This window comes from Polyodon spathula, chromosome 21 (genome assembly GCF_017654505.1).
Source record: "Polyodon spathula isolate WHYD16114869_AA chromosome 21, ASM1765450v1, whole genome shotgun sequence".
NCBI classification, from domain to species: Eukaryota; Metazoa; Chordata; class Actinopteri; order Acipenseriformes; family Polyodontidae; genus Polyodon; species Polyodon spathula.
Genome location: NC_054554.1, coordinates 24,547,557 through 24,671,927, shown reverse-complemented (window position 1 = coordinate 24,671,927; position 124,371 = coordinate 24,547,557). Strand labels below are relative to the sequence as shown.

General features: G+C 39.4%; 8 protein-coding genes across 10 annotated transcripts in view; 7 read left to right on the top strand and 1 right to left on the bottom strand.

Moving 5' to 3' along the window:
- Positions 1–6,454: 6,454 nt before the first annotated feature.
- Positions 6,455–20,095, top strand: gaa (alpha glucosidase). Its single transcript, XM_041221079.1, has 21 exons — positions 6,455–6,526; positions 7,565–8,152; positions 8,411–8,556; positions 9,714–9,879; positions 10,055–10,151; positions 10,243–10,362; positions 10,739–10,857; positions 11,407–11,538; positions 12,026–12,136; positions 12,334–12,447; positions 12,559–12,643; positions 13,047–13,164; positions 13,550–13,683; positions 14,075–14,226; positions 14,369–14,517; positions 14,640–14,781; positions 15,407–15,505; positions 15,795–15,959; positions 16,457–16,609; positions 17,172–17,297; positions 18,735–20,095. The coding sequence occupies exons 2-20, from the start codon at positions 7,607–7,609 to the stop codon at positions 17,232–17,234; spliced, it is 2,811 nt and encodes a 936-aa protein (XP_041077013.1). The 5' UTR covers positions 6,455–6,526; positions 7,565–7,606; the 3' UTR covers positions 17,235–17,297; positions 18,735–20,095.
- A 3,800-nt stretch (positions 20,096–23,895) lies between these two features.
- Positions 23,896–43,488, top strand: LOC121296547 (caspase recruitment domain-containing protein 14-like). The gene is made up of 21 exons (XM_041222230.1): positions 23,896–24,094; positions 31,712–31,937; positions 32,108–32,239; positions 32,741–33,066; positions 33,384–33,542; positions 35,381–35,500; positions 35,869–35,994; positions 36,086–36,238; positions 36,714–36,821; positions 37,080–37,216; positions 37,351–37,427; positions 38,002–38,062; positions 38,277–38,472; positions 38,900–39,026; positions 39,287–39,524; positions 40,020–40,083; positions 40,924–41,047; positions 41,350–41,523; positions 42,123–42,244; positions 42,812–42,927; positions 43,228–43,488. Exons 2-21 carry the CDS (start codon positions 31,724–31,726, stop codon positions 43,430–43,432), a joined length of 2,979 nt encoding a protein of 992 aa, XP_041078164.1. The 5' UTR covers positions 23,896–24,094; positions 31,712–31,723; the 3' UTR covers positions 43,433–43,488.
- A 1,164-nt stretch (positions 43,489–44,652) lies between these two features.
- On the bottom strand, positions 44,653–46,824 carry anapc11 (APC11 anaphase promoting complex subunit 11 homolog (yeast)). Its single transcript, XM_041222231.1, has 3 exons — positions 46,735–46,824; positions 45,807–45,926; positions 44,653–44,899 (listed from the first exon to the last, which is right to left on the bottom strand). The coding sequence occupies exons 2-3, from the start codon at positions 45,913–45,915 to the stop codon at positions 44,754–44,756; spliced, it is 255 nt and encodes an 84-aa protein (XP_041078165.1). The 5' UTR covers positions 45,916–45,926; positions 46,735–46,824; the 3' UTR covers positions 44,653–44,753.
- Positions 46,825–48,574: 1,750 nt separating this feature from the next.
- On the top strand, positions 48,575–54,205 carry LOC121296476 (THO complex subunit 4-like). 2 transcript variants are annotated; one of them, XM_041222088.1, is made up of 6 exons: positions 48,575–48,957; positions 51,034–51,174; positions 51,383–51,527; positions 51,653–51,719; positions 53,172–53,361; positions 53,560–54,205. In XM_041222088.1, the coding sequence occupies exons 1-6, from the start codon at positions 48,712–48,714 to the stop codon at positions 53,572–53,574; spliced, it is 804 nt and encodes a 267-aa protein (XP_041078022.1). In that variant the 5' UTR covers positions 48,575–48,711; the 3' UTR covers positions 53,575–54,205. The 2 variants fall into 2 exon arrangements, with proteins under 2 accessions (XP_041078022.1, XP_041078021.1); XM_041222087.1 differs by having other exon boundaries at positions 48,582–48,957; positions 51,380–51,527.
- Positions 54,206–55,580: 1,375 nt separating this feature from the next.
- LOC121296739 (rho GDP-dissociation inhibitor 1-like) lies at positions 55,581–87,309 on the top strand. Its single transcript, XM_041222532.1, has 6 exons — positions 55,581–55,699; positions 71,229–71,432; positions 80,839–80,925; positions 83,295–83,371; positions 83,593–83,656; positions 84,600–87,309. Exons 2-6 carry the CDS (start codon positions 71,243–71,245, stop codon positions 84,797–84,799), a joined length of 618 nt encoding a protein of 205 aa, XP_041078466.1. The 5' UTR covers positions 55,581–55,699; positions 71,229–71,242; the 3' UTR covers positions 84,800–87,309.
- A 13,186-nt stretch (positions 87,310–100,495) lies between these two features.
- Positions 100,496–113,325, top strand: LOC121296390 (protein disulfide-isomerase-like). The gene is made up of 11 exons (XM_041221894.1): positions 100,496–100,796; positions 103,713–103,919; positions 104,138–104,271; positions 104,631–104,768; positions 109,324–109,428; positions 109,556–109,681; positions 109,877–110,077; positions 110,400–110,520; positions 111,089–111,270; positions 111,913–112,002; positions 113,142–113,325. The coding sequence occupies exons 1-11, from the start codon at positions 100,658–100,660 to the stop codon at positions 113,217–113,219; spliced, it is 1,521 nt and encodes a 506-aa protein (XP_041077828.1). The 5' UTR covers positions 100,496–100,657; the 3' UTR covers positions 113,220–113,325.
- A 6,209-nt stretch (positions 113,326–119,534) lies between these two features.
- LOC121295999 (protein phosphatase 1 regulatory subunit 27-like) lies at positions 119,535–122,144 on the top strand. The gene is made up of 3 exons (XM_041221119.1): positions 119,535–120,040; positions 120,536–120,686; positions 120,834–122,144. The coding sequence occupies exons 1-3, from the start codon at positions 119,857–119,859 to the stop codon at positions 120,955–120,957; spliced, it is 459 nt and encodes a 152-aa protein (XP_041077053.1). The 5' UTR covers positions 119,535–119,856; the 3' UTR covers positions 120,958–122,144.
- A 1,194-nt stretch (positions 122,145–123,338) lies between these two features.
- The window catches only part of LOC121296651 (mapk-regulated corepressor-interacting protein 1-like), a 5,507-nt gene continuing 4,474 nt past the window's right edge, over positions 123,339–124,371 (top strand). Inside the window, exon 1 of one of the 2 annotated variants that reach the window (XM_041222414.1) lies at positions 123,339–123,433. The gene's annotated coding sequence lies outside the window, so the exon portion shown is untranslated. Of the gene's footprint in view, positions 123,434–123,483; positions 123,583–124,371 lie in introns of those variants that run through there. The other variant, XM_041222415.1, reaches the window with a different exon arrangement.

Sequence of the window (124,371 nt, the reverse complement as noted above, 5' to 3'; positions counted from 1 at the left end):
AGGATTGTATAATCAAAATTTGAGCTGGCTGGTAGAACTATTGATTCCCTACACCCCCAGACGTCCAATAAGGTTATCTAATACAGCCTGAGCTGATCTTATACGTCAGCTGCATGACCACTGACTGTTTGCCTTTTTGTAACACCAATGTGAACCTCTTTCTTAAAAATACACACACACACACTTCCATCAAGTGTTGGAACACAGGTTTCAGTGTTAACCCCACCAGATTAAAAATACAATTTAGAAGAGCAGTCTTCATTTTTTGACTACGTTTCCTCATAGTGTGGCCTTCTGTGCTTCAGTTGCTGTTGACTTACCAGTTATTTGGATTTTTCAAGGTAATTTTGTCTGCAGACACACAAGCTTCTCTGTCACTATCGCAGAGGAGGATAATACCACATGTAAGCTTTATTTTTCCTCTGTGAAAATGAAATAGTCTATATTTTAGGTGTTCGGGATACTGATAACATTTTACAAGCTAATGTTTTCTCTGTGGGCTTGTGAAGTCAATACTAAAATAAGGGGTGAAAATTTTAAAAACCTGTGAGCAAAAATTATTTGATCTTGTACTTATCCAAAGATCAAAAAGAACTGGGGTGGCCAGTAGCCCTCAAGAATGGAAAACAGTAGCGGCTTGAAAGACTGGAGGAAACTGTTGAGACAAGACAGTGAGGTGCTCTTAGGACTGAATGAAACAGCTTGATTGTAAAGAAAAACATGGACATCCTGAAGCTGGCTTGGGAAAGGGGAATTGTAACACTTGGTCATTTCCTGACGGCTTCATCCTGGCATGTGAAAAGTCGTATAATAAATGTTTTACTTGCAAAGGCTGCTGGGAGAGTTACCAATAAATCTACCTCTCAGATGCCTTTAGAGCTCCCTTCTAATCACTGTCTCCCGAGAGCCACATGATAATTCTCCCAGGATTCCAGCAAATGAAGCAGGTAAATCTGTCTTTATTGCAAAATGGTACTAATGTATAAATATATTTCTGTTTAGTTTAGTAGAAGCAAGCAAATACAATTTAATGTTAACTGAACACCAGTGTCATTGGTAAACTGCTGCCTTTTATTTTCAGCAAAGCATATTTTTAGTCTTCACTGAGATAGTTGATTTTAGCCCATCTTGAACTGCTTAGCTAAACTTACTTTGTACTTCTTTGAGCTGGTGAGGACTCTGTAGAAGAGGCTGCAGCCTGCTGAATACTCACAGTATCTGCATTTGTAAATAAAAAATGATCTGAGATTTGTATTTGTTTTTGTTGCTTCTAATCTTTCTTCTTGCCTAAAATGCTCCAGCACCATCAACCTCTACAACAAGAAGATCGATAACATCCAAGCCAAGACTGGGGTACAGACTCCTCTGACTGACAGAAAGCAATGTTAGAAATTAGGGATTTCAGACTGGAACAAGTACTACTACTACTGCATTAGTAAATAACCCTCATTCCTGTCATACCCTGTCCACTCCTCAGTTCTGACCAACTGTAGTTGACCCCAGTACCAACGACGTAATATTAATACTGTTTGGCTTTGAATGTAATGGGAATAATCCTAATCACGATTTAATTCTGTCATTTCTGAATTCAGACAAACTTACTATCTACATGTATACTATGTGTATACCATGTCTAAGTGCTATCCTAATAGTTTTTGGTTGGCAATTTATAATACACTGTTAGTCACTGGTCACATGATATAGCACATCTTAACACAGCTGCCCTTAACTGATACACCATGTCAGTGTACCTGCTCCCAAGCTAAATGGTAATGTTCCTTTTTTCGACAGGGAGAAGAACTAGGGCACCTGGCGATCCAGATCAAGAATCTGAGTAAAGAGATTGAACAACAGAGCTCAGAGATTTCATCCATGCAGCAATATTGGCTGCGACAACAGAATGAACTTGTCTTCCTTACCAAGGAAAGGGAGGAGCAGACTGTCTCAGTGGAAACCTTAAAGAAACATCTTACCATTCTACAGCAGAAGAAAGTATGCACGAGAGTAAATGCAAAAACCTCACCTTCTTTTTAGAACTTAGGTAAGCAGAGTTAATTCATTAATCAAATATGTGGTGTGGGTAAAGAGATTTGCATCAAAACACGTGCATCGAGCAAGCCAGTACTGAAACACAGAATGATTTGTGTGCCACATTGCAGCTTGATAGGTGTAGTGGTAGAAGAAAAGGTCAGTTTTAAAGATTTGTATGTATAATTTTTTAAGGCTGTGGTCTTATTTACAGGAGGTTCTGGCAAGACAACACAAGCAGACAGCCTCAGCCATAAACAAGCACACAAAAGCGTAAGACTTCAAAGTTGTTGGAGCATACCCTTAAAATCCCAAATATAGATTTAAAAAAAAAACTTGGTATGAACTGCATTGAAAATTGTTCCATGTAGGTTGTTGCTGATACATGAAGAATACTTAACCAAGGTGGCTTGCAGGTTTTAAGAAAAGTTCAATTGAAGCACATACAAGATTGCAGGGTGCAACAGTTACATATTAGGAAACCTACTAGCTAGCCTCTTGACTCCCTGTGTCATTGTAGATGAGATTCAACAGGAACTGAATGAGCAGAAAGATATTGAAAGGCACATGAAGAACCTCTCCAACAATATGTTGAAACTCAACATGATCCTGAGCAAGAACAACAGCCTGAAGGAGGCGCTGCAGCAGGGCAACAGCCTGATGGAAAACAAGTTTGTGCACAAGCTGAAGGTACTCCCACTAAAGGGGGAATTCAATTCAAATACATTGGTTAGAGCAATAACCAGATCACAAGGGTAATTATCTGTCTTCCAAAACAATTTTTTCTTATACTTCAATTAAGGTGATTTTTAGAAACATTAAATATTTATAGTAAATATTTTTTTATACTATTTTGGTACTATTAATTAACACCTTGACAAGATGAAATACAATTTTATATTTTTCACTGTGATAGGTACATTTTGAGAAGAACATTATCATGAGTCCCTCTTTAAAAACTATACCGGTGAAAATAAAGAGGGCTTCCAACAGTTAAAGCCTTTCACCATCAAAATAATTAATGCATTAAATTAAAAGCTCATGTATTTATGCATGGAGTAAAAACTCATTATGTTTTCTAATTAAGTAAGAAAATGTTGGGCATCTAAGGTAGGTTATTGAATGCTAGAATCTTGAAGTAATCTCTTTGAAAGGATTGCTGTATAGCCTAATGGGGAAAAAAAAATACAATGTGCTACTTTAATAGCTACAATTGCACTGTCCGTAGATATTCAAGATGGATAAATCTTTTTCTTTTGTGTCTCTCCTAAATGGAGGAAGCAGAGCAGGAATCAATTGAGATGCAGATGAAACTGGAGCGCCTGCAAGAGGAGAAGGAGAGAATGCTGAACAACCTTGTGGAAGCAGAGTGAGTCACAATAGGATTAGTGCCCCAAAAGCCTACTGCAGCTGGCTCTTACAAAGATAGGTACACTTACAATTTCTGTTTAACAAAGCACTTATAGATATGAAGTGCAATTAAAATTGATAAATAACAGCAAAACAGTCTATTTTTGTTGGATCAAAGACTTCATTGCATTAGTACATTTTAATTCAACAGCAATGCCTACAAGCAATTAAAGAAATTATGTAAATAAAATGCCAAAAATGTTGTACATACATCAGCAATCATGAATATTATGTCACCTGTTGAGTCATTCGTAAAATGTTTTAATATCAAGAAATGTAAAACAATCTTTTAGTGAAAAGGAAAAAAAAACACATTTTATTGCATTTGCCTTACAATACCCATCATTTAACTCTCTAGAAGAATCTTAAAAACTGTTCCAATAATGTGAATTAATAAGGTACAAAATTGAAATCCAGGAAACCATGGAAATGTGAATAAAGAAAGTGAACTTGTTGCATTAGTTTAAGATGGTTTGATGCACATGTTGTTTGTTGATAGGCGTCAAATTATGCTGTGGAAAAAGAAAACACAGCTGGGAAAGGAGACTCGAGATGCTGTGGATTCAGACATTGGGAAAGGTGAGATGCGCTTCATGAGGGCAGAAATACAGTGGCTTACTTTTCTACTGCTCTATTTTTACTGATTCTTTTTAAACTCAGGGTTCTCTTTCATCTGGGACGAGGGTGTAGTAAATAAGTAACACTAAAGCCCCACGTGTGCTGTATGTGCAGGTTGGTTATGGACAGCTAATGAAACAGCAAGAAAAGCTGATAAGTGAGATGGAGGCAATGGTGGCTCGTAGGGAGACCATCGTCACATGTGGGGAGGATCAGAACAAGATGGATAAGAAGCAGCCGACACGCAGCGAGTTCCACAACAAAATGCAGGCTCTCCAGAAGAAGACAGAAGAAACACAGAAGGTAAGGAGTCAGGACTGGCAGTGGAGCACACTTTCCATTGGCATAAATGAATGGTTTGATTTTATAGGATATATAGTGCCACTAACCAAATAGCAAAACAAACACAGACTCTGATAAAGATACTAGGTGTTTTTGGTAATGTTATGCATGATATCATTATCATTATCTTTTTAGTTATAACAGTTTTCCCTCAAAGAACTTTAGCTCTTCACCCCAGCGTGGTAGCAGGATTTCCTTGGAAATAAACCTGAATGCTCAAAAATCTACACAGTAATATTTCATTATAGAGTTTGTGCTATATTTAGGTTGATCCCCTGCTCTGTTTTCCAGCAAGCAAGGGAATGTAATGAAGGGATCCAGGAGCTGCAGGTCACACAGAACTCATTGAGCAGTACTCTGGATGAAAAACACAAGCTGGTCACCGAGTTACAGGCTACTACTGACATGACGACACAGGAGCTCAAGCAACTGCAAGACAAGAAAGAGAGGGTCAGCATTACCCATTGCAACACAATGTATAAAACGAGGAAGCTGTTTTTAAGTGACTTAACACCCCTGACGTGTGGGCATTACCACTTGACATTGACCATGGAAATACATTTCAGATCTGTAGATGTCTAATATGTTATCAGTAGAACAAAAACAACATGTCAAAGGAAGCCTATTTTATTTGATTTTATTTTAAAATGTTTGTTTGCTGGACTGTAGCAATAGCAGATCGCATTAATGTTCACTGATAGCAGCAGGAGCTTGCCTCTGGTTCACAGAGTGTGAAAAGAATGCATCAGAGATCTTGTAAAAATATGAGAACCAGTAAGCTCTAGCTTATTAGGAATTAGTTAGATATGCACAGATGGGTATAATATTTGTTGTATAAAATTGAGCATGATTGTGGGACACTACAGCTTTAAAAAATTGTAAGAAATAGTTAATCTATCCATTAAGACCTTTTTTATTATTATTATTTTTTTAAGAACTTCTTCCAGTCGGTCAAGGATGACACATACTCCCCTTTGGTCAAGACAGAAGCATTGGAAAGTTTGATCCAGAAACAGGAGGATCGCATACATGCTGTGAGCATTATCATCGACCACATCTGCCATGAGTACCCCCAGCACCGTGGGGCGCTACGCAAAGTCAGCCTGGCACTGGCTGGGAGAATGCAGGCTCCAGACGAGACAGCTTGAGGCAACATAATTTCTAAGTTTTTCCTTCAGTATTGCTCCCAAAAAAAAAATGTTAACATTACATCTTTAACGTGTCGAAACATTTTGTACACTTTAATAGTTTTTTTTTTTTCGTTTGGGGAAAACTTTGTGAAACGGTGTGCACTAGAGCAAAACCAAAAGTAAATCTTAGGTGTCCGAAATGTGATTTTATTTATTTATAAACACCTTTCTTTGAATTTTAATCTGTAACCTATTATACTCACTACAGAGTAATGAATGTTGATTGTATGATCTGTTCAATAATAGATTGTTACATGCAATAAGTAAAAATCTGCTTAAATGAGTATTTTATATGTGCCATTTTTCTTCATAAAGCATTTTTTGCAGAACAAAACTTCCCTTAGTTTTTGTTTCCTCTTTTTTAACAAGTAAAATCAGCTTTTAAGAAAAATAATAAGAATTTTACAGTGTGGGGAAAAGAAAACAGGCCCATAGAAGGTACCATTAAAAAAGCCTTTGATGTAGAAAACTATCACACTAGAACATACACATACTGTACTTAATCCACAATTACAAGACAGAATAGCATGCTCACTAATGTATGATCATGGGCTGAAGCCATGATCATACATTAGTATGATTAGTACCCATTGTTTATATGGAAGTGTCCTTTATAGAAATGTAAAATCTGCTGTATCCAAATTGATCTCTCAGTGAAATAAAAACATAGTGTAATAAATACATTACGCACAGAAAAAGAACATGAATACAAGATGCGATTGTGCAGAACATTAGCAGTTTTAAATTGGTTTCTGAATTGCAAGATGGTACATGTGTTTCACAATGCAGCAGGACGGTTACAGCCGGTGGTTGGTTTTGCAATTTTGCATATCACACTGCACAAGTTTGTCTGTAACGAGGCACCATCGAAATTGCAATTTATTGCACTTCCTAGACTTTTGGTGAGAGCCTTTCAAAACAAAACACAGCTAAGCAAGGTGAAAGAATACACCGCTTTAAAAGTATAAACACAAGACGAGCATGTAAATATTGACAAGCAAATCTAAGCATTATTGCATGGAATTGAACTGTATTTTATATAGATAAACGCGTAAATAAGTATCACTGCCGTTGCACCTCTGCAATCAAAATGGTTTTATTTATAGAATTTATTTTAATTTGTAACTTTTGTAAAACGTTGTGCGAGTGTAGACATACTTGTCAGTGTTTTAATTTAATACTGTACATGTATCGTTTGACATGGCTGTGTTCAGCAGTTCACGAAAGAGACCGTTTGCGTGCTTTCGGGAGCATTAAGTTTGTGACCTAGCACTGACCTGAGCATTTGAACACTGTCTCTAGTTGAATGGTGAGCTTACATATGCTGTGTCAGTCTAGCCTGGAATGTACTTAATTTTAATCGATGAGAGAATATCTTTGAAAACATTTACTTCCTGTTTGTCGGTTCTGAGTCCTGTGAATCTTAAAAAGAAAACTCAGTTCTGAAACTAGTCATAACAACCGTGCATGCTGCAAATGCTACACAGACTAGTCCTGTGGAACCTGTGATAATTAATCACAGGAATAAATGAAATCACAGTTTTAGGTTTTTTCTAGTGAGAATTAATGTGTTATATTTAGTTTAATTCCTCTTCAGCTGTCCAGAATAATTCATACGAACATGCAGATTGTTTTATGTTGAAGAAAAGCACTTGATCAGGGTAAGGTGATTTTGTATTAAGAGAAGAAACAGACAAAACGTACAGGCCAGACAAACTTTTACTGCAGCATAAGGATGTTGTTTGTGTGCATGTGTTTTTTATAGGTAACAGTGCTTGTGCACTGAGGTATTGCCTCAGTGTACCAGCATTTAGCATTCAAGAAACCCTTTTACAGTTAGCTGTGTAGCGGTTTTGACCATGGCACCATACCCTGTAATTGTTTAACCCTTTAGCGTACCTCTCTCTGGTGTTAATGGTATATTAGGACCACACATATTTGGACGCTGACCTCAACAAAAATGCTTTTTTTTTCAGCCAGAGAGATACCAGTTGATACAACCATTCTCATCCAAAAAAATGGGACAAGACAGGGACAGATTCTTGAGGACAGAAGCAACGGAATGTCCTGCTGTCACCAAGTATTCAGTCATCTGTTTAGCTGTCATTATATCAACAGTAGCCTTATACCACTCCTCTTTAAACTTTGAACACAAAGTTGCCACCCGGTCACTAATCCCACATTCTCCAGGTCTGTCCCTTATCTTCAAGACTAAGTATGCTTTCACAAACTCAAGGACTGTGGAGAAGTTCCCTGAGCTGAAGGAAAGTGTAGGACAGCAGTGCGGTGCTTCTCCAGAGAGCAGGTTTGACTGTGCCCCAGATAAGCCAGTGAGCAAGCAGGAGTGTGAGACTCGGGGGTGCTGCTATGTACCCCTATCGAGGCAGGGGCCCTGGTGCTTCTACCCACCCTCTTACCCCAGCTACTCCATGGGCAAGCTCACCCCAACCAAAAGAGGGTGCACTGCCAACCTCACCCGCTCCTCCAAGTCATTCTTCCCCAAAGACATCATGACTGTGCAGCTGGAGGTGATGTTGGAGACAGAGGGGAGGCTACACTTCACGGTGAGTAGCAGGAGGCCTCTGTACTGTACAGTTTGAATTTTTTTACAAAGTGTTTCTGCCTCCGTGCCTGTGAAAATATGAGAGCTGTAGATAGGTCTTGTACATATAAATGCATGCGAGGGACTTCATACAGCCTGAGCTGAGAAACTTTTTGGATTATTTAACCATAGAATGGACAGGTTGTACCTGCTGTATTTTTTTTTTTTTTTTTTAATACTGTATAAAAATATCTAACTCCCAAACTGCTTGGACCCGCAGCTGAAAGACCCTGTAGTGAAGCGCTACGAGGTTCCGATGGACGTCCCGCTGGTGGAGGGTCAGACTGCGACCCCTCTCTACACGGTGGAATATTCAGAAGATCCGTTTGGCATCATCATCCGGAGGGCATCTAATGGTCGTGTCCTGTAAGTGACCCCCAGAATTGGGAAGTAGTAAATACCTCAACAGGAAGCAAGCAGAGCCAGGCTCACTTAAGAACATAAGAACATAAGAAAGTTTACAAACGAGAGGAGGCCATTCGGCCCATCTTGCTCGTTTGGTTGTTAGTAGCTTATTGATCCCAAAATCTCATCAAGCAGCTTCTTGAAGGATCCCAGGGTGTCAGCTTCAACAACATTACTGGGGAGTTGATTCCAGACCCTCACAATTCTCTGTGTAAAAAAGTGCCTCCTATTTTCTGTTCTGAATGCCCCTTTTTCTAAACTCCATTTGTGACCCCTGGTCCTTGTTTCTTTTTTCAGGCTGAAAAAGTCCCTTGGGTCGACACTGTCAATACCTTTTAGAATTTTGAATGCTTGAATTAGGTCGCCACGTAGTCTTCTTTGTTCAAGACTGAACAGATTCAATTCTTTTAGCCTGTCTGCATATGACATGCCTTTTAAGCCCGGAATAATTCTGGTCGCTCTTCTTTGCACTCTTTCTAGAGCAGCAATATCTTTTTTATAGCGAGGTGACCAGAACTGCACACAATATTCAAGATGAGGTCTTACAAGTGCATTGTACAGTTTTAACATCACTTCCCTTGATTTAAATTCAACACTTTTCACAATGTATCCAAGCATCTTGTTAGCCTTACAGGCTAACAAGCCTTCAGTTGCCCCAGACACATAGACCTCCAATGTACAATTAGCAGTATTTTCATTAAAGGAAACTTAAACTGTGTTAGATAAATCAAAAGGCTAATGAATAGTAGAATCACATTTGACATTTAGTGGGCTCTTCTGTATTAAATAGATGTTGTTCTCCAGCCTGCCCCTGCCCTGACTTGGAGGACAATCATATATATATATGATATTACTCCAACATAAAATACTCAGTTTGTATATGGCCAGTCCTTTTATTCAAACTGATTTTGAACATGTGAAATGTGTTGGTCGGATTATACCTAAATTGAAGGTACATTCCCAGTCAGGTTTTATGTGAAAATTTGTAAGCGAACTAAGTGGTGCATCTCAGTAATCTGCATATGTATTGTGTTTACACAAGTGCTGCTGTTACACTGTGTAGGGTGCAGTTTCCCATGGTGAAATAGTGAGTCTGGTGTTTTTGCTCTTGTACCCAGACTCAACACCACAGTGGCCCCCCTTTTCTTTGCTGACCAGTTCCTCCAGATCTCCACTTCCTTGGCCTCCCCCCATATCTCCGGCCTGGGGGAGCACCTCACCAACCTGACCATTAACCTCAACTGGACCACAGTCACCTTCTGGAACCGAGACACAGCTCCACATGTGAGTCTGTCTCTTAAACTAATGTGCAGAAACACCTTAGCAATGACCAGTTACCAAGTGCAGTGCCTTGCTGCGCAATCAGGAGTTGCTATGCTATTGAGCATGTGCCATTTCTGCTCTGATTTTCTGTATCCTGTGCATTACCCCTAGGTGCATTGTGTGTTTTGTGTTGCAGAGCGACGCCAACCTATACGGCTCCCACCCTTTCTACCTGGTCCAGGAAGGCGATGGCTTGGCACACGGTGTGTTCCTGCTCAACAGTAATGGGATGGGTAAGTATGCCTTTGTTAGCTCCAGTAAATCATCTCTATTTGTAGTACAAAATCACTTGTGACATTTATTGGACTCTTCTGTATTATATAGACGTTGTTCTCCAGCCTGCCCCTGCCCTGACCTGGAGGACGATCGGTGGGATATTTGACTTTTATGTCTTTTTGGGGCCTGATCCAAAGAGCGTCATCCAGCAGTACCTGGATGTTATAGGTAGGTGCTCCAGTTTGAGACTGCGTGCATGTGTGTTGTGTGAAAATGTCCCCACAAAGATAGTAACTCCTGAAAAAACAATGTTGTCGGGACATCCCCACTCTGTAAAATACGTTTTTAAGAACTAAATATGCCTTCAAAAGAAATAATAAAAGTGCCAGAATATTTTGTTTCTTGTCAGCTTTCACCCTATCTGCAGTTTTGTCTGACTGGAGCTAGAAATATTAAATAAAAATATAGTGCGAGTCAATGAGAAGTCACCACAAACATAGGAATGCAAACGTGTGTCTGAAGATTCCTGAATTGTTACAATACATGGCGTAGGATGTATCTTAATTGTTGCACCTGTGCATTCTGACGCTGAGTATTTTTTCAGGGTACCCCCTGATGCCCCCCTATTGGGGACTGGGTTTCCATCTCTGTCGTTGGGGTTACTTATCCACCAACATGACCCGCAGCGTCGTGGAGAGCATGCGAAAGGCCAACTTTCCACTGGTGAGTGCTCCCTTCTGGAGGTAAGGGATATGCAGGGTACTTCATACACTCAATCTGCACTTTACTCCAGTTCTTAGACTACCAGTAAAGTTTTCTACTGCTTGTTTCTAAGCTTACACTGCCTGTCATGTCTATGAGATCTGCCTTGTCATAGTTTGGATTCCGCAACGGTCGTCTGGCCTTTTGGTCGTCCCTAGCTCTCTATTCAGAGATGCGGTGCCAGGGTGGTTATTCATAATAACAACTTTTGCCTGCCTAAAGTGCAGCGTCAATTCCCTGTTCAAGGTTGGGATAAAGACGTATGTTTTCAATCAGGCTTTTCTTTAGTTGGCACTGTAGATTTGTACAAATCATTTTGTACCTGTTGCAAAAATAGTAAGAAATTGAGGGTTTTTTTTAGCGCTACCACGCAGAAGTGATCATGTTTTCTGTTTATCCTGCCCAAAAGTGTTTAAAGCAGAACTGGCAATGAAACTGTGCTTGGCTGGCTGTACAGAAAGTAGTGAGTAATAATGAACATAAGAAACTGATTCCTGTCTGTTTCCACAGGATGTGCAGTGGAATGACATCGACTATGCGGATGGCAGGAGAGACTTCACTTACAACCAGCAGAACTTCGGAGACTATTCTCAGATGGTGCAGGAGTTCCATGAGAAAGGCTTGAAGTATGTCATGATTGTGGTGAGTTCACAAAACCAAAGAACACTCAAGAACTGAAAACTGCTTCAAGGCAGTGTTTCATCTATGTACTTAGTCATCATCAACTTTCAAATCTGTTTCCTTATTTAGTTTCAGCATTGTTTCAGGGTGTGTGTTTTTTTGTTTTTGTACAATTTTATACATTAAAATGTGATTCTTGGTGCCTGACACTGTTTTACCTTAAACTGGGAGATTGTGAGCGATTTATTTTATAGTTTTGAAAATAATTGATAGAAAAAGTGGTTTAGGATATTGCATTTGTGTTAAACATATATAGTGCTTTTACATGCAAAATATGGAGATATGGTCCAGCATTTTTGATTCAGTAACTTTTTTCACTGTATTGCTTGGAAGTAAGAGAATTAACATGATTTAAAAGCTGGCCCCTTTTACAATAAAGCTGTAAAATGAAGAGAAGCATTTGAAAACCCTCATGCTAAACACTTGCTGTTTATTTCTTCTCTCCCAGGACCCTGGCATCAGCAGCTCAGGGCTCCCCGGCTCCTACAAGCCCTTTGACGATGGTCTGAAGAGAGGAGTCTTCATTCTGAACCAGACTGGGCAGCCACTGATCGGAAAGGCACGTGGTTGTCCGGGTCAAACCCTCTCAATGAATAACATCCTTTTCATATATACAGCAAAATAGTTGAAACACTAATAATCGGTACACTGTAAAGTGCAATATTTCTGGATTTTTTTATATGTGCCGTTCAAAGAACGATATCTTTTATTTACAGCATGTACATTATTTAATTTTGTTGCTTTCTTTTTGTTCAGGTCTGGCCTGGCCCGACAGCTTTCCCTGATTTTACCAACCCAGAGACTCACCGCTGGTGGTACGACAATGTGAAGGAGTTCCATGACAAAGTGCCCTTTGATGGAATGTGGATTGTAATTATACTGTATTCAATTATACTGAATGCCTGAACCATCTTACAGCTTGGATCTTATGGGGGTACCAGTATACCTTGCTAATATACGACTCTGCTTTGTGGTCCACAGGATATGAACGAGCCTTCAAACTTTGTCATGGGGTCACTGCATGGCTGCCCCAGCAATGAACTGGAGAATCCTCCCTATGTGCCAGGTAACCTTCAGAACAGCTAACACACCTGAAGCAGGTGGCATTGCAGACACATTAAGGAACTCTGTGAACTCTGGTTTCTGAATTCGGCTGTCAACTGCACCTTTCAGTCACCGCGTGGACACCAAGCAGTACTTAATTTTTACTTTGGAAAGTATTTGAAGACATCTGCAGAATCACAAGATTCTGTCAAACAGAGAAGAAACAGAAAGGACAATATATTAGACAGGTGAAGACAGTATCCAACCCATTGGTCTGTTTAAAGATTATAATTGTTTATGGTTGAGAGTTTGCTGTTGTGGAAATAGCAAAGGTAGCTACTTGGTTTTCCAGTCTAGAATACGTTCCTGTTCTGTAAAACTTTCATTGCAGCTGATCTTGATCCTGAACTGTCTCTGTGTTCCAGGAGTGGTCGGGGGAAGCCTCAAGTCAAAGACTCTCTGTGCCTCCAGCTCCCAGCACCTCTCCTCACATTACAACCTGCACAACCTGTATGGACTAACCGAGGCCATCGCTTCACACGAGTGAGTGATTGAGTGAACCGGCCTGGCATCTCCTTTAGAATGTGGGCCTTGTTATTTACTGTGTCCCGCTACTGTGTATGTGAGTTATTTATCAAAAAACATACAGCACAGTGCACTATAAACTGCATTTTATTTGAAATTTAATGTTGTTTTGAAATAAAATTTGTATACAATAATTTGTATGTGCTTTTAGTAATTATTTCTGGTATAATGGTGTTGGATATTTTGTTTGTTTGTTTCAGTCTGGTTCACTATCGTAATCTACTGGACTTTTCATAAAACTGCTACTCAGGGTATTATAACCAAGTGCCAGCTGTGGTGACATTGTGTTAGTTTAGCCGTTTCATCCTGTGAGGTTCATATTAAATTGCGTTTTCTGTTGCAGTGCTCTGATTAAAGTCCGTGGAAAGCGTCCCTTTGTGATTTCACGCTCCACTTTTTCCAGCCACGGGCGCTACGCTGGCCACTGGACAGGAGACGTTCAGAGCACCTGGGAGCAGCTCCGCTATACAGTACCCGGTGAGGAAATGGTTAATGTGTTAGCGTCCCCTCCCAGGAGAGCTGTATCATTTCTCTGTCTGGTAAAACACAAGTGTTGTGCTGACCACTTAAACTCAGTTTCATTCAAGCTCACAATTTCAGTCTTATGTTCGGATGTAACATTTGACTTACTTTATAAAAGTTGTAACACAGAATTTATGATCTCCCTTTAATTTCTGTTCAAACTGTATTTAGGTTACTGTGCTGTTTATTGAAATTTATGATTTGTGAATTAAGTGTTTAATGTTGTAGTTAGAGTTAAGGAACACTGTAATTTCAACTGCAGTTTTACCTCATTAGTATAACATTGGAAGAGTATCTAGATTTTGTTGTGAAAGCACAGTGACAGTCTGGCTCTCCTCTCTTTCAGCCGTGCTGCTCTTTAACCTGTATGGGGTGCCCCTAGTTGGGGCTGATATCTGCGGGTTCGGGGGTAACACCTCGGAGGAGCTCTGCGTGCGCTGGACACAACTGGGGGCCTTCTACCCCTTTATGAGGAACCACAATGACCGGCCTAACATGGTAGGCAGCAGACAACTCGGCATCTTCCAGACGTTGCGAAGGGCGGGTTTTGAAATGTTATTTTCAGACATACAAGATTTTGTTTTGCTAGGACTCCTCTCACTGGTTCAAAATTTCAAACGGATAATCGTTTTATTTGCAGCCTCAGGAGCCGTTTGTGTTCAGCAAGAAGGCCCAGCACTCAATGAGGAAAGCCATGGTCCTGCGCTACTCTCTCCTGCCGTTCCTGTACACGCTGTTTCACAGAGCGCACGTCGCTGCCCAGACCGTCGCCAGGCCCCTCTTCCTCGAGTAAGAGTAGACTCTCTGTTGTGCCGAAAACGTGGATATTGTAGCCAACCTCTCCTATAAAGCTGTACAAAAATAGATAAACCTACCTGTACTGTTAAAAATGTTATTGCGTTTTCTTGTAGGTTCCCCTCGGATGCAAATTCCCGCACAGTGGACCGTCAGTTCATGTGGGGGGAGGCTCTGCTCATTAGTCCAGTGTTGGAGCCCAATGTCACAGAACTGACTGCCTATCTCCCCCCCTCGACATGGTACAACCTGTATGACGTAAGCACTGGTTTTGTATGTAGCGGGAGGCGGGGCATGTTTAAATATCCTGTGTGGAAGTACAGGCCTGTTTGTTTGTTTGCAATTGATATTCCGCAAGTCACTAAAAAATGCAGCAGTTGTTTTGAATGGAACTGTCTTTCCTTGGCCCTCTATAATGACCTATTTGAAACCTTTGCCAGTCATCTACCTCCAAGACCAGGTTTAGTACAATGAGGTTTTCCTGACAGTGGTTATAAGGGCATTTGCTACTGTAATGCAGTGTAATATTACCACATGAAGTAATTTATTAGCATATCAGTTTATGGGTACTTTTTAACTGGAGGCCCTGTGAGCTGAAGGCTTTACAGCCTTTCACCAATAGAGGGAGCTAGTCACACTACTTTACGTGTACCACTGAATCTTTCAAAATACTGTATTTAATAATTATAAGCTTAAAATATTTACTGAAGTAGGTTTGCCATGATGAATCAGTGAAACGTCTGATAATTGGTAATGACATAAATATTGATGCAGATCAGTATTTTGGTGAAAAAGGGGTTGCTTTGCACATTAAGATAAGTTTATACACAGCCAGTTGATCTGTGTGTCGTTTCATCTGAACTTTGCTTTGGATCTCCTGCAGGGCTCTGCTATCTACAGTAAGGGACAGTACCTGATTCTGCCAGCACCTTTAGACACTATCAACATCCATGTACGGGAAGGACACATCGTACCACAGCAAGTGAGTGTAGACTTATCATGTAGACCAGTGTTCCTCACTTGGGGCTCTGTCAGTCCATTCCGGTCCAGGATTTTGTTTCAGCTTTAATCACCGAATTGAAAATGTAGGTTCACTTAAATAGTGAGACCTGGCTGGAACAAGGCTGTAGGCTGTTCAATTCAATAATAGAGGGAGATGGTTAGAAGCGAGAGACACTGATATATACAGAGCAAGAATACTTTAGGAGCTTGTTTAATAGGCAGAAATGAGCTTCTCCTTGCGTTAATGTGTTGTGTATTTTCCCCCTCAGGTTCCAGGATTTACAACCTCGCAGTCCCGCAGAAACCCTTTCTGCCTGACGGTGGCGCTGTCCGGAGAGGGCTCTGCACGGGGGGAGCTGTTCTGGGATGACGGAGACAGCCTGCAGACCTTCGAGACGGGAGACTACACTCATATCCTCTTCCTCGTCAATCGAGTGAGTCACTGCCACCACAATGCATCCATTCAACTGGAAACAAACGGCACCTCCACCATTACACTGTACACCAAACATTCCCCTAGCGTTTAAAAGCCCAAGAGGAGGAGACAGCATTGTTGTCTACCACCTTTCATAGCTTTGATGTTTATTTAAGTTAAAATTCACATTTATGCACTGTGTTTGAATCACTCTGCGACGGACTTCTTACACTGCTCCTGGTGTGAACTGCCTCCGGTGAAAACCTGTGAATGGGTCCAAACAACATTGTCAGCAGCTACCACACCTTTTTTTTTTTTTTTTTATCCTTTTGCTAGGTTTCATCTGTTTTTTGTATGCCTTTTGCTTTTGTACCTCAGCACTGACTCCAGTTCCAACTTATGTTTTCTAAACCTCCCTAAGTTTTCAAGTTTTTTTCAAGTTATTGACTTATCATGTTTGTGTTATTTTTTTATTTTTATTTAATGGCCCGTGTTGCCACTGACTCTCCCCCTCAGAACGTACTGGTGAGCAAAAGTCTGAGTCTGAGCAGTGCGATTGATGGCCTCCAGCTGGAGCAAGCCTGGGTGTTCGGAGTATCCTCTCCTCCTCACGAGGTGCTTGTTAATGGGCAGACCAGCGCAGTCTTCTCCTACCGTTCCGACACCAAGGTATATCTCCCAGAAATCCCTTCCCACAGCAGCTGCATTCTGTGTGTTAATGCAATTTCATCACTGACGCCAAATAGTGGCCAAATTGGAACAGTTAAAGCAGTAACACTACGTGGTTTTATGACACTTCCATTATCTTCAGTGTTAACATTTTCAACACAGCTGACTGCTTCTGCTCTATTTGCTAGACCCATATTACCAAAAACAAGAGATTTTGACTTTTAACTGAATTCAGATTTATTTATTTATTGGTTCGGAATCAGTTAGTTTTGTTCCCCTATCCTAAAATCCTCCATCTGCCACCCTGGTTAATGCTGAAGGTATATATCACTGTATGTATTATATATTGTGTAATATCCCTCCAGGTGGCGTGCAGGGATATCAGTATTTTTTGTGAAATCTGGCTGTAAAGTCATTATGAAGCTGTGTGCTTCACAGTCTGAGCAGCGTCACACTGTAGTGTACTGTAAAACTGCATGCCATATCTGTTTCTTGTGCAGTATGTGTGTGTGTGTGTATATTGACACTAATTACATCACATTTTCTTTTTTCTCCTGTATAGGTCCTGAGTTTGTCCAAATTATCTTTACCAATGGGAGAAAACTTTACAATCCTGTGGCGATAACCACAATCAGTTCTAGTTAAAAATGAATTGCAATTAATGAGAATCAGATACCTCCTGGAACAGGTAATAATGAGTTATTGTAAAGAATGCTTGGTGTCTCAACTTAGTTATACCTAAAGATCCCATATAAGTGGACTCACCATTAAAGGTATCTCTCAAATGTGGTGAGGCAATTCAAAAGGCAAATAGAATGTTAGGCTATGTTGCGAAAGGCATGGAAGTCTAGAGAGGTTATGTTAAGATTATACAATGCCCTAGTTAGACTCCACTTATAATGTGTGCTGTTTTGGTTACCTCACTAAAAAAAGGCACCTTTGCACTCACGAAGATACAGAGAAGGACAGCTAGGCTGATCACAAGACAATGACATGAGCTATGAGAAGGGTTTAAAAGAATTTAATCTCTTCAGAATGTACAAAAAGAAGAATAGAGGGGACTTGATTGCTGTCTCTAAATTCCTAAATGGTGCAGATGAAGCTAGCTCCAGACACTGCTTCAAATTTTACACAGAGCAGAACAGAAGGTAATAAATGGAAGTAAAAGTAAGAAGATACACAGAGAGTTTATGGAATAGCCTAGCAGGTGACTTAGTGGGATCTAAAACACTGGGAACATTAAAAGAAAAAAGGAGCCTTGATGGGCCGAATGGCCTTTTCTCATTTCCAAACTGTTACGTTCTTATAATGAAAATATCAAAATAATAAAAATGGATATTATTGGTAATTTGATCAGGATAAGACACAGCTGTGTTTTTTTTAACATTTTAGATCTCTGAGGAATCACCCTGGATTGCATCTATTGTCCTGCAGTTAAAAATACGTGGTTGATCCAGGTGGAATCCCTTGTGCTGTAAAATGCTCTAAAAATCCAGCTGTGACTTAACCCAGCACCTCTTATGTTACTGACAACTGTGACGTATTACGCCTCGATGCCTGGCAGGGGAAATCATAAATTAATTGAGCTGCAAGTTCCTATCGCAATTAGGTCAATCTGTTCATTCACAAAACACTCCACATGCACAGGGACACAAGTAAAAAGAGCTGTATAAGTTTATTGTTGGGAAGCAAAACATTGGAGCTGAACATTTTTACACAAAACTTTGCTGCAACATGAGTCACGTTTATCACCTGCACAGGATGTTCCTTAGCAAAAAAAGTCTGAAATGGTTCTCTGATCTAGGCTGTCATTTCTCTTCTTCCGAGCAAAGTCAGTCATGGACTTGAACTGTAACAGCCTCTCCGGTTCCAGCTTGCGTTGTGTTTTAAACCAGTGCAAGGCAGTCTCCAAAGAGGAGATGATGTCAGACAGCGCAGGAAGTCCTGCCTGAGTGCAGACCTCCTTCCTCATGGTAATGTTTTGGACAATATTAGGATAATGCAAATGTTCATAAACAGAGATTTCATCCACGTCTTCCAATTCTTGATCCACCTTTGCTGGGATGTCTGGGGACTGGTTTGGCATCAAGTTCGTCACCTCAGTCCTGGCCTTGTCCTCTTCCAGGTAGCCACCATCCTCAGCGATTTATTGAACCGGGAACTCTGCCACTGTGTTGCGCTCCTGGGAACAGATTCCCTCTTTCCGGACCAGCTGCCCCACACTGTGACGCTTTTGCCATCTCCACAGCCAACCTTTGCTGGCAGCAAAATCGCTATCGGGGTCCATGGCCCTGGCAAAGTGTCTGGCTGTCTGCTTCACAATGGAACCTGAGAGAGGAGCACCGGTCTGCTGTATGAGCTGCAGCATTTGATACCTGAACTTCAGCAACCGGTCCTGTTTTGGTGCATTAAAAAAAAAAAAAAAAAAAAACGCCATGCTTTGTTATTTAGTTGCATATTAATGTCTGTGATTGCTGCAGGTATTTAGCTAAACTAGTCGCAATTATCAGTGCTTTTGTCAAGTGGTTTAATCCTTTTTTTTCTGTCTGTCTGTGCTGGGAATTTTATATACTGCTGATGCTGGACAAGTTTATATTGTGAAATGTTTTGTTTTTGGCAATTTGGGATTTGGTCGGGCTGTAAATCTATTCATTTAGAATAGTCTCTTTTCATAGAGACCAAAATACATCCTTCATTTCTTTATTACTGAAAAAAGAAAGAGACCCCTTGATTGCTCAAGGTTTAAATCAATCTCATTAATTCATTAATTAACTCCGAACTTGAATTGTATGCAAAAGCAGTAGTCTCAAGGCTTGAACCCCATATAGGCTCTGTAATTTTTAATGACGGGCTTCATAAAAGGCAGACTTGCTTCAGACAACTTGAGGTGGTTGCTTCATATATTAGACAATGTTGGGAGGCAGCCAGACTCTTGTGCAATCTTTTCGTTTGACACTGAAAAGGCTTTGAAGGGAACTTTGTGGTTAATTTTAGAATGGTTTGGCTTTGGCAGTTTATTTATTAAAATGATTTGTACTTTGGATAATACTCCTACAGCGTCTGTACAAACTGGTTTTAGTTCCTCGCCTTTTATTTAGAAAGAGGCACCCGACAAGTTGTCCATTATCTCCCTTATTATTTGCTTTATCTTTAGAACCTTTGGCCCAAGCTATAAGATATTGTTCCCATTAATATCAAGTACTCTAAACATCTTGCTATTTATTTCTGATATTTATAGGTCTATTCAAAAAATTAGATTTGTTTACAGAATATGGGAATTTATCAGGGTACCAGATAAACTGGAATAAGTCTATTCTTATGCTTCTAAATACAAAAGCTAAGGACTTTACTGCACCCCCAAATCTCCCAATTCAATGCACTGTTAACAGCTTCACTTATTTAGGTATTAACGAGTGATTTTATAATATACAGTTGTATTTAGACACAGGGATTGCACAATCACTTCATGTGCAGATAAAGTATGTGAGCACAGGGAGTGCATAAATTAGTTCACATGCTGGGATTCAAGTGAATAATTAGTAATTGAATCCGGCACATATAGGTGCTTGTTTCACTCACTCTGGGTTGGTCTGTCCTTGACTGGAGAACAGGTGTGGAGATAGAGGAGAAATTAAAACAAAAGGTAATTATAAACAATTGCTATATGTGCTGGCTGTCAACCAGCACAATGCTTGTTTGTCTGTTCATCCACTGTTTGTTTGTTTGTCTGTTAGTTTGGCCATTGTGCCCTTTATTTTGAGTGTTTCTTCCGGGTCTGACGTCACCGCTCAATCCGTCCTGTGAATTATTCACTTTTAAATGACATTTTTAATGATGTGGGCCTACACAGTTTTCACCTATTCTCTCCTTGAATCATCATATTTTATGTAAAAAATTAGCACACCAACCCATTCATTTTAAGCTTATACATAGAGCTTACACCACTCCACTCAAGCGTTTTCAAATGAAAATATCAACCGGTCCTTTCTGTACCATTTGTCAAAAAGATGAAATAGGTACTACATTACATATGTTCTGGAATTGCTCAGTTGTGTGTCATTTTTGAGAATGTGTGGCTATCACTGTTTCTAAATTACTGAAGACTGAAATTCAGGCGACACCCACCCTATTTCTACTAAACGGTGATTCCAAATGTTGTCTATGCTTGGCAAATTGTAGGCTCCTTTTAGCAGCTCTTACAGTTGCAAAGAAAACTATTTTACAGTTCTGGTTCAATCCTGACCTACCATTATTATCAGACCTGGTTATTACATCTCCAGTCCCTCGCACTTTTAGAAAGATCTACAGCCAAGCTGCATGGAGCCAAACTCAAAACTATATCTTCATGGTCTGAAACACCTGTGAGAGGTTTTCATTTTGTCTCCTTTTTTATTTTTTTCATTTTCCCGGCCAGCCTGTAAAGAGTTTGCTAGTTTATTGGATTGGTAACATTATTCTTTGGTAATGATTGAAAAAAAAAAAGGTTTAACGTTCAACCATCCCAAGCTGCACAATAAAAAATATTTGAAAAATGAGGCCCTTGGAGTTTAATCATTCAGAGATGTGTTTACAATGTACACTGGCGCAACTAAATAGGACTGCAAAACATTAACTTGCATGTTACTGATTTATGAACACACCCTTAGGGAAAATTATTAGTACTGTACCTCATATTAAATAGTACTTGAAAATATATATTTATTTTTTTTAAGTACAAACTCCCTAGTATTTGTATAAAACCTGACTTGACAAATCTGTGTGGCTGTGTTTCTATATAAAGATACAATACTAATAGAAATCTGCTAGATTCAGTGTTAAGGATGAAAACTGTAAAGCTAATAGTCAAACCTGTGTTTCTCTTTTGTGATCACTTACAAGACTCCCTGTCTAAAGTGCACCTTTCCGATGTTAAGTTAACTGTATAAAGACATGTCTATAAGATTGTTTGTAGATCCCTTTTTAGTGGTCTTTACAAGCAGATTTCACTCTGTTACTTTTTTTTTTTTTCCTTTTCTGTACTGTTCCTCACTTCTGTTAAAACTGTTGTTTTTGTATTTGAAATTATTTTATTTCATGAAAAGAATTTTTTGATTTGTACATGTGATCAAAAACCTTAAAACCTTTCATCCAAACCTAATCTCGACTCTTGGTTTTTGTTTAAAAAATTGTTGTTAGTGTTCTACAAAGAAATGCTCAAAAAGGACCTCATTTTTTTTTATCACAGGGAAAACGGTTTTAGGAAAATTTGATTGGTCACTGGTGATGCATGAATTGAGTCAAAGTACACATTTCTCCACTTTGTTATGATTCCCTTATTCGCAGTAAAAGTTAATTGAATAGGGGTAGATACTTTGTAAGAACCGTTCCATATTGTTTGGCTGTGTTAGTTTTGCAGCCTTGATTGAGCCCTGCCACAACACTATAGGTTCCCTTCCTGTGTTACAGGAAAAAGGACCCTCCCCAGAGTTATAAACTCACCTTTTTAGCTGCACATAGGATAGTATGTGGTGTCAGATGGGGCCCTACTCCATGTAACACATGAAGTGAATGGGAAGGAATACAAAGCATTGTGGCAGAATAAATAGTGTTCACCTGAGCAGTTCAATGGTGAAAACAATGGGCTTTTTGACAGTGTTGACATACAATTAAAAGGGGAGAAATGGGAGGTTTTGTTGTTTTTTTTGTTTTGTTTTGTTTTTAAAGACTTGATTTTCACATAGAAATTAGATTTTTCTGCACACTCTTACCTGTTATTGAAACACAATAATCTACACTTGTCCTCTCCCACACACATACAGAACAAAACACAGTAAACATTTTAAACAAAGTCATATAACTAGTTTTTTTTTGTTTGTTTGTTTGTTTGTTTTTCCATCTAGACTTGGCAATAAAAATTCCAATGAGTACATACCAGCAGTAGAATGCTCTGGAATAAGTCATTCCTATGTTACTCATTAGCTTTTTTTCCCAGAAGAAGCATGAGTTTTCAGGAAGTTATTCTAGGGGTCATTTGCATTTCCAATATAATGTATTTCAAATAGAGAGCCAAGACTTCTGGGGAGCCCCATAGCACTGTAAGAGCTTGATTTAAAGGGTGTGTAAATGTGTGTAAGTGTAAAATGTAAAAAATAAATAAATAAATGAGCACATTACACAGACCTTACATAATTTCAACTCCTGGTTACTATAATGTCCTGTGCTGTAGGTCAGATTCACTCACATTTATTTTCCTATGTTGATCTAGATTTTGTGTGTGATTATTGTTATAAAAAATCATCTGGAAAATCAATAAAATGAATTTCCATTTTAAAAAACAAAGAGACGTTCCTGCCTCCGTGTCTGACGTATTTTCCGTTTATGTTTAACTGTGTTTTCATTTGTACTGCTGCCAGTATGTAGATCACAAGAAGAGAAAACATGGTTTGACGTGGTGACATACTGGTGAACAAAACTTAATCAAGGTCTGAGTAACTAGTGTATAGATCTACCAAGGTTGAGTGTATTATTATCAGAAGAAAACTCACACCCCACACAGTATGTAAGTACTAAATGACCCTTGCGTTGTCGCTAAAACTTAAACAGACCAATATAATTTAAGGTCAGAAAAAAAATTCTTTTAAATGGCGGAGTGTTAACGGTTCACTTTTTTAATGCCTAGTGACTTATTACGGATTGTGTGTAACTTTGAATATATAAATATCTAATATATATATATATATATATATCTATATAATATCTATATATATGTATGGTGTATAGACATACACAACTTTGTCCGAAACAGGCAAAACTTTTTTAATAATTTTTTTATTTATTTAATTTAATTTATTTATTTATTGTTTTTCTTACAGAACCCTTGCTATGGAAGGTGGGTTAGCATGAGGAAATAGGCAACCACAAGTGTAAGGCAAACTGCTGCATTGAAACTGCGGATGTAGAGAAGGAAACGGCTTTAGTATTGCGCAGAAATCTTTATCAATGTTAAATGAGTTTTGGTTCACATTCTTTTAAGTATTATTTGTTATTACTTTTGTGAAGTTATTTTACTGACAGCTGTGGTGATTCTAAATACAGATGCACATTATATAATTAAAGCAGAACCCCAGGTAAGCCACTTACAGTACACGTGGGCGTATTTAAGTATTTAGCATGTCCAGAGGGGGGCTGTCTAAAAAATTGTGACGTTAGTATTCTATATTTGACAAGAACATTGACCAATCGTTGTTTTGAGTTTAGGTTTCAACATTGCATTGCATTAGTAAAACTATTTTCTCGATCATCAGAACTCCTCCTTCACCAGACTAACCGGTTTTTTTGTTTTTGTGTGTGTGGTACAGGCTCGCAGTCTTCTGGTTTAATTTTAGTTGAATATGCTGTCTTCTGCGTCTCTGGCTTTCTTAAGAGCTCTTGTGAGCAGAGTTGGATAACTTTTCTTTTGGACTGTGCGCAATCATCCCGGCTTCTTAATCTTATCGTACTATAACAGTAAGTTTGGATATTTTGTTTACAACGGCGTAGCTCGGAATGTAGAAGTACAAGGTGCTTTATTTACTGCAGTGATTTCTTTATGACTGTGTGAGTGACGACGCTACAATGACAATGCGCTCTGTATTAAAAGCTACCATGGTTGAAGTCGTTGGTAGAATGGCAAGCAGGCTAACATTTGTATATTTTGACAAGCTAGTGGTATCACAGTGAACCATTTTACAAATACCCTCCAATCATGTCTGTATTGTGATTAGAAGCTTGTAAATAGCGCCCTTTTGGTACTGAATGCATGTTCCCTGTGCATAGTGCCCTGTACCACAAACTGTTGGTTGGTGGTTCTTTGTTTTCTAATATGATAATTCTAGACACCCCCCATGCCCATGCAAAACGACAAGTTCACATGTGGATATCTAGTTACGAGTTAATCACTTGTTCCATTACCATCACAATCAAATAAATTAAATTTAAATGATGCTGTGCATCCTGGGGCATGCTTTATTGTTGTTCACAAAAAGGCAAATGTCTAGTTTGTCTCAGTCTCATTTTCCATTGGTTTTCAGCAAGGAGAATTTCCCTAACTCTTTGGTACCTTATACGATGATGACAGTGTAATGCGTCTGTACTAAAAGGCGGTGACCTAGGGCAGCTATCACAGTATGTGCCAGTTGCAGAACAGTACCACATTGGTAACATTTTCATATGTTCACATGGTTCCCAATGGTATTATCCAATACGACAGTAATCCACTGCAGTGTCAAAGGTTATGGTACCATATCAGGACCCATGTTCAGTAGTGGTCCCAAATCCATTATGGTGCCATTGCTTCTTTTGCCAAGGTTTCTAAGCTAACATAACACACTGCTATTAGAATGATATCCAATGGTATTTCTGCTGCCCATATCAAAGCCAATGTTGAGCAATGCATTCTAATTATTTCCAGAATTCTAATCTAATTATTAATGTTACACTCTCTCCTTTTTTAATTAGTACTTTAAGTGCCCTGCATTAATATAGTCAAATATCGTCAATAAAGTCGTTTTAAGTAGTCTGACCAAGATTAAGATAATTTTAAAATCAAGTTGGTCAACTATTATCACCCAAAACCAACAAAGAAAAAATAACCAAAATCTTGAATTAGTGTCTCTTATGTAAAATATTTGATTTTAATTGGAAAAACCCTTAAGGTTTTTAGGTGTTTGTATGATGTGGAAAGGTAGTCAAGGATACAAGTATGTGGAAGGATAGGTACAAGTACAGTCTGAGGTGTAAACCTAGTCATTATTGCAGCCTAAATCAGCACAGTAGTTCAATAGCCCATTGAGGGGTTATCTGTCCCTTTGGTTATCTGTAGTTGCATGACAGTGAAGCAATGCAGGCAGCAGGATACATTCAATCAATATAGAATCTGTAAACTACAACCAATTAAATCATTTACATAGGAACTTATCAGACATTCTATATCACTGTAAGGACAAAAACAGCGCTGTCTATAGTGCAACACTGTCCATAGTGAATGTAAGAAATGCTTCAGTTACAAATATCACACAATCCATTGGGACCAGTGTGTATCAGTGCACTCTGGTGTACGAGATATTCTTAGGTTTGCCACCTCTGATGTACAAAAACCAGGACCTCTGAATGGAAGGGGGGTTGTGAAAAGTTTAAACTTTCTTTAGAAATCCTATATTCATCTAATAGGAAACATTGATAATATCACTAATATAGTATTGACAGCCAATTGTCTGTTGCAGTAATATTGTATCCTGATATATCTAACTTGTGCTTAATTTATGGTATTGTATGTGAGAAAGCATATTGAATTCCTAGGACACCTTTCTCAAAACCGTCTCGATCCACGCAAAACAGAGACAGGGAAAAATGCTTTCCAATCACTTACAACAGTGTTATTGTCTATTTACTATTTACAATGCCTACTAATAATCCTTGTTGAGCTATTTCTTTGAAAAGTGACTTAAAATCCTTTTACCTGCAGTGCTAATTATTAGCATTTTTGATACAATAAAAAATATTGAATAATTTTTTGTGTCTTTTTGGGGAACATTTGTTTGGTATTTGTTTGAAATTGCCTAATACAATGTTAACTGTTCCAAAAATGTATAGTATTTTTCTTTAGGCTTAGTTCTTAAAGTGGCATGGTCACGACACACTTCAAAGTCAACCTATCTCCAGCAACATACTTTTGAATACAATTGAGCGTTTCAACAGTGACATCACTTCTTAAAAGGAGTACAGTATTATGTGCAAGCCTAGATCGACACATTAAAGAAGGTAGCTTATAATCCTGTTAGCAACTATCTTAGGGATAATATGTTTCAAAAACTCTGTAGAGCTAACATTGAGTCTTCTTTAAAAGTCACCAGGATGCAATGATGTGAACTAGATTATATGATTCTAAACAACAAGATGGATACAGTAGCTGTGACATTCCTTACCCTGGCAGAAGACACAAGAAGTTCTTGAAACTGTCGATACACTATATCTGTATGCCAAGCTGTTCCTGTGAAGAAAATCCTGAGGTTCCTTTCAGATTCCTTCAGAATCTCATCAGAGATCGAGGTAACTTTAAATGCTGCATACAAATAAAGAACAGATGCATGATCTTAATGTAAAGCAGACGTACTGACAGCAAGGGGAGTACTACTTTCTCCTGTTTCTCCCTCTGTCTCACGCACCACACATAGTTTTGCATGATGATCCTTTTTCAGAATCTTAGGTTTTACTGGTGTAGGGCCATGTGTAATCAAGCAAGCAGAGAACCATCTCAGAAATTGAAAGAGTTCTGTACCATCTTCATTTTCTTCATATTTCATCCTAATATGTGTGTTTCGAGCCTTCTCTGTTGTCGTTTCTTCATAGACCTTCATTTGCTATGCGTACTGACTAATTCAGAAACAATTGTTTCTGAAAAGGGTCGAGTCTGATGCTCAGGGACATCTAAGTGTTGTATAGGCTTCAGTGAACAATGCTTTGCCCAGCAGCACAAAATAATATCCACTAGAAATTGTCCTCAGGGCATCAGATAAGTCTAAAGTTTAGGGTTCGTTATTGGCTTAGAGTTGGGGTTGGTTAAGGTTCGGATTGTGATTGTGTTAAGGTCAGGGCATGTTGATGTTGGAGAGGCGCAGAACTCTGGAAGTGAAAGGTGGGAGTGCTGGAAAAATGTCCTGGAATCATCTGATTCCCTGAGGACAGTTTCTAGTGGATATACCTTTCTGCCACACTTCACCTCTGGGATTTAGTGCACAGCGCAACAGTAATGTGGGGAAAATCAACTTTAATAACTGGAATTTTAAACAGGTCAGAAATATTAGGGAAATGTAGAAGTTATACAGTATTCATTAAAGAGTTAAAGGGAATCAAAAGTCAACAGAAGTCAGCAAGCTGGTATTTAAAAAAACGTGTTTAGAATCTCCAACCTGACGTGTGTTTTAATTAAGTGCTCCCATATTGCTGCAGTGCCTGTATTATATATCCCAAGGTGTGGTAGAATGTGAGATGGCTATTCCACCCTTCTACTTTTACTAAAGCAGCAGGTTCAATGTTTCTCTAGCTGAAGCTGATAGCAAATAGATTAACAAAGCAGAGGCACTGCCATGTGGCAGTCTGGATCTTACACCACTGTAACAGCTCTACACATCAAGGGCTGGCTTATTGGAAAGGGTCACCAGGTAGAAATGACAGTTTGGATAATAATGTAACTCGGAATTGTATAGAGGGCTATGCTTGATTGTGTGGATATACAGTGGCTTGCGAAAGTATTGACCACCTTGTCATTTTTCCTATTTTGTTGCCTTACAACCTGGAATTAAAATTGATTTTTATTTGGATTTCATGTAATGGACATACACAAAATAGTCCAAACTGGTGAAGTGAAATGAAAAAAATAACTTGTTCAAAAAAATTCTAAAAAATAAATAACGGAAAAGTGGTGCGTGCATATGTATTCACCCCCTTTGCTATTAAGCCTCTAAATAAGATCTGGTGCAACCAATTACCTTCAGAAGTCACATAATTAGTTAAATAAAGTCCACCTGTGTGCAGTCTAAGTGTCACATGATCTCAGTATATATACACCTGTTCTGAAAGGCCCCAGAGTCTGCAACACCACTAAGCAAGGGGCACCACCAAGCAAGCGGCACCATGAAGACCAAGGAGCTCTCCAAACAGGTCAGGGACAAAGTTGTGGAGAAGTACAGATCAGGGTTGGTTTATAAAAAAATATCTGAAACTTTGAACATCCCACGGAGCACCATTAAAGCCATTATTAAAAAATGGAAAGAATATGGCACCACAACAAACCTGGCAAGAGAGGGCCGCCCACCAAAACTCACGGACCAGGCAAGGAGGGCATTAATCAGAGAGGCAACAAAGAAACCAAAGATAACCCTGAAGGAGCTGCAAAGCTCCACAGCGGAGATTGGAGTATCTGTCCATAGGACCACTTTAAGCCGTACACTCCACAGAGCTGGGCTTTACGGAAGAGTGGCCAGAAAAAAGCCATTGCTTAAAGAAAAAAATAAGCAAACACGTTTGGTGTTCGCCAAAAGGCTTGTGAGAGACTCCCCAAACATATGGAAGAAGGTACTCTGGTCAGATGAGACTAAAATTGAGCTTTTTGGCCATCAAGGAAAACGCTATGTCTGGCGCAAACCCAACACCTCTCATCACCCCGAGAACACCATCCCCACAGTGAAGCATGGTGGTGGCAGCATCATGCTGTGGGGATGTTTTTCATCGGCAGGGACTGGGAAACTGGTCAGAATTGAAGGAATGATGGATGGTGCTAAATACAGGGAAATTCTTGAGGGAAACCTGTTTCAGTCTTCCAGAGATTTGAGACTGGGACGGAGGTTCACCTTCCAGCAGGACAATGACCCTAAGCATACTGCTAAAGCAACACTCGAGTGGTTTAAGGGGAAACATTTAAATGTCTTGGAATGGCCTAGTCAAAGCCCAGACCTCAATCCAATTGAGAATCTGTGGTATGACTTAAAGATTGCTGTACACCAGTGGAACCCATCCAACTTGAAGGAGCTGGAGCAGGTTTGCCTTGAAGAATGGGCAAAAATCCCAGTGGCTAGATGTGCCAAGCTTATAGATACATACCTCAAGAGACTTGCAGCTGTAATTGCTGCAAAAGGTGGCCTCTACAAAGTATTGACTTTGGGGGGGTGAATACTTATTCACGCTCAAGTTTTCTGTTTTTTTGTCTTATTTCTTGTTTGTTTCACAATAAAAAATATTTTGCATCTTCAAAGTGGTAGGCATGTTGTGTAAATCAAATGATACAAACCCCCAAAAATCCATTTTAATTCCAGGTTGTAAGGCAACAAAATATGAAAAATGCCAAGGGGGGTCAATACTTTCGCAAGCCACTGTAGCTGCTAGTTTGACAGCTGGATATTCTATGAATTAGTGTGAGTACAGCAGCCTACTTAATGGCATTGCGTTTCCAGACTATGATTTCTTGTTTTATGTGTGTTGAAGATCTCACTGAAGTGCTATTAATAGCTTTCTGGAAAGTAAAAGGTCCAGGCTCGATTGTTGTGTTATCTAAGCAGTTCACCTTGAGGGATATAAATGTGATCTCACATATAAGCAGTTTGGTTGAAGCCTTGAAAAAAAGCAGAAATCTTTCTTCTGTTGACCCAGAATGTAGATGGAAAAAATCAGTAAAATCACCTGTCTGTCTGTTTTTGGCACTAAGTAGACTAAACTGGCAAAAACTACCTTGGCAGCATTGAATGTTAGTATTGCATTATCTGAATTCTGCTACTCTTCCTGGATTGAACACGGCAAGTGCTGCTTTATGCAAGTTTTATTTGTATTTTAGTTTTATCAGTGTCTTGTATTAAAATGAATAATACATTTCCTAATCATTAACACATAATTACCAAGTTTTATTATTATTATTATTATTATTATTATTATTATTATTATTATTATTATTATTATTAATTATTTAACTGCCTGTTTTGTCACAATGTGTAAGATAAAAAAAAAAAAGATTGTAAGAGTATGCTTGCAAATAGAACCAGCATAGATATGTGAGATAGTTTTTCCTTTAGTTTAAGTCTATATTTCAAATAGGTTTTATTTGTACCTGTTATTGTTGTCGTGGACTATTTGGCTGTCACTAGTTGCTGTTCTATCTCGATGGCAGTGCGCTGTGTTTATTAATTTTTAGAAAGGGAAACGTTGATGCAGTTTGATTTTCTAATGTGACAATGTACTGTAGATGCTGTAAAACTCAGGAAAGCAGAAATGCAGCACTCAGACAGGCTGAAACACTTTATGCGGAGTCGTTAACGGCATGAGACGAGATGCTGGTGTGTTCAGTTTTGTGAAAGAGTTCTGGGATTGCTTCCTGCTTGCAGGTAAGTGACTTAAATGGCAAGTGTGAGGGTTTCATGTACTTACAGTAGTCAGAGCCAAAACCTGCTAACTCTTTTCTAAAATGCATTCTGTCAGGAACTGGGTCAGGTTACAAAAAGTAAATTTAGTTCTAAAGGTTTCACCATATTTTGAGGGTAAAGCAAATAATGACAGAAATACAAGTGTCTAGGTAGCTTAATAGGTTTAATACCTTGCCTCAGATGCCTTGAGTTTGAAATTAGTTTGGTCAGATTTTGTGGTGGTTGTGGGGATCAGTATTCAATGAGGGAGACACCAGTCAAGACTTAAACCAAACTCGAACCAAGGCTTCTGGGGGGTTGAAGGCACCATGGAAGGCTAGTGAATCAGTCCCAAAACCTTAAAATGCCCTCTCCATCTTTGGAGAGAATTTCATTACAGTGGAAACGTATCCACATCACATAACCCCCACACAACTCGAGTGTCAAGGTGTGTTCAGGTCCGGATTGAGATGCACTTGCAATAGAAAACTTGTAGTGCCCGTAGCACCGTGCCATACAGTAACCAATGCAATGTCCCTCAGCTCTCATGAGGCCTCAAGTCTCAAATAATAACAAAAATACAACCACAGTAATTTCATTCAATTTAGCAACTGTTATTGAATAAAGGATGGTAGATAATACTGCAGAATGACACCGCTGAATTGTTTGCACATCATTGTTTTTTTGGGGTTTTTTTTGTTCCTATTTGGTTTCCAAGGAGATTCCACCAGAATATAAACAACACATTGTCACATGACTCATCAGGATGTTTGAGTTAAGTTTATAATTTTTTTTCTGGGAAATAATAGTCCTCCAGTACCAGGAAGTACATTCTATATTAAAACAAATCACCTTTTTACACAGAAAAGTAACGCAGCTTGCCTGCAACGTAGAGGTGGCGTGGTTAGGAGCGTAATGAAGGACGTGCTACAAGCATCAGTTGACAGTTTGTCATTTTTCAGATATTTTAAGCAGTGCTGTGCCAAGGGTGCTGCGGGCACGATTGAAAGACCCCCAAAGAAAATCTGAATCAACAATAAGTACTTTTGACATTAAGCCCTTTATGAAGCAATGCCATGGCCCCAAGGCAGAAGAGCGAGAAAAAAAGGTTCTTTACAGGGACCCAGCATGGCGGTCATTGTCCGTATGTGTTGTTTTCAACCTCTATCTCTCTCTCTCTCTTGCTGTTGTTTCTCAGCCTGGGCTGGTGATGGCTGGAGGAGCAGACCTGTCCAGCAAGGAGCTGAACGATCTGGATGAAGAGGAACTCTGGGAGCTGATCAATAACCACCGGGACAAGATCACCCAGGGGGTGAAACCATGTATGCTGACTGCATACCTCCGACAGGCTTGCGTGCTCAGCGACCTGGACGAAGAAGAGATCCTGCACAGCCTGAAGAACACCAACCGCTGCATGAGGACCGGTGAGTCAGTCCGGTGGTGTTGAGAGTGTGGCTGGTGGACAATGAAAGCATGCAGATTGTGTGTTCAATTGTGTTGTGATGTGGACTCATGTTCATTTGGGGGAGACACCAGTTGGGTCCTTCTGATGGGTTTTTTTGTAGGGATTCGCTCCTAATGCTCTGCATTTCAGGCTACATGCTGGATATTCTGAAAACTCGTGGTAAGAATGGGGCCATTGCCTTCCTGGAGAGCTTGATGATCCACATCCCAAAGCTGTACACCCAGGTGACTGGCAAGGAGCCCACCATGGAGCACTCTAGTGGTAAGAATTGTGGAACCAGATTCACAGACTGGTGCAGGACTAGAGCTAGTGTTTTGTTAGCTGTGTCAAGGTGAGAAAAAAAAAAAGAAACAATGTGGAAATTGATAAGTTAGAGCTTGAAAATACAAGCTTTTTAAGTAAGAAATGTATACGTGCTTTACATGATCAGGTAAAAGTGTCAATGTTTCGTTCTCAATGTCTTTATGTAAGTTATGGATGAAAGGGTAAATGGTTAGTCAATCTGGCCTAGTAACAAGGAACAGCTGTTGACCTTTTCTTTAATTATACAGGGATTTGTATATGTAACAGCAAAAAATGTGTCCCTCTCTCCAACAGTTTAATTATAGGAATGTAAATATGTAATGTGCTAGTAGCCTGATCATTTCTACCGTACTTCCTTCAAACTGCATAAAAATACATTGTTTGGGGGGAAAAAACTATTGGAACCACCCTGTAGTATATTTGTCCTGGGCTGAGCTGTGTTGTGTCCTCCCGCGGCAGGTGTGATGAACCACTCGGAGCTGACAGAGTACCTGGTGAAGGCGATGACAGAGATGCAGCAGGTCCGGGGCCAAGAGAAGAGCAAGGTGTTGTTGCTGGAGAGTCGCTGCTTCCGGCTGGAGGCAGAGCTGTCCGAGGCCAAACGGCGAGTGGAGGAGCTGGGAAACTTGGAAGCAGAGTTTAAGCGTCTCCAGAAAGAATTCAGCCTCCGCTACCAGGAGCTGCTGCGGGTCAAGGACGAGAAATGCAACCTGTGCATGCGCTACACCAGCGCTGTGGAGGAGAGCTCCTTACTGGCCTCACGCTGCCATGACCTACAGCTCGAGGTAAAGTAACGGAACGTTTTGGTAGATCTGCAGAAGACGCATTTTTTAATCCGAGAGGTTGTAATTGAATGCCTGCTATAACTGAATACAGCAGATTGCTTTGAAGCTCTGCAATACTTTTAGTTCAGGGCAGCTATTTAGTTTTCAGTCTCATAACACTGGTGAAAGCATAGCTGTTGGCAAACAGAGATATATGGTGGTTAGGCTTGGTAAGGTTGGCCAGGGTAAAGCAAATGCATCAAGCATCGAAAAAAACATCATTGCACTGCAGATTAACTGTGGCCACTCGTTGTTTTAACCTGCCTCTTTCTCTCTAGCTCTACCAGATGAAGTCCGAGTTGAAGAAGGCCAAGTCAGAGTCAGAGTTCGAGAGGAAGAAATCAGTGGATTTGCAGCGTCGGAGTGAGGCGCTGGAGCTCAAAGAGCAGATCGAGAGCCTGAACCACAAGCTGCAGAAGGTGGAGAAGTTTGACCCAGTGAGTGCAGGGATAGCACACATACACACACACTTTATAGTGTATGATTGCCCCCCCATTTCAAAGCCGCCTTTCCTATCATTAGCCAACAAATTGCTTTCCCCCTTAGTCATATGCTTTGACCCAGAAGACACTGCTCAGGCGAAAAGACCTAGGAAGTGCAACAGTATCACACGATCTGAAATAAAGATTTAAAAAAAAACAAAAAAAAAAAAACAGCAGGTACAGTAAAATGAAAATGCACTTTTGTTGTCTTTCTTTCAAAACTTATTTATAACAATAATAATAATAATTTGTATAGCACCTTTCATTAAAAGAAACCTGTAAAGAAACAGGAATCAGATGACAAATAAGATTTACAGGTATATACTGATGCACAAAAGAAACACTCAGGTCTAATGGATTTAATAAAATATTTTAAACAAAGATATCAAACAAAATCACAGAAAATGTGAACAAAAATACAAATTAAAATATCATGATAAGTTTTCAGTATGAAACATGACACACTGTCAAAATGAAAACATTACAAGGTAAGTATCAAGTATGACCTCCCTGAGCATTAACACAATCCTGGCAGCGTTGATGCGTAGACCTGATCAGCTTCTGGACAGACTGCTGTGGGATGTTCCACCACTCTTCCTGTGCAGCTGCAGCCAGCTGGCGAACCAACCAAGGTTGTCTGGTCGCGGTTGTCTCCTGTGGATGGTACTGGCGATTTGGTCCCAAAGGTGTTTTATTGGACTCAGGTCAGGACAAAAGCTGGTCATGGCAAGACCTCAACATTGTTTTCTTGAAGTTGTGCAATTGTAATCCTAGCACTGTGTGGTCTTGCATTGTCCTGCTGGAAAATTGACACTTCCGGATTGGCTTGCAGGAACGGAAAAACTGTTGCATTAAGGACATCAAGGTTGTCCTCAAACTGCATCAAAGGCATTCTTGTGTTTAAAGGAGATTCTTACCAACTTTATCACACTTCCACCGCCCCACCGGTTGGCAACAAACGGCATTCATCGGGGAATGAAACACTCCACTCCTCTCTATGCCACCACCTCAGATTTCCTCTGACCCACAGAAGACAGCGATTTCGTCTCAGCTGTTAACATGTAACCCCTGAACGGTCTCCGAACATTCATTCTGTCATTCAGTCATTCTGCTGATGCGCGGGTTATTTCTTCCTGGAATTTCTCGTGCTTTAGCCAGTGCAGTCTGAAAACAATTATGCAGATGAATCAGTTGGATGTGACGGTCCTGGGCCGGTGTGGTGACCCTCTGTCTTCCAGGACGTGGCCTGTTCCTCACAGAGCTGGTTTCTCTGGACTAGTCTGCTGATTTGTTGAAGCAGAACATCTCATTCTCCGGTCAATTTCTCTCACAGACAGGCTGCCTTCAATCATGTCGATAGCAACCAGGCGATCTTCATTACTCAAGCTGGACATGGTCGTATCTTTCACTGTTCTTGCGTTAAATAAAATCATGTCTTTTGGAGTGGCTATTTAAACAGATTCTTAATTAACTCATTTGGGCAATTTTTAACTCGACTCAAATACCAAACACTGAGCAGTTGTTTTAATGAAATCACATGACTTGAGCTCAGTATTTTGTTATCCCAAGGAACAATACTACTCAAACAATCACCAAACCTATCTGCTCACTATCTAAAATGTAAATAACATTTATGTATGTGCCCAATGAACTCCTTATGTAAAACTTAGACTGTTGTGTTTTCATTGTGCATCAGTATATTTTGTTAGAACATTTGAAAAAAGGGTACATTGGTTAAATTAATTTTTTGAAAGCTGACTTCAAAACTCACACCCGTGTCATGTGACCCACAGGCAAGAGAGGACATCCTGGTGCAGGACCTGGTGGAGGCGAGGGACAGCAGGCAAGCGTTGATGGAGCAAATCCACTCCCTGCGCGAGGAGGCTGAGAAGGCCAAGTGTGAGCGGGATGAGGTGAGAGGGGCCAGGGGACACCTTTCTATAACCCCCTCCAAGCAGCAGCTTGAGACATTTCAGTTATACCATTAGCGCAGGAGTTTACAAAGTTGACCCTTCCATTCCTGGTCTTTGTTCCAGCCCTGTTCTAAATGGTTTAAATGAGCCAATTAAACATCCATCCAGACCCTGAAGTAGTTAATGATATTACCTGTTAATGGCCATCCAGGAAGGTGATTGAACACCCCGGCATTAGCGGGTGACAATGGACCTAAAGGAGCCTGGAAAAATTTCCTCAAACTGTTGTGTAATGGCAGTCTTATCTCCAACCTTTTTGTGATACATGCTTTTCATACATTAACCGGACTGTCGACTCTCTCCTTCAGCACTTTGAGAAGAAGGAGGCTCTGCTTCTGGAGTGTGAGAAGCTGCGTCTGGACTGCGAGATGTACCAGGAGAAGACAGCAGCCTTTCAGGTGCAGCTGAGAGAGCTGCGGAATGAGAGAGACCAGGTTAGTCTGGCTGACACGACTCTGGGCCCTTGTCTCTGAGTTTGATAAAGCTGTTTGATAAAACAGTTTCGCTGCCTCTGCTTGCTGTTAGGCGTATCTGGCTCGTGACGAGGCACAATCCAGCATCTCGCAGAGCTTGTCTGAGAAGGATTCGATGCGGCTGCAGCTAATGCAGCTCCAGGACCAGATGTATGAGCTGCGCAAACAGGCGACGCAGATGAAGGGACAAGTGAAGCGGCAGGAGGTCAGCCCAGCCTTCTTCATCACAGTAAATTAGAACAGTTGTTTCCCCATGCTTGTATTTTTGCTTAGCCTGACATTTAATAAACATATTTAAACAACTATACGTTGGTACATGGAGATTCCTGATTTAAGTCATGGAACACATTTCTATTGTAATACTTTGTGCTAAAAATGACACTAAGCTTTGAGTCTTACTTTGAAATAACACCCTTCCCACTAGTATCAGAAAAGTATTGTTTTTTTATATGACAACTGCAATGGATTACCACTGTCTTTCGGTTTATACCACTGTGATACATTAGGTATTTGATAATTAGACCAGCCCTCAGGCTACCTTTAACAATACATAATCTTTGCATTGGGGCTGAAAATTATTTGGTAAAGTTCAAATTGTTAGAATGAAGCATGATTTTGGGTGGATACACTCAGATTAAACACATTCACAGCTCCTGTATTTATATATTATTTTCTGATAGTCAAAGGATAACAGTGAAACTAGGACAGATGGAGGGAAATGTAAGCTGAGGAGAATGCAGGCCATTGATCCCTCATCTTCCTTCAACGACTGTGAGAGCATCAATGACGTAAGAACCATCCTGGGATAAACTGCTATACCTATACCTCTACTGCTATACTGCTACACCTCTATACCACAGACACAACTGGAAACACTGCAGTGAAAAAAAACACCCAATGTGAATTAAGCCAGATTCAAACTCGATCAGACACCAGTGGACAGTGGTGGTGTCTCCAGTGTAGCTGGAACCCTCTGATATAAGTATATAAGTGTAGACTGTAGTTGCTGCAGCCTTGTGACAATGATGTTTTTCTTTCCTGTACAGTGCTGCCCTCCCGGTAGAGTCAAGGACTGGAGCGTCGGGGAGCTCAACAGCTTCAAGTCGAACTTTGCGGAGCCGCCAAGCCGTGAGTCCATCAACCGGAGAGATATAGAAGGCTATCTGGATGGATTATCACTGAGGTATAGGGCTGAGGGGGGTGGCATTATTTAACCTGCATGAAATGGCTAATCATGCCATGTAATCTGAAGTGTTTCATTGTTGATCCTGCCTCTCATTGTTCTAATTGTAGACTTTCCATTTGTCTGAATTACAGCAGCCAAGTGCTCCTGGACTGGGATTCAATCCGCTCACTGCTGGACTCGGATAATGACTGTGGGTTGATGACTAAAGGTAGCGTGTTCTGACAGTTTGCAGTAAAGATGTGATACTAAACGTCCAGTTACCAAAGGTTTCTTGGGGAGACTAATGCAATGCATTGTCTGCATGACACGGAATAATCCCAATGTGTACCTATGGTGGTACACAGTATAGTTTTTTGGTAGGCCTTATGATATAATATACAGATAGCTTTGCAAATGGAAAATGATGTGTACATAGTTGTATATTTAAAATATGTGGCTGCCAGTGATGTAGGCCCCCTGTTGTGCAGGTACACTGTATCATATTTTCAGGATCAACTATAGTGCTGGTAATTCATGGATTCAGAAGTCTTTGTAGAGCTGAAACACCAGAGTGCACACTTTTGTTTGCATTAGGTCACTAGCTAGCCCTCTGCCCTCAACAACTATGGCCTTGATGCCAACAATCCCATCTTAATTGTGGGCAGCGGGCCTTTCCAAGTCTACCATGGTGCTAATGGTAGCCTTGTATAGTTCCAGATGTAGCCTCCATGACCCTGCCCTGTAAGGGTCTAACTCTAAAGAGACATCTGTGTTTTGGTGATCAGTGTCTTTCTTGGTTGTAGAGCTAACAGATGCTATCTTCCCACCATCTCCACCAACTGGAACCTGTGAACCCAACAGTGGGTAAGTCACACCAGGCAAAGACTGCTTCTTTTACACACACCATTCCATTGTGGGTTTGATAAGAATACCATATAGTGTGGAAATAAAAGAATGTTGACGAAACTGTTTCATTTGCAGTGATACATTCATTCCCTTAACTTCTCCCTCTTCCTTCCTTGACCTCTGTGCATGGTCAGTGTTTCATTGTCTGTTGCTATCCTCTGTTTGTGTGCAGGATGTTTCTGATGCGCACGCGACCCATAGCCCGGCGCATCCAGAGCCGCGTGATGACCATTGCCTTCCAGGGGGAGGTGCTGCTGGGTCAGATCCAGGTGGTGGGTGGGAACGAGACGGGGATCTTTGTGCACTCTGTCGCCACAGGGTCCACTGCTGATGAGATGGGGCTCAGCCCGGGCTCCCAGATCCTGGCTGTGAGTGCATCACATCCCGCCTTCAAATCACTCCTGACAAAATGGCTTTACATACCCAGACAAGTGGCTAGGCTTTCTTTTCTAAAACCACCTTGTAATTTGAGTCGCTCTAGTTCCTGCATCACTCATGTGAATAAAATGGCTTTTTAACAGGACTTTTCTTGTTGTCTACACATCAGACAGCAACAATGTAGTTTAGATAATGCTGTTTATAGATTTCTCATCCATACATTTGTCAAATGATTTAAAGTTGTTGCTTTTTAACATATATACATAGTCTACCTTTTTTTCATGTTCTCTTCCTGAATAATAACATTGATACATAATAATCCCAGAAAGTTTTCAAACGATCAATTCAGGTAATACCAATATATAAATTATTCTTCTGCTTCTGCCTCTTCTTCTCTTCCTACTCCTCCTCCTGCAGGTTGAGTATGAGCTCCAGAAACACACGTTCAAAGCTGACCTGGAGAAGAGCACCCTTGAGGAGGCGATGTGGGCCCTCAGGCAGGTCCAGGGATTCTGCTGCTTGACCATCCGACCCAACATGGACGGTGAGGGAATTGCTTTCTTCTCATTCATTATTCCACACTAACTGAAAATGTATTGACTGTTAACAGGGATATGGAGCAGGGACACGGTGGTGGAGTGTATGGTAATTGGATTGGCACTAGCTTCTTGGGGCTATCAAAATTTGATCTTTTGCATATGGTCTAATGAGTCTATACTGGGAAGCACTTATCCCATTCATTGAAACTCGGTGAAGCGTGGACCGAACCCCTTCTTTTACCGGATCTCTGTGCCCCACACCCAGGCTACCAGAAGCTGCTGAGCAAGCTGGAGAGCAGGGAGGTGAGTTCGGGGGACTCGTTCTATATCCGTGTGAACATGTCGATGGAGAAGGGGAGTGGAGCTGGGCTGCGGGTCCAGTGTAATGAGATCCTTCACATCACAGACACTCTGTACGGGGGAGTGGGGCAGTGGAACGCCTGCCGCACCGACCCCTCGTGCATGCAGGACCTGGACGCAGGGACCGTCCCCAACTACTACAGGTAGGACATAGGCTTCACATCAAAGGCTTTCAGAAGGTTTGTGGCTGCACGACTTAAAGGTTGTGGATCAAAAGACCACTTTTTATAGACATGAAAATATACTTTGGCTGCCAAAATGATTGAGATACTTTCTCCTGTGGACAGATGTCACCCTCTGCTTTTTTTAATTTCTAATATGAATTAAACAGTTTGAGCAGGCAGCCCACCAACCACAACATAAGAGATATAATACATTTAATACACACCCATTAGACTATAATAACTTGCAGTCCCAATACTGTTAGGAGCCCAGTTTTTCTGTATAATAAATGGACACGTATGTAGAGATTTTGAGGTATTGAGAGATTTGGGTGGTGGTTTTATAAGCTTATGAAAGCTTTTTCCCTCCAGTGTTCAATTTGTACCAGTTTTGTAAAAGAAAATGAACCAGTCCTAAAAATAAGATAGCTGTAAACTGATACCAAGAATGACAGTGTCTTCGATTCCCCTCTCCAGAGCTCAGATGCTGTTGATCAAAGCGATTGAGAACATGTGCCTTCAAAATACCACCACCAGAAAGGTAAGAATCAGGCTCAAGAAATCCAAATCCAAGGATCTCCTTCAAGTACTGTCATTTACCGACAGAACACCATGGTTCAGATCTGAATCATTTCAGGTATAAGTAATTATTATAATGTATTAAACCAGGGGGTTCCGTCTTAATTAATATTAAGATCTTGAGACATTGTTTTTCAAAGCAATTAGCAAGCAAGTGGCTTCCACTTCAAGCAGTACAAGTTAACTCTCATTACAAGTACAGCCCCTAAGTAATGATGGCGTGACGGTCTTCAGCTAGTTTTTTAAGGGGGCCAGATTGGAAAAAAGTCAGGAGTAGGCAGGCCAGAATTATTTTACACTGCATATTTTTAAAGCAATATAATAAATATTATATAACGTATTGTTTGTATATTGAACAAGACTTAGAAATGTTACCATAGTAATAGTACAGTACTTTAATAACAGAACTGTGTGAATTATAATATACAGTCTGAGAGCAAGAACAGTGTGACAGAGTGGTTGTAAGGTAAAGATGTGACACAAAAAAATTTCATCACACAATTTGTGAGTGTGGCACTTAAAACAAATACATTTTGTTTCTATTTCATCTCTGACACAAAACTGAAAACATGAATACATTAAAAACAAACAGATTAATCCCATGGAATGGGTTGTAATCATATTTCTACATTTTGGTTAATTTCCCAAATAATGGCATTTGCTGTTTCTGACCAAACTGTTAATGTCCTTTGTATGGTATACTTTTTAATGAATCTCAAAAAACAACCAGTGAGAGCAAGAGCTGCACAAGCACCCTGTCTTGTCTGCGGGTAGCTCTGATCCCCTGCTCTTTTTCTTGCAGCTGGACAAGAATCAGATGGCAGGGAAGAAGGGGGTGGTCAGGATTGTGACTACAGGCAGGACACAAAAAAATCCACTCTGGATCTCCAATGACTGTGAAGGCAATGAGCAGGGCAAGGGGCAAGGCAAGTGTGATGGGGGATAATTGGGACATTGTAGAAACTTAAGATATTTAGGACATGCTGGAAAAACAGCAGAACATATGAGTGAGGGTGATAAAGTAAAGTTAAACCTCAACCAGTGCCAACACCATGACCTCCCGATAGCATGCTGTGATCCATTTCCGGCGTTTCGTTGCTCTACATGTGAGTTCTATATAAATGGCCGATTAAAAACAGTCAGTTAATTTTGTCTCTGAGCTTTTTGTTCCCCTATACTCAATCCCCCCCCCCTTGCTAACTGCTGTTGCTTATGCTGTCACCTGCAGGGGACAGTGTGGAGTGTGCTGCACTGGGTAATTGCATCACTCTCATGCCATACATCTTGGTGAAACCCCATCGTCCTCACTCTAAGCGCCCGGTCCTCCTCCTTCCCAACATTCTCGGCCGTCTCCTCAATGAACGGCTCCAAGAGCACCAGGAATTCCAACTGTGTCAGCCAGGTAGGGTGCCCTCTGCTGGAGAGTAACAGGATTACACCATAGATGTTATAAAGGAGAAATGGCTTCAAATGTAATTGTATTTCTTTTGTATTTATATTTACCTTTTATGATGTTTTGTGAGTTCTAAAGCTCCAATGTTGTGAATTGCAATCTCTATAAATGTCCGAACTTGGCGTTTGGTGTGTGTGTGTGTATGTGTGTGTGCTTGCAGAATCCTGGTGTGTGTGCTCGCTTGGCCATTGTCTTTGCTTCCAGATTCCAGAACATTCCTTTTAACTCCACCTGCTTCTGTAATAAACATACTATTACAAATATCATAACAGACCAAGGAAAGGAATTTGCTTGCACTGGGGTTGTTCCATTTCCTTTGGCATGTCACCTTGTAAAGGGACATCTACATTGTTTGATACCTAAAAGAGTATGTGGCAACCCTATTTGCAGGTGCTAGGAGATGGAGCATGTACTCAAATTGTAATTCTCTATGTGGAAAACATAAGCCATTTATTGTGTACAACCAGGATAGTTAGCAATAGTAAAACGGACTCAACAATATAACGTTTCATGCAACGTGATTCTCATTACCCCCTCCCGTTTTGCAGAGATTCTCTCAGACGGTGAGTTTGAAGAGAGACTGAAGCTTGGAGACATACTGGGGGTGAAAGAAAGACAGAACACTTACAACTGCTACACAAAACAAGCCGTGGAAGCTGTCATAGGACAGGTAATAATATCTATTAAAATGTGTCCCTGGCAACTCAAAGCGATACTTCAGAGCAGTTCACTAGTGTTGTAAAAAGAACAGTTCACTTCAGATGCCTAAATTAATTAAAAAAAAAAAAAAAAAGCAAAAACAGTATTGCTTTTATTTTCTAGTACTGTTCTATAATCATTTCATTAGCTATTATATTTTTCTTCTCTTTGTTTGCCTTCCCTTTCATTTGGTGCCTCACACTTTAAATATACTTAGTAAGATCACAGCACTCTTGGTGTGGGGGTACAGTATTATTTAACACTGGATCTGTCTTTACTCCACTGGTTTAAGCTACAACTGTAGCTTAAACAGGGAGTCCAGCTGGATTGCATGAACCACTTATTTTGTGCAGTAATCCCAGGATAAGCAGGTGCAATCTAGGGTAATTCCCCAGTGCTGTAAAATGCTCTAATAAAACCCAGCTGTGCATCAGCAGCAGGGTATAGGTTTATAAAATCAACCCATATCAAGCAGACAAACAGATGTAAAAAAAAAATGGTCTGTGTTGTCTAACAACCTTCTGTGCCTCTTTCTCAGAATGCCCACTGCCTGCTAGAGGTGGAGCTGGATTGTGTGAGGCGCATGCACAAAGCCGAAATCTTCCCCATCATTATCTTCATCATGATTTCGGAGAAGAGTGCAAGGAAGTTCAGGTAGGCAGCGAGATAAACACTCGGAACGTGACTGAGCATGGGATAACATCGAGTTGACACACAATTTTCATCTCCTTGCATATTAAATAGGCCACGATTAACAGAGATTACAGAGTAATTAATAATGGTCTAAAATGTTATAATTAGCATCAAAAATTTAAGTCAAGGTGAAGCATTTTTAGTATGGTACACATTACATTTCCAACTTGATTAACAAGTCTGTAACATATTTGTTTGGATTATCAAAGGCTGTAAAACATTTTTATTAATTGCAACTCAGTTTTTCCTTCTTTTTTATAGGAAAAAGTTACACAAACAGGGATCTTCAGAAGAGCACCTGCTAGAATGTTATAAAGCAGCAGAGACACTTGTGGATAAGCTGCCCTGTCTAACCAGAACCATTTCCTCAGAGACCTGGAGCGACATGGAGTCGCTTATCAGCTGCGTCAAAGCTGCTGTCGCCGAAGAACAAAAAAACATTGTCTGGATTGAACAAGACCTCTAGTGAAGATATAAAATAAATTGAGATAGAGTGTACAACTTTGTCCTTTTTATATCACAGTATTTGTATTATTTGATTTAATTATATTGACGAGAAGTCGAAAGGTTATTAAATGAATTGCTTGAAGGCACACCCAGTGATGAAAGCTGCTTAAATTTGCAAAAGGGATAGCTCTCAGTTGTGTATGTCTTTATGTGCTCTTGCACTGTACGGAAGAGGCGTGCATTGCATTGACTGCACTCTGCTGTCCGTTTTGTTGAAACGATTGACTCTGAATACAGGCACTGAAAGTAAAAAATAAGTAAACATACTATAACGTACAAGTCTTCAAAAGAAACCTGTTAAACTGTCTGATGGGAATTCTTTATCAGTGTCTTCATGTGTATATACAATGTATATGACCTCAGTAGCATTTCGCTGCTTTAAAATATTTTAATAACTCATCCTAAAAGCACTATAAATGGCATTGTAGTTGCATTATATATTAACATACAAGTATTTGAATGGAGTTTATATTGAACACTTTAACCAATATAGTCTCTATATACATAGAAGAAAGTAATACTGGTTTGTATAGCGAGTTTGTTTTATTACTGATAACACAATATACTTCAAGAGCACTTGTTTAATGTATAAATGTATGTCCCGTATAATAAACATAAGCCAGTATCATTTTCTTTTTAACTGTGCTGTGATAGCATTGTTTAAGTAATTATAAATCTGCAATAAATACATTTCACACATGACAAGGGGGCATGAAGGTATTGAAAAAGCATTAAAATAAACAGGTTTTTGGATCGAATGGCCATTTTAGTCAACTACAAAAAACAGCTGTGGTAGAGGAACCAATTATAAAAGCACTTACAGAATCAGACTGATGCTCAAGAAACAGATACATGTGACAGTCTAGTGGATTAAAACAGGCGTATTACTATAAAAACTGGTTATAAAGGCAGATGTTTTAATTTTATAACTAATCCTAAAGACTACGGCACCACTATCCTAAATTTGAAGAAGATATCTAAACAAACTGACTATAAGGACAGCGATGCCATATTTACAATTTAAACCATGGGTACTTTTCTTGACTATTCAAATTGAAAATTATATTCAAAATGTTAGGGCTTTTGAACCAGTATTATGGTATAAGGTGTCATTTGCCCAGGAATTTGTGTCAGTCCGACTACCTTTGAAGGCAAAATCCTTTACTGATTATTAAAGCACAATGTATTTTGGGTCAAGCTTAGTTCCAGCAGCCCTTTGAAACTGGAAAGTGTGGCTGCTGGTAGGAGAGCCCCATGCAGTAACCCCTGGCACCACACGGTCACTCTTTGAACTTCCACTCCTGCCGACACATGGGACACTGCTGCTGCACTTGCTGGGAGTTGAGCCACTTCAGGATGCAGTGCATGTGGAAACAGTGGGAGCACTGCCCCCACACTAGCGGGCAATCGTCTCCCGGCACCTTACCTGTGAAGGGCAGATTCATCTTCTCATTATAACAGGATTAATCAATGAAACGTGGTGGTCTCAAAGCTTATCAAATCTATTTGCCTGACATGAATTCACTTCAGTTGCCTTTGCCAAAGCCAAACTCCAGTATGACTGTTTTAAGATTTAGTTAAAAAGTTAACCTTTTTTTTATCCTGTCAAAATTTCTTGATGTTTCAAATAAAATATGGTGGTGGATCTCTCATGTTTACCTGATCTTTTGTATATAAAAGACTATAAAATACAGCAAATCAACATACCTGCATTTCTGATTTAAAAATAATATAAAAAAACGGTTTCCTATGTGAGGCATTTTCTGCGAATGTCTGTGCAGAACGGTTAATTCTGTAATCATTTCTGTGATCGCAGAATTGGGGAATCCTTGTAGGGTTAGTGATTAAACCTGTTCGTTTATGATTAAAAAATAGTGTAGTGTTGGATGTAAAGATGTACGCAGAATAAAATAAACTTGATTTGGTATGTTTGTTTATAAATAAGGGTTAGGGAAGGGGGGCCCACAATAAGGTCTTGCAGTTGGGCCCATCTTCCTCTTCCTCTGCCACTGAATATGTAGCCAATCAGCGATAGCAACAGGAGTAAAACATACCTGTAATTTTAAGTAGCTTTTACAATATCAGTGTTCTGATGCAGACTTATAAAAAAAAAAAAAAAAAAAAAGTGTTTAACCATAAACTTAGAGTTGATATGTTTACAAAAAAAAAGCAACTGTACTGCTGAACCTCGTCTTTTTTTAATATTAGCATCACAAGGGTGTCCATGTATTATACAAAAGTTAGAGGAAAACAATTCCATCTCCGGTTTCTGTGACAGTTTATAAATTACTCGACTTTGGTATACCTATATATACACACACACACATACTCACAGTCGGGGCAGCACCCATTGAAAGACACACGGCAGATTCCACAGTTTTCATCGTTGGCAACCCACAGCCAGGAAGCCACTCCATTCCAGGACTTGATCTTCACTTTCATCTCTTAAGCCTCTGAATAAAGCGAAATGGCGTAGAGGTGAAACGGGACATAACTACCCAACAGTTCAAATTTGTAAATCAATTAATTATTTCTGATTGTTTCTGGTTACTGAACAAGACGCAGCTCCACAAAAGTTTACTCCATCAATCATTTAAATAGACATAATATTGCCGTTCCAGGATTTCTGTTGGTATGTGCAGTAGAAGTACACCGATAGCTATATAACCGGAGCTGTTTTACTGTTGTTGAATTTGGCTCAGGACAGGTGTGCAACTTTACAAGAATCATACGGGTACACACATGTACAATGCAGCGGTTTGTTTGTTTTTTTTTAAGAATATAAATGAATCTCAAGTTCGGAAAAATATGAATCCCTCATATAATAACAGATTCATTTTGACAAGACGGCATGAAAATTGTGATTTTCACTGGGACTATAACCGTGCACACAGTGCAGCTACTGTGGAGTTTGAATGCAGTTAGAGCACACGTGATGAAAATAACCTTCATCCATTCATTCATATCTCTCTCTCTCTCTCTCTCTCTCATATATCTATCTATATATATATATATATATATATATATATATATATATATATATATATATATATATATATATGGACTATGGACGTTGATTTTAATATATAAACGGGCTGCGCATAATTGTGAATATACAATATTCAAATGAATCAGACGAAAAACGCACATAATACACATGTGTTTAACAACCACGCTTCGCAATTGCCACTTCTATGTTACTTTCAAAATAATACAATAATACAATAATACGATACAAACAGTCACACTACCTAAACTTACCTTGGTAGTTATGAGTCGCTGATATAGTCTTTGACTCCGATACTACTTAATCGATTACTCTAGACTGCGTTTTCTTGCAACTTCCTGTTTCTCCTCGGCTGAAATTATGGAATCGATTACCGAGCAACAGATTTTAAAGGAACGTATTTTTTCTGGTATTCTTCGAAATGTTCTAAGTATAGAGAAGTGTAAATAACATTAATGTTGGGTAGAGTAAACTCCAACGGTTTCCGTGGAAACAAAATGTAAAAATCAGTGAAAAACGCGAGTTAAAATTGTGTGAATACTTGTGCCCGATTTTTTTTTTTCATTATGTTTTACAGTCAGGACTCGGGATTACTCTGGGAAGTGTTATTGTCATTTGGTCAGTGCAATACCACCCCCGTTTCACAAACCCTGGACTCACGCTTGATTAATTTCATGGTTTGCATTGTGCCCCACGTATTTTCTTTTAAAAATGTGCAAACTTTTTACTTCAGCACTGTGTTGCCCCGAAAACAAATACCGGTACCCCATAATAGCGAATGCAATTTAATATATGTCAAGCCTTACACATTGGGCGTGAGATTCACGCATTACCATGTTAGCTCACGCACATACGAATTCCTAAAATAATCTCACGCACTTTGAGCAAATGTTAATGGTGTCAGGTAATCAGTTAAATCTCTGATTAACAACAATGTTTGAAGAAGACGTTAATGTTTTTAACTCGGGTCAGTGTCAAATCTGGTTTGCCTGTATAAGGTACCCATAGCCGCTTTTGAGTAAATACATAAAGATTTCAAATATGTTTTTTCTACATGGGCTGCAAGAGACAGGTGCACACAACCAAGCGAGACTTAGAGCATGGAAAGCCTCTATCTAAGCCTGTGTGCTGAGGTAACCATGGAGACTACAGGCGTTCTATATGCTATAGGAAAGCTTGTGTGTGTGTGTGTGTGTGTTGTGTGTGTGTGTGTGTGTGTGTGTTTTCAAAACAGCGATCACTATGACAAGATGATATGCAAAGTAAACATATTGTTGCATTGATAAAGCAGTTTTCTTTTTTGTTTGGTTTATATAAAAAACTGTTTATTTTTTAAATATTGATCTTGTTCTATCCACTGACTGTGTGTCTAAACCAGCGGTTATTAACTCTGGCCCATCGGAGATCTCCAATCATCCAGGTTTTTGTTTCAACCAGCATTTTTTTTTTTTTTTTTTAAATTAAAATCCACTGGTTTGCATTGCATACAGAATCCTCACATGCCATAGACGTTAATATACACCTAAAATAAACTTATGTTTGGATACAATAATCATATATATATATATATATATATATATATATATATATATATATATATATATATATATATATTATATTTATTTTTTTTGTCAGTATAAAACATCACATATGGTCGATACATGGCAAATGGCTGCGTTTTAAGTACATTTAAGTTTTATAAAAATTAATGTATAGCGTTCCTTTATTTAAGAGTATACCCAAATGTGTCATTATTTACCAGTGTGACACGGTGGTGAGGTAAATTAAGTTTAATCAAATTATTTATCAGTTGTATTTTTTGTAATGTGATCAAAATATGTCAAACTAGTAAATATTAGGATTACAAAACACATAGTAGGTTACTATTTTACGTTCATATATGTGTGCTTTGTAATGCTAATATCTTCTAATTTGACATACTGGTGCGCTTAATTAATTAATTTTTTTTTTTTACGTTCTAGTTCCAAAAATATGGTTCCATGTAAAACATTTCATACTACTGTCTATTGATTAGTGGCCTACAGGTTTACAAAAACTACAATTCCCAACAGACCAATCAGTAGAAACGCATGCCCTGTAACGTAGGACGTCACTAACAAGCCAGCCACCTCCTGGCTACATAAGAAACTACCATTGCCCCATTTCTTCATTCTGAATTGCTCTCTATCTCTCTTGTGAAATTTATAATTTGAATTCTGCAACAACACACGATGGCTGATAAAATGGATATGTCCTTGGACGACATCATCAAGCAGAACCGGCAACGGGGTGGCGGTGGAGGCCGGGGCGGGAGAGGCCGGGGTAGAGGAGGATCTGGCGGAGGCCGCGGTGCTGGAGCAGGCCGACTCGGAGGAGGCGGTTTTGGGGTTCGTGGAGGCGGCGGCGGATCGGGCCCAATGCGGAGTCGTCAGAATCTCAGCCGGGGAAGAAGCAGCAGACCTACACCGTACAGCAGGGTAGGAGAAAAAGAAAGATGAGCAGAGAAAATCGTGGCACCAGAAAAGCTTGGTCGTCTTTTTTATTTGAAACGTGCTAGCTAATAATCCCGGAGTCTTGTCTGGAAGCGTAAATGAAGCAAAATGTTGATTGGGGAAGGTCAAATTCTTGTGTAAGGAGGAAATTGTAACGAATGCGTTTATTTTGTTTTTTGAAAGCGGTTTAGCCTCTCCAGTTACTTTACCAAGTCGAAGAAAATGAAAGCGGGCAGATGTGGCGCCATCTTTGTTTAGTTGTCGGTTACAAAATGTATAACCTGTCTTTAGAGTTAACTCGCTATAGAAAAATAGCAATATTTACAATCCAAGAGAGGCATTTTAGTGTAAGAACGGGAGATGAAGAGTGCCGGAGGGGGAGTTTGTGCTGATTTTCTTACGCGAAGCACCAAGGAAGAATGAAAGGGATCTCCTTTGTTTGCATCCAGACAATCAACCGTGGACGCCGAACTCAGTCTTCTTTCGCCAAAAACCAACCTGCATGTGATTATCCAGTATGCAGCTACTAATATTTTAGTGCTTCAATTAGAAATATTTAATAAGACTTTGAACATGCAAGTGTTATGGATCCCTAGAATAAGTGAAGGAGAAAATGGCGCAGCCACAAAATGGAAGCTTTACGACGCGCCAAGGAGAACCATCCTGACTTGTTACGATGGACACAACAATTAAGACGAAATCAACAAATCATGAACTGTAATTTTCCACTCTTGCCTGCTTCTACCCACTGCAGCATCGACCACCATTGCAAACAAGCATGGGTTTAGCGTGACAACAAACCTCGTGGACTTCACTGTTACAAGCGTCCGGAACACGTTTGATTTGGGCCGTGTCTTTTTAAAGGACCAAGTGAAGCAACTAATTAAAGTGACTTGAGTGCAAAGCAACATTAAAGAACACATTAAGATCACCTACGACGATGCGAGACACTCAATGTTTCACCATTCACTTCCATGGGAAGTGATGCAACGACGAAAACGTTGAAGATAACCGAGGATCTCTTGGGCTCAGTGTGGATGTAGCTGGACCTGCTGATAGTTTTTTGCTGGGAGACGCGGAGAACGGCTGTTCGATCTGGGGGGCATACCCGCTACAGCTGTGTGAACGCGTTAACCGAAACTTGATTTCTAACAAGGGAGGGAGGATTGGCTGGGGAAACGACTGGGTAGGACAACGCTGTAGGCTAATGCACTATCTATACCAGGGCTTCCTGGCCCAGGGGACCACTGTGTCTTCTCCTTTTCATACCAACAGCACTCAATTACTTTAAACCCTTAATTAACCAATTTGTTTAATTTAGACCATCTTACTAGTTTTCAGCTCTTAAACAGTTGCAGATTTGTATAGTTAGTTATAACTTTAACTTGTCAACTGTGCAACTTGTTTTAGGAGCTGAGAACTATTCAGGTCTAAGCAAATTATTAGTTTAACCAAATCCTTAATTAAAGAGCTGGGTTGCAGTGAAAACCAGAAGATACATGTGGTCCCCAGGACCAGCGTTGGAAAGCCTTGATCTACACCATCTAACTGCTTTATAGTTGCCATTTTAAATACAGTAGTAGGGGGGAGGCAAGATTTGGTGTGTTCACTTGGTTCCAAATTGTAAGTGGTACAAATACTTTAAATATTTAGTGTTTTAAAGGGGATTTATTGTAATACACCATGCATAAAATAGCCTTATTGGTTTGGTTAAATAAGAGGGATGGTCTTCACTTTTCTGATGTCAAACTTGTGCAGCATTGTTGCACAGAGGGTAAAATGTGATTCCAGTTAACAGGTTTATTTTCTTTCCTTACTGATTTTATGGTGTCAAATTTTGGTTTTAAAAGTGGTATCTGTAAGGAAAGTAATCTCAGATGTCTAATTGCATGTTCACAGAGAATGCAAGTGCCATTGTGCACATCCTTGGTATTCCATGCACCTGCTTAATTGCAACTTTAGTTCCTCTTTTCATGAGTTAAGTCTCTTGCATTTATAGAACTTGGAAGCAGTGGGATATTGTAGGAAGTCAGCAAGGTCAGTCTCTCTGTTTTCTTGCAGCCAAAGCAGCTTCCAGACAAATGGCAACATGACATGTTTGACAATGGATTTAGCAGTGGAGGCGGCGGTGCTGGAGTAGAGACTGGAGGGAAGCTCTTGGTTTCCAACCTTGACTTTGGTGTTTCTGATGCAGATATCCAGGTAGGTTTTTATGTAAACTAACATTTTCTATTGTTTATGGTTTCACTGGTATGCAAGGGCCTTTTTTTTTTTTTTTTTTTTTTTTAAAGAACTGTATGTCGAAAGAACTTTTATCTTTCTGTTTTTAAACAATACACTTAAGTATTTGCCCATTTAATGGAACATTTAATTTTCTGTATTAAGTTAAGTTTGGACTTTGTTCCAGGAGTTGTTTGCAGAGTTTGGCACCCTAAAGAAAGCAGCAGTACATTACGACCGGTCGGGACGGAGTTTGGGGACGGCAGATGTACACTTTGAGAGGAAAGCAGATGCATTAAAAGCAATGAAACAGTATAACGGTGTTCCTCTTGATGGTAAGTCTTTGTTACATTTCCAGAACTGAGCTGCTTGAGGATTAAAGTCTGGATACACTAGCATGACTGAAGTGTTCTGTCTTTGGTTACATTGGACAAATGTTTATTTCATTTATTTTTAAAAGGTCGCTCAATGAATATTCAGCTAGTCACGTCACAGATCGACACACAGAGAAGGCCACCAGTCCAAAGGTAAGAATACAGAATGTGTGTGTGTGTGGCACTTAGATTTGACCATCAAAAGAAACCTATTACTCATATTTGGATAAAATGCCCTATGTGATTGGAAAATGACACTCGGTCTCGAAGCAGGTGCAGTGACTTTTTTTTCTTGTGCTGACCAACAATTGCCATTTTTACAGGTTTGAAGTTATTTGGGGGGACTAGTAGCATGTGTGGGCAGCAAACGAGGCCTTGGGACTTGGCCAGCATATTGCTGTGCAGTCATTTTGCCATCAGTCGCTACCAGCGGAGTTCTGTAATGACGGGACCTCCCCACCGATTGGTCTCTCATACACAACAATTAGTGTATCGTTCACCACGTCTATGCCATACTTGCTGAATTCCATCAGGGCAGTCTGTGCAGAATCCTAGATTAGTCACTGAAGAGGACCTGGTTCTACTGAAGACTGCGAGTATCCAAAATGGAGAGCCACAGTACGCTGCCCTAGTCTAGCTTCCAACACGCCAATGGCTCGAAGCGCTGCTCTTGACAAACATGGCATATTTGTGTTTTTCTGAGATTGTTTTGTTGCTTGCAATTCAACAGTGAATCGCTGTTAGATGTCCAGTCAACTGTCTCGCTAACTAGGTTATTTTGGTGGATATGCCCCAGACATGGTCAAAGATGAATGATAGTGATTTAAAAAAACAGAAAACATTTCATTGATGTCTATTTATCTCCACTTATTTTCCCAAAAATGCATCATTATCCCTTGGCGATCCATTTATTCAGCACTGTCACACGTTAAGTCCAATTTTATTCACACGCTGTTTATTTTACTCGTGCTGTTTAAAATATTTTTCAGAGTAATACCAGTTCAAAAAGCATTGAATTGCAAAAAAACCTCAGTATTGTATCTACAGCTAAGCCCCACCCCTTGTTTGCTGTATTTTTCACATACCTCTTTATAGACGTGCATACTGATAAATCCTCTCCTGATCGCTGGTTTAATCATCAAACTGCTCATTAATGCGATCCAGGTCATTATTTTATTACTATATAACACTTCAAAAAGCTCTGTAAATGTATGATATTCTTTCTGCACTGGATGCAGAAGCAGCTACCTCCTTTTGTTATGTCCGTGTTATCTCTGATGCCGGGGGCTATGAGAAACCCCCCTTTTTTTTTTTTTTTTCTTGGCTCCTATCGGTCTCGCTCAAACATTAAAAGGTTGTCTCTGCTTTTTCCGGAGAAAAAACGACTAGAGACCTGTGCTTTACGTCTTTGATGTTCGACAGGGTCTGACATTGGACTGGAAAGGGAAAAACTGTTGGACCTGGTCCGACATGGGACCACAAAGGGTTAATATTGACAAGTTTCTTTTGATGCTTTGTACAGCCATGATTAGTTCAAATGCTTCTTAGTATTTGGAAGTAATTGCACAGTAGTGACAATGACTAACTTATTCCCCCCCCCCCTAGTTTAAGCAGAGGTGGTGGTGGTGGCGGCATGAACAGAAATAGAGTGGGAACTGTCGCAGGTGGTTTTGGAGGCCCTAATAGACGTGGTGGTTCCAGAGGAAGGGGAGGACGAGGAAGGGGAGGCAGAAATGACAAACAGCCGCTGTCTGCAGAGGAGCTCGATGCACAGCTGGATGCTTACAATGCAAGGGTGAGTTTTGAAACTAAATGCAAAAAATGGGGATAGTTATAATTCTATGCTCCAACAATTGTGGCTCGTATTTTTACTTTTAAATGAGATGCTTTTGAAAATGGCTAAAGTCAGAAATGTAATTAAATTCTAATGCACAATAGTGTGTCCCAAGTAAAAAGCTCTTGCATGTTTTAATACTAAAATCTCTTTTTTCAGATGGACACCACCTAACAACCAGTCTTTCGCATGGAAGGGACACAAGATCAGTACGTCCAGTCAGACAAGGAATGGCGACTTTGCTATACATGTAGCTGTTTTTTGGAATTGGTTTTAAATTCATGTACTCATTCCACACACCCCTTTTTTGTCTGTCTAAGCAGTTGTGTTTTTTGTACTGAATTTTTTTTGGGGGGGGTGATGGATTTTACTGGTTGCCTGCTACTGTGGGAAGTATATAGGTGGTAACTTGCTCCCAGTCATTGTAATAAACCTACAGTGTGTATTAACCAAAGACAACTGCCTCTGTCTGCTTTTTTGTTGGGTTGGGCAAATAGAATTAAAAACCCTTAGAATCTAGCTAACCAGAAAGGGGCTTTGGAACATCTATTATGTACACACTAGGTGGTAACTGTTTCCTTGTAAGATCAAAGGATCACTCTACATTTCTAACTTTAAAATACAGGTTTTTAAAGTGTTTAAGTTTATTGACATGCAAATTTATTGACTTACTGTTTTGCAATATTGTATCTGCACATTTTAATTTATTGGCACTTCACCCTTATCAGGGCAGTGGCCACAAATGCTGTTGGGTTTTGTATTCTATGAAGTGAACACCTGTTTCAATAAAACGACATCAATCTGAGCCAGACTCCCGTTTTGTTTGGGTCGCACATTTTACATGGTGAGAATGAAAAGGCACTTTTTACACAGAATTGTTAGGGTCTGGAATCATCTCCCCAGTAATGTTGTTGAAGCTGACACCCTGGGATCCTTCAAGAAGCTGCTTGATGAGATTCTGGGATCAATAAGCTACTAACAACCAAACGAGCAAGATGGGCCGAATGCCTTCTTCTCGTTTGTAAACTTTCTTATGTTCTAATTGATCGTTTAGGATCTGATGAGACGCAAACGTTTGGGCATGTGCGTTTTAGGAACGCATAAAGAGAAAAGCTGATCATCTGAGCTCTATTGATGACCCATCTGATTTAATGCTGTGTTGTAACAACTCATTTGTACACATTTCCAGCACTATTTCAAAAGAGTATAGAACCGTAATTTGAGTTGTTCATATAAGTCTCAACTTGTATCTTTTACTTCTAAACTACAGCCATTGTTTCATACATAGAGAAACATGTAATATGGTCTGCTATAGAATGACTTAAGCCATACCTGTATTGAACAAAGACATTTTATAGTGTTGGTCATGTATTACAAAATTAGCTGCGTTTTCGTATTGCAAAACATTTGAAATGAGCATAATAACAAAGTCAGAAGAGACCATCTATTATAATTGTTGGACATTTGCTTTGGTTGTCTCCAATTAAATTAAAAGGACCAAACGTTTTAAACTGCTGTTTTCTCCTTGGCACAAACCATGTTATCACTGCCTGTTTTGTTGAAGCTCGTTCGGTATACTTTTACTCTTCTGCATGCTGGCATTTCATTGTACATGTTATTATCAGTGCCACCAAACTAGGTTAACCGCAGCAGAATGAGAATGCAAAGCTTTTGCCCCAACAGAAAATGTGATTTGAATATTATAGCTGCAGTAAGCTTCCCGTGCACTATATGTGAGTCACATTACTTCTCTGAGGATGAGAGCCGCTGTTATGCCAGGAGACCTTTTATTCTCCACACCCAAGCGCTCTCCCCAGGCGATGTCAACGCATTATATCCCAGTAGCTATATTTCCTAATAAATTATGAATGCTACACAGCAAACCCCTTAGAAATAACAGCAGATTTCATAGTGGTATTTTAATGTAAATAGTCAGTTGTTGTTTCCCTAAATTTGGTCTCTTGTACAATTGTTAAATTGTCTAATGTTGTATTGTGTATATTATTTATGAAAACGTTAATAAAAATAAAGTGGAAGCACTTCCTCGTTCCTTTCCATTGATGCGAGCGAGCACTGCTAACGTTTAACGTCTTCTTGCGCGCCCCCGGGGCGTCTCAAGGCCGCGCAGCGCGCCCCTGCTCGTTCTCGCGGTCCCCTCCCCTTGCGCGGCAAGCAGGTCCCGGAAGCTTGTCTGGCGGGCGGCTCCACTCCTTGTTCGCCATTCCTGCGTAAGGGAGCGAGTTGGCGGTGTGGAGATTGAGATACTCTGAAAATACTTAACTAAAAGTGCTTTAAAAAGGTAAGGTCGGGGTACCTGGATCTTATTGTCAACAAGGGGGTTCCATTTGATGACGCTTTCGGGGCGAATACATCCCAAATATTTTATTTTGGCTACCGTACTTCTGAACATTTTTTTCTGTTACAAGTCCAGTTTGTTTTGTAAAATAAAATACTTGTTAATAGATTTTGTTATGGGGGGGGGAGCTTTTTTAATGTATATGATTTCAGTTTTTTTCTTTCTGTTTGACATAGTATTTGTACGTGGTAATTTGCAAAAGATCAATTTCCGGGCAACAGAACTAAACTAATTTATACTCTATATGCAATCTAATAATGTTGTGTTTACACACCAGTATCCTAGTACTGGATATACTTTTAAGTGAAATTGTACTTTTGAAGTAGATTGCGAAATTACATGAAAGTTGATCGTTGGTACATTCGCTGAAATTTACAGCATATATGTTAAGAAATGTAAATTTAAATGTATTTTTTTTTTTAATGTCGGTTATTGCAACCAGAATTCAATAATGTGAAGTTAAATGTTTTTTTTTATTTATTTATTTCGGTAGGTTTTAATCTGTAACTTGTGAAATGTGACTGCTTGTAGTTGGTGCATTTCCTGTTCTGTGGTAATCGAGATCTGTATAACTGAAAGTGCCCCTTGTCTTTAGGCGGTTATATTTTAAGGAAGTAATTTAAAACCAATTGCTTTAGGACTATGCTAGGTTTTAAGGAGTGTTTTTTTAACTGCGGTTATGATCGACTAAGCAAAGAAGAGCGTTTCGTTTTTTTTTTTAATACTACATGTTCTAATGAATGAATGTCTGGATTCTGTCACGCAGATATATCATTGTAAATCGAGCAGCTATGAAATCAATATAACAATCACAAATGCAGGTATGAATGTGGATAGCAAGATATCCTTTGTGAGCTTTGTTCTCTTCAGCAGCTAACAAGTGTGCTCTTGGTGGATGGGTGTCACCTGCTATTAAATATAATTAATAATAAAAAAGCACTGATTTGTTTCAGTACAGGGTATTTTTTTGTGTTTTGTAATGCATGGACAAACGTGTATTGTGAACGTATTATATGCCCTTTTAAAATGATTCAAATCTTATTCTGAAGGTGGCGTTAGATGATTTACCCGGCGTCTGCCTTGCTTTAGCGTTTACATTGAAGCTTCTCGTCCAGTCTACAGAATGTCGACCGGCGTTCTCGTTCATTCTCCACAGACCAGGGCGGTGTCGTGGGGGGGGAGGGGGGTGCTACGATGTTAGCCGTGAACTTAAGAAAGTAAATCGGCTTTGTTATGCATTTTTCAATAAAAAAAAATACAATGTTTTATATTCCAATTGCGAATAAACGCAGCCTCGTGATTTTGGTTATTGTGTCTGATTTGACACTTTGTGAAAGCCTGTTTCCTAACCCGCTGCCGCTCAACCATTATCACGAAATAGCGTTTCAGGCTACTGGGGTAGTGTTTGATCAGCGGAGTTAATAAGGACATGTCTGAGTTAGACGACACCACATTGAGTAAGAGCCACTGTGGGGATCTGTACCTGCTGAGCATTTCTTATTTGTCTGGTTTGTTTGTTTGAAAGTTAAGATATAACATTGGGAGTGTATATAATGAACTTTGCATTTAGCAGAGTAGGTTATTTTAAGAACGAGGGAGGGGGGAGTTTATGGACATGAGACCGGGATACATTGAATGTGAACTGTATGGATCATGCCATTAATGCAGCAAGGGTTCATGAAATGTAGATCGACTACCTGGACTGTTACCAAATAGATCACAAATATGAGTCCTGCAGCTGTTGTCTTGTAGTCCTGGCAAATAATTAAGTTAGCCCAGTTGAAGAATCTTGAATGTTTGTACTATATAAACGTTCCTTCTATTAAACGTTTATTCAGAATCATTACTGTGCCTTTCTCTTTTGGTTGAGTCCAGTAACTAGACAATAAAGGTTGATAAATAGACTAAAAAATATGCAACTACTGAGAAGACAAGTGTTTTTTATTTGCGTGTGTGTGTTCAGAACAGTATTATTGTATTGGCAATATTATACTGACGCATGCTTTACTAGCTTACTGATGGTGTCCTGGCCCTATCAATGAAAGAATCTTGGCTTTGTCTTCACTGACAGCGGTTTAGTCTGAAACAAAATCACTTCCTTGTTGGGAGACAAGCCATATCTGATCCAATCCCTGTATGCATAGAAGGTTTAGTATTTAATATACCAGGGGCTAGGTTGGGGTTGTACTGTATGTACATTATTTACTTTCTCTTGAAGTTACTGGCATAGTGTGACCTTGCACTTTGTTAATGAAGACTACAGAAATGTTTTCTGACACCTGATTACATGTTGGATTTTGATCATTTTACTGTATTTATGCTGTGGTGTTATTAGATGCAATTTTACATGTGCATTAATGTAGGTCATGGCGACCCACTTTTCAGGTTGCTGAATCCTATTATGTATTTCCTTGGCTGAGGATCTGTATGGTATTGACATGCCTTGTTTGTTCAGACTGTCTGAATAAAATTTTTTACAGTGTAGACATTTGCAGAACTGCTTAATCCATGCAAGATTTTGTAGTTTTTTTTTCTCCTCTGATTTGAGATTAAGCTGCTTCTGTCCTTTGCCTAGCAGCAGCAGCAATCGCTGTCTGCCTGGGCATGTTTGAGCAGACCTGTGTTTGTAAAAGGGAATAACTGTGGAACTTTGGCAGGCGATTTCTTAATCTTCAGGAGTCTGTTTATTGTTAAAGTCAGTGCAGCTTGGAGCAGTGTATTAGCACCCAGGCCAAAAGGGTGATTCACATCTCGGTTTTAATGAGAAACAGAAATTAAAGAGCTGAGTGAATACAATGCTGTAGTATTCCTCAAACTGTTTCTGTAAGAATCTTGTGTAAGATTCTGTACTTCCTTGTATACCATGATTCAGAGCAAATTCTACAGTGTACTAGTATTGAATTACTGTGGAATTAACAGGACAAACTGAAATGAAGTAACCAAAGTTGTTTTTTTTGGGGGGGGGGTGGTTTATTAGTCTATAAGACACTTTGCAATATGCAGAGTACTAAACTGAAAATCTGAGTGTCAATCCAGGCATTTCCTGTTATTAGCCATTGGTGTTGAGGAGCTGTAACATTTTGAAAAAGGCTTGATGGTGCTTGAGGTAAAGTAGATGGCCAGCTTCAACTAGATCATCGCGAATGAACTAAGCACTTCAAATTAACAGTGAGTGCCGATGGCATAATGTAACTATTTTAGTGATTCAGTTGTGCATAGTAGTATTGCTTATACATTAATTAAACATCACCTTTCCAAAAATAATGCTAACTATTTAAAGAGCTTGTCATGTTTTTCGAAGATGGATGAAGTTAATTAAGATAACCTCTTCCCATATCTAGTTCTTTCCAAAGCACGTAAGCTTTGAATATTATCCCCTGTCCAAGTAACATGTTGACAATGCTCCAGGATTTCCCTTTATTTACTTGTATTTGAGTGGAATCCAAAATAAAATAGGTCACATGTTTATATAATATTTGTTATAAAGTTGTAGCCATCTGCCATTTAAAAGTGAAAGCAAGTTCCTTGCCAAAAAAAAAAAAATCCTTTCTGGTGCTGTTCTTTTTAGATGCCCATATCCAAGAGAAATCAAGCCACCGTGACGTTGTCGCACCTGTTGCCCTGCCAAACCCATTAGATATGTCTTTCCAGTCCAGGAATCCGGTCCGACCTGCATCTGTGTTGTTTAATTGAACCCGTGTCTGAATGTGATTTTGACCCGGCAGATCCACAAGTTGGTACCACTGAAGATGGGTTTCTGTGCTTGGACTCCTCCATGATCCAGCACTTTCTTTTGATCTTGTTTCTACCTAGTTAGATCAAGGATCTTATCTTTTAAAGTATCAAAGTAGAGTGCTGGCATTTGATAAGATGTATTATTCTCTTGGGTGTAGTGTCCTGACTTTTTCACGATCTATAAACCTGAATTTACAGTAAACTTCCTTACAGTAACTGTTCACAGTTTGGGTGCATTCTTCAGGACTTATTTTTTTCATATCTACTCCTAAGGCTATACATCTGCAAGAAGGTCATGGTATGCTGTGATGACCTTTGGGAAAACAGCAGTTACCGCAGTGCTGCAGAATTCAGAAGGTTATGACAGAATGCTGGGAGACAAGGTTATTGAAGTTTGTAGGGGGGGTTGTATTCCAAAGAGCTTTTAATTCACAGAGATGGATGTGTTTACTTGTTTTTATTTCCAGTTCAGAGCTCAGTAATCATAGTTGGACAGTTGAATGTTCAGGGGTTAATCAGCCCTTGTGGTCAACCTAATTGAAATCAGCTGTTAAGAAGCCACCCCCCCCATGAACACATGTTGCTGAGCCACATTGCTTCATTGAGGTCCTCAGGAAAGTCTCTATACTCGAAGCTCAAGCTGGTTCTTTTAGCCTTCCTGGGAGCCAGGTGGCTGGAGTTGTGTCCATGGAAGATTCATCAGAGCAGCTGGTCTGCCGTTCAAGAGCGCTGAGCTGATGTGTTCTTGTGTGGATCAGTGCCAGGGGGACTCCAGACCTCAAGTACACAGAGTGGAGGAGGCCTACCATAGAGCAATTACTGTGACCATTTGAAATCTCAGACTTTGGGTGACGGCTAAGCAAGCAATGCAGATTGAAACTTAAAACAAAAAATTGAATTTCACATAACTAGTAGGAACTCGATTGCTTTTCCTTTGTGCCAGTTATTTTTTTTTTCATTCTACGATCTTGCTGGGGGACACCAATAAATGAGTTTGTGAAAACATTTGTCTCCTTAACTTGCTTCCAGAATGACCTAATTTAATGTTGATTTTTTTTTTTTTTTTTGCAGTGCAATTTCATGTCCAGCTTTTTACAGCTTTCTGTGCAGAGAACAATGAGTACAGTCAACCTGGCTTGGAAAAATATAGGGCTTAATATGTGGAGGCTTGGTTTGATTTTAGCCAACAACCAAGATATCCACAATCTCACAGTGCTGTAACCAAACGTCTGGCATGGAGGTCGTAACGAGAGAGTGGACCTGACCTGAAGGTCCATAATTATTGCTTAGTACTGAAGATTGTAGGTTTTTTGTCCATCCCCTGCATGTTTCTCACAATATGCTCTTTGTTACTGGGGAGGTTAGATATCCTGCAGAGAAGTCTAATGTGATGTCCGCTAATGTCACAAGCACTGTGGATATTTAATTGGCACGCAGTGTTTGTCTCCCTCCAGACTACCACTGTGTGGAATGGGCTACAGTGCTGTTATGATGGATGTCTCTGCCTGACTCCTGCGGCTCAATTGTCAAAGTCCCCTGCTATACGCGTTGACTGATTTTAATTAAGATTACAAGCCTGCCTTTCTTTCATTCCTTGCCCCTGAATCGGAGATTGCCTTCTCCCGCAATATGCACTTTCTACCCCCAGCTTTCATGTCAACCAAGTAATGGATTATCTACTGTAATGCTAGCAGTGCTTCTGGGATGGAGTAATGCAGATTGACCTTTTTTTTTTTTTTTTTTTTTCTTTGTAGGATTTCTCAAATAGCTGTTGCGTTAGGGTTTTCAAACGCAGACCATCTCCATTTTAAGACCAACTAATCAATTTGTTTTGGCAGCTTCATGTCTACTTGTGGGAACCGTGTTGATCTTAGGTAACGAAAGCTGAGCTTAAACAAAAGGACAAGGGTCCTCCTTACAGCAGAGGACTTCAAGCCATTGTAAGAGACAGGAAACTAGGCGTGTTTCATGCTGATAAAACCGAGCAAGTAACAATGTGGGCAGCCCTAGGAAGCGAAGGTGTGGGGTAGCCTAAATTGAAGTTCAGGGAGAAGCTCTGATAGTGCCTGTTTTTGTATGTTCAGTTCTCAGCTGTTCCGTTTTCACAAGTGCACTGAATGGACCATTTCATTTATTGTAGTACTATCCCTGGGGCTGCTTTGTCTAGTCTAGCGCCTATGAAAATTGGTGCTTTTGGGACCTGCTGTCCTGATATGTTCACTTAACTCTGACTGAAGTGTTTTGCATACAGTGTTTTAGCTTACACTGTTTTGATGTCAGTGTAGTAATGTGATTTTTTTGTTTGTAATTAATACAGTTAAGGCCCTTATTGGAGAACTAGAATGTCTTGAGTTAAGTGAGTGATTTGTCTGACGCATGTCTGCTTTTAATTTGAACTTTTGTGTTTATCACCGGACAGTCTGAATTTGTTTTCAGAGCTGTTTTGGAAACAGTTTAGTACTGTGGTAAAACCTGCAGAATGGTTGCATCATGCTTAGGGTCTGTCTTCTACAGCATTTACATATCCACAACATGGTTTTAAACTGAAAAGCATAGTAAAATTAAATTGAACCACAGTACTCCTTGGCCAAGTAAAATTGAAAAGAAGCCAAGCTGCAGCTTGGATATAGGATATACATAGTATTCTGCGTTTGAGGTTTATTACGAATTTTACCGAAAACTGACTGGACGTCGGTTTTTACTGATTTATACCCGATTTTTGTCTCTTCAATATTTTCTAAGAAATACACTGTTTTGAGAAAATGCTGTTTTATTTTGACTCTGACATTGTAATGAGCAACCCTACACTGTATCCTAGGATACAGCAGACATTTAAACGTCAGAGGATCAAATAATGTTCAAATGTAGTTCTCTGTCACTTCACAAATACGCTATCATCTGTTTGTTGGCCAATCAAAGTCTGATTATTGTGGCAATTGCTGGACATAGTAACTACTAGCTTGACCAAAAACTAAATTGAAAAACATATTTTTAGTGGATGGGGAATGGGAAGAAAACGTAAATCGGTTTATGAATATTCAAAAGAAAATGAATGTTTCGAAGTATGCAAAAAGCAAAAACATAGCGTTGCAAATACTGCTACATTGAGGTACATGTTCACGGTCACAAAAGAACATACTGAAAAATAAGCAACACATTAAACTAAAACAAAGAACAGAGACAAGCAATCCCTTTATGCGGCTTTTACAGAGAGCGCAGAATGACTGTGTTAATGAGTTTGTCAGAGCACTGTGCTTTGCTGGACAGCCACTGTTTATTTCAGAGAGGTATGTATTGGTGACTTTGTGTGACAGTACTGTCTGTCCATCAACTAAAACACTGCTTAACACAGTCATAAATATTTCACAGAAAATGGTGATGCTTTACTTGGTAAACTTATATGGAATGCATCGATGGAAATGTCCAGTGTGATTTGACATGTCTCCCTATGGCTTGCACCACCCAGTTCTGTAGATAACAACCGAAAATGCGGAACACTTGATATACAGTATGTAAACAGCTGTGACTAATTGGTGCTTTAGTTTTTATAACTATTTCCACCTGACTTAGGTACTGCATTTTGGTAAACTAATCATACAGTACCATAATGCTGAACATCTTTTTTTTTTTAATGGATGCATAGCAAAGTGTTTTGTCAAGGTCTCGAGTTGTCACCCATGATTTATAAGAAACTAATCAAGTAGACACATGTTTTGCTAATGCCATTCTCAGTGATGCAAGAAAATGATTAAGGCATTAGCCGAAATGTTTGTCGACAGTACTTGTTATAGTGCCAGTAAAACTACCTTTTAACAACAGCTGTACAAGTTAAGTCATACAGACACCTGTTTAGGTTAATGACCTCTTGTAATATGCCATCTAGTAGAAGCATAGGTGGGTGAAGGTGTTGCTTTAAACAGAGGTGTTTAATCTCTGACCTGTGCTTGACTGGGAATTCAAACTGTTTATTTGACTTTGAGCTCCTAGTGGGCTGTGTGGAGTCCAGGTCTAATGGAACTGCAGCAGACTTCATCCTTGTTCAGAGATTATCCAAAATGCGTAAGGGTCGACCAGCAGGTTGACATTTTGGTGTTTTAAAATAAATGTAATGTCTGATTCATTATTCTTGTATTTAACCACTGACCCCATTGGTTTAAGAAATAGGTACAGTTGACAAACAGCGATTTTCATTTTTTAGGAATAAAAAAGGAAAACTACTTCTCTCTTGCACATATTGTGAATTATGAATAGATGTGGGACCTAAAGTCCTCAAGTGCCTCATTTTAATTGGGACAGCTGTTTATTTTGACATCTTCTGAGGCGTCCCGATAAAGCAGCGCCAACTTTAATAGTAATGTGTGTAGCAATGTGTTACTTTGTGGTGTAATTGTAATTATAATTGCGATTTACAGCAGCATCATTGTAATTGATCAAAATATCAATTCAGCAAACATGTACTCTTGTTATAATTTACCTTGGTTCTGCTGCAAGGTGGTGGCAAGGAAGGGATTGGGTTTATTAGAAGCAGGCATCTATCCACAAGGCCCCTGCCACAACCAACCTGAAATATTGGTATCTCTTTAAATGCCAGAATTACGCAAACTTTGTCAAAATGAGTTGGAGTTTAAGCTCGTAACAAATAGTTGTACACCACCTGGTATGGAACTGCAGTGCAGTAATGTGTAACAGTGTGTATATAACTAAGCAACCGCTTCAGAATCTGGGGGTGACAGGGGTTGGGGGCGGGACATTGCTGTGGTTCATTTTCCATGTCGTTCTTATTCAATCCTTTCCTAACAGGAACCATATGCGAATGAAAACAAATGAAAAACAAAAAATTGGGCGACTGTCTCAATACCCCCCAAAAAAAATTCAAAGCTCTTGTCTTGCCAGACTGTAAAATGTCCTATTTTGTGGCAGTGCATATTTTTTTTTTTTTTTTTTTTTTTTTTAGAAAGAGCCATGTAGTGTAATGTTTGTACCTCCCTTTTTGGTGTCAGAGCTGGGAGATCAATGGTAAGTGGTTCCCAGCAATGCAATATGTCCCTGCTGGAGTGTGGGTCGACGGAAGCGTGTGCAGCTGACAACGGTAATTGAGTCTGTGCATTTTAAAGACCATAGGCCTTGCATGGATTTAACAAGAAAACCCAATAGCAGATTTGGTTCACTTTCAAATTCAAAACCAAAAGTAAAGAGCTGATCAACATTGTGCTGCAGTGCAGGAGTCTAATGCCTTTACTGATACCAGGGTAACGTTTAACCTCCCCACGCTGATTGCTGTTGATTTCCTGGCCTTCTTTCACTCCCAGTCATCTTTAACTGAGAGCTGGGTAATGCTTTAGGGACACAGTTACAATTTAATTAAAGAAGTTGCTGGTTACAGTAATTATTGAAGTGAATTTCTTGAGTTCATTATTTCATTGCTGCAGCAGCTTCCAGGCTTCTAAACCAAAGGTACTGAGGTTGGTGTAATTTATTTTTAGTTCTGTTGATCTTGCTGTTTTTCCCCATCAACCTCTCTGCTTGTGTGAATTGAGTGCCATTACCATGGATTGCAGATCATGTAATATGCTTTTATAGGGAAAGGTCTATATCTGTTTGAACAGTTGGTAAAGGAGTGTGCTAGATGAACACTGTGTGCTCTTTCTGGAACAAACCATCTACAACGAAATATTTCACAAACTATTTGTTGATCACTGAAACCTACTCCAGTTCCTTGCTCAATAAGATTTCGAGTGGTGTAATAAATAACCTCCAATAGATTTAATGTGACGTGTAATAATTTGTTCCACTGATGTTATGATAGTTATTAACTAACATCTGCCTAGTGTAATTTTCCACTACAGGATTTTTCAGCCAGACAGGCTGCCCGGCAAACTGGATATCGCAGCCCAGCTGAAAAAACCTGATCCGCCAGTCTTGCACATGCTACTGTGTCTTTAACAATGTGGATTGATTGCGCTTCTAGCAGACTAGATCAGTTGCACGTTGCGGAGTGAAAAAAAAAACTTGGAACCACGTGACAGCTCTGAGACGTCTTTCACACAAAATGTAACCAATCGGAGAGTTAAAGGGGGCAAATTTTCTGTGTTAAGCACTTCGAGAGGCTAAAACGTTAAATGACTGCTAAAAAAAAAAAATATATATATATTTGTAAAGCAAAAATAGTGACAATGAATGCCGGGGGTAAAAAAAAAAAAAAAAAAAAAAAAAGAAACTGCGATCGGCGCGATCCACTGCCTAATACAATATTTGCGCCGGCTACTGTATTATAAAAATAAGATTATTTTCGGATATTATCATTCAGTCCATTTTTTGTTGTATTATTCTGTAAGGTGATATGTAGTACATAATAGCTGTACATATGCACCAAAAAAGCAGCGTATTCCTCCTTTTGTGATATTGTAACAGTGTGTACCAGGGTGCTTGTGAGAGATGTTGGGGGCTCATATTGAGGCTGCACGCCTTTAGGAAGAAAGGCGTGATGGGATATCAGCTGACATACAAATACTTAAGTGCAGAGATGCTTTATTATTACAGTCCTGTTTCATGCAACAATTATAATGCTGACCAAACGTGTGCGAGTACCGTTGTGTAACTCCAATAACCCTTCGTTCTCTTTCCCCTGCCAAACTGTAGAGTGCCTAAATAAGCACAGTAATGTACAATAAAAACATTACTTAAAAAAAAAAATATAACATGAAAAAGCAACCAGATATAGTCAATGAAAGAGAACATATTACAGACGATCCTCGATTTGCGACGCTTCTACTTACAACGCACGGCACATACGACTCTTGAATTATTACACTGCTTCGACTTTACAACATCTATACAGCATTTGCGACACGGCGAGACCTGAGCCATGCGTTGTGCGTACATGCAGTGGTCACCCCGACTTAAGCCTCTAGTCTACTGTATTTTTGTATGCATGTAACGGTTTTTGTTTTTTTATTTAAATAATTTATTTGCCCATAACAATGACTGATAAGAGCAATGGACTCGAAACGAAACCAAAGCTGTGAACTCTGTCACATGATGAAGGGCTTAACTTCAGGCGATCGTAGTTTCTGTTAGGAGTACGCATACACACACTAAATACGTCATTGGAAAGCCCCAAGTCTGTACGTTTTAAACAAGCCAGTATGTGTCCGAGTAATATGCACGTAACCACCAGGCTGAGTGTAAAGAATTAAATAAATATTTGCATGAATACAATATAACGGGTCATTTTTGTAAAACTATATTAACTGGCTGAAGAGTCAGGAACGTAACCCCAATTTATAACATTGTTCCTATGTTGGAAAATGTGCTTCGATTTACGACGCTTCGACTTGCAACGCGACTTTCAGGAACCAGTTGTGTCGTAAGTGCTAGGACTGCCTGTATTTAAATTCTTTGTCGTGTTTTATATTTAAAGTAAGGCACGTTTATTTTTCCATGAAGTGCTTCCGGCTATAATGTTCTGCCGCCCGGCTGTACAGAATTCCTGGCGAGAACCCTGCACTAGGTAAAGTTATTCTACTCTGCAGTTTTTTTCTTTCTGTTTTTATAAATTGTCAGCTCCTCATTTGACAAAACTTGCTTTTTGAAAAAGTTTCAGAGAGTAGCTGTTGAATCTAGAAATGTCAAAAGCATTTTCACTAAAGCAGAGATGAATATAAATCCCACGAGGCAAAACCTACTTCTAGGATCCTAAATTAAGTACTGACCTCAAACATGTACCCTTGTTAGCCATCATCTTGACAGCCCAGTGTGTGATTCTGGTGCTTGTGTTGAGAGCACAGATTGGGATAAAATAATCCAGTTGCTAGTAGAGTGCCTTCAGCCGCATTGTGGTGCAAGAAACACCACGGTGTAGACAGCAAGACCAGAGAGTGTACAGAACCCCCAAACTCACTGAAAAGTGAACCGAAATGACAGTGCTGTCCTTTCAAACATGGCAAAGCCAGGCTTTTTAACAAATTCCGGTTCTACCAGTAAACTGTACTGGAAGAATAACAATCTGCTTTTTTCATGTTGCAGCACTTTTTAATATCAACTACCACAAGATTAGTAAATCTTGGTATTGGGGGAGAAATGCTTTTAAGGATTTTTGTTAGTTGCATAGCACTGGTAAAAATGCTACACAAATCCCCAACAAAATGACTTGCTGCTTCACGGTAATTTGGTTGTTCATTTTTGTGTTGGTCTTCAATGTAAGTAACCTTGTCCAGTTGTACCCAATTAGAATTACTTCCCTTCTCGTTTCTGCGTATTGTACTGTAGTATTTATCTTGAAAAAAGATTGCCTTCCTCTTACTTCTCTTGGACAAATCCAGGTGAACACACCGTGCCTTGCACCTTGTTATTGGAACTAAACAGAAGTCAAGTAAACTTTACAAATAAATTGGGGAGTTGTGAATTCATCAGCTAGGACATTTGGAAGTAGTGCCCTGCAACAGTTGACTGGATTGAACTGCTGTTGACTTGATGTGAACAAATATTACTCGGCTCGGTATCTCAGATAACACCAGTCTCCTTCAGTTTAAGTGGGAGTCCTGTATAGCTTAGCTCCATCTATATTTGTATCTGTGGCGGCTACACACTTAGTATATCACATTAAAGCCTGTTTAATATATCAGTATCTGATGTGGCTAGATTGGAGACCACCCAAGTACAATGACAAAAAAAATAAAATAATTGAAGTGTTTGGAAATGCCAGCTAGGGAAGAGATTGAACTTTCCGTTTCTCAAAGCCTATAGGCCTTGGCAGACGAAACATAAATCACAGCGGCAAATGGACAAAGTATGCGGATGACGATATGCTTGTTAAAGTAGAAGAGTAACTACCACTTTCAACTGTAGTTCACCTTCCACTTTTGTACCCTGATCCCATGCTTTGGGAGAATGCCCAGCTTTATGTGGACCACTAGAAAACTGAACCATCCTGACATAGCATTGCAGAAAGTGATTGTTTAGTATTCACAGGTGCAGCTTGGTTTTAAAATGCTGTTTGGGGCTGGCAGCTTATGTTTTGTTATTTTATTGAGGGGGTAGTAGCCAAACAGTAGTAGTAGAAGTCTTCTCTGTGCCTTATCAAAGCTAGCCAAACTCGTAACTGCGGGAATGTGTTATTCGCTTGATATTAATTTCTTCTGTTTTTTCAAAGACAGCCTTTTTTAATTCTATCCTAGTTCCTCCTCCAAAAAACATTTTTCAACTTCAACATGCAGCAGGTGTGGGATAAATCAATGCAGACCAAACGCAAGACAGTCACTATCAGATGAGAATGGTAATTTAAATCTCCAGGAGATTGTAATCTGGTTATGATATCAAAAACTAAACATAGACTGTATAAGCTCAAATGAACTCCATTCCTAAACACTGATGCAATCAAGGAAAAGGGACAAAGTGACTGAAGCAGTAAGTAATGAAAATATTTGGTTGTCGATTCAACACACGATCAGTTTGGTGTTTCTATGTACAGTATCCAGTACAGAGCGTCACTTATGATACCATTGTTTTATTTAGGCCGAACGCATTGTCAGTTTATATTTGTCACTTTTGTATTCTTTTTAAGCAACTTTTAAAGTTTCTGTTTAAACCACTGTTTTGTAACCAGTGACTCAGACTCTTCAAAGATATGTTCTGGTGTAGAGGGAAATTGCAGTTACTGAACACTTGTCTCTGCCTGCCAATTAAGACAAGCAGCTGGTAATCTGGAACTCCCAGCTGCTGCGAATTCTTGCTTCACCAAGGCCTGCTGCTGTTGAAACAAGCTGTTTTGCCATCTGTATTTGCATAAACAGCAAGCAAATTTGTGGCATGCCGGGAGACAAAAACGAAATTTACTACATGATGAAACTGTTTCAGGTGCTTGTTTAGTCAGTGAAGTTTAGCCTGAGGGACAATGGGACGTTTTTAAATGCTGACAGTGCACCTGTTTGGGGAGCCATGCTGAAGACTGCAGTACCTTTTATGAGCTTACAAGTTACTTATCAGTTTGAAAGGCTCTTGGTTTATTGCTTGCGATATCTTGGCTGTTGCTGTAGCTACCAACCATGTGTCTTTTTCTACACCTTTTAACAATTTCTCTCTCCGTCATCCCAAATATATTGCTGCAGTCTGAAAGTCATTTTCTGAAGGTAATTCGGTTCGAGGCACAGGCAGCTTGCTTCTTTGTCTCGGCTTTCTTTCTGAACGCTTTAGGGAGGGCTGAATCAGAGAGGTTTCATCTTTTTGAAGTCACAGCTGTTTTGAGCTGGATTAAATAAGAGTGGAAGATTATAGCTGTCAGTTTTGTATTTATAGGATTCATTCTGAAAGTTGACAAAAGAGGACATGGCACCCAAATAACATGTTCTGCAATTTGAAATGACATAACTGGCACACTAATTTGTATTTTCTAAATCAAGACAACCTTCCAATACACACATTTGTATTTGGTGCTCGGTGAGCAGGTACAGTACATATAATGTAAAAGTATTTCTGCTTAATCTGTAGATCTTTGTATTAATAAACTGCATAGCAAGTCCTTGTGATCTGAACTAGTGTGTACAATGGATGCAGTCAATGCAGCTAAATGACCAGCTGCCGGAATCGATGGGCAGTATGGGTTCTTTTGGCAGCCGATTTAGCAGGAGCTAATTGGTTCATTTCCTCCGTGTAATTGTTCAGCAGGTCAGAGGCGGAGTTGGAACGTCACACTGGGGCTTTCTGCAGTTCATCTTCATACAACGTTTACACATCCCTATTGGCATTATACTTGGCGTGTGGTATATATGGATATAGTCAATTAGTTTCTGAATTTGGTTGCCTGGGTTACTTGATTCATTATTTTAGAAAGCCTAACCAATCCTGTGTTGCTTTACTTTAATACACAGATGCTGTATTGCTTTAGATTTCAAACACATTGATTTATTGAAATGTTTACATGTATGTTCAGTAATGCACCATTGAGCTAGTCAAACCATCTCCTGCACTAAAACCTATTTCGACTTGGTTATAGAGTCACCCCCAAAAGCTTGTGAGATGAGTTTTCTTTTTCCTATCTTGCATTGTAGGAATAAGTCATACCCTGGATTTAAACTGTGCAGCTGTGGCTGAATCCCTTATTGTTAGGATGGCAGGATGCTTCATGTTTGTGTGGCGGCAGTGCTTCCAGCCTTCAGTTCAATTCTGGATCCTGCAGTGAACATGTGGGAGGATGGCTCACATCTGGGCTTCTCTGTCAGCGAGTGATTTATCATGTGAAAGCATTGTAAAAGTTGTGAACGTATTGAAACGTATTGGTTTTGGAGGTAGCAAAAGGGGAAGGTACTTTTCAGAGAATTTCCGTTTTTAGGATCCAGCTTGTGAGATGAAATGTATTGTACATGTTTTGCATGTTACATGAACACTCTTGATTTGTGAACTAGAACAAGCAGACTGTTAGATCCGTATTTGTCAAAGGAGTTACAGTACACAGTAGCTGCCCTTTTAAAGAATTATTTGATGCTAGTCTACCCTTCATCTCCAGGATAAAACTGCATGTATTCCACATAAAATTTAACACAAAACAATCTGGTCCTGTTTGTATTTAGGTACTCTTCTATATGCATTTGGTAAACAACTGTTCTGTACCATTTGAAAACATGATTAAAACTGTAGAATTGACCAATCGTTTTCCCATAATTTCAAAATAAGGTACTTCTAGAACTGGTTATGAGTTTTTAAACCACAGTCAGGCTTAACAGGTCTGTTTTTCTTTTTCCAGGTTTTTAGCGGACGATGGCAGAGCAGGATCCCACCCCCGAGCAGCTGGCGGCGATCGCGGCAGAGAACCGGGAAGTAGAGACCTCGGTGAACTACAAGCCGCCAGCACAGAAAACCCTGCAGGAGATCCAGCAGCTGGACCAGGACGACGAGAGCCTGCGCAAGTACAAGGAGGCTCTGCTGGGAAACGTCAGCATCGCAGTGGGTGAGTGAGTCCCATATCTACTGTGGCATGGAGTCTCCAAAACAGGCTGTGTGCAGTGGAAACCATGCTCGATCAATTCTGTCCAGTCCCAGTGATCTGTGTCCCCATCCCTTTGCAGTGGGTGTGGGATCCTGTTTTAATCTTCTTGCTGAAACAGAAGAAATTAAGCATGGTTAAACTAGAACATATTTGTAACCATTACAAATAAAATACCTGAACACTGTTAAAAAAAAAAAAAATGGATTACTGTAGCATTGATCAGAGTGAATTATTGAGGCATATAAAAGCTGCCTAGCACTGTACACACCTAACTTGGGTATAAACGCTTAAGGCTTTTATTAGCCGTGCATGACATTGGTCATTTAGGTTTTTGAACACTGCGTTCTCGGCTCTCGCTGTGGTCCGCTTACAACATTCCTGTTTTACCCTGACCCTGTTGGCTGTGTTTCACACATTAGCTGCAGTTTTAATTTCAATTACTGAGCATCCCGCTGCTGCTGACAGATTCTTGCACATGGGTGCAAGGAACTGAAAATCAGTTTGCCGCCTCCAACATAGTGTGCCATTAGAGACCAGAGAAGCTGATTAGTTTCCGCATTCCAGCATTCCCTCAGCTACAGATCTACTGTACCTTCATTGCATCTGAGAGGTATTCATGTGATAATCAAAATAACGCAAAGCTTTTCTGTCCTGTGTGTCTGCAGATACCTTCTTTTATGCCAGGATTACTGACTTCCCTGCAGGACAGGCTGGAAATAAGGTTGGGAGTGGTGGAGATGAATTGCTTCAAAAAGTGCCCTGACAGGGATGCTGTAAATAAGCTGAGGAAACAGGTTACAGTAGATAATGGGCTGGCAATGAAGGTTTTTCGATGCGTTGGTCACTACACAGATGAACATTAATCTTTTGTGCGGGACTTTGTCAAAAGCTTTCTGGAAATCTAAATAAACCATGTCATATGCTTTGCAATTATCCATTAAGGATGCAACATCCATAATGGATAATTGCAAAGCATATGACATGGTTTATTTAGATTTCCAGAAAGCTTTTGACAAAGTCCCGCACAAAAGATTAATTCTCAAACTGAACGCAGTTGGGATTCAAGGAAACACATGTACATGGATTAGGGAGTGGTTAACATGTAGAAAACAGAAAGTACTGATTAGAGGAAAAACCTCAGAATGGAGTGTGGTAACCAGCGGTGTACCACAGGGATCAGTATTAGGTCCTCTGCTATTCCTAATCTACATTAATGATTTAGATTCTGGTATAGTAAGCAAACTTGTTAAATTTGCAGACGACACAAAAGTAGGAGGAGTGGCAAACACTGTTGCAGCAGCAAAGGTCATTCAAAATGATCTAGACAAGATTCAGAACTGGGCAGACACATGGCAAATGACATTTAATAGAGAAAAGTGTAAGGTACTGCACGCAGGAAATAAAAATGTACATTATAAATATCATATGGGAGATATTGAAATTGGAGAAGGAATCTATGAAAAAGACCTAGGAGTTTTTGTTGACTCAGAAATGTCTTCATCTAGACAATGTGGGGAAGCTATAAAAAAGGCTAACAAGATGCTCGGATACATTGTGAAAAGTGTTGAATTTAAATCAAGGGAAGTAATGTTAAAACTGTACAATGCACTAGTAAGACCTCATCTTGAATATTGTGTGCAGTTCTGGTCACCTCGCTATAAAAAAGATATTGCTGCTCTAGAAAGAGTGCAAAGAAGAGCGACCAGAATTATTCCGGGCTTAAAAGGCATGTCATATGCAGACAGGCTAAAAGAATTGCATCTGTTCAGTCTTGAACAAAGAAGACTACGTGGCGACCTAATTCAAGCATTCAAAATTCTAAAAGGTATTGACAGTGTTTAGAAAACAGTGAGTTTAGAAAAAGGGGCATTCAGAACAGAAAATAGGAGACACTTTTTTACAAAGAGAATTGTGAGGGTCTGGAATCAACTCCCCAGTATTGTTGTTGAAGCTGACACCCTGGGATCCTTCAAGAAGCTGCTTGATGAGATTTTGGGATCAATAAGCTACTAACAACCAAACGAGCAAGATGGGCCGAATGGCCTCCTCTCGTTTGTAAACTTTCTTATGTTCTTATGTTCTTAACATGTTTACAATATTTATTTTAAATAACCCAGCAATAATCACAGGTACAACTGCAGAGATATACTCTACATTTTTTTTTCTTCAAACAAATGGAGTCACCTAAAAGTGGTTGCGAATACTAGAATGATTAAATGACAAAAATCAAATTACGCATTTATTAGGGATGTGCTTTTGGTACATTTTTATGAACGTTTAAATGCTATGCAGGTGTCAGTGTTTAAACCGTATCTACATACACACCTTTATATTCCATTCTGATGTATATTTGACAGCCCTGGTTAGTATTTCCCAAGCAAAGAACCCCTAGATAAGCAAATAACATTTTCGCAAAGACAGCTGCAAAATTAAAAAAAAAAAAAAGATAAAAAAATAATTGGGGTAGAAAACCAGGGTAAAAACCATTGGTTATTAAAAAATAAAAAAAAAAAAAAAAAAAAATTATAAAACACGCTTTTTTTAGCCCGTGAAGACTGAACCATATACCATGCCCACTACAGCATGAACACAGAGAGCACCAAGTAAGCGCCAGATCGAACGAAATTTAAAACCCGCCCCAGTGTCAATCTTTCTGTTACACCAATTAGAAAAACTACTTGGAGGCAATTGCCAAACCTCTTCCTTTTTCTAATATCTGCCCTTGCTGTGGCACCACAGCAGTCGGATGCACGGCAGACTGCTGTATATGATGATCAAGTACTAAAATTAATACATTAAAAAAAATATGCGTCTGGTGAAATTTGACTCATGACCGGTTATACATATAGCATATTATTCAACGATTAACCACTTTGGAGTTTATACATTTTTTAAATGTTTAAAATTCCTACCCCTATTAATTATATGGTATAGTTAGTTAAGCAGGTGTACCAAGGTTCAACTACAGTTGCATTGTAATTGCAATTAATTACAAATTACACAATTATAATTATTAACCCCAGGTCTGATAAACACCAAATTAAGAATTCAAATAAAAGAACCAGCTAAAGAGAGACACAAAAGCCAGAATGTACATTTACTGCTGCTTCCCAAAATGACATGGACAGTCAACCAGTAGATCACGAAGGCCAGCAGTTGGAAATCAGCATTAGTCTGTCATTTCACTGGGAATGAAGTTTGTAAAATGCATTTGTACTGCTTCCCCTCCCCAGCCCCAGTTATTTCTTAATGAGCCTGATTTTTGACTGTGGGGAAAATCGCCTTTGGTTTGCCCAAAAGGGATACAACAGGCCATTCTGTTCTTTGTATTCTTTTTTTTTTTTTTGTGCTGGAATAGTATCGGGTTCATAAAACCAGATTATGTATTTGGTAAATAAAATATGCAAACTAGCCATTGAGTTTTCTTTAGTTAATTCTGCAAAAATAGAATGAATAGGTAGATTAGACAACGGAGCTGTGGTGCCTATGTGTGTAATGTATGTAGAATGGAGAGTTATTTTGAAACATCCCTGTCAGTTACTAACTTTGCTGTAGACAGGAAGTGATGCATGCGAGTGGCTGTGTGCGTTTCCCTTATTGGGTTATGATCTGATCATACTGTCGCAGATTTCCTGTCCTGAGCTCCTCTCGGTCTGCTTGTGGGTTTGAGCAGGTGTGCTGCCAGTTTCTCTTACAGCAAGATGCTTCAGTTTTTTGGCTGTTTCATTTGCTAGCTGCTCCGTGGACGATTTTTGAAAAAGCACAACTGAGCTCAACAACAGCCTAAAGCCAACGCGATTTAAGAGCGGTATGATTCAATTTTCCAGGTGCTTTCAATTAAGAGCTTAAATGTTAACTCAATGTTAACATAACGTTTGCTATGGCAATGATACTGTTTGTGCAGGGTCTGTCCTACAAGTTTGATTGAATTGTGCCATGAATAACATGAAATAACATATTTTTGGTCTTAATTGTATTCCCTCTGTTCCAAAACCATATTTATTTAGGGTATTTTTATTTTTATTATACACAATTTAATGGAGAGCAAAGTTTTTGTTTTTTTTATTTTTTTTATTTATATCAAACTGTGGATGAAGCTTTTGTCTCTGATCTCTTGCAACACTAGAATCACCAGAGACAGAAACTTGGCTCCAATACAAGCACAGCGCCAGGCTGTGAAACCCTGGATACGGCACGCTAATATCATTTATCATTTGACTAATAGAATAACACTGAGGGCTGTTCTTAGGGAGATCAGTTTCCTTAAGGGCACTATTTCTGGATGTCAAATATAATTAACATGAATCTGAATAAGAATTCCTTGAGGGATAAGTAACTGGTTTATATAGGACATTTCTTCAACAGCATCATAAATTCTTCTCTGGAAACATTTTGGGTACTGAAATAATTGGATTATAATTGACTATTTGTTTGAGTATTTTGCTAGGAACTGAGACACAACCAAAATAAATAGAAAAAAAAATAACATCTAAAATAAAGTGGTTTTTAGCATATAGTAAGAGTTAACCAAAGTAGTAATTATGGTACATTATTAAAATGTTGGTTCACTGAAGTTGATTGGATTCTGTGTGTGATGATCTATGTTCACAGTGCACAAATAGCAATCCAATTAATTTATAATACAATGAGAATACTTTTCAAACATCATATTTTTCAGTAGAAAAATGAAATGTTTTTTTTTTGGGGGGGGTGGAAAATAAATGTTCTGCGTGGAATTAAAAGGAAAGTAAAAATAAACGTGCTAAACCAAAAAAGTGTGTTGGATTTGAAACAGCTGAACAGCTTCTACAGATTGGGCTTGTGCCCCAACATGTTTTACAGTGTTTTGTCTTTAGTTTTAACAAATGTGGTGTTAAACGATACAGTATTGCCAAAAGAGCGCAAATGTATATGACTGTATTGCTGCAAATGCTGCCAGTAATATTGGTTCTTAGCTACATCTCAGTCTCTTCAACCTGCTCCTTTGAATCCTCTTGTTTTTCTCTGTGTGCTGGTGAATGAAAAAACACAGCATCTCATTAACACAAATAAAATGCAGGCTGGGCAGAAATCACAGCACAGTGCTTTATTTAAGCATTCATTCTCACAAGGTAACTTAACAAGCTAACTCCACAGCTGGCTCGTCTCTAACTCCTCCTGTACCTTTTACTTGAAATTGAGTACATCAACAACAGGATTTAGATTGGTTTGTCTGACTCGCATTAATGGGCAGAAAAGGGTATCCCCAAAAAATAAATGCATCTTAACTTATCCCCTAGACTGTGCCTATATATGAATATGGTTATATTCTATTTAATATTTCTTATGGACTTGGCCATATATTTCTTTTAAAGTAATTGAAGCTAACAAATCAGTTACATAAAATGCCTCCACCATGAACATCTGTTCATGTTGTAGATCTCAAATGTGCAGATTTGAAAGAAGCGCATGTTATAGCATGAAATTGTTAATTTCAAAACCTATCTGGTACTCCACTAGGCTAAAGAAAACTGTCAGGAGGCCATACATTTTGACTGTTTTGTACTTCCTGGGACATTTTCACCTGGAGTGTCCCCAGCCTTTCACTGGCTTCTTTCAAGTCAATAAGCAGTCAGCTGATTCCCTGTTGACTGACATGCTTTCAGCCAGTAATATGCTTTGACCCAGAAGACTCTGTGGAGGTGAAATTACCCAGCAAGTACAGGTGGAAACTGATAACCTGAGAATAAGCCATAGAAAGAGAGTTTCTGAAGTACTACCAGATACCATGATTTAAAATTCAAATGCATATTTCTTTTAAAGAAATAGAAAGTAGGTGCTGAGTGGAAATGTATATTTAATAATCATTTCTATGTGGTTCTCTACCGTGAATACTAAATAAACTGATACTATAACACACATCTATAGTTAGAAATCTTACAATTAGCTGAATTAAGTGCATCTACTAAATTGATACTGTAACAGGAACAGGAATCTGAATCTAGATTTTGCCACTGTCTCCTTTAATTGAATTCACTATGCCTTTGATAATGTTGGCAAAGAGGTGCCTCGTATACAAAGCATCAGTCTCAGCATTGAAACCTCGAGACAAAGCTAACCCAGTGTGAGGCACAGCTACAGGTTACAAAAACTGAGTGCTGGTGACTTATCTAAATACCTGACTGGGATAACAAATAGCACTGTATAAATCCAACCAAAGATTGTGTGCTCCTCTCAGAGAGTGAATATTGAGCCTTCTCTGCACTTCAGTGCTCAGAAGCTGGCCATGCTGCGGCTGTGTGGTTCACTGCAGCTCTGCTGTTGTGTTTCCTGGAACCCCTTGCAGGGTGGGGACTGAGGAGCAGCATTGTGTTGCAAGCTGCAAAGTCAGACCTTCATTAACAGGCCCTTTACTGAAGAGTGGCATCCGCAGGGTTTTATCTAGATATTTATTATATTAAATATGTTCTTTTGTATATTTTCATAATACAATCTTCCTGGTCACCCAGAACAAAAAATGCACTAAAAAAAAAAAAAAAAAAAAAAGCAAGGCTTGGGATCCATCAGAATCCTGTTTTTATTTAGATACAGGAGAAGTATGATCCTTTGTTATGGGAATAACATTTTATTAGTGTTTAGAAAGATTAGATTTTTTTTAAATCCTTATTTATGTTTTCCCTTCTCTGCCCTGAAGGCAGTTTCATCTTGATGGAATCAGGATATTTCTGTGAGCCTGATCATCAGTGGGCTTGCAGCCAAACCCCTTGGCCTGGTTTTGAAGCTAGCTCTTGTGTTACTCTTTAGAAATCTGCCTGACCAGTGCTCTTTAGGAACTCTGCATCATCTCAAATGGTGAGCACAGTTGAAATGCACTCTTAACATTGAGGCTTCCAAATCAAATTCATAGACTATGAGGTCACTGGGTGACCAAGCGTCACATGAGCACTTGCATTTTTGCATAAGGTGTGGTTAAACTTGAGGGATGAATCCTGGTTTTAATTGTGTGTTCTATTGCTTTTTAAAAGTTTAATAATCACTTACTATACAGGCAGGCTTACTTGTGTAAACAGCAAATTTTCATTTTTAAATGAATTGGATTGTACTCCCTTGTATTTTATCTAACTGAATATGGGGAAGTGCTTTAACCCCCCCCTCTCCACCAATAATATTTAAGAGACTGCACAGGTGGCTGATTTGTTCACACTGGGTCACTCATTCAGTGCTTGTCATATGGACATTAATTGCTAGGTCAGTTCCACTACTGCCTTAGCTCAGTCTTCATGGCCATTGCTTTTGGAAACCTGCGCTTTGCATTAGCACATGCATGAACAGGCTGAGCTACTTTAATAACAAAGGGCTTCTCAACAACCTGTCTGGTGTTGCATTGCAAGACTCGCTTCAGTTTACTGTACAGTATTTTTTATACTGATGTGCTTTTGAATTGAATAGAAAATAAATACAATATCTTTTTTTTTCTTCTTTTTTTAAACAAAGCAGACACTCGTGTTCAGGATGCATTAAAAAGCCATTCAGTGTAATTGTGATCTAAACCTAAATGTTTGTTCTGTTTTGGGGATATTCTGAACTACAGATTGGGAACATCTGGTCTGGCACGCAGGAGTAATTAGCTGAAGAAACTAACAATTCATAGTAGGTACAGTATTAATGGTTTAGTCTTGCTGTCAATTTGAAAGAAACCGTTCTACTTGTTTGTGTACTGTAACTATGGTACACTGCCTGAGTTCAAACCTATAAAGTGTGTCTGTGGGGAGAGGGAGTTGGAATCATTAGGCGCCACATGTGTAAGCCATGTGTATACTATAGTAGGTTTTAAGATCAGATTACACAAATGCTCTTGTGAAATAGGCCGTAAAAGGCAGCAGTTGGCGCGAACGAAACAAGCTTGTGTTTCTTTTGATTGTTTTGATAATAAAATCAGATCAAGTGACCGTACTGAAAGAGCACGTGCCCGTGCACGCCAACAAACCTTCATCTGAGCACAGTTAGCATGATTGCACAAGCTGAGATACTGATGAGAACCAGGAACGCATTGGATTCCATACTGTTACATCCTTGTCTGTTTAGTTTGAAAAGCTTAAATTCAGTAGTGAATGCCAGGCAAACATCAATTGGAAACTCTTCAAGCTGATCTGTATAACATTTTAACTGGACTATGTACTAGTCTTGGAAATACAGCCTCAACAGGACCCCGCACGTATATAGGAAAACTGGTGATTTTACTTGGCGCTCCAGTTATTGGAAGTAGTTTGGCTTTTGCAAGCTGCCATTAACTTGGGCGATGACAATTCGTTCCTATTTAAAGCTCAAATTAAGTATGCAGTATTGTCTTGTCGTGAGAACGGCAGACTGTGAGCTGAGGTCAGGAGGGTAGCTCTGTTGGCTGTGCAGAGGAATCGCAATAGGGGTGTGAGTGAATCCAGCTGACGTTTACAATCCGTCATGCACAGTGGCAGGGTTCTCTGTTCTTGGACCTCCTTTGACTACATTGAGGGGGTGGTCTGCCATCTGTTACTCACAGCAGATAGTGGATGCCTGATTGAAAGGTTTAGCAACATTTTTGTGCTATCTTTGTTTGACTTTAGCACCCAGTAGCTTAGGAGCCGCTTAACCAAGTGATATGAGACATTCTTTTAAGCTCAATTTATTGGGCATGTCAATTTGGGGCTATATGGTGGTGTCTGTTTGTACGTTTATGTATATTATACTGTGGCAAAGTGCCCGCCTGTGTGTGTTTTCTGTTATATGTTAATGTTGGTGTATAGCCATTGGTACACGGGATATAAACTGGTCTGTGTAACACGAGTGTTTAAAGTGTATGTATTTTGTCACGAGGATTGCACTGCACTTCACGTGCAAGTAAAACGTAATAATATGTGAGCACAGGGAATTGCACTTTATTAATTCACGTGCCGTTGTACCGTGACTCCAATTGAATGATTGATTCACAATCGAGTCTCGGTACAGCTGCATAAAAGCTGCGTGTTTTCACCCAGTCGAGGTTGGGTGATTGGAGACGGAGGTAATAAATAATAAAATAACGTAAAGTTAAAATATCTGCTCACCATGTAGTGTTAGTCCGTTTTGTTTGCCTTTTGTTTTGGCGAATGTGCCGTGTCGTGTGTTTTTGTTTGTTACAACAGTTTTTCTGGCTGTCTGTTCATTTATTAAATGCTGAGCGAAACCATTCGCTCAGCTCCACCAAACTCCACCTCTCTCTTGTTTTATTTCCTGTTTCTGGTCTGACGTCACCCACTGCAGCCGTCTTTGTGACACACATACGTACATCTTTTCTTGTATCCTTAGGACCGCTTGTATTGTATCAGAATTTCTTTATAATGTGTGTTTCTACATGTTGTTTTTTTTCCAGCTGACCCCAATGCCCCAAATGTACAGGTGACAAAGCTGACGTTGGTGTGTGAAACTGCTCCTCTGCCTCTAACCCTGGACCTGACAGGTAAGCAAATACAGAACACATTTAAAGTTGATTGGAACATATGTCTGTGTTCGAAGAACATATCTTGAATCTGACACTTGAATACAAATAACAGTAACAGACTTTTTTTTATTTATTTTTTTGTTTGTTTTTAAATTTGGAATGACCAATTATTTCTTATTTTGTCCCCAATTTGAAATGTTAAGTTATTTTGATTTCAACCCGGCTAACCGCTGCCACCGCTGTGCTGACTCGGAAGGGATGAAGACGGACACACATGTCCTCCAAAATGTGTGTCGTCTGTCGTCCGCTTCTTTTTGCTCTCTGAGCCCACCATGGAGCCACCTCAGAGCTATAGCATTGGAATTCCTGGGTAACTCGCAGGCCCCCAGCCAGTCTGCAGGGGTGAGGACACCCTGTCCGACCTAGGCCCTCCCCCACCGGGCGACTCTTGGCCAGTTGTGCGCCGCTACCCCCCCTGTGAACTCCCATCCACAGTCGGCAGAGGAATACCCTGGATCTGAACCAGTGACCTCCAGGGTATGTCCTGCACTCCCGCGGTTATATGCATACCTAAAACCGACGCTGGCAGGGTTGTCGATTTGTTTAAATTTATTTATTTTTAAAAAGTCAAATTTGGATTTTTTAATTAGATTTTTTTTTTTTTTAAATTATGGAATTTTTTGTAGTACTGTAGTTGTAGCTCTACAATACCTCCAGACTGTAAATTTTAATTATGTTCAAAGTGGTTGTTACATACCAAACTAAATACTGTGGATACTGCAGTGACTTCTAAATTATTCTCTCACATCCAGTGTGGCTGCAGCTTAAACTAGTCAAAGAACCTCAGCGCCTCCCCCCTGTGGCAGAATGAAGTAATGGCCTGGTGAAACTAAAAACAATAAAGGCTAGTGATTGCTTTGCAATCCAGAGCTTGCTATTGCCTCTTTCAGGGATTTTTTTAATATCTGGATTTATAAAAATAAATCTTTCATTAAAAATCTGCATTAGATGCTCTAGCTTAAAGAAACACCAGAAGTGTATGTCAACAGTTAAATTATGTACAGTCATTTACTTGTTGTCTATTGTATAATTGCCAGAGCATATGCTTAATTTTGGTGAGGATTTCTTCATCCTGCTGGGAGTCTGCCCAGAGCACACAGGGCTTGCATTAGCACCTGCCTGTCCACTGTTTAATCCGACAACCACCAGATGTCAGCTGACAGATTTCAGGCATTAAATTAAACTGGTAATTAAGCTAAATCTTAATCACCTTAACCAGTGCTGCATGTATGATCTTCATTAGCCAAACCCGAACTGTAGTTCAAGTCGTTTCAGGCCTTACTGTTCATTAACATCACAATGCACACCACTTAAATGGTGCATGATCAACACATGTTGAAACCATGTGATTTAACTTGTCACTTATATTTTCAAAACGCGATGGTTGCGCATTATATAATGGTGTGAGTTGTAGGTCTGTGGAGCTCAGGTGTGACTAGTTAACATCATACAGTAGCTGCAATGCAATGGTATCTGTTACCTCGGTTTTTGAGCTATAGCTTTGTTATGCCTGCACTCTGTCAAACATGACATTTGATAGCTGTAGGACTAAATAGTGGATTGGCACATCATTGAATTGAGCCCTGGAACACCATTTAAATGTCTCAACATTCATGGCAGTGCTGCCTTAGAAAAGTGAACATGCTGACATCTAAGTGTGCTCTAGCTTCGTAATAGTCTGAAGATTTTGTCTCAAACATGCAGTGGAGCACAAACAAGGTACTCCCAGATCCTTGTTTTTTTTCTACATCATTTTATAATTTCCTGGTCAACTCTTCATTGCATAAACACCCAGTTAAAGAATGCTGGTCAAACGGACAATATTCTGCAAAGTTTACAAATAATTGTTCCTTCAAATCACCCCGCCCCCCCAAACACCCCCACAAGTCAGTGTTTTTGTTGAAACTGAATAAATGATTATAACTTGGAACAGGGACAATTGAAGACTAAACTTCTGTAAGTTTATTTAATTGTTTAAGCTATTAATGCAAGCTTTGTCCAACGTACTCAGCAACTTTAAGATGTAAAACTGGCTTAGATGTCTGTTTATTGCCTGAAAACTCTTTGGAAGAACTGCAAGCAATATAGAAGTGGATTTCCGTAGTGTCACCTCATGCAGCCTTGTTTTAAAGCAAGCGCAAAAAGGAATACAAAAATGGATCATTTTAAACTAGCAAGGAGCTCCAATAATCGAATTGCTCCTTTTCTCAAACGAGATTTTGCACTTCAGTTTGTAGGCTTCTTGTAGTTCATAATGGAGTGCAAGTGCTGTACTCCTGCGAGGTAAAAGATAAAGTTGGAGCTCTCAATGATGATTCTGTTTGCAGGTGATCTGGAAGGCTTTAAAAAGCAGTCGTTTGTCCTGAAGGAGGGAGTGGAGTACAAGATTAAAATCAGTTTTAAGGTAAGGAAGTGGACAGTGCCCAGCTATTGCAGTCTTAGTGTCCAATTTTTCAAGTTTCATAATTGTATTTAAAAATATAAGTGTGACATGCATACAGACAGGCAAATCCATAGATCACTAGATTTTACAGTGAACTTGAGCTAAAGCATATGCAATATCGTAGTAACATAAGCAGTTCTCAAGATTGTGTATTGTGACCCAATATATATGTTTCTTTACAGGTTAACAGAGATATTGTCTCAGGCTTGAAGTACGTCCAACAGACCTACAGGAAAGGAGTTAAGAGTGAGTGCCTGTTACATTGCTTCTGTCACACCCTATTCACAAAGCTTTATTTTAGAAGATCTAGATAAGCTGCATCCAAAACTTAAATCCATCAAGTGCAATTCCATTTTATATTAACCTTATTTTTTATTTTAAACTTTGTCCTCCAGGATCTAACCATTGAGATATTTTGGGATAGCCGGCACACAATCCAGTTTCTTAATTTTACCATTTACATTCAGCACATTTTCATGGAAAGGACCCTGTCATCTATATGTACACAGCCTCAACTCCAGTAGACTTTGGCTTCCTGCTAGGCAGAATCTACCCTACCCTTCACTTTCTCATCCATTTGTTTGTTTTGGCAACAGAAAAAGAAATACTGTCTCGGTCTATTCTCACTCAGCAGTCAGTTCTGTGAGGGTTTTTTTTTTTTTTTTTTAAAGCAAGCAAACAAGACTTGCCAACAGTAGCTAATTTCTGAAAGGTAAATACATGTTATGGCCTTGATAGTTTAGGGCTTTGAGCCCATTTTCCTGTGCTTGGATTTGTTTTAGTTGTGAGTGGTTGTATGTAGAACCTGTTCTCCAGGAAGAAAGTAACTCCTAATATAAGCATTTCAGTTTGTACCACATTGTAATTTGAAGGAATCGTAGTGCTCTGTGAACTGTACCAGCTGCTGTTTCCTGTCCGTCTCATTTCTTTCCCTTTGGAGATCCAATTACTTTACAAGAGGCCAAGCAAGTTTGTGTTGCTGTGAAAATTTAAATGAAATGTTGTTTCTCTGAATTAGTTGATGGAATATGTAGCACGCGATTCCAGCAGAGAAATGTCTCGGCAGTAAAATTCCTCACCAAGTTACTGAAAAACAGGAGAGAAACCATGTTCTGTGTCTACAGTATAATATGTGCGATTTGTTTGTGCCAATATATTACTACATCTTTTGTATTCCGCTTTGATGTAGTTGACAAGACGGACTACATGGTGGGCAGCTACGGGCCGCGCCCCGAAGAGTACGAGTTCCTGACGCCGCTGGAGGAAGCGCCCAAGGGCATGCTGGCCAGGGGCACCTACAACATCAAATCGAAATTCACAGACGACGACAAACACGACCATCTGTCCTGGGAGTGGAACCTCAACATCAAGAAGGAGTGGAAAGATTAATCCAGCCAGCAGTGTTAGGAGAAGCCCTACCGAGTTATCAACCCCCAACCGAATCAGCAGCTATACAGTACACCACCTAGACTACTACTACACCCCATACTGTACCAAAGTGATACCACAACTTTTCCTTTGTTTACGAAAGAACAGCATCACCATCCAAAAGAACGAATTTGTACTGCAGAGTAAGAACATTGTAGCTGGCGAGAGAAACACGAGTTGTAAAATCCAGTATTTGTTTAAAAAGAAAATGATGGCATGGCTATTTGTGTTAGTCCTCCCTTCATTATTTTTCATACCCCCCCCCCGTTTTTGTTTTGTTTAGGTTCTGCTTTACCGAGAGCTGCCTTCTGAAATTATCAGTTAAAGAACCATGACAGAAGTATTAGATCTGTATTTTTTCAGAGAGAAGGAAAGGGCTTTTCAATACTGCTAGGCAAACTTTCGAAGCAAACGGTATCAAATTGAAAGACTTGGTAGTTGAGGCTGCATTTATTTGTGTACACTGCTGTTGGTTTCTTCCTTCCCTGCTGTTCCAATGAGATTGGGACCCAGTCTGTCTTTTCTGTAACTGGTAAACTGTTGTAAATACAACATTCTACTTGCAGTTTGCCTTGCAGTTTTGGAGGATTGTTGTTTCTTTCTCTCTTTTAAAATACTGGCCCAGTCTGATGTCAACAAGTATATATATATAATAAAACCTATATATAGATGTGTACAGTTAGATTTAGAGGCAGTTTCCTTAATCATTCAATTAAACCAATTAATTTCTTTTAACCATGTTGCCTTAATGATTGCTGTTGCGAAAAAACAAATGCAAAAATAATAAAAGTAGACTACTTGCATATATTGTGTTTCCTGTGCAGATCTGACTGCATATGAAGTTTGTTTTTCCAGTGGAGTAAAGGGACAGTCACAGTTGCTCTGAACAGTGCCAGCCCAAATTGAGTAACTAATATGCAGAATTGTGGAGCCAGTTCTAGTCCATTTTTAGTCTGTTTAGAGTTTAAAGATTATATAACAATTATGTGATAAAGAAATTAATGGGAGATGTTTTTTGAGAGCTGATAATTCCACAAAAGTCAACCATGTCACCTGAATGTATTGTATTCTTTTATTAGCTGGTTAAGGTGGGCTGACACCCGGTAAATTAAAGAGAGTGCAAGAAAACATCACTACCATTGGATGCCACACTCCTGAGTCGGCATTTGACCTGTTGATTAAAATCACGCTGCTGAGCTGAAGTAAAATGTCTAAGGTCTTTCTTGGGGGAGGGTGTTTTCTTAAAGGAATGGCATACAGAATAACATCTTGAAGCTGATGTGACAAAGCCCCTATTACTGTGTTTAAGAAGGGGGCCATAAGATGTGCAAGTCATTGCACTGTTACCTGTAATAATAAAGCAAGGATGCAAAGTAGGCTGTTTGGACTGAAAACTTCAGTTTGGAAAATGTTATAAATACTACATGCAGGGCCTTTTGAAACCTAGTGTTGTATTGAAAGGAACAGAAAAAAATAGTGTCGTAACATTTGTGCAAATGAATGTGCCTGCTTCATTTTTTTATGTCTCCTTTCTCATCAAATAAGCAGTATCCTTTTTTTTTTTTTTTTTTTTTTTTTTTTATTTTCAGTCTCACCTGCGCCGTGAAAGGCCAGGCCTTCCGACTTCAGAAATGGGAATTGGATTAGTTCAGAGTCAACAAAGGTGCTTACTGTATCTTTGATCATACTGATGGAATACTGTAGTAGGGGTAAAGATGCCTTACGTGAATTAAGACCTATTTTTCAATAAAACACACACACACCAACACTTGCCTCTTATGGATCAGTATTTGATAGAGAATATAGGACAACTTCCTCGCACTCCCATGATAGCAGTGTCATTAATTTCTGTAGATCTCTTAACAGGCTTTCAGATAGGATACAAAAACTACAGTGCCGCCACCAGGGCCAACATCAGAAAAGAAAGAAAATAGGCTTGTAGCCTAGTAACAAAGTTGTAGGAATTGAATGGCAACTTTTGGAGCCCAATTCGATTTAACGTTTTGATTGGAGAGACATTAGGAACGAGAACCAATGTGAATGTTCAGCGCAATTGCAGCTCATTTAAAGGATTTCTCCACGTTTTTGTTTTTCACAAAATCTTACTCCTCCAGTTAAAAAGTGAGTTGAATTTAGGGTTATCTAGTGTGTATTCAAGTCAGTAATATTCCAGAAAGGGGTCATGGCTATTGAAAGGGTTAGGGTTCAAAGCAAGTAGATTTTAGGTATTTCTGGCCGTTTCAGTAAGTGTTTGTGATTGGCTGGGTACGTGTTGGTGAGTGTCATAGCCAGTAGAAATGGGACCAGTTGAGTAGTTACGTGTAGCTGTGTAATGTGATTTTACCCACAAACCCTTTTTTCCTACTTTTTAAAAAATAGATTTTTTTTACTTTGTCTGTTTTGCTACTTCTGTGTAGCCTGGAAAACAGTTTCCAGACTTCAGTTGACTACAATAAAGTGTGAAGACTGGATTCATTGCAAATCTACCGTGGAGTTTTATTTCTATGTTTGTATAATTTTGTGGTGGGGTGGTGGTGGTGGGGGGGGGGGGGGGGGGGTGGGGGGATGAACAGAGAGAACCTAATCCATACCTTTCACTGGCACTGAAATGCATCACAAAAGAATAACTTGTTCACCTCCTGAAATAGTATCCCCTTACTCTTGGTGTGCTATTAATTTGAGCTGATTCCACATGATCCCTTTTATTGCAAATGTTTATGGCTGCTATACTATACACTTAACAGTTTTACTGTTTGTCCTTCATCACTAAAACTGATCGTATTGAATCAGAGTTTTGTGAAGATGAGTAAGAGGCTGCAGATTAAAATAAATAAATAAATAAATAAAAATCAGATTTCCACAATACAAAATAAAGCCAATAAATAAATAAATGCTCTCAAGAATCGGCTCACGATTCAGTAAAGACCAAGGATTATTTTCGAGGCCTTCAAAAGGTGTATCCTGGTTAATTAAACTACAAAGGCAAAAGGTGCTTCAGTTCGATACAAGAAGACAAACTAAACTCTTTCACCTAGATGGTACCAGGTGGTATATTTCAAAATAAAAATACATATTTTCAAAACCACACAAGTGGGACTTGCATTGGCATTATTGCACTAGCTATATACATAAACCTTCCATACCTGTGGAAATAAAAGCACAGTTTGGCCTTTTAAGCAAGCACAATCTTGCTGTCTGTGACGGGAATATAAGGCAGCACTATTAGGTGGATGCTATACCTCTGATTATGAGCCTGGGGTGTGTAAACTGGGAACAAATATAAAAGGGACTGCCTAACTGTCTACATATCTGTCTATTTTCCACAGTAGCCCACGTGTAGCCACAGTGAAAGTGGCCCAAAGTGCTGAAAATGCCAGTCAACAGATAACAGCTGGTTGGACAGGCTGCAATAATTGCAGTGTCCAGAAGAGCTTGACACCTAAGCTTGACACCTTTCTAGACCTACGCAAATATGCTCTGTTGTTATTCCAGTTGTAATAATATGATGGCAGGTGGAAGCTATTCTGTTTGTGAGGTGGTAGATTGTTAGCAGGTTTCAATTAGCAGGTGAAATGGCAAATGCTAGTCAATGCATATACTAGGATTATATACTGCTGGTCGCTTTATTAGGATCTGTCTACCTGATTGGATTTGGCATTGGGAACAGAAATTTTGAGGAGCGTGACAGATTGCAGGTATCTTCCATTGCCACACGAATCCCCACAATTTAATTGAGCATGTTTGGGAAGAAATTGAACATTGCATTCATCTTAACTATTCTTTACCTACACCGGTACCTCTCTGCACCAGTTCTGTGATATATTAATGACTGAATGGATTAACATCCCTTGAATACACTGTGTTAGGGCCATGATCTGGACAAACAGCAGCCCATCCCAATATTATGATGAACAGGTCCTAATAAAGTGGCCAAAGTATACCAAATAGGCATAAATGCGTTTTCTCAGAACACAGCATATACCCAAGTAAACTTGTGTGTCTATTTGCATGATTATAAAGTACAGACAGGAAACTGTATATGACTTTATGAATTGTATTATTTATATTATGTACAGTACTGGTACAAAGTATGGAAACAACAGATGATTTACAGAAAGACTAAGGGTGGGGAGTGTAGAATGGTCCCCCTGGAATGTCCTTTTTCTAGGAAAGTACAACTGGGGCTAGGTACTATAACATAGGTTTGGATTACTTTTTCCTATTAAGGCAATTATACAATATTCATTCAAGTTCGCTTACCAGCAGCTTCCATGTATTTTGAATAACAAACAAGCAAGCACACATTTCAGATTCAATATCTGAATGCAAATGGAGTAAATGTTTTTTTCTTTAATGTAAATAATTTTGACTTTGTGAATGGTACATAATGAGAATACAATTACTGTAACAACACCCAGCTGACAGACTTCATGAACAGCACAGTATTGGAGTATGCCTGGAGACTGAATTTTTTAATATAAGTAACATGATGGAATCAGGAGCCCTGCCCCACGTGTTTTCAATTGTAAAATAAAGACCCATCTGAGGTCATAAGTTCTGAGCCACTCAGTTTGACAGTTTTTCAGATAGAATCCCGGACATGTAATCAATAAAATATAAATGTTGCATCGGCTGTTTTTAGTCACAGTGAGCAAGACATGTTTTAACCGACTTTAGCATTGTGGTATTTTGGAAATACTATAAAGTGTCAGAATTATGCTTGTGCATCGGCAGGTGCAGCGGCCGTGAAATCTGTTCTGTGAATCTGAGGCATTACTGCAGGCGATTGCTTAATCCATAGTCTAATCCATTGCAATCGTTGAGCTCCCAGTGTAACCGTGGGTCCTGTGTTTGTACCGCTCCTTACAACCTTGGCCATAATGTCAATCCGTTTGTCGAGATCCTTAACTTTAGCAAACCAAATACCTCAGTTAACTCTCCATATAGTATTCAAGCCCTGTAAGTAAATGCAGAAAGTTTACAGAGATTTTTGAGTTTTTGTGGGTGCCATTTAGGATCATCTTTGAAACGTCCACTCAAATTCAACTGCATACCGTGGAACAGAACAATCCACCTGCAGGACATGCACAGGTGAAAATCTGACATTGTGCCACCGAACGCCAAAGAGTCGAGACATCAAAGCTCTTGAGCATCAATGGAGCCAAAGCACTGAAGCGTCGAGGATATAAGTACCTCAGCAGCGAGTGCACTGGTGCAATACGTGACTTGCGACCAAGTGCGTCGATGCCCTGGGGCACCAAGGCTATCGAGGGTACTGGAGCACAAGGCTTAAAAGACCTCAAAGCGTCGAAGCACTGAGGTACCGAGGCTTTGGGGCAGTGTGGCACTGAAGGCTCCACTGCACAGGGCTCGAAAGGCCTTGAGGCATCGAAGTGCTGGGGCATGTAGCTCTCGAGGCACCGAGGCTATGGGGCACTGAGGCACGAAGCAATCGGTGTTGGGAAGTGCTTGAACACAGAGGGCGGTGAGGCACCAAGGCGTCAGGCTTTAGTGCACTGAGGGCGCGAGGGTACCACTGGCATCGAAGCCTAGACACTGGAGCACCAAAGCACTGAGCACCAAGTACCAAGGGCAAAGCACCAAGGTACCGGCTATGTGTCTGTGTCTGGGCTGCTTGCAGTCACGCAACCAGGAACAGCACGCAGCTTGCAATGGTGTGGAGTGTACCGTGCAGACAGTTGCAGTTCAGTCACACAACCAGTGCAGCGAGAAGCTTGCAGTGGAGTGGAGCACCTAAGGTGATGTCTGGACCTCGGTACAGACCTGGAGAAGGGAGACAGAAAAAAAAGAAACCCCCTTTTTTTTATATATACCTACTCAACAAAAGAGCTAGATTTCGGGCCTAAGGTAGGAAGCATGCGGTTGTTATTTATTTATTAATATTTTTTTAAACTGCAACGCAGTAGTACACACAAACACTCGGCAGTAAACTGGAGTGTGAGGATTTATTTATTCATTTTTACTGTAAGCAGTAACCAAAAAACAATAGTAACTAACAACCTGTAGGGGTACTAGGAGCATGCCAAGGTCGCCCAGAGCCCTCGAGCCAACAGCGGCTGCAGAGTGAGACTGGACTCGCTGGAGGGTCGTGTTTTCCCTTCTCTTTTTTTTTTTTTTACAGCTGCAAAAACCTGAGGAAAATTATAGAAAGGTACATGCAGCAAGCTGCAGAGGTTAGAAAGCAGACTACGATCGCCACGTGACGTAGGCTGTTGAAGAAAGTTTTTTTTTTTTTATACGAAACGCAGTTGCGTATGTGTTAGCTCCGCCTTCAGCTGCAGAGTTTCTGATTCCGGGGAAGTGGCTAGTCGACTTCCAGCAATAAATTGCAAGGGAACTCTAGAAAAGAGCTCTTAAAGAGTCAATCACACAACTGCAAGAGGTTAGTATTATACTAACTTACCTACCTGTTCGTGAAAGGCAAAAGAGACTGGCGTCTCTGTGCAGTGACTGTTTATTTTCTCGGGAGGTGGGACCGAGGATGTCACTCCACAGAGGGGCCTGTCAGCAGCTTTGATATATAATGCTCAGGGAATACCTGACAAGCTGGCATATCCCAATGTTTGGCGGTCCTCTTCGAACGGAAAGGGAACCTATTATACCTGGGCAAACTCAGGGCCGTTGTAAACACTTATGGGGCCCTGGGCATACATCCGTGGGTGGGACCCCTATTTATTTTCCCATATTTACAACCCCCATGTTCAGATTATAAAATTTTTTAATATGTATACTATTTATTTCAAATCAATACCTTACATGCCTTCTGGATGGCAAATATGTGAATAATGTCCTTGTAGTCAACACTGCAAAGTATGTCTGATTCAGCACTTATTAAGATAAAATTTGTAAGATGACTTTGGGTCATAGTACTCAGTTGCAAGTTTTTGATCAGCTTCATTTTCGAAAAAGATCACTCACCAGAACAGTTAGTGATCATTAGTGTGAGATAGCTCTTCAAAGCAATTTCTGTATTTGGAAAAGTAACCTGAACATCATTGTCAAGTATGACATTATACACAAATTGTTTCAGGCCACAGTCTTCTTTTTTAGAGGAATGACTGGAACTGAATTAACTCATCGCCAAAGATTACATTTGTAGAAGTATGACAACTTATTTGCAGCAATTCTAATGGAGGCAGGGTCCATCAATACAAAGTTTATAAAGAATCCAAACAGATCACATACTTCTGATGTTCCAGGCATACTAAAAGCCTGTCGATACACCACACGAAAAGCCTTATTTGGTGTCAGCTCTCTGTAGGTAACAGACACATCATCAGCAGGCCCTGCCACCTCCCCATGTGCTAGATCATATCTTGGCAAAACAGTACAATTTAATATGTTCTATACTTAATGCAAAACACAATATTTTACTTAATCAACAATAACAAAATCATACTTTTATTACGTGAAAGTATACACACACCTAATATTTCGCTTTTCAGTATTCCAGTCAATCTATGCAACAGGTGCTCCGACATACATCTCTCTCTCGACCCAGAGATTTTCGCATTCTGCCGAACCCATTCTGATGCAACCCATATTAACTTAGTGCCTGGGATAGTCCTGCATTTGGCTGATATATATATATATATATATATATATATATATATATATATATATATATATATATATATATATATATATATATATATATATATATATATATATACACACACACACACACACAGTGCCTATAGAAAGTCTATACCCCCTTTCAAAATTTTCACCTTTTGTTGCCTGGAATTAAAATGCATTAAAAATGTTTTGTTTTTTTCCATTTATGTACACTTCCTACCCCACAACTTCCAAGTGAAAAAAATATTCTAGAAATTTGTAGAAAATTAATTAAAAATAAAAGCTGAAATAGCTTGGTTGGATAAATGCCCACCCCCCTTGTAATAGCAATCCTAAATTAGCTTGGGTGTCACCAATCGCCTTCAAAATCACACACCAAGTTAAGTGGCCATCACCTGCGTTAAATTGTAGTGATTCACGTGATTTCAGTATAAATTCAGCAGTTCCTGTAGGTTCCATCTGCTGGTTAGTTCATTTCAAAGCAAAGACTCAATCATGAGCACCAAGGCGCTTTCATAAGAACTCTGGGACAAAGTTGTTGAAAGGCCCAGATCAGGGGATGAGTATAAAAAAAATATCAAAGGCCTTGAATATCCCTTGGAGCATGGTCAAGATGATTGTTAAGAAGTGGAAAGTGTATGGCACCACCAAGACCCTGCCTAGATCAGGCCATCCCTCCAAACTGGATGACCGAGCAAGAAGGAAACTGATCAGAGAGGCTACCAAGGGGCCAATGGCATTTTTGCAAGAGCTACAGGCTTTCATGGCAAAGACTGGTCAAAATGTGCATGAGACAACAATACCCCAAGCACTCCACAAATCTGGCCTGTATGGTAGGGTGGCAAGAAGGAAACCATTACTCAAGAAAGCCCAACTTGAATCCTGTTTGAAGTGTGCAAAAAAACTACCATGTGGCAAAATGTTCTGCGGTCTGATGAAACTAAATGAAAGCGTTATGTTTGGTGCATTACCCAAAGAACACCATCCCTACTGTGAAGCATGGTGGTGGCAGCATCATGTTATGGGGACATTTCTCATCAGCAGGGACTAGGTAGAAGGGAAAATGAATGGAGCAAAGTACAGAGAAGTCCTTTAGGAAAACCTGCTGCCCTCTGCATGAAAGCTGAAACTGGGACGAAAGTTCACCTTTCAGCATGACAATGACCCAGAGCAGACAGCCAAAGCTACACTGGAGTGGCTAAGGAACAAAAAGGTAAATGTCCTTGAGCGGCCCAGTCAGAGCCCCAACCTAAATCCAATCGAAAATTTGTTGCATGACTTGAAAATCCTGCCCATCAATGCTCCCCAAGGAACTTGACAGAGCTTGAACAGTTTTGTAAAGAATGGCCAAATATTGCCAAATCTAGGTGGGCAAAGTTGGTAGAGACTTATCCCAAGAGACTTACAGATGTAATTGCTGCCAAAGATGCTTCCACCAACTATTAACTCAGGGGGTGGAGACTTATCCAATTATGATCTTTCAGTTTTGTATTTTTAATATATAATTTTTTTCTCAATAAAAACTTTTTTCCCCTGAACAGTGTGGAGTATGGTGTGTAGATAAGTGGAAAAAAAGAATTGAAATGCATGAAACTCTGAGGCACTGACACACAAAATGTGAAAGAAGTTCAAGGGGGTGTAGACTTTCTATAGGCACTGTATACCACCCAGTTACACAAAGGAAAGAAGATTGGAAGTCAATGAGTGTATGACCTGCTTTTTCATATAATAGATCTCTTGCATTATCACAAGATTACGTTACACAAACACAACCCTAGAGTGGAAGGGGCCCCTGTCACCCAGGGTCCCTGGGCAGCTGCCCCTTTTGCCCTGTGGATAAAACGGGCATCTGGCCATTCAGTGGTAATGTATTAGGTGATTTGTCAATGGTGCTAAATCTGGTCATAAATACACAGACACACCCAGTACCTTTTTAAAGGTATTTTTTACTGCATCATCCAGTGATATAGGTATACGAATCAAAGTTCATTTCAGAAGACATTGATAAAGGTCGAAAGAAGAGGCACACGGGACAGTAGTGTTCAGATTGTGGCTTGAGAATGGAATGCCTCTCTTTCTTAAAAGCCCCAGGGTCAAAAACCTTTAAAACGAATACAAAATACTTCACATTGTTTCCACTCAACTAGCCCCTAGGTGACTTCACTGATAATGATGCTGGCTTTACTGCAGAGAGCTGCTGTTTTATAACACAGTATATGTGAGGAGCTGATTCTGTTCAGAGCATTTAGGACCTTGTTAAGCTGGTTATGGTAATGGAATCCTGTACAGAAACCACTTGAATCAGGATAACAGGAAGCAGAAGAAACAAATGGTGCTGGCAATGCTGACGTGTTCATTATAACATTGCAAATATATTGCTAACAGCAGAGCCAAAGTCAACATCAGCATAATTATGGGGAAATGAAGACTAACACATCAGATAAAGTGAAAAACATGTATCTGTTATAAAAAGGATGCTGTTGGACAAGAGATGCTTCAGATAAGGGTGTTTCAAACCAGAGATTACAACAATTGATTATGTAATTAGGGTGGGGAGTGAGGCAACTGTTCTGAAAGCCTGTTGAAACAGAAAGCTTTTTATCTGTCATTAAGCAAAACTTGTTTAATAAAGCCCTTGTTTTGTAATTAGGGGAACTTTTAAATATTATCACAAGAAAAAGGCAAATGAAATTCCAGTGAATTACACAGAGATAAGTAATGGAGGTGTAGAAAATTTACAAGAATGGAGACACACACACATTTCAAATAATATACCTCTGTATTGTATGTTCTTTTTATAAATGTTGGTGTTTTATTTCCGAAATTAGGGTCCCACAGTCCAACCATTTAGTTCTCTTTTACTAAAACTGATGTAGATTTACTGCACTCCTCCATAGTTTAGTCATCATTGCACTATATCTATACATGACTTGTTAACATTCCAGTTACAAGCAGATTTAGCTTCCATTCAAGAAAATACAAATAACAATTTTACAGAATATTGCTGTAGAGCCTTTACACCTGTAATCGTGTTATGGGAGTGCTTCCCTGCTGTCTTCTTGGAAACTCTTCATGAGTTTGGTTGAATGAGACACAGCCAGTCTGTAGTGTTATATTAAGTGGAGTAGATTTGCATGGCATTGTGTTTTGCTCAAGTATTACTGACTGAAGCGCTTTTTGCATTCTGACAGGATACCAGTGCAGAAATTTAACTTGACAACTACAAACTATATACAGTGTACAGGAAGCCTGTGGTTCTTGAAGTGGTATAAAAGCTTATTTTCATGGTTAAAACTTTTTTTTAAGACAAAACTCCATCTATACTGGTGGATATGTGCCACTTCTGCTTGTGCTGGTTTGTGGGCACAAAATGAGTAAACTAAACTAAACTAAACTAAACTGCAGATGGTTAAAATGATTCTTATACTGCACAGAACTTGTTTGAAGCATTTAAACTTTGAATGCATTTTTTGGAGTTCTTCGTTTGAATGCCCCACTCGTTGGAAGGCACTTCACACAAATACATGTGAAAAAAAGAGATCTGTAACGAATTAGGACAGAGTAGCCAAGCATGGTTGGCATGGCAACGGCTATTTTTTCTCCGGCCTTCTCATTTTGAAGACTCCTATAAATATACGGAACCCTCCGTTCTCCTGGTAGCGTGGGAGGCATTGCCACCATTCATTAGCAGTGCTGCGTCAATCTGGTGTAAGATGACCGAATTTAAAAATAAAATTGGTATAAATTAGGTTTAAATGTGGATACAATGTACACAGGTTGACCTGCATGACAGAGAAAAGAGGAAAAGTAATGTAACCTTCCAAATGATTTTCCTGGAAAAGACATGAGAAGTTGTACTGTGTGTGCTGTCTGTTTTAGCAGGTTCTGGTTTAAACAAACAAACACACTACATTGTTTACAGCCCTTCCATTGCCTAAAAGTGCAATTCACAGAATAACAAACAATCAAGTGTTTAGTGTGTAATACAGACAGAGAGACAGAACGAATAATTTGTGTTAAGGAATGTCCAGCAGATTTAGGTTCTCTAAATACATTTCAATTTACCTCAACTTTTATACAAGGCAAGATGCAAGCTCTCCCGGTAGCTTGTAATTGTAAACCAGCCTGTTGTGAAGTAAAGCTTGTCTCTTTATTCCACTCCCCTACACTGCTTCTTATTTCATTGTGTACCTGGACACTCACTGTCACCAGAGAAACCCCACAGTTTGTCCAGTCTGTGCAAATAATGTTCCAGTGAATTTTGTTTGAAATCCCATTACTCTCAGTTAAACCCCATTCATGCTTTACTTTTCGTGTGAGCTTGGTCCCCTCCTTATGATAAAGAGCTAATGTTTACTATTAGAAGAAACACAAAATAGAAAAATAGAATGGAGATCACAGTGTCACATGCTTTGTATCTGGGATCAATAAAGACATCTACATGGCAAAAGCATGGCGAGCTGCAATACAAAGTTATGGAAAGCTACCTGATACACAATTCAACCAAATTCAGTAATAATTTAATTTAGTGCAGTTTTGGTTTTAATGTATTAACTTTTATCAGCTAGCTTACTAACATGTTAGCAATTTTTGTAGTTAGATAATAAAATAATCCACTGAAAAATAATTATGAAAGGCTGAATTATCATACTTGAAAAAAAAAATACAGAAGCAAAGTCATGCCTTTTTATGAGTTTATAAATAGGCTACTGCTATTAATATTAATGAAACATTTAAAAAAAAATTGTTAAATGTTTGCACACTGTCAGAAAGAACCCCAGTAAAGCTGGATCATGTGCCAAGGGAGTGAGAATTAGTCCACACTCACTTCTGATTCTAGTGTAGATACTGTATCATAGAACAACAGTTCTGTGAGGTTTGAAAAGCCTACACTAAACTGACAAGTCATCAGTGGCAGGCCAATCAGACTGTGCCATTTTTTAGCCGTTTTTTAAAAGATGTATTATGATAGAATGTGGTTTTTAAATTGGTACAGTGCCAAAATGCCCTGAAGACAACAGCTCAATTGAAAAATAGATGAAGGTGTTTAATTAGCAGTAATTGAAGTGAAAAGACCAGGTTGTGTTTTACTAAAACTAGCAAATAAAACAGCTTCAAAAGTTCACAAACTCAATCAAGTGTGTCAGTGTCCGGTCTGGGCCAATAACAGCACTCTCAATTTTGTGTTTTACTTTCTCAGCCCCCCTCTCCCACTGCATTCACAACTCTTCCACAAATACAAATCCTGTCTACCCCACCACATTAGTGTGATGTGTCCGATTCCTCGCAATCTGTTTACACAGCAAAACAATCAATGTGTTTACCATTCCGGAACATCAAAACCTGAAACACGCTGTCACCAACCGTATGTTTTTTTGTTTGGTTTTTTTGCCACAGAAATGGACTCTTCTCTTAAATCCCTCTGTATTAACAATGCAGCTTTTTGACAAACACCGAAGTCTGCTTTGTCAGGAAAGATTTCTCTCAAGCTCCATCACCTTTCCTGGCATATAGCAACTTTTCAAAAGGGGCAGAGAAGAAAATCCCCACTAAAATAAACAGTACACACCCAAATAAACTGCCTTAACTGTGAACTAACATTTATTATTGAGGAAATATTAATGCTTATAAAACTGTTGCCCTGTGGCTTGACAAAGTGAGTGTGCAGTGGCTTTATTGCTCACAGGAGGCAATTTTATTAACCATGGGCGAATGGTTTTCCACTATAAGGTGACAACTGCAGTCAATATCTATTTTATTAAACTCAATAAAAAGTATTCATCCAGAATTGTGATGGTTTGACTAGTCTGCCATTTTGTTTATTGTTGGGTGGCGTCAGGGGACACTATTGACTGCTCGACTACAGACTGTGTTTTAGGGGCAAAAGCAAAAACTATTTTTAGAAACGTGACATTGCATTAGCCAACTGGGATTAGAGTTTTCTTGCTAGTTGTGTAACATTAGAATGATTGCTATATTATGGAATGTACCAAACAATTCTTGACTCACTAGCTTGGTCTTGCTACTCTTGAGATAATTTGGAGACGATTTCCATTCCTCTCACCTGAACAATCACAGACACTCTTTTAACAGCGCTGTCTTGCCGGCACAACATTGCCCGCGACTTAATAAGGGTATGACAGAGGTCATGCATGTTGGTCCAGAACATTTGCTTAGCTAGTCTTAGCCTCTGTCTATATGGGTGACATGTTATCCCTGGGTCCCATGTAAGAAATGTAGGTGTTATTCCTCACCCTGAACTTTTGACAAGCATGTCTCCTGCCATCAAGCCTGATCAATAAGCCTCAATTACAACTAACTCAGTGACTGAATTAGCTTGCTGTTCAAGCCTCCATGCAAAATGATTGAAGATGTTTTAGGTCATGTCCACTTACATTTTCTGGGAAGTCCTGGTGCTCATTAATGAGGGTTAGAGATTTAGTTAAGGGTTCGGGAGCATTTACTGAGGTTAGAATTTTGACTTTTGTTGTAATTTGATCAGGTAATCAGGTTCACCACCCTTGCAGCTCTTTAAATGCCATGGGATCTTCAATGTCAGAACCTGAATGATCTGAGTGACAACACCTCATACAGCACAGCCTCACAGAACAGCTGGAGTTTTTGCCCTAGAGGGATAAGTGCTTTCTACTGTGCCACCAACACCACTTTCTAACATTCAATACTCTTCGGGAGCCCCATTCAAGTTCTGAGCAGGCCCATTTTGTGTTTACTTAACGTTATAATACACCACTTTATACTCTGTATCAACATTAGTGTAATGCTAACATGATCAATTAGAACTGTCCTTTCTGCCCACAACCCACCCTACTGGGGTTGCTCTAGGGCAGGGTTAAGCCACGTTCACCAGAAGCAAGAGAAAAACATTTTTTGTGAATAATGTTCAATGGCTAGACATAAAAATAGTCAAACTCAGGCCACTAAAACTCTGCATGTACAAAATGCAGGAATAAAACGACACAATGGGAAAGATAAATGTGTAATTCATTAATTAGTAAGGAATTAGGCCTATATAATTTACAATTAAATGTCAACACACCCTGCCTCGTTCACTACACTAAAGATTTTTTTAATTTTATTTTGTAAATTCAGAATATGTTATAAAAATGTTATGGAGACTCCATAGTGATGTCTCATTTCCCGAAATTATTTTGATTTTTGTTATTGAATTCTATAGAAAATATATGTTAGAATTTGGTGCGTAAAAAAGCAATTTTACACATTTTAAAACAATAAAAATAATTTCAGATATGTTTAAGTAAAAACTACCGATAATAACCTATTTGCGGTTTAGTTTTTTGAAATAATAATTAAAAAAAAAAAAAACCAAAAACATACGTTTGCCCAGCCTACTGTTAGGTAAAGAAGCTTGCAGAATACAGACAAAAAGCCAGCTGTCATTATATTTCTGAGCATGTTCAAGTTTTAAAATCCATCCCAGTTTAGCACAGCTCGTAACACTGTAGACCAGGGTTGCCAGATGTCTGCTGGGTTTATAGCCCAGTCACTTCAAAAACAGCCCAATTATTTGTTTTAACTGAAAGCAAGCTTATTATTAACACATAAGCCTAAGCATAAAAAAAGCCTTTGTGAGAAAAGATATCGAGTATACATTTGATAAAAACGACAAGCCAGTACAGCTCACTGTCAACAAATTCGTACGGAAGCTCTGAAGGGACAAATCAATATTCATACCAGGCTACCAACCGAATTACAGCGTGATCCCTTTATTGAAATACTAATGCCGGTACTGTATCCCAAACAATATTGCAAACATGAAGACAGTTTCAGTATTTTAAAGTTATACCACCAATCTGATTGCATTATCAACCCGCGACTCCTTAACATTTCCCGCGGCTGTGTTTTTTTTTTTTTTTTTAAAAGTAGCCCAATTCCGCGGGAAAACCGCGGACCCGGCAACACTGCTGCAGACTGCGGGGCAAACGGAAGTGCTGGGCATCCGCTTCCAGGTGTCTGAGACTTTAATCCAGTCAGAATTCAACACGAACAGCATTCAGCCTAATAAAAGCGCCTGCGCAGAAGCCTCTGTCTTCCTTCTTCCTGCGGCGACTGCCACGTTAGTTACGGCGGACTCAAAACAGAGACAACAACAACAACATATCCAACAGATAATACACACATATATGTATTTGTATACCTCAGAATTCCACCGAGAGTTGTCGCCGTTTGCACACTGCGAAGATGTTCAGAGTACTGCTGTTTTGTGTATTTGCCGTGGCCGTCAGGGCTGAGATTGGCGAGGAAGATGATGTCCTGGTACTGAAGAAAAGCAACTTCGAGGAAGCCCTGAAAGCTCACCCCAACATCCTGGTGGAGTTCTGTAAGTAAATCTGTGTGTTGCTTCTGTCAGATAGTAAAGATGCAATGCCAGTGTTTGTTCCTCATTGCTATAGTTAAGTTGGCATTATGGATTTTTTTTAAATTGGTGGATAATAGGTTTTTTGAAGATATTGTTGGTAAGTTGTGATCCAGTAATGGAATCCCCTGTTGGGACGCGATAGGTAATCCAACCCAGATGTCGAATCGGTTATAAAGGTGTGTAAATGTCTCATGTTAATTATTTTAAATGTTTCACGGTCAGATTCTCGCTCTTTATTGGGTCTGCTCGGTGTAATTTCAACTACAGCTAAGCGGAAAACTGTCAGAAATTTCAAAGGTTGAGCATAGTCTTTTGAACATATTTTATATATTGGCTTTAATGTGGTTGGTGTAATACTTTGGGAATGACTGTAGGTGAGCCTAGTACTAGGATACATGTTGACCGTGTTGTGTTCCTGAATTCCAACACAGTAACTCTGGCAAGCTAACGTCATTACTTTCAATGCCAAGTACACCCAACCTATAACGAACCTGTTGGGGTCCAAGCCTTTTGTTCGTTATATCGAGGGGTTGGTTATAGTGAAAGGACAACCGAAATGAAGGATAACACTGTTGGAGTTAATTAATGAGATGAGATTGTGAATACAAGTAGTATTGCACGTACCTGTTCGTCTCATGTATGCAGTATTCTGCCTTTGCTTTATCTTGTTCGTTAAAGAATTAAAACGCACCACATAAAGCACAAATTGAAGCTGAACATTTATTCAAAATCAGTCTGACTAGAATCGTTTCAAAGTGCACCAAATCTTAATGCAACGTGCAAGAATCCCAAACCGAGCTTTTATTGCAAATCAACCTGACATGAAAAGTTAATCAGACCCTCAAGTCTTTTTTTTTTTTCATTAATCCACTTTGCTTAGCCGCATGCTAGCTTACAAGCAGAAGTGGCTTTTGACAACATTCTCAAGAGACATGCCTGCGTTACTGCTTTTTTTTTCTAATCCAACAATCAGTGTAATTTCCAGCTTTGTTGCAACACAATTCTTTTTGGAGGCATAGTTACACAGACCGCGCGTTTAGACAAAAGAGTTGACTGCACTGCGGAGGTCGCATCCCGTGCGCACAGACGGAGGTGTTGACCGTGTGTGTTAATATGATTTCGTTTTTTTTTTGTAGTTTTTTAAATTTGGGCTCAAGGGACCAGGTTCGTTATAATGAAGGGCGTTATACTAGCGAGGGTGTACTGGTGTATACGCTTGAGAAGGCATCGTGGTCTAAACGTCGTGTGATGTTTGTAAATGTTTAATTTTAAATGTTGGAAGCCCTAATGTGAAGCAATTGACGGTTGCAAAACGCATTGCCAAGTACGGTTTTATGTTAAGCACACCCTGATCTCCCCTCCTGTTTTATTTGCTGATTGTACTTGGTTTGTTGCAGGCAGTAGTTTTTCACTTACTCGCAGTGAAAGTTTTCGGTTTCGATTATTGCATGTCCTGTTCCATAGCAAACAAGTACCACACATTTACACTTTTTTAGACGGGACAGGAAGCCCTTTCAACATTTTACATGTTTAGCTTTATGCAAACATTTAAACGGAGTTGTAGTGAGCGACTTGGCTCGAAGTAAAACAATTCGTATGCAAAAAATGGCTTATACTTCTACTAATAGTCCAATTTCAAACTTGTAACTTTTTAAACAAAAAATGAAACTACCGTTTTGTGTCCGACTGGTGTTAAATGACCACGCTGAAAACTGCACGTAGTTGGTGACGTAATTGAAGGAGGCAAGTTTAATATCGGACTGACAGCCACTCCTTTCAATCAATTACATTTATGCGTTTGATCCGGCCAGTCCTTGGAGGGAGAGTCTGCCCTTTTTTTTTTGATCTGGCAGATTAGGTTGACGTGTACAAACAAGATCATGAACAGCAGGTTGTTACCATTGTCTTGGAGCTCAACCTTTTCAATATATTTATTAAACAGCCCCCCCCCCCCCCCCCCCCACACACACACACTCAATTGCAATTTGGCAGCCGGATTCGAAGCTAAATATGTGAATATTCTAGCTGCTTGAACAATAAGAATGTTTTAAACTTGAGCAAAGTTCAGTGTGCTGTGTTTTTGCTGCACTTTGGTGTACAAAACCACAACTTATTTTGTTTAAAACAAGCTTAACTGTACAGTATCTTTTCCATAAAAAAATACAAATTGCAGTTGCTCGACACACCCTTTTACATTAAGATGAGACAGCTTTAGTACTTTTCACAAGTCTGAGCCAAGGGTGCATGCTGGCATAGCCCGTTGGACTTTATACCCTTGTGGTTAGCTGTATTGTTAAACGTGTCCAGCTCAGTCTGCTTTATTTTACTAGTGATCTTAGTTACAAAATAACTTCAGTGGTAATAGTATGTAAATTAAAGGAGTGCAGCAGATGTCTGTCCCTGGTTCAGCATTGTATTCCATAACCCACAATTGAACGGGTGAATTGATTGAACCTGAACAGCTGTCTTGCATTACTGTATAGCCTTATTCTGTTTATTAATTGCTGTTTATTTTTTTCATATGAAGGAATGTTAATACATAAACAGATGTCTTAACATGCTTTGTGGAGACTTAATACAGAGCTATTGAGTTCCTGCTACCTCTGCCTGTATTGGTGCATTGTCTCCCATCAAATGGAAGTCCTTGTTCAGAAGCCTGCACTGTAAACTTATCCCCAGGCATTCAGCTAGAATACATTGGTGCTGTCAGGAGTACTAATCCTGCTGTGCTACATTGATTTATTTGTTCTTGTATATAGAACAAGAGCCTATCTTATGAGCCAATATTTCTGTTTAGTGAACTGAAATGAGAATTTCCATGCTTGTCCCAACAGATTTTTTTCAGTCCCTAAAATGTGGTTTCTGCTTCTTTGTCAGATGCCCCATGGTGTGGGCACTGCAAGGCTTTGGCCCCAGAGTATGCCAAGGCTGCAGGACAACTGAAGGCAGAGGGCTCTGACCTCAAGCTGGCCAAAGTTGATGCCACCGAGGAGAGCGATCTGGCACAGGAGTTCAAAGTCCAGGGATATCCCACCATCAAGTTCTTTAAGAATGGAGATAAGTCTGCCCCTAAAGATTACTCTGGTAAGTACTGTATGTGTCACTGTGCTCAGTAGCCTGATTTTCAAAACACATGTACAAACCACCTTGTGGCCACTGCTGTGTTTTAAATGGAATTAGTTGTCGGAAGTAGGTTTAAATAAAGTGAATAAATGCAGCCACGTGGTTTGAGTTTTTTTCATATGGTTTATCTTGGAGTTTCTGAGGTTTTGATGACCATTATTCTTCTTGTTGTTTTGCAGCTGGCAGACAAGCCGAGGATTTCATTAACTGGTTGAAGAAGCGTACCGGTCCAGCCACCACCACCCTCACAGAGGCCAGCGCGGCCAAGCAGCTTATTGAGGGCAGCGAGGTCGTTGTCATTGGCTTTTTCAAGGTGAGTGCCTGGACATCCACGGCATGAAGGTGCTCCAGGTTGTCTGGGAAGTAAAATATTTGCAAATTAGCATTATTTGTGGAATAACAGCAAATGCACTGCTAGAAAACAATGTTGAAAAAAAACTAAAAGTAACAAGTTTGTTTTGAATAGTTCGTTTTTGGTTTAGCTTTAGCAATCGAAACAACTGAAGGTAAAATGTGTAACAATGCAAGTGAGTTTTTGTAATTGGATGCACAGTTTCCTGAAAGTGTAGTTACTCGTTGGGTTTAATACATTGTCCCATGCAAGGTGTTTTATGAATATGTATTTCTACTGTAACCATCAAATTCCCCCCCTTTCTTTTTCTCCTCTCAAAGGATGTTGAGTCTGCTGATGCCCAGGCCCTTGTAAGTGCAGCGGAGTCCATAGATGACGTCCCCTTTGCAATCACCTCTTCTGACGACGTCTTCTCTGAGTATGAGGTGACCAAGGACAGTGTTGTCCTCTTCAAGAAGGTAAGGGGACTAGGGGCTACAAGCACTACACTACAACCTCCTTCAGTTTTCAACTCTGGGTTAAACTGCATTAACCCTTTTGCAGTCCATTTGTTCAGCCCTCGTCAGGCGCGTCAGGTCCAATTTTCACACGTGCTGTTTATTTTACATGTGCTATTTAATTTTTTTTTCCCCCAGAGTAAAACAGGTTCAAAAGGCAGTAAATCGCAAAAAACTCAATACTGTATCTACAGCCACGCCCCACCTCTTCGCTGTATTTCACATACCTCTTTATAGACGTGCATACTGAAATCCTCTCGATTACTCGTTTTATCACCAAACTCCACAATAATGTTATTCATTATTATAACATCTCAAATCTCTGCAAATTCTGATATTCTTTGAGCGCTGGATGCAGAAGCAGCTACCTCCATTGTTTCCGTATTCTCTGTAATGCATGGGGTTATGAACTTTTTTTTTCAGCTCCTACTGGTCTAGCTCGGCCATTAAAAGGTGTCCTCTGCTTTTGCGGAGAAAAAACGACTAGAGACCTGTGCCTTACGTGTTTTTGATGTCGGACAGGGTCTGACTTTGGACTGGAAAGGGTTAAGCAACCTATGTATATTAAGTCAAGCCTTTTTAGGTCCTTTTTTTATTCTTTTCCTTCTTTCATTTCTTCTACTAGCTTGTAGTGCTGGTGGTACCAGTATTTTCTCCTAAGGGGATAGTAATTGCTTAGCTGTCTCGATTTTGTTATGAGATTTTGTCCCCAGTAGAGGGCAGTGTCCATACAAGTCAGGCTATTTGTAGGGGCAGGTTATGTAACACATCGGCAAAGTAAATGTTTCAGCTCCATTGAATATTTAGCTGGCATCTTATCCATGCCCATCAGGGTGGGACAAATCACTTTATAGGCTGGTGGCCATTTGGCCACTAACTTTCGGAACATGGTGGTCAAGTGAACTTATGGTGGCCAACATAAAATGCCTGGAAATGTAACTGAAATATAAATGAAATGCCTGGGAAGACAACTAATATAAAAACTGCAGGGAAGTGAACACATTTATTTATTCAGCTACTGTCATATTTGCTTTTGTTTTAACTTCACAAAATGCCAAGAAAGCAACAGTCGGATTCCTAAAAAACAAAACCAATGCAATTTTTATAGTGGATTTGACTTCAGCTTGCTTTTCATGAAATTTAACTGTACCAGATTACTTTTAATTGCCTCTAAGCCGTCCCCTTCAGATTGGGCTCTAGTTTTGGCTTCTGTCGCTCTCCTCACACCAAAATCTACAGTAGCTACTATCTCCAACTGCAAAAACAAAAGGTTTTTAAAATGCTAGGATGCCATGGATCTGAGAATTTAGACTTTTTTTTTCCCCCCAGGTTAAATTGCTTATTTTATGGCATTTCACTGTCTGAAAATAGATATTCCACGATTTAAACATGTTTAATGAGAAGAATCCTATTTTGCTTTTAATTCAGTTGCATTACAGTTGGCAAAGTAGTCTCTTCCCAGCTGCAAACAAAGCAGAATTAATTTGGAATAATCATTTCTGCTTGACTGGCTGGCGCGTGTTACTATGGCAACAAGAAAAGGATTGCTCAGATCAAAGGGCAGTGGAGATTCTGTCAGTTTTGAAGCAGAAAGCCTTTTATTATAGAGCTGAAGTTTTGTATGTACAGTAAATGCTGAGTTGCCAATGTGGCAAGTTTACAGTAAAGTCTAATGGCTATACTAAAATTAAAGGTTGCATTTTGCCACGTGGTGACCAGATTTGAACAGTGTGTGTGGGGATGGATGTGCAGTGACTGCTCAACTCCTATGTAAAATGCAATGCCGGCACTGAAGAGCTATAGTGGGCGTGGATTTGAAAGTCAACATCTCATGTCACTGTATACCTGATGTTGGGTGTATTTGTTGTTGGTAGTGTACGCTTTTTTCTTTTTTCCCTGATAAATCCTCTCGATCACTCGTTTTATCACCAAACTCCTCAATAATGCGATCCAAGTCATTATTTTATTACTATAACATCTCAAAGCTCTACAAATGTCCTTGATATTCTTTGAGTGCTGGATGTGGAAGTAGCTATCTTTGTGTGTCATGTCTGTGGTGCAGGAGCTATGTGTATTGCTCAGATACGCCCCTTTTTTTGGCTTCATTCAGCGCCTATCGGTCTCACACTGCCACTGAGGATTTCTCTGCTTTTTTCAGAGAAACTACTAGACCAGTTTTTTTTTATTGTCTGACAGGTTCCAACATCCTACTGGAAAGGGGTAGTGTCGGACCTGGTCCAACATAGGACCGCAAAGGGTAAAGAAAAAAAAAAATGGTAGCTGTTGACAGTGTGCAATAGGTAGAACTTTTTTTTGCTGGTTAACAAGCCTACAACTTTAATACACTGCTGTTGATATCAGGTGGCTAAATGGAAATATAATGCATCCCTCAAATATTTTTCAATCTTCCACAATGGCATTCATTAAAAGAAAATAATTTTATATATTAAAAAAAAAAAAAAAAAAAAAAAAGCTGAAGTAGCTTACCCACCTTTTTTGCTTTATTTCTTTATTTTTTAGTTTTGTCGCTGTTGCCATGAAAACGATCTGTTGATTTGACAGGTTTGAAAGGTGTACTCGTGTGATCCCTTTGGCTGTTGTGAAAGGGTTATGGTGGTATTACACTGGCAGATTGTGCAATTTCATGCTGTGTGAGGGTATTTAAAAAAAATTAAGTGTCTCTGAGATGGCTCAGTAGTGGCATTTTGTGTGTGAAAAGTGGCTTCATCATTCCATTGCCTGCCACTCTTAAAATTGAGGCCAGAAACCCCATACCAGGCAATGTCTTTTGAACACTCCAAAATCTGAAACCAGATAAATCAACTGCTCACACCCGCTGAGAAGTATTGGCCATGAATCTATTATTGGCTTTGTGACCCATGAGATATGCATTGTGGAGCTATCCTGTCACTTCAACTTTTTTCTGGATTCATACCCTGTGTTCTTTTAAATTTAAGTCATCAGCGTAGGCATTACTTTCCCTATGTGGCAGAGTACTACTGAAAGAACTGTATCAATCATACTACTGAAAGAACTATATCAATCATATTCAAAGATTAAAGTTCAATTAAGGCAGAACATATAAAGGTTAAGAAAGCCATTGAAAGTCAATCAGTATGTTTTACATGGCATGTGAAATACTGTTGAAATTGGTCAAATTAAGAAATCTGTTGGGTTGAGTAATCTAATTTCTTGTATTCAAATAGAGGATGGTTCATACAGAAAATGGGCAGATAGGGCAACAAAGTACAGTACTAAATTTTGGTCATGAAAAAATATTGGACTTTTTTTAACTGAACTGGATGGAAACACCATTTTTCCATTTTCATCAACTTTTATTTTTTTTTAAACCCATAGCAAATGAACATGCATAGATCTAGAGAAATCTGATCACTGTGCTTATTCTTGGTCAGACGTGATTACACCACAGCACTTGCTATGTCCGGTTGGCAGCCACATGACAAAGTACATGCCAGCATTTCTAAGGAAAGGTTATGGCTTCATCTGGAATACTCATTGCATGTTATGTAATTTGACCGTAAGCATTTCAAATTATGGAGGGTAAATGTTTTGCCTAGCCTTGATTGAAATGGAACCTATGTGTGAATGGCAGAAGCATAGGGTTGGTTCCTTAACCATTAACAGCTGTAATAATTTAAGTGGATATGGTGTATGACCTGTGTTGGGGAAAAAAAACTCTCTGCCACAGGAGGGTCTAGTTCTTGTTTATGTTCACAGCATGCTTCATACGGGACCCCTGTCTGGTACTGCAGCCAATGAGCTCCTAACGTAGGTTACCAGGTGGTGCAGGCCTTGACCTTTACTGAGCAGATCTGTTGCTAGCTTCTTGTATGCGTATTGTCAAGCAAAAATGAATTTGTGCTCGTTTTGGACCTCATTCTCATTGTACGCATTTGTCAGCAGTGCACTAGATTAAAGGCTTAGGCTGGATTTGCACACTTTGTTGGTCCCGGCACAGAAATCCCTTAATACCTCTGCTTGGTGTTTAGTAAACAGCTGTTTGGATCTCCTTGTGTTTGATCTGCATATTGCTTTGAGGGTTACATTCTGATCTGTCCAGCATTGTTTGATCATCCTATCTTCGTGAAGCTATTAAGTACCGTTTGACTGACACACAAAGCCCTATTCAACACTTGATAAACTCTGAATAATTCTGCTGTAGGCCAGTAATTTATTACCAGCTTAGTACTCCTGCTTTAGTGTTCTTGGAACTGGTTTAGAAAAAGGTGTGCACTTGGCAGTGTACAGTTTAGAGCCTGGTGTTTTGCAACAGTTATAATAGAAGTTGCCATTTAAGGTCCTGCACACAGTAATGATGTCATCTTATGTCCTATGTATTGCTAGTTACCCACTGACTATTGGCCTGTTGAGAATAGACGGCACTTCCACCACCACTGCCTGCTTTCCATTTTGCTGGCATTTATTTCATTATTTATTTAAATGAAAATCAGTATTGTCCCCACAGTGGCTTTCAGACCATTCTCTTGTCTTGCAGTTCGATGAAGGCCGCAACACATTTGAAGGAGAGGCCACCAAAGAAAACCTCCTTGCTTTCGTCAAGGCCAACCAGCTGCCCCTTGTCATTGAATTCACTGAACAGGTAAGATTAATACAATCCAGGGATTCCCTATCAGTGAAATGAGTTTAACATAAAGTTGCTGCTTCACAAGAATATGTACTTGTGTTAAATTAAGAGTTTGATTTAACTTTTCTCCTGATTTTTGCAGACTGCCCCCAAAATCTTTGGTGGTGAAATAAAGTCCCACATCCTTATGTTCCTGCCGAAGAGCTCCTCAGACTTCCAGGACAAATTGGACCAATTCAAGAAAGCTTCTGAGAGCTTCAAGGGCAAGGTGAGTGGCTAGTTTGAGATTAATGCTGTGATAGCTGCAAAAGCTACTTGTGCCCATTGATTCCCAAAGGTGCATTGAATTGCTGTCATTGGACAATACACTTAAGACTATGGAATGTCATTATTTGCTAGTACTGTAGATCAAATATAGAATATAACAAAACGCATGTAAACCATTTTTTTCTCTTCTCTGCAGATCCTGTTCATCTTTATCGACAGTGAATCGGAGGATAACCAGAGGATTCTGGAGTTCTTTGGCCTGAAGAAGGAAGAGTGCCCAGCCGTGAGACTCATCACCCTGGAAGATGAGATGACCAAGTACAAGCCAGACAATGAGGAGATCACCACCGACAACATCAAGGCCTTCTGTACAAAGTTCACTGAGGGAAAACTCAAGGTGAGCCTTGGAACTCATTGGCCACTTCTCCTTTGCTTGTATTGGTACAGCAAACATACCCTGGCTTTTCTGTAGAACCTTATATTAACCTTTTAATACTTGCACCAGATCTTTTTAAAACCTGCATTGTTTTACCTGCATCTCAAGGCAATATTATGCAAAAGAACTGCAAAGAAAAGCATGTGGAGTGAGCAACCACAGCTTGGAAGGAATAGCTTGGGTAAGATGAGTCTTATCAGTAGCAGCCAGGATGGGAAATACTGATGTCATTTATGGACTGATCCAACCTCATACGGCCCTTCCAACCTGTCTTCTCTTAAAGCCCCATCTGATGAGCCAGGACATTCCAGAAGATTGGGACAAGAACCCAGTCAAGGTTCTGGTTGGCAAGAACTTTGAGGAAGTTGCCTTTGATGCCAAAAAGAATGTATTCGTTGAATTTTGTAAGTATATGGCTTTTTAATTGTATCTTTGTATTGGTGAACTTATTTTGAATACACCAAGCATAACTTCAAAACGCTTAGCTCAAGGTTTTAGTGACCTGCTTGAGTTCTCCAGTTTTTTTTGTTGTGTTAAGGCTACATTGTGGTGTGGAATTTGGTGGTAGTGAAAAGCTGGTGATTCTCCACACCCTCTTCAGTATATGGGTCACTGTGCCACTGCTCGCGTTCTTGGAAGGGGCATTGTTGCACTGTGCCTGGGATTTATTTTGGTACACCCGTTTTATGGAGCTAGAAATCATAGCAACTATAAGTCCAGCCAATGTATTTTTGGAATAAAATATTCTATTTATGACTTGTGAAGTGGATTAACTAACAGATTATGTTCCTTTCTTCCTATTAATAGGGTGCTGCAGAGTCATTGCATGGTATAGTGATTTTACGTTTATGGTAGGAAACTCCATTAGATGGGAAATACAGACAATCCATTTTTGCTTCCCTAAAACTCACTGTAAATGGATTTAAGTTTTTGAAATCTAAATTGTATCTTTTTATTATTTTTCTCCGTCAGATGCTCCCTGGTGCGGCCACTGCAAACAGCTCGCTCCTATCTGGGACAAACTGGGAGAGCAATTCAAGGAAGCTGAGGACATTGTCATTGCCAAGATGGACTCCACTGCCAACGAGATTGAAACCGTGAAGGTCCGCAGCTTCCCCACTCTCAAGTTCTTCCCTGCTGGAGATGACAGAAAGGTAATGTAGCTAGTTCTAGAGTGCTGACCAGTTACCAGTCAGGCTTTTTTTTTTTTTTTTTTTTTTTTTTTTTTTTTTGATAGAATGTGCTGCAACCCTAGCACATGCTGGATGGGTTCCAGTATTGGGTAACCCTTCATGGATTTTAGTTCCTATTAAGGATATCCCACTTGGGGTTGATGTAGTGGGAGAGGGAGTTTTCCCTACTGATCTGAAGAGTTTGGATTGCAGAGTTTTCACAGTTCAGCAGGTCTGTGTCCTGAAGCTTGTTCTCTGTTTTGGCAGAATGCTGCATCGGTTGCCCTTGTAGCCATGCAGTTTTGTTCATTTTCTCCATTCTAAAGAGCAAGGAAATTCTATAAAGCCACATATGATTGAACAACATATGTTTGGGGGGGGGCCTAAATACACCACCCTGTGTTTAAGTCTAAACAGCTGTGTAAGTGGTGGGATTTAAAAAAAAAAAAAAAAAAAAAAAAAAAAAAAAAAAAAAAAATTGTAGTTGTACTGTCTTTTGTCCTGCTTTACACTCAGATATATTTAGTTCAGTTAACTAGGCGTTTAGAGTACAGACATGGAGCCATCACCATTTAAGTGCGTGAAATATTGATGCACTTCTATAAATTGTCGATTGCTGTACAGGTCGTTGATTACAATGGTGAGAGAACACTGGAAGCTTTTGCAAAATTCCTGGAGAGCGGTGGAAAGGAAGGGGCTGGCACGGAGGATGAAGTAAGCATTTGGAGAAATTTTATATTTTTTTTTTTTTTTTTTTATTTTTTTTTTTTTTTTTACTCGCATACTTTGAACAGGTATGACAGTGCTTTCTATTTGTGTGAATTATGTGCAGAAGTGCTCTATTTGTCTGCTCAGGCTATCTCGAGTTCTGGTAACCCCTCATCCTCAAAGGCTGCTGCTCGGTTTTCAGTACCGCTCCTTCCTTCTGACACGTCCCACACATGCTAGAAGGGGGATTATGTGGTTGCTGGTGGTTACAAGCCAAATAAACAAGACCTTCTGTGGTCCTGCTCGGTGTAAATCGGTCTGCTGTGGGAATGGCTGGGATGCAGTTCTCTCACCTGCTCAAGTCTTTCCATTTGAAGAAGCGGTTTTGTAGCTCTGCATATGGCCACATTTACGGGAGGTTGATTTGTAATAAAACTAATTGCTGCATTAAGATTTGAAGGCTAAGGGCAGAGATTTTAATTTCCTGCAAAAATTAATTTTGTTAAATATAAGAATACTTGTAGTAATGGCAAAATAACCATTCTTGTAAATTGTCTTAAATGTTTCTGCCCAGCTATATTAATTTACATTTTGTTAATGCACACAAGAAATCTGGCTCTTAAATCATTAGTCATCATTTTGTTGCTCAGCCGTGTGCTTTTTACACTCCAGACTACTAGATCTCTAACTCCAAATTTTTGGATCCAGAGGTGGTGTTGACAGACGGCCACTGCACTCTGTCCAACACCATTGCAGGATAACATTTGTCTCTAACATCTATAGTTAGACAGTGACAGGAGGGGACAGGAACTGATCAATAAATTGCATGTGACTGCTTTTGCCATGTTTGTCAGCAGTTGTGTGCATGTATAACCGCTACAACTTGCGCCTCTTCCTGTCGAGGGATCCAGTGCAGTCTGGTTTTGGATGTTTCTTAGAAGTCTAATTGCAAAGCCTGGCTGGCAGTTAAATTTTGTAGCAGCTGTTCCCAGCCAGTGAGCAAGAGATGTCAATATAGAAGCCTCAGATGCAAAAAATAAAAAGCGATTTAAATAAGTGAAGATATGAAATGCTCATCACCTCAACTTAATGAGGTGACTGTTTAACATGCTGATGCTGCTATTGAATTTTCTTCTTGAAAGCAGGATTTGGAAGATCTAGACGATGAATCACCAGAGGGAGAGGAGGATGACCATGACGATGTGGACCATGATGAATTGTAAATGGAAACAGACACAACGCAAAAAACACTAAACTTTTTTTTGTATAAATGCGAAAGATTGCAGCAAAAGATTGATGGCAAATAATAAAAACAAACTAAATCAACTACCTTTAATCCAGGGATTGATCGGAGTCACTCATTCAGCAGTGTGTTGTATTTATATCAAGTTCTGGATTTTATTTGTACCCAGGTTAAGGGGGGGGGGGGGGCGGCGTCGTGATTTATTTCTCAAAGTGGTGCATTTCTACTTTGTGTACTGATTTTTAATCATCATTGTTAGTTTTTTTTTTTTTTTTTTTTTTATTATTTTCCAAGCTTTAACACCACCTATGCTCCTGTGCCTAAAAGGGCAGTATAAATGTAATGGTCATTGGGTGCAGTAACCTGAGGTCTGTATAGATCGTATGCTGTATAACATGCTGTAACAATGCATTGTACAAGTTGCTGGGTTTTATTTTTAAATGTTACAGTAATTCTCATTGTGTGCAGTTTATATTAACATCAATAGATATGTGAATTTAAACCATCTTTCCATATTTGTGAACCGTTTAGAGTCTACAGGTTAGTGCCAACCTGAGATCAAAGGCATTATACTGTTCATCCTGATACTGTATTTTCATGTTGAGTGTTAAGGGTAGGCAAAGTCTGGATAGTTCACTTGGCTACCGATTCATAAACTTGGGCTACCTTTCCCCCCCCCCCCCCCCCCCCCCCCCCCCCCCCCCCCCCCCCCCCCCCCCCCCCCCCCCCCCCCCCCCCCTTTTTTTTTTTTTTTTGTTGGGGGTTTTTTTTTTTTTTTTTTTTTTTAAAAAAAAACCCCCCCCCCCCCCCCCCTCTTTTTAAGAAAAAAAAAAAAATACCCCCCCCCGGGGTTGGGGGGTTTTTTTGGGGGGGGAAAAAAAGGTCCCCCCCCCCCAAATAATCCCCCCCCCTTTTTTTTTTGGTTTTTTTTTTTTGTTTTTTTTTTTTTGTTTTACAAAAAAAAAATGTTTTTTTTTTTTTTTTTGTTTTTTTCCCCCCCCCCCCCCCCCAAAAAAAAAAAAAGTTTTGTCCCCCCCCCAAAAAAACCCCCCCCCCCAACACTTTTTTTGGTTTTTTTAAAAAAAAATTTTTTTTTTTTTTTGTTTTGGGTTTTTTTTTTTTTTTGGGGGGAAAAAAAAAAAGAAAAACCCCCCCCCCCCCCCCCCCCTAAAAAAAAAATTTTTTTTTTTTTTTTTTCCCCAGGTGGGGGGGAAAAAATTTTGAAAACCATTTTTTTTTTTCCCCCCCCCCCCCCCTTGGGTTTTTTTTGTTTTTTTTTTTTTTTGAAAAAAACCCCCCCCCCCCCCCCCCCCCCCCCCCCCCCAAAAAAGCCCTTTTGGGACCCAAATTTGTGGTTTTTTTAAAAAATTTTTTTTTTTTTTTTTTTTAAAAAAACCCCTTTTTTGGGAAACCTTTTTTTTTTGGGGGGGCAAAAAAAAAAAAAAAAAAAAAAAAAAAAACCCCCCCCCAACCCCCCCCCCTTTTTTTTTTCCCCCCCCCCCCCAAAAAAAAAAATTTTTGGCCCTTTTTGTTTTTTGCCCCCCCCCCCCCCAAATTTTGTTTTTTTTTTTTTTTTTTTTTTTTTTTTTTTTTGTTTTTTTTTTTTCCAAAAAAAAACCCCCCCCCCCCCCCTTTTTTTTTTTTTTTTTTTTTTTTTTTTTTTTTTTTTTTTTTTTTTTTTTTTGGTTAAAAAAAAAAAAACCCCCCCCCCCCCCCCCCCAAAAAACCCCCCAAAATTTTTTTTTTTTTTTTTGGGGGGGTTTTTTTTTGTTTGAAACCCCCCCAAAAACCCCCAATTTTTTTTTTTTTTTTTTTGCAAAAAAAACCCCCCAAAAAAAAAAAAAAACCCCAAAAAAAAAAAAAAAAAAAAAAAAAAAAAAAAAAAAAAAAAAAAAAAAAGGTTTTTGCCCCCCCCAAAAAAACCCCCCCCCCCCCCAAAAATAAACCCCCCCCCCCCCCCCCCCCCCTTTTTTTTTTTTCCCCCCCCCCCCCCCCCCCTTATTGGATTTTTTTTTTTTCCCCCCAAACCCCCCCCCCCAAAAAAAAAAAAATTTCCCCCAAGGGGAAAAAAAAAAAAAAATGTTGGGTGGAAAACAAAAAAAAAAAACCCCCCCCCCCCCCCCCCCCCCCCCCCCCCAAAAAAAAAATTTTTTTTTTTTTTTTTTTTTTTTTTTTTTTTTTTGGGGTTTTTGGGGTTTTTAAAAAAAAAAAAAAAAAAAAAAAAAAAAAAAAACAAAAAGGGCCCCCCCCCCTTTCCCCCCCCCCCCCCCCCCCCCCCCCATTTTTTTTTTGGGCCCCCCCCCCCCCCAAATGGGGGTTTTTTTTTTTTTTTTTTGGCCCCAAAAAAAAAAAAAAAAAAAAAAAAAACCCCCCCCCCCCCCTTTTTTGCCCCCCCCCCCCCCCCAAAACCCCCCAAAAAACCCCTAAAAAAAAAAAAAAATTTTTAATTTTTTTTTTGTTTTTTTTTTTTCCCCCCCCCCCCCCCCCCCAAAAAAAAAAAAAAACCCCCCCCAAAAAAAAAATTTTGGGGAAAAAAAAAAATTTTTTTTTTTTTTTTTTTTTTTTTTTTTTTTTTTTTTTTTTTTTTTTTTTTTTTTTTTTTTTTTTTTTTTTTTTTTTTTTTTTTTTTTTTTTTTTTTTTTTTTTTTTTTTTTTTTTTTTTTTTTTTTTTTTTTTTTTTTTTTTTTTTTTTTTTTTTTTTTTTTTTTTTTTTTTTTTTTTTTTTTTTTTTTTTTTTTTTTTTTTTTTTTTTTTTTTTTTTTTTTTTTTTTTTTTTTTTTTTTTTTTTTTTTTTTTTTTTTTTTTTTCCCCCCCCCCCCCCCCCCCAAAAAAAAAAAAAAAAAAAAAAAAAAAAAAAAAAAGGGGGGGGGGGGGGGGGGGGGGGGGGGGTTTTTTTTTTTTTTTTTTTTTTTTTTTTTTTCCCCCCCCCCCCCCCCCCCCCCCCCCCCCCCCTTTTTTTTTTTTTTTTTTTTTTTTTTTTTTTTTTTTTTTTTTTTTTTTTTTTTTTTTTTTTTTTTTTTTTTTTTTTTTTTTTTTTTTTTTTTTTTTTTTTTTTTTTTTTTTTTTTTTTTTTTTTTTTTTTTTTTTTTTTTTTTTTTTTTTTTTTTTTTTTTTTTTTTTTTTTTTTTTTTTTTTTTTTTTTTTTTTTTTTCCCCCCCCCCCCCCCCCCCCCCCCCCCCCCCCCCCCCCCCCCCCCCCCCCCCCCCCCCCCCCCCCCCCCCCCCCCCCCCCCCCCCCCCCCCCCCCCCCCCCCCCCCCCCCCCCCCCCCCCCCCCCCCCCCCCCCCCCCCCCCCCCCCCCCCCCCCCCCCCCCCCCCCCCCCCCCCCCCCTTAAAAATTTTTTCCCCCCCCCCCCCCCCCCCCAAAAAAAAAAAAAAAAAAAAAAAAAAAAAAAAAAAAATTGGGGGTTTTGTTTTTTTCCCCCCCCCAAAAGTTTTTTTAAAAAAAAAATTTTTTTTTTTTCCCCCCCCCCCCCTTTTTTTTTTTTTTTTTTTTTTTTTTTTTTTTTCCCCCCCCCCCCCCCCCCCAAAAAAAAAAAAAAAAACCCCCCTGTTTTGTTTTTTTTTAAAAAAAAATTTTTTTTTTTTTAAAAAAAAAAATTTTTTTTTTTTTTTGGGGGAAAAAAACCCTTTTGGAAAAAACCCCTTTCCCCCCCCCCCCCCCCCCACCCCCTTTTTTTTTTTCAAAAAAATTTTTTTTTTTTAAAAAAATGTGTTCCCTTTGTTGGGGTTTTTTTTTCCCCCCCCCCCCTTCCCAAAATTTTTTTTTTAAAACCCCCCCAAAAAGGGGTTTTTTTTTTGGAAAACCCCCCCAAAAAAGGGTTTTTTTTCCAAAAAAAACCCCCCAAAAACCCCCCCCCCCCCCCCCCCTTTTTTTTTTTTTTTTTTTTTTTTTTTTTTTTTTTTTGTTTTTTTTTTTTTTTTTTTTTTTTTTTTTTTTTTTTTTTTTTTTTTTTTTTTTTTTTTTTTTTTTTTTTTTTTTTTTTTTTTTTTTTTTTTTTTTTTTTTTTTCCCCCCCCCCCTGTATTCTTTCTTTCTCTTCCCCTACCAGAACCCACATTAGGGTTTCCCTGTTTTAGCTGTCTGGACCTTGTTTCTCAGGGTGAGGTTTTTGCAAACCGTGTAATACAGTAAAGAATGTTTGTTTCTGGTGAGTGGGGTAGAGGTGTTTTAAAATGGCATTCGGTGTCATTTCTTAAAGCGTTCCCTCAAACTAAATTTGACAGTGAAAAAACTGGTGGCCAATTAAAAAAATAAAACCAAAAAGCCTTGTTTTGTTTTTTGTTATCTGGTGTTTTAACTTGCTGGGTTTTGGGGTCGAGATTGTGTGGGAAACAGTTCGTACTAAAGGGCAAGTTAAGTTTTATATAATAATAAAAAAACATCTAACCGATGAAATGCTTAATTGTGTTAAGCATAGTCTGATTTTGTTAAATTATTTTAACATGGCTGTGGTCAATAGGTGTGTAAAAAGGTATCATACGAATGTTAGTTGTATACCTCCAATTTGTTATTTTTGTGTAACCCTCTCACAAACAAGTTATTTAGCTTTCTTGATGTGCAAGGTGGGGTGAGCTCCCATTAGCCTCTGCCATAAATTAAAGAAGTCTTGCAGCATGAGGGAAATGGAGCTCCAATAATTTCCAATCTTTTGGGAGCATGACCTAAAATTTACTAGTAATCTGTAGCTTTACTCTAGAGGAGCATAAGTATTAACTAAGCTTTTTTTGTGTGCTGATCCTGTATAGATTGACAAACTAGACCAACAACACTCGAGCAAATGGATCTTTACCAAATAAAACCTTTGACTGGTATTCCTTTATGGTAACTTCAGTTATGACTGCTCGTCAGTTCACCATTGGGGTTTCATTGGCTGCACAAACACTTCAGTTTCTCAGAATTGGACAAGTTGGCTGTCTGGTTGCTAGTGGTTAACGGATTGTAAAGAGTTGGGTAACATGCCAACTGCACGTAATGCCGGTGTGCCAACATGTTGCTGAAGTATTGTGTGCCTACTGCTCCATTCGAGCATGTGTGATCTGGAAAATAAATGACATACTGGTGAGTAAATGAACTTGGGTCTCTTTTTATTAATGTTTTTAAACTGCATTTTTAGACATGTGATTAATTAAAGGCAAGCAATAGTTAAACATGTTAAAGGTCAGGTGGACTTGCATCATAAAGCTGTATTAAACTAGTCTCATAAGCTATCTTCAATTGGACAGGAAAGAAGTTGCAGGTGTGTGGAACATTCGAACTGCAAGACTACTGTACCTGAATGCATATTTAACCTAGTATACAGTACTAGATATCATTTCTTTATGGCTGCTCATACCAGTAAGTGCTAATAGCAGAACCATTGAGTCTGTCAGTACATTTTTATAAAACTTGGTGAAAAGCAGCTGGTTTGCAATGTAATGAAAGGGGGAAAGAAAATGGAGTGGCCATCTTGGCTTGTTCAAAAATGAAATTATATGTTTGATTTACTTTTCATTTCTTTCATAATTGCACATGTGAATGGGAGTGCACATGCAAGATTTACTGTTTTTGTTGGTTATAAACATTTTATAAGGTTATAAGTGCTCTATGAGTCTAACTGCACCTCTGCAACAAAGCATCAACCATACAGTATTATCCTCTTCACTGTGGTCCTGACGTTCCGTGTCTCATTGCTTTTTACCCCCTATCTATGAACCAGTGACTTTTGAACTTCTGCTTGTTTATGGCAGTCTGGCTCAAGGGTTGCAATATCCACCATCACATTCCCAGGCAGGACAATCCATAGTGGTGTTGGGAGTTGACCCTGAAGACACTAGAGCTTTTTACCATCAATAGCTTCACAATAGCATGACTCGATGACCTCTTGAGTGCTGTCAAAACCTTCAGACATGTGAAAGAGAGTTGTTGACCTTGTGGTCTTATGTACAGCAATATATTTTAACAACCCCCCCTCCCCCTGTCAACAGCCTTCTTACCCTATGTGTTTTATTTAGAACTATTGCTCAGCACTGGGGAGATATTACACATCGGCAACAACATAATTTGCTCCAAGGCACATCCTTACAGTAAATGTTTTCAGTGTTTTGCCTGTTTACAAGAACCATGTAAATGTGGTCTGCTCCCAGCAACAGGTCCCTGGTGCATACACACATACAGTGGGACATAACCTGCAAATTGAGAAGTTGGCTAATGTTCATGGCTGGGTCATTTGATCTATGAGGTGATAGATACCAAAATAGTCCTTCCAGAGGATATATAGGGACCCGTTCTCAGCGTTCAGCAAGCACTTACAAAGTACTTGACCTATTCACACAGGTCTACGCAGTTGATACTAGAACAAAAGGAAAGAAGACTTAATTGATTTTCGTCAAGAAGAAACTTTTTTTTTTTTTATCTGAAGAAGAAAAGCACACTGGAGATAATTCAAATAATTAATCCACCCAGGGTGTTCCAGATATAAATATCTTTTATTTTATATTATAGATCTAAATATCTTTTATTATACACGAGCAACAGCAGGGGAATTAACGTTTTTCTGAAGGAGAAGAACAGGTTGAATACATACGTGGATTGCAGCATTGACATACTTTCCTTGAGAAAGACACAACAGTTTTCAGTATGAAATACTATTATCAGTACCCAGTGTCCCAGTACAACACTGCAGTCCCCATGAAGCCAGCCAGGACAGTACGCTTCCCCAATGACATCATCTTTCAGGACCACATCAGGCAAGGGGACCTGGAGCAGGTTGGGAGGTTCATCAGGGCCAGGAAAGTGACACTGGACACCATCTACCTGTCAGGTGGGTGAATTATAATTACACTGGATGTATAGAGTGACTATGCCATACTAGCGATTTATTGAAGTTATTTTTTTTTTTTTTGTAAGGATCCTTGGAAGAAACATGTGCTGTAGATTATCAAGGTGTACGCTCTGTAAGATTTGTTGCAAATCAGCCACCCATTTTATTTATGCAAAGATTGCTTACAATTAGACAAGATATGTATACAGCTATGGCCACAAGTTTTCCATCAACTAGAATTTTGAGATTGAGACAATTTTAATAAAACTCTATTTTATTTAATGCCATGTAATCAAAGAAACTACAAAATTATATCACAAAAGTCTTCTGGTAGTCATTAGTATAAAACTAGAAAGCGGTGTGTAATTCAATATGCTAACGTAACATTATTCAGAAGATTTAATTCGACTTTATGAAGCAAAATTAGCTGTACTTCTAATGTTTTAGATGTGAATGCCACTGTTTCCGGACTGCTTATCTTCCTGTTTGTTTCAGGCATGGCAGCGCTGCATGAGGCTGTGCTGTCAGGGAACCTTGAGTGTGTGAAGCTGCTTGTGAAATATGGAGCTGATATTCACCAGAAAGACGAGAACGGCTGGACTCCGCTGCACATGGCCTGCAGTGACGGCTACCCTCACATCGCGAGGTGAGTGCTTGACATGCTGGTCTTTTTGGTTCCTGCATGGGTGCTTTCAATGGGTCCTACTTGAATATCTTCCACTTTAGTTTGGGTATTCTTGAAGCTTTGTTTATGTAATGTTGTAGTGACTGTATCTCCCTTCTTAATCTCCAGATACCTCATCTCTCTGGGTGCCAAAGTAGATGCGGTGAATGAAGGTGGTGAAAAACCAGCTGACCTCATTGATCCTGACTGCAAAGAACTGGTCATGCTTTTCAAAGGTTTAGGTGTGGTCTGAAAGACAAGCTCCTATTGGATTAGACAGTTAACTGAAAAGGACTACTTGTGTTCACCCTTTTGACACTAAGGTGACAGAAAAAGGGACAAATTGCAATATGTCCTCACAGACTCCACTACTCCCTTACGGACATATGGGGTGCTCTGCCATTGGTTTGCTTGCTGGAGAAGTGGAAGCTGAATCTGTATGATGATTGGCTGGCTGTGCTGCCAATCACGGCATCCACTTCTGAGCTAGCTGTTTGTGTTGCAAGATAAGGATGCAAAAAAAGAGCATTTTTTAAATATATTTTATTTATATATAAAAAGGATTTGCAATTAAAAAACAAATGAGCAAGGCACTTCTTCAGCACTAAGCTAGTAGCAGATTAGAAATAGAGATCTGTGCTTGATATACAAATGATACTGCAATGCATATTGCCACTGTATTTTGCTTAGTATAGCAAAACGTCAGCCCCTTGGTTTTTCTGCATACCAAGTAAATCCCCCATTGACTCCTGTCGTTAAGGTGTTTACAGGCTTAAACAGGATCACATGAAGGTAATTTTCCCTGTGAACGGCATGACCAAACTAGCTTTCAATTAATTTTGCACTCACAGCCCTGTGTATCGCACTTTACGTATATCAATATATGCACTATTTGTAATGCTGGTCAACAAAATCTATCTATAATTTGGTCATTATTGACTAATGTAGAACTTATTGTGCACATTTGCCAATGTACTTATATAGTATTTTACATGTGCCCAGTCTCTGCTGTTAAGTGTCTGATTACAAACTACAGGATCAACTGACAACTCAGGCACTTAAATAGGTATGCATAATAATAGTTTAACTGACTCTTTGGGTTCTGTTGATCTTCAGCCAATCAACAGCAGACCACCAAAGGAGGATTTCAGATTTTTTTAATAGATGCACAAAAAGGAGACAGGAGATGGCTAGCAACTTGATCCAGAACGCGATGCTTGATAATGGAGATGAACTAATACAAATACCCTTTTTTTTTATTATTATTTCAGTGATGTCAATGCCAGATGTATTATCTATATTTAAACATTTCCTTAAGTTTCATACAAGTGAAGCTATGAGCAGATATCAGCTGTCAGTAACAATGATATTTTTAAATGGACATATGTTGAATTTGGTGTATATGAACGTCTTAATTTTTTATTAAATAGTTTTGTTTTATTCTTTTGTCATGTGGAATGCCTTTTTTCTGAAATAAAGTTTTTATTACAATACAGACGTGTCACGTCTTTTCTAGAAAAGTCACAATGTTTAGAACATGTGTATTTTCAGGGATATATACTGTAGCACACATTGTTGCCTAAAAATAAAATGGGATGCCCTTCATGTCTGGTTAATATGCAATGCAAAGGAATTCTCAGACATGTACTCTATTCTGTAAATGGGGCCCACTGAGTTCAGAAATGCTTATTTATTTATTTATTTTAATATTTCCACTTTGAGCTGTGACCTGGAAAAGGGCAACCTAAAGTGAAAAAGTGACCCTGAACAGAAAAATCACCCTGGGCTCAACCTACACGCTACCGTCATGTGCAGCACCTTGTTCGACTTGTAATGAATAGGGTTTTGAGAAAAAAAATACCAGAAGCACCTCACTCGCTATTGACAAGTTGTCAGATGATGATGTTTATTCGAACTTCAGCACAACCCTTTACCCTGTAAGGGATGCAGGTCCTAAAATGTCAGTATTGCTGTAAGAACGGTAGGGGCCCCCCTTCAAAAACGTGAAACACTTTTGGTTTCAAGTTCCCCCCACTGGTCATTAACCCCCTCTGAAATTGGAATTTTGGGTATTTCTACCAAGTTTAGGCTGAAATAACTCACACTGGAGATGATTTTGGGTAATTTTGGTATCCGTGGATTTGGGATTTTTGAAGTTGCATTCGTCATGCATTCGAGTACTGGGTGTGACAGGGTGTGCTTCCAGTGGCACTAGCTTGGAGCTGAGGGGTTATGAACTTGCGTGTGGAACTTAAATTTCTTTATTACAGTGACACATTTGAAACTACCAAAACCTTAATTAGTTGCGTTTTAAAGTTCTGTCCAGTTCCTGTCTTAGACGGTTCTATAAATATGCTTCCCGACAGAAAATGAAAAAAAAAAAAAAAAATGTTGGCAGGGCCCTTAATGAAGAATAATTATTTCAGAATGATGATGTGTTCATTTTGTCCTCCAACTCCATTATAGCTCACGAATCAGTACATTCCTGTATTATCTATGAGTGTTTGCTTCCACCTGCTGGCCGTCAGAGGTTGACGTGTGTAGGTAATTTATTTATTTATTTATTTATTTATTTAATCTATCAATATAACTTTATCATACGAAAAGCGAACAACACAACACAGTTGGCTTGTGTACTATGCTTGTGTATTTCCCGGAAGGGGTTGGTCAGGGACGTCACGGCCTGTGCAGGCCTGCAGCTGCGGTGGAAACAAGAGAACGAGAACCCGGTAAGTGAAACAAAACAATAGGTTATTGTACAGCTTGTGCAAACTGCACTGTGACTGTAGATTTGAGTTCGTGGTTGGTTTATACGTTGTTCTGGCTCTGTTTAGGACTGAGGAGGGTGAAAACGTCGCAGTGAACGGAAAAAAGAAAGGTGCAGGTCAACTGTAAATAAACAAAACAGAAATGCAATAGTCGAAAAGGTTACATTGTGTATGACAATTAAATAATCCAGTCTGTTTAGATTAACGCCTTTCAATTTACATGCCGCTTAAGCGTTACCGGTATAACATGTACTATTGCATATTTAAACTAATATGGTTATTTGTCGCGGTACTTTTGAGTTTAAACAGATTCTGTTTTCACCAGGCAGTATCTGTGATAATACACCTTTATTTCCAGTCAGACCATTTCAGGTACTGAACTCACCTTACCCAGCTCGAGTCGATTTCATTTTGTATCGTTCAATGCATGCAAGTTGTTAAGAATGTAAACAGTAACGTGATAATACAAGACTAATTTCAAATAAGGGTGAAAAAAGAACGAGACACTAAAAGAGTTACTGTAAAAAGCTTCTTGTTATGGTGTCACGTATTTTATTTTTTTGTTTCCTTTGTGTCGCATGACAAACTGTGTATTTGCGTTGGGGTCTAAATTGAGGACCAGACCAGCCGCTGGCAGGTGGGGCTTTGTCATTTGCAGGGTTTTTGCAGTTATTTATTTATTTTTATTTTTTTTTAAACAAAACTTAAAATGTATTGAAGTAGGCCTAGGACAACAGAGAGATGGCGTTTAGCAAATTAGGTTAAAGTGTGGAATTTGCCAGTAGCCCAGCAGAGATAATTGTAATCCATAGGCAGGGAGAGGCATTTCCAGGGTTCCTCCCATCTTTACTAATTGAATGTAATTTCATAAAACCGTCACAGTTTCTGTACTTTTTAAA

What these genes read in the sequence shown, in the direction of transcription:
- LOC121296476 (XM_041222087.1), top strand. Translation starts at nt 48,712, where the DNA reads ATGGCTGATAAAATGGATATGTCCTTGGACGACATCATCAAGCAGAAC. An exon ending in GACCTACACCGTACAGCAGG is followed by an intron (nt 48,958 to 51,033) that starts GTAGGAGAAAAA and finishes GTTTTCTTGCAG; the next exon opens with CCAAAGCAGCTTCCAGACAA. An exon ending in AGAAGGCCACCAGTCCAAAG is followed by an intron (nt 51,720 to 53,171) that starts GTAAGAATACAG and finishes CCCCCCCCCTAG; the next exon opens with TTTAAGCAGAGGTGGTGGTG.
- gaa (XM_041221079.1), top strand. Translation starts at nt 7,607, where the DNA reads ATGGGACAAGACAGGGACAGATTCTTGAGGACAGAAGCAACGGAATGT. An exon ending in GAGGCCATCGCTTCACACGA is followed by an intron (nt 13,165 to 13,549) that starts GTGAGTGATTGA and finishes TTTCTGTTGCAG; the next exon opens with TGCTCTGATTAAAGTCCGTG. An exon ending in GCCAGGCCCCTCTTCCTCGA is followed by an intron (nt 14,518 to 14,639) that starts GTAAGAGTAGAC and finishes GTTTTCTTGTAG; the next exon opens with GTTCCCCTCGGATGCAAATT.
- LOC121296390 (XM_041221894.1), top strand. Translation starts at nt 100,658, where the DNA reads ATGTTCAGAGTACTGCTGTTTTGTGTATTTGCCGTGGCCGTCAGGGCT. An exon ending in GAATGTATTCGTTGAATTTT is followed by an intron (nt 110,521 to 111,088) that starts GTAAGTATATGG and finishes TTTCTCCGTCAG; the next exon opens with ATGCTCCCTGGTGCGGCCAC. An exon ending in CTGCTGGAGATGACAGAAAG is followed by an intron (nt 111,271 to 111,912) that starts GTAATGTAGCTA and finishes ATTGCTGTACAG; the next exon opens with GTCGTTGATTACAATGGTGA.
- LOC121296547 (XM_041222230.1), top strand. Translation starts at nt 31,724, where the DNA reads ATGGCTGGAGGAGCAGACCTGTCCAGCAAGGAGCTGAACGATCTGGAT. An exon ending in AGGTGGAGAAGTTTGACCCA is followed by an intron (nt 33,543 to 35,380) that starts GTGAGTGCAGGG and finishes TGTGACCCACAG; the next exon opens with GCAAGAGAGGACATCCTGGT. An exon ending in AAGAGTGCAAGGAAGTTCAG is followed by an intron (nt 42,928 to 43,227) that starts GTAGGCAGCGAG and finishes TCTTTTTTATAG; the next exon opens with GAAAAAGTTACACAAACAGG.
- LOC121295999 (XM_041221119.1), top strand. Translation starts at nt 119,857, where the DNA reads ATGAAATACTATTATCAGTACCCAGTGTCCCAGTACAACACTGCAGTC. An exon ending in GGACACCATCTACCTGTCAG is followed by an intron (nt 120,041 to 120,535) that starts GTGGGTGAATTA and finishes TGTTTGTTTCAG; the next exon opens with GCATGGCAGCGCTGCATGAG. An exon ending in GGCTACCCTCACATCGCGAG is followed by an intron (nt 120,687 to 120,833) that starts GTGAGTGCTTGA and finishes CTTAATCTCCAG; the next exon opens with ATACCTCATCTCTCTGGGTG.
- anapc11 (XM_041222231.1), bottom strand. Translation starts at nt 45,915, where the DNA reads ATGAAAGTGAAGATCAAGTCCTGGAATGGAGTGGCTTCCTGGCTGTGG. An exon ending in CAATGGGTGCTGCCCCGACT is followed by an intron (nt 44,900 to 45,806) that starts GTGAGTATGTGT and finishes TGCCCTTCACAG; the next exon opens with GTAAGGTGCCGGGAGACGAT.
- LOC121296739 (XM_041222532.1), top strand. Translation starts at nt 71,243, where the DNA reads ATGGCAGAGCAGGATCCCACCCCCGAGCAGCTGGCGGCGATCGCGGCA. An exon ending in AAACGTCAGCATCGCAGTGG is followed by an intron (nt 71,433 to 80,838) that starts GTGAGTGAGTCC and finishes TTTTTTTTCCAG; the next exon opens with CTGACCCCAATGCCCCAAAT. An exon ending in AGATTAAAATCAGTTTTAAG is followed by an intron (nt 83,372 to 83,592) that starts GTAAGGAAGTGG and finishes GTTTCTTTACAG; the next exon opens with GTTAACAGAGATATTGTCTC.